The 104,632-nt window shown below is 43.3% G+C and overlaps 1 protein-coding gene and 1 long non-coding RNA gene across 2 annotated transcripts; one reads left to right on the top strand and one right to left on the bottom strand.

Moving 5' to 3' along the window:
- Positions 1-10,427: 10,427 nt before the first annotated feature.
- znf804a (zinc finger protein 804A) lies at positions 10,428-84,973 on the top strand. Its single transcript, XM_037124744.1, has 5 exons — positions 10,428-11,543; positions 62,301-62,405; positions 68,976-69,112; positions 72,448-72,572; positions 75,358-84,973. The coding sequence occupies exons 1-5, from the start codon at positions 11,433-11,435 to the stop codon at positions 79,557-79,559; spliced, it is 4,680 nt and encodes a 1,559-aa protein (XP_036980639.1). The 5' UTR covers positions 10,428-11,432; the 3' UTR covers positions 79,560-84,973.
- A 4,800-nt stretch (positions 84,974-89,773) lies between these two features.
- Positions 89,774-98,907, bottom strand: LOC119034040. The gene is made up of 4 exons (XR_005079460.1): positions 98,314-98,907; positions 96,899-97,050; positions 91,244-91,296; positions 89,774-90,283 (listed from the first exon to the last, which is right to left on the bottom strand). It is a non-coding gene; the product is annotated as an uncharacterized LOC119034040 (long non-coding RNA).
- Positions 98,908-104,632: the final 5,725 nt, after the last annotated feature.

Below are 104,632 nucleotides of genomic sequence, written 5' to 3'. Positions count from 1 at the left end.
ATGAAACTCTTTGATTGTGATTTATTTCGGGAAGAGAGCCGTAACTTCGCTTTGAATAGTCGCCATCGATCAAACAACTGATGTGAGTTTAATGTCCGATCTTTCATCAACCTCCACCTCCTCCTCTTCTTTGTAATCCTTTGCATTAGTGCGATATCTTCTTTCTGTCCCAGAACTGCAGCCACACAATTGACAATTGGCTCTCTTATAACAAAAAGACCAAAAGTGAATAAAGACCAGGCTGACCACAACTTTTTACACATCTGTAATCTCGTTAGATGCTAAACAATGAACACTTGCTGCTACTATTCACATTATTACTCCAGTGTTTTTTGCATTCTTCCTGATGAGAAAGAGACGTTCGAGCTGGATTCTCTCCGTCATCAGAGAGAGCATATTTGAAAGTGTGCGTCTTTGTAGTTTGTGTCAGCTGCCGGCTGCCGTCGGTCGCGGGGGGCGGGTGGAGAGAGGCGGAGGGGATGGAGGTTGGTTCGGTGCCAGAGACTTGGAGGAGGAGGAGGTTAGTTCTGCTGCCAAATTGGTTGCAATTCCTAGCAGGCCTATAAAGGTCATAGATTATTTAACGTGCCTTTAAAGCCACAGCCTGATTGCACAGAGCAGGCCTCTGTCACTGTTAATAACTAGATATTTGTGGCCCACAGCTTCGTTTACCCCCCCGATATGTTTACACTGCTGTCCAATAAATACACAGCTCCACTTGTTATAGTCTTCAGTTGGAAAAAAAAGAGTCAAATAAAATATCGACCCGATGTTTGACTTGTGGCTGCCGTGCCAACATGCAGTCTGTGGCCGCTCTCGACTGTGGGGAAGTTTGGCCTTTTCTTTTTTTGGGGCTGTTCAGTGGTGTATCACTGAAGAGTATCAGCTCTGAAGCCAGCCGGGCTTCCCCTGACATTTTTGTGACATTTTACCGTCTGGATGTGACGGACCACAGTATGGCACAAGCTGTCCCATCTGCAGGGTCTCCTGGGGTCTCGGTCTGTGCAGACCTCAGCGCGAGAATATTAACAGAGAGAGCGAGCGAGATGTAGGTTACGTACAGGATGTTGAATAAATTCACCCTAAAGCGGGACGATGTTATCTGGCCTGTTAGCTTTCATTAGCTGTGATGAGCTGCAGAATCCTGAGAGCCTTTTTTTTCTTCTTTTGTAGAAATAATGAACACAAATAACCTGATTTTTGGCTGAAACATGATTATTGTGGAGAGCAGGATCTTCATCAGAGCATCCAGAACGGAGCTTTTACAATATCTGTGGCATGAACGGCTCATCGCATATCAACAGCGTAAAACTGCCGAAGCTCTTCTTTAAGAATGAAGAAGAATAAAGAATAAATTTTAGGAGATTTAGCAGATGCTTTTGTCCAAAGCGACTTACAGTAATTCATGCATACATACATTCACACACTGATGGTGCCGACCAACACATCAGGAGCAGTTTGGGGTTCAGTATCTTGCCCACATGCAGACCAGGGGAATCAACCCAGCGACCTTCCTCTGCCCCTGAGCCACAGCTGCCCCCTCCTGCTCAGTTTCTTTACATCGTGAGCACATAAAGTTCTGATTATCACATGTAAATCACATGCAAATGTCTGTGCGTTAGATATTACTGAAGAAAAGTACAGTCGGCCGTGTGGCAGCTTCCTGTTAGTGGGAATGATGATCGATCTAGTTGTCTGTATTTTGGGTACGACAGGTGGATTTTGCAGAACTGCCCTGCCTGAACACACTTTCTTTCTCTGTCCTCTGGCTCTTAAACCTCCAGGGGGTGTGTGGGGTCAGAAGAAAACACTCTTTAAAACATCCTTCCACTTCTACACTGAGCTGAACTCTTCCTCTTATTCCTGCACAGCGGCTGATGCTTTTCTTTTAAACCCCTAATGAGTGGATGAGTGTTTCTGAAGTATGTGTGATGCAGATGAAGAAGGGATGAAGTGGAGAAAAGAACCATGACACGCTCATCTTTAGACAACATCTCAAGATCTTTGTGTACAAGGAAGCATCACCCTCGTCCCCAAATGTGAAATACTGTCACTGCAAAACTCAGAAAGAAACCTGTGATGTAACTTTCAGGTTCTGTAGCCGACCACCTACGTTTACCGTCCGCAACACCCAAGAAACTTTCAGACTCATCCCATCTCAAACTGCTCACCCGGAAACTCCGAACCGCAATAAAACATATGTTCTTTTATTCGTTTGTCTCCTTCCAAAATAAATGTGCAGATAGTGAAATGAATTGCCTCACATTACCATTATTTCTGTTATTTCCCCCCCATGGGTGTGTGATATATTATTAAATAATCCAGGCGTTCATTTAACGCACAATATTATTACATATTTTAATGATTTCCTTCTTATCTCCCCAACTTATAATCCAGCGGCGGCTCCCATTATCTCCACGCTGCACTGACAAAACAAAAGAAAAATATATATATATATCTATAATAATAAAACACACACGATGGGATACAAGGGGAAAATACAAATGTACACATTCGTAGAAAATAAAACAAACTGGGACGTATACGCAGCGTAAACCTGACACATGGAGCAAGAGAAGAATTGAACAGGGAGCAAAAAAGTTAGATTTGTATTTGTGTAAAAATTAATCTAGTGGAGCCGATGGGAGAGCTTTAAGCTTATTGCGGTATTGGATCATGGGACCCAAAGTAGGAGGAAATTTATCAGATAAGCCTCTTACTGTGTGCTTTATTTTCTCAACAATATTCGGTCACTAAACCAGAGAGAGAGACAGACTCTGGAGGGTCACGACAATTTCCTGTGGAGGGAAAATCCCTCTGCAAGCCACCGCCGATGCAAATGTAGTAATTCAGAATCACTCAGTGAGAAGCACAAAGAGGAATGGGCTTTGTTTCTTACTGAATGAGAAAACTAATTGGAAACACCAGAAAATAAACTCTCAGCACTCGGCTTCAGTGTGACGTGCAGGAAGATGGTCGACCGGCACTCTGTTAGCGTTGGAAAGGGTCGAAATGATTCATTTACAGTTACCGCTGGGACGCAAAGATAGACCTTAAAGACGACTCTAACATCATCGGCCGGTTCACAAACACAGATGAGCAATAATCTACAGCTCAGCGTCAATTAAAACCCAGGAGCTGCAACACAGTCACCAGAATAAATGTGCATTTCTGCAAAAAAACACAAATATCTTGAAATGTTTAATTCCTTTATGTTCGCGGTGTCACGATTTCTGTCTTTAAATTGGAAATTGATTGAAATGACCCTTCAGTTTTTGTGACGGCAGGATCGATGTGTTCAAGCGCACCTCATAAAAATGTAAATGACGGTTGTCGGGGCGTAAAAAAAGTCGAAGTGTAACAATAGTACAGCCGTCGCTGCTGAAAATGTGTTCTGCATCAAAATTAAAATCGAATGGCGACCTTACAGTCAAAGATCAAACCAAATCGTGGATTTGGAGAATCGTGAGTCTCGCACTATTTTTATGTTGTGACAACACTGTTCTTCTAATCTGATTGGGTTTCGGCACAAAAACCACTTGGTTAGCGTTCCAAAAAGATTAAAATACCTGTTTTTTGTTTTTTTTCAGCGCAAACACAACAGATGATGTTCGTTAAAATCATCCTGCATTGTCGCCACAAATACGGCTGAAGATGTTCGGACATCTCCTGAAAAAAATATCTAAAACAGCTGGAAGTTTCACAGATTTCATGGAATTCGAACATTTGTCATATTCTCTGCAGTTTTCTCAACCAACCTCACCACCACCATCTCCTCGACCTCCAGACATGAAAGTGAGGTCATTAACATTTAACGTAAACATGATGCGAAGCGTTTTGTACAGATGTGTATTTATAATGTATAATATATGCATTAGTTAGAGTGTTCTGGATGCTGGTTAATAACACAACACACTCTGCTGGGGTGAATCCGACAGTAATGGTTGTGCACTTTAACAGAAACTTGCTTATTTATTCGGAGCTTCGGTGGAGTTTGTGCAGTGAAGCGCTGCAGGTTGTCGCTCTTCCAAAAGGTCATTAGGTGCACTTTGACTTAACGAGGTCCGGCTGGGATGTGCAGTCATCAGGAGGGCACATACACAGTACGTGTTTTTGTTGATTTTTGCAGGTCCTGGGTAGAAAAATTTGCATTAAAAGACCCAAAAATACACACACTGCTGTCTTGTTTCAACAGGAACACGGTCGGGTTAAAGCGAGGACACCTCTGCATGCAGCAGGGCCGTTTACAGCACGTCGCACATCATCTGTGAATTAACTAAATGAGGACAAAAGGTTTTAACGTTTAATAACCAGGTGTGAGTGAGACATTTCCAACAGAATATCACACCGACATCCAGTTTAAAGTATCAAACCGGTGCCGTGTTTGGGACAAATTTTAACCTCGGACGTGTCCGTGTTTTGCAGAAACGTAAACTGCTAACATGATATAATAGAGACGCGTCTGAAAGCTGCAGCTGGATCTGTTTCAGTTTGTTAACGATGTTCCAGCTCTCTTCCAAGAGGCTTCTTCAGTTCTAGCTAACTGGAGGGGAGTCGCACGGTATTATCAGGGTATCGTGCATTATGTTTTTCTGAAACATTAACTGCCAACATGAAAGTGAAAGTAGATCTGAGTGTTGTATCGAAGGCAGCTGGACTTCTGGATCGTCCTAATGGGGAGTTGCAGGCTTTTAAAACTCTGTGCAGGAGTGTCCTTACAGAGTCGTTCATGGTTTGGATTCAGATGCCTGTTTTGACCACCAAATCACAGATGAAGATGGTCAGTCATCTGAAATGTCTCCAGATGTTGAAGATATCCAGTGGTGAGACTCGTTCGTCGTGTGGCAGCCAATAACAGCAGCACCATCTCCTCCACCTGCTGATGTGAAAGGTGGGCTGATCAGAATATGATCTGATCGTGAAGCCACATTCGGCACAAATCTCAAACTCGGACGTGTCTTTGGTTTCCAGGAACATTAACTGCCAAACCAAAACCAAAAGAATCAAGTCCTCTGAAATTAAACAGCAACACACGTAGTTTCTGTCGCCTGACTTTCCATTTTGCAAGAAGTCTCCTCAAACAGTCAAATTGCTCTCATGAATCATTCATCCAAGAATTTTTTTTTTATTGTCATTTTTCTCACTAAAAGGTCAAAATTCTTGTCAAACAACACGTTTTTGTATCACCAGTAAGTCTGAATGTTTACTTCTCAATAAAACGGAGTTCTACGTTTTTTTTATTAAAACCAAAAAGGAGCACGAGTTGCTTTAATCAATTCTATACAAGGCACAAATCCATAATTCATCCGTATTGCTTTTCATAAGAAGTTTTTCTCAGTCAGCTCAAACTTTAGTGAGTGAGGAAAAACAATGACGATATATAACACGGCGCCTAACTTTTTTGGGGGTTAGTTAGAAGTTAAATTGAGTGAAGAGGAGGAAAAAAAGTCTCTCCATGCTTGAAAACACAGCATGACGAGAGACCGCGAGGCGTTTTAAATCCCAGACGACCGGGTTGATGGTGATTGTTGTGATTATTATAGATGAGGCTGAAAATCAACACTTCCACGAGAGAAACACTGAGAGCAGATTACATTACAGGAGTGATGTCGACGTGGACGGAGGTGAAAGTGATGCTAACGGAGCGTCTCGCTTTGGATTTATTTACCTGCAAAATGAAAAGGATTAACTGGAGGGCGATGAAATAAAAAACATAACCCAAAAACCCGTCATGGACAGATGGATGGCGCTCCTCTGCGTCAGAGATTAATGCAGATTCTGTAATTTGTTCTGGATTAACAAAGAGATCCATTTTATCTTCTGAGCCGTAAAGCAAACTTGCCTTCGCTCGTTCGGGGATGTAGAGACTGTTTTACATGCCTTTAATTCTCACCGTCTTGATTTTTTTTCCAGTTCTCTGCGTGAGTCGGTTCTGTCCTGCCGACCTGCCCAGTTCATACTGGCACCACGTAGAGACCCAGTATCTCTCCTGCACCGGCCTCCCACTGAGAGCTGATGGTGAGGTTCTGGTTTTTGTTTTTAAAGAGCTACTTGTTGCTTAATTATCTCTGACCTCCTCCGTCCCTGATTCACTTGAAGGCTTCTTCAGCTTTGTTTTCTGCTGCACTGAGCCGCCCTGCGCGACTCCTCTGGACTCACTGATTTTTGTTTTTTTTTCCGTTATCAAAAGTTGTGGACTCTGCCTGGTGCCTGGTGCTAAATCTTTTTGTTATCCGTACTGAAAAGCTCTGATAAATGTAGCTTTGAAATAACCTATGAACTTCTCCATTTGTACCATTATAACACAGAGGCGCCCGCTGCTGCAGCGCTCATCACTGTGGTTGCTGATGAAAGGACGTGAAAAGAGAGAAAAAATATGAAGGTTATCCTCCTAAACTACTTCACAGATTCACCTCCAGGAGCTGTTTTTCGGGTGGAAATGCTGAAGAGTCGGTAGGACAGACAGGATGACGGACGTATACATCTGTAAGATGCCACATTGTCAAGCGGTCGAGTTGACTTTAGGTTTAGGGGGAAAAAACGACATGGTTAGGGTTAGAAAAACATATACGTCATATATAGTCGAGTAGAGAAAACTACTCTTAACCCGTGCTAACAAATAGGACACAAACCCATGGTATCCTGAGAGAAAGTCCCACGAAGGACCCTTCCAACTCTGTGACGACTGCACCGGAGATGCTGAGGGAAAACCTACGGCGTCAAACTTGCAGCGTCGATCGCTGACCGAGCTGCCGTATGTGACGCGTCGGGTGCCAGAGTGGACGTAATGTGATAACGGCGCTATAAAGTCCATTAATGAATGAGACACACAAACACAAACAGACATGTCGTAAACATCAAACCACTCAGAGGGTAAAAAAACAAACATGATTTCAGAAATCGCTCGTCGATCCGCCGGCTCGGAGTGTGCATTAGCTTCTGAGTTACTTCCAGGTTCATCTCTGACGGGCCGTGTTTACTCTGTCACTCACTTCATATCATTCAGCCTGGATGTTCGCGTTACGGTTTGCTTTCTGGGCTTACATGTCCGACCGCTTGTTGTTGCTTTTAGATGTGGAAATTATGAAATCACTCAAAACATGAAAAGATCAGTCGTCACTCAAAAAAAAAAAGAAAAAAGCAACCTTTTTTCTTTCAAAGCCGAGCAATCGCATTTCCTTTCATCATGCCATCAATTTATGATTCTGACTGCGGCTGGGTCAAGCTGCTACGTTCAATTACGTACAAATGTCAACCCAGAGAAGCACATTTTATAAATCTAATAGCTCCATTATATCAAAATCTCTCCTGACCTCCCCTCGGGTCAGAAATACAGGCTTCTAAAAATGAGGCGCAACAGTAAAAAGGTTATAAACTGTCACTTGGTTTTTATTCTCAGTTTGAAACAACTCCAACACATGCAGAAGATGATTGATTTGAACCTAATCTTCTCCTCGACAACACATTTTAATGATCTTTGAAAAAAAAACCCCCAGCTTATTCTATTTGGCACCCCTTGAAGAAGTCAAGAAATAATCCGATAAATACAGTTTATTTCAGGTTGGTGACAAATTAAAGTGCCTTCATATCCTGAAATCTGAATGAAAATGAAAGTCGAAAAGTCGAAGCTGTGTGGGGAGATTCGTGCCGACCAGATGACTCAGACCCTTCTTTACTTTTCTCTCATAATCTAAACTCCGACTAAACCTTGCACCTCATTGTCCTCCGCTCAGCGTTACAGGAGAACATAATTAAAGCGAGTCCTTGTGGACGAGCGCAGGAAAAATTCCGACAGGCTTCAAAGAGAGACGTCAAGAGGTTGTATAAGAGCTGCGCCACACACACAAAAAAGGCTCATTATACGTAAAGGAGCAGCTCTTATTTTGAAAGGAAATAACATCTAATTGACTCATTTTCCTCTTCGTCTCTAATTTCGCATCAACCAAAAATATAAAACTTCAGTCTTCAACCTGTTGATGGTTCAGTTAGAGGTGAAGTCACAGCGATGCGCTTTTGAAAAGAAAACCTCTTGGTTTTTGGGTTCGGCAGGAAAAATACTTGCTTAGGTTTAAAAATAAACATCAAGGTTTGTGTTGCATTCACTACGTTACGTCTAACTTTTGCTGCTACGCTCCAGAAATGTTTTGTTGACTGTGAGTCTTCACCTGACTTCTCCATCAGCATGCCGAGGACAAAAAGGAATGATGTTTTCTTTTTTTTTTTTTAAGAGATTTTGTCCTTGAAGTACAAATCTTGACCTCTACTGGCACGTTTGTGGTTTTATTATCTCTGCAGTTCATCATATCAAATCCAAAACATCCTCTCTCTCAGGTTTCTCCCCCTCCCAAAAAAAATTCAGTACAGCAGGTTCAGGTTTTTATTCATCTCGTGTGCAATAAGTGCTCTTAATCCGGTGACATTATAAACCGTCTCTTTGCTCCCTGCACAGCTGAGCACTTTATTCTTTCTTATCTTTATTCCCCGTGTGGCAGCTTTCATTGTTTTTTTTTTAAATCATAAATGCCTCCAAGTTGTCTCATATTTTTACTGTGTATAGTTTTTTTTTGTGTGTCTTTTTTACGCCGCTTCGCTGCAAAAAAAAAAAAAAAAAAAAAAAGGATTTCCTCTTGTGGGAAACTATTTGCGAGAGTTATCACATCCTGACTTTATGGACTCTCGGTGAGGTTTTTAACGAGGCGGTGATATACAGAAGGTGTTCATCACAGCTCACCTGACAACACTGTTCTCACTCACCTAGCGAAGAGGAGCTCCTCCCCGCTAGAAGCTACTGATGACAGTTTTGATCAAGTGTATGCAACGCGGCGAGGAGATTAATTCGTACACGCACTTGAATACCTCTCACAGTCCTGATGGAGTCAGCTGGAAGATGGCGTGTAGTGATGCTGCTGTGTCTGCAGATCTCAAGGATGAGGTTGGAAATGAAAACAGCAACATAGGCAATAAAAGAAATCCGTTATTTTCAGAGCAGGTCGGAGCCGCTGAGTAATTCTAATTCATTTGAGGTCGAACTTCAGCTACAGGTGTCGGAATTAATGTAGACTACCTTCTTATTTATTTATTTGTTAGATTATTTATTCATGAGTTTATGTTAATGTACACTGTGTCGTGTTTCTTTGGCAAACTCATAATGAGGCAAACAACAATCCTCCTCCCGAATCGCTACGACAGCTTTACATGCTTTTATGTTCTGAAAACACGTCAGTTTTCTCACACTGTCCAATTAAAACGCTCTGTTTTAGTGCCTGTCTCTTTAAGGAGCCACCCCACCCGAATACCCAAGTCTCCCCTGATTGGTCAGGTGACACACGCCTGAGTCAGAACTCCTAACAACAACGGAGCAGCTGCGCTAAATCAATTCTTACATGCCAAACGAGATTTTAGGCTTTTATGGTGTAAATGTGTGACATGGTGATGCAGTGTGATGTCACAAAGTCACAGAATTAAAGGTGAGACTACTGACGAGGCGTTCAGGAGCAGTGTTTTCTGTAGGAGAGAGGAGCTTTTTTAAAATTTCAAGATCTTTTACAAGCAGAAAAAAGCATGATTTCTGCTCTGTTGATGTTCTTCATGAGACTGTCTGTTTTGACAAAAGCAGCTGCTCTTTAAGATGAAGCAAGGAAAACATTTGAGACATCCAAACCTGTGTTTGTGGCGATCGAACCAGGTATTTTAAGCCAAAGCATAATATTTTTCCTAACCCTAACAAAGTCGTCTTTGTGCTGAAAGGATGTCACATCATGAAATAGAAAATTGCAATAAAAAGACACGTTCACTTCTGACTAACCAGAGTGTCAAAACACTGTGACAGGACAAAATTTAAAACTGAACCAGGAGAAATGTAAGAAAATACACATTGCCAACATTTATTCTGGCGATTGGGTCAAAACCGTTCCTCCTTTTTCATGTATTTCTTCTTATTCCTGGCGTAAATGAGCCTCCATATCATTATCTCAGTCGGTATTTATGATTTTAATTATTTTTGTTTTGCAGTTAAAGACCCTGAATCAGAAACGGGGTCTGAAATAACAGATTTGAGCCTCGTAGCTGAAGCACCCTTGAGTAAAACTCTAAACCACCACCAGCTCCTCACTTGTGTTCTCATCTAATCGTGCGTTTGATTTATAAAATATACTTTTTCACAGCCAGCATGGGTGGAATTAAAGCAAACCTCCTGCTGCGTCTCCCTCTTTCCCCCCATCACTGTATGCTCCCTGCCTGCCGGTAGGTGGAGCTTGTCTCCTTTGGCTTCGAGAGGAAAAGAGAGAAGGAGGGAGAGAAGGAGATGATTAAAGCGAGAAGAAAGACAGCGAGAAGAGAGGCTGGGAGAGAGAGAGAGAGATGTAGGGTGGGAGAGGAAGAGGGAGGGAGGGAGATGGAGGGAGGGAGGAGAGAGCAAGCGTCAGCACTCCATGCGTTAAAAGGGCAGATGGTAACCGCGGGTAACTGAGGAGCAAACCACTCTGCTGGCCACAGAGCAAGAGATCAGCAGAGAGAGGGAGGTGGAGGGAGGGAGGAGAGCCAACACATGCAGCGCAGCAGAGGAGAGGAGAGGAGCATCTGAGAGGAGGCTGCACGCCGGCTCTGACACAGAGGGAGGAGAAGACTGAGTACTTCTTCTTCTTCTGCTTCTTCTTCTTCTGCTTCTTCTTCTACAAGGAGAGCACACAAAGAGAGACAAACAAAAGCCAGGAGACAGAGAGGAGAAAGTGTCCCTCCGCTCTCTACTTAGAGAGACACAGAGACAAAAGAGGGAGGCAGGAACAAGAGCGAGGCTGGAGAGATTGTGAAGTGGAGGCAGCGGACGGGAGATAGTTAGAGGAGCTGCGAGGCTGATCAATGAGAGGCTGAGAGATTTTTGGGGAAGGGGGGGAAGAAAATTTCGACTCAGCAAGAAAGCGAATAGAGAGAGGGAGGAGGAGGAGAAGGAGGAGGAGGAGGAGGAGAGGGAGCAAATGACAAGGAAAGATTGATGAATGAAAGATGGGAGCAAAAACATCTGGAGAGGATAAAGACTTAGAAATATTTAAAGAGGGACAGAGGCATCCGGAGGGAGTTTAGGAATATAAAACGGGAGAGAGAGAGAGAGAGAGAAAAGACAAGAGTGGGAGGAGAGGAGGAGCAGAGGGTGAAATATTTAGAAAGAAGAGCGAGAGAGAAGATGAGCAGAGACGAGTCAAAGAGTCACCGGCAGAAACTTAGAGAAGAGAGGGAATAAATCAGAGCTGTGGGGGGAACTGAGCTCCTCCTTTTACTTCCTCATTTTATTCTTCATTTTTTATTTTTATCTTAACTCGACTTTATAAAAAAAAAAAAAAAAAAACAAAACAGAGGAGGAGAGGAAGAGATGAGCAGCTGAAGGAAGGAGCGGTTTCAAGACTTCAAGAACTTGGAAGAAGTACAAGTCGAACCCGATGGCGTGCTACTACATCGTGATCAGTTCCACCCACCTGCGTGACGGACAGCTGAGGAGCATCAAAGGTGTGTTCAGGGGACCAATAGGAGCCAACGGACAAAGAAACGCGGTAAGGCCTAAGCTAAACTGAGGTGCTTTTATTTTGAAAACTTTCTGCAGATTGGGGGGGTGCTCAGGTCTGACAGCTTTCGGTTTTAATTGACGTTAATCCGGTTTAATGCAGAGCGCATGTGTGCCGGGAAAGCGTTTACCTCTAAATCAGCGTTACTGGAACCACTCCCCCTCCCCCGTTTGATTGTCAGGTCCTTAATCATTGTGTTTGTCGAGTTAATTAATTGCCACTTCCATTAGGTTAATTGACTGGGTATTGGAGGCAGGGAGATGCAGATGGTGGTGGTGGGGGAGCTCGCCTGGCTCCTCGTCGGCGTCCTCAACATGTTCGCCTTCTTGTTTTTCTTCCTTTTAAGTGTTCGATGTTTGAGGCCGGTTGGAAGTCAGGAGGGTTTGTTTGTTTCCTCTCTCTTTACATTCACATTTATTCCCAGTTCGACATGCAGATCAACGCTGCTCACACAGTTTCATGCACATTTCTCTGGAGCCAGATCTGAAGCCACAATCTTCTCCTTTGACAGCACATTTTTTTGATGTAACCTTTCTGGAAGCCGAAATATAATCCGGTGAAGTACAGTTGGAGTTTTTTTTTTCTCTCAGGCTGGTGACAAATTAAAGAGCCTATTATCAACAAAAAAAAAACGTGAATGAAAGATGAGTTCAGCGTGCCATGTGTTGTCCTGAAGCTGTGTGGGAAGATTCGTGCCGACCGGATGACTCAGACCCGTCTTTACTTTTCTCTCGGAATCTAAACTCCACCAACTAAAACCTTGCACCTCATTCTCCTTCGCTGAGCGTTACAGGAGAACATAATTAAAGCGAGTCCTTGTGGACGAGCGCCGAAAATTCCTACAGGCTTCAAAGAGAGACGTCAGATGAGATGTCGAGAGGTTGTACGAGGGCAGTAGCTACACGGAGCGCTGCTTCTTTTTTAAATAAATGACAGTACGTATAATCACAGCGCAGTCGGCAGGATATCATGTTGGCTGCGATACGTCTTTCCTGTCACATCGAATCCACGTTACGTGTCTATCACCTGACGTTCATGTCAGGAGGTGGAGGTGAGGAAGCAACCGAGCAAGTGACCACCGCTTGAGTTTGAGATTTCAACATTTGTAAGCGTGACATAACTGCGTGGAGACATCGGGACATCTCCAAATCAAAAACATGATGTTTTCTTAACCCTAACCGAGTGCTTTTTGTGCCTAAACCGAACCAGAGTGTTAGCAAAACGTTGTCACAACATGAAGAAATTTAAAGTTTTAACGTGTCGGTGGTTTGCAGAACGTGTATTCTTGCGAGTGGTTTGCACTGCCATCAAAAAAAGAAGAAAAAAACCCCAACAGAAATAAAAATTGTCACAGGTTTTGTTTTTCTAATTTAGAAATATGTCGGTTTTTATGATACGTGGAAGTCGTGACATCCACAGTTGTGTTTGTGGCAAAAAAACCCCAAATAAACCAAAACAACAAACACGTATTTTAAGCCAAAAGAAGTTGTTTTCCAAAATCCTAATCAAGTGTTGAACCCTAACAGAGCGTAAACACAAAACTGATCCTAAAGAAATGTGAAGTTTAATATATCGGTGGTTTCCAGAAAGAGCATTGCCAACATGTAACCTATATAAATATGATGATATTCATTATTTGGTAGCAGTTCCCCAGGAACATTTTTAAAAAGTCCAAGTCCAAGTTTGACTAACTACTTTATGAGTTTTCCTATTTTTTTTTATATTTCTTCATCTGTTCATGTTTCTTAATGTATAAACTACTCTCTGTAATCCTTGGTCAGTGTTTTTAGATGAAGCGACGTCTCCTGCCGTTTGTTCAAACCCTGACCAAGTTGTTTTTGTGTCTAAACCCAACCAGACCATGAAGACAGAAGAGTCGTCACATGACAAATAAAAACTGCAGAAACATCGCCAACTTTGAATCTGGTGATTGTTTCCTAAAACTTTAACCTCCTTTAAAACACGTTCTCCTCACAGTCTTGTCTAGATCATTAGAAATTAATTAAAACAAGCGATGGGTAAAGCAGCGATCAGTAATTCAGACAGCTTGGTGTCTTTGTTCTGCCTCGTGCGACGCGACTGTCGCACCATATTTCACTTTTACTTATATCAATACTTTCTAATAACCGTCATAAATCACGAGTTATGTGGACACGTCGCGGCGGAGTGATGGGGGGGCTGAACGTCTGTGTGAGGGACCGGCCCACTATAAATCACCCACACATCTGACTTAGCCTGCAATTAAGTGAGAAGCGACCCGATCGAGCCTGCAGTGGCTCTGCAGACGTAGCGTTTGTGTTCGGCTGCACAAAGCTCCACATGTAGACGCTCAACCCTGCTCTGCATCGCGTGAATATGCCTGATAGATTGCTGGTATTTAAGGCTTAAAAAGGAAAAACTAATGAGCTAAATCACAAAGCTAGATTACAGCAGAAGTGCGAGAAAAAAAGGTTAATAAATCTCATCTTGTAATCTTGCAGTGCGGAGCCAGAGGTGCTGACAATGGCAAGATGGAGATGTAGTCAGAAAAATAAAAGAAAAGCAGCCTTTGGCACGCTTGCGTCTGAGTGAAACACGAGGCCCTTATCAGCGTCCATAAAAAGATCCTTGATCATGTTTTTATGGACTGGGTGTGCGGTCACTTCTGCGAGCCGCTGGGAGTCTAATTTGTAGCTTAAATTGGGGAAAAACAAACTCGGAGAGGCAGAAACGGAGAAGCTGCTCTGACACCGCAGCATCATCTGTATTCCTCAAATTAAAAAAAAAAAAAAAAAAAAAAAAGCTTGAATTTGTTTGCAACACTTCTCGTGACCTCAGCGCGTCTCCTCCAAATCCTCTACAAATCACTACTTAGGAGATAAAACTGTTCCCCTGACCCGACACTGCTGTGAGTGAGGTTCGGAGATGCTTAAGCACAAAGAAATACACGACTAAAGTGTGGAAGAGATCCTGGTTTGGGTGAAGAAAGAGGACCTCTGTTGACATGGTTACGATGAAATCCAGTCCGTTAATGTAAGACAGTCGACGGTTTTAAAGGATTGGGGTCATTAAGTGTCGGGCGGTGAAGGAACAGTGATGAGTAGTTTCTGTAATAATAGTTTTTCAGTTTTAAGCGTCTGCTTGCTTACTGGGTCGATACCAGTTTGATCTCTCGCTGTGTGAAACTAAACCTTGATTATATCTAATGGCCAGCAGGGGGCGACCTGGCTGGTTTAAACAAAAAAAAAAAAAAAGTTGCTTTATTACCTGATTGAAAAGAGTTTAAGGTCTCAATCTCAAGTTTCACGTCTTCTTCATCGCAGCATGATGTACATTTAATAAATAATGATCCCATTTAGGGTCAAATAGTCCATAAAAAGCTGTTTTAGCGGCTACCGCGACGTGTTCTTGTGATCCAATCAGGATTTTTTCCCCAGCTCCGCCCTCTTGTTTGACGGTTATGTATGGATCCCCCCCCCAAAAAAACAAGATGGCGGCAACCACAAGGCTTCAAGATGACAGTCAACAAACGTCATGATGGGGACAAACGTGAATCTCTCTGTCTCATTTATGTGTGTTGCTAGTTAGCAGGCTTGTTTACTTTAATCACTTCCTTAATAAAAGGCTCAGCAGTGGCTAACTGATTGATTGATTGATTGATTGATTGATTGATTGATTGATTGACTGAGAGAAGGCAATGAATCCAGCGGACAACATGTCAAAAGTGATAACAGATGTCAGAAATTCTGTCAGGACAGATAATAACATATAACATTCGTAGATTTCTATAAAATAAGTGAGTTAGTTTTGTTGTTTTCTTTCTAAAAGATGCAACTGTGAGATCTGAGTATCAGTTTAAAGGCTTTTGTGACGTAGCTGGACTGTAAATGAGTTTCCTTCTAGCTAACGCTGCGCTAACAAAGCACAGGGTGACAAAAAAAAGAAAGCTTACAGGAAACATTTCGGTGTCCAGAGAATCTGCTCTCACAAATGGGTTCATCTCAGGATCAGCAGACGCAGCTAGAATAAGATTATAGTCCATTTTCTTGGTTATCAGGGTCAAATTTACAATCACTATGATCACTGCTTCCTGGAAAGTTTGGAGATTTTCAACTAGAACATCTAAGAGTGGATGCAGACGCTCCTCATCAGGAAACAACTGAAAATGAAGAAGCTGGCTCCAATATTTGTGACTAATTAAATATTTAAAATAACTGTCCAGGAACAGGACACTTGAAGCAGTAGGATGGATTAAAGTCTTGATGTTTTGTTGACCAATAACGATGCTGACCTCTTCTCGTAAGTCATAATTACCAAAGCTGGAAGACGTCTTTGTCGTGTGAGTGTAAAGAAATGTGGTTGTTTGGAGCCTGACTCCAATAATCTCTCTTCTCTTTGGTAGAGTTAAAAATAGATGCTCACTACCTCTTCAAACATATTAATTATTGTGCTTCACTGAAAGAGATGAGAAGCTAATGAAGCTGTTAGAGCGACTGCGAGCTTCCAGACGTGATAAAATGTCATCAAACTCAGAAAACATAAGGTAAAGTTTTCTCCCGCGAACACAAAACCATAAATAAATGTTCTTTAATTACCACCAGCATTTCAAAGGCACGCGTTCAACTCTGTTCGTCACCTAATCCAGGAATAGAAACGCTATATCAAGAGATTTAATTGGCGGACAACCACACATGACTACCGCCAGTCACCTTGGATCCTCATATTTCCCCGAGTTAATTTTTATCTTCCGAGGTTCTATAGCGCAGGCAGGTTCTGATGAAATTGCATGAAACGATCATGTCTTGAAAAATTCAAATAACATGCTCATTGAACGGAAAATGAAGGGCAATGTGTGTGTGTGTGTGTGTGTGTGTGTGTGTGTGCATGTGTGTGTGTTTTCGCGACGGCACAAAAGGGATTGCATTAGAGAGACACGGGCAGAAATAGGCGGCGGAGTTTGAAGCCAGAAGAGTGTAAAGTGAGCGTGTGGAGATCAGTGGGACGGATGAGTGTCGACAGCTTCCTTTTAACTCTAATGACTCAAAGTTAAGTCCCATGATTACGCCAAGACGTGTTCATTATTTATTAGCAATGACTAAAATAAACCTTTAAGTCTCATCTGCTTATCGACGGGTAATATAAATGTGTCTTTGCTGTTTCAGACGGACATTGTCCTCCATTTTAACCACATTTTCGAGGGTTTTTTTGTGTGTGTGTCTGTAGTTTGAACGCAGATCGATTGGAGGAGCATTACCTCACACTTGTACTGTGGCACTGAACATGCTGTTAAGTTGTGTGTGTGTGTGTGTGTGTGGGAGGGACACGCTTTCAATTTTTAATGACATCCAGCTTGTTTTTTAAACGGAGGTCGAATGAACTTATTTCTTTTAAAGGCGCAGATGCCAAATGAATCATTGACTCTCACAACAATATAAGATTTAGCAGAGGATATTTGTCATTTTTAAGTTTTGGTAATACATCATCAATCATCTCATCACGATGGTTCATGTTCTGCTGGGGAGCCTTTTGGTGCTGGCTTTCATGTGAAACCAAGTGGTCCAAGTACACCCACCTCATCACAGTACCGGACCGAGTGGGACAACGTGCCCTGACTCACCGCAAACACTCAGGAGCAGATCGAGGAGCACAAGAAAGGTGTTGACCGCGCCTCCAAATTCTGATAGAGCATCTGTAAGACTTGCTGGAGCAGGTCTGATCCAACCCCCCAACATGCAGGACCCAGAGGATCCACTCTGAAACGCCCTGGTGCCAGGCACACCACAGGACACCCTCAGAGGTCTTAAAGGCATATTCTGGTATAAGTTTAATCCACGGTCTAACACACCGTGACACTGAGTAAGAAACCCCCCCCCCCCGAGAGATCAAGTTTGCCAGCTTACGTAGTTTTAGCAACCTCAGAAAAGACCGCATGATAACGATACACTGCAGTATACACCTTCAACAAGAAACCGCCTTCAAAAAGCCACAAATAATGCTCAGAACAGCACCAAACCTCAGCAACAGGACAAATAGAGTCCCAGCACACAGTTCAAGACATCAAACATCTGCTAGCTTTGCTGGATTTCTATTGTAAAGTGAACACAGCTCATCACTCTCCTGCAGCAGTGCGCTCGTTGTGGCGAAGCCCTGACGAGTCGATTACCGAGTGCAGTTAGAAATGCTCAAGTCTGTTTTTTTTCCCTGTCCGCTCTGGATAATAACTGTTATAAACTGGTTGGCAAGACACATCTGAACTTTGATTGCATTCTCATGGAGTAATAATCATGAATTTTCATCCTTGAGCTCCGGAACTCTACTGCACTCGGTAATCGACTCGTCAGGGCTTCCCCACAGCGAGCAAGCTGCAGCAGGAGAGTGGTGAGCTGTGTTCAATTTACAATAGAAATCCAGCAAAGTTAGCAGATGTTTAATGCCTCAAACTATGTGCTGGGACTCTGTTTGTTCCTGAAGTTTGGTGCTGTTCTGAGCATCATTTGTGGCTTTTTGATGGCGGTTTCTTGCTGGAGGCGTATCCTGTAGTTTATTGTTATTGCGTGGTCTTTTCTGAGGTTGCTAAAACTACGTAAGCTAGCAGAAGACTTGATCTCTGGAGAGGGGGGGTCTTACTCGGTGTCATGGATTAAACTTATGCCGGAATCTCCCTTTAAGTCCATGTCTTGAGAGGTCAGGGCTGTTCTGGAACCTTCCCAGTATTATGGTCATAATGTTCTGCCTGATCGGTGGAGGGAACACTGTTCACTTTATTTAAACAACACAGTTGCTTTAACTTATCATTCTGTTGCCGACGCTGCGTCTGAACCGCCAGCCGACCTCACGCTCGTCGGAATTATAAACATCAACATGCAGCCGGGAGACAAAGTAGAAAAGGAAAGATGTGAATTAATCAGTGGAGAGAGACGCGGATATACACACACGTGTATTACATCATGATTACATGAAGTTATCAACATCACACCTCTCGTGCTCCGTGACATCGTGTGTGATGACACCCTACAGGCAAGTTTGTTGATGGGAGGGCTGAAAATAACGTTGCAGTGGCTCAACGCCTCGCCGAGATGCCTCGGACGCCAGTTTTTCACCGTCGCCGAGGCTTTAGCTCATGTGCTAAGTGCCGATAATGACCAGTGGAGCCACTCGGTGTGTGTTCTCCCATTTGCGCCGGTCCAAACCACCCAAACAAGCTGCTTTGATCCTGATATGAATATTCTGCTTACTGACCCTGTTATCTGGAGAGAATGGACTCGGACTCCTTACAAGTTATTATAAGACATGAAAAAGAATATAAATGAAGATGTTTCTCCTCCGCCTTGATAGAAGACATGATGATGTTCCTTACACAAGAAAAAGATCCAATTTGTCACACGTGGGTCGAGTCAGAAATGTTACTCAACCCGGCTCTTCTTATTGTGACTTCTTCATGCTTCTGAGTGACTAATTTAGTGTATCATACCGTATGTTTCCATCTGGATCGACGGCTGTGGAGACTAATGTACGTATGGCATAAGGGATGTTATCTTTCTGACATTTAAATGGGATTTATGTAAACACAAATATCTGCTAATGCTACATTTGCACTTTGTCACTGAGCTCTGACAAAATGACTGAATGCATCTTGTTTTGAGTCAGAATATAGAAATATTTACGATAACCACGATACAAACACTTGAAAAATCACGTTAATAATACATATTGATAATAATCCAGTTCAGCCTTGTCCAATCTTTTATTTATGACGTCGTCTAGTGTAATTCTTTTTATTTATACTTTTTTTTTACAGTTATGGTTCCAGGCTCTCTCTGCACTTTTAGTTTCAGGGTAATTTATTTGCCCAAACAAACAGTAAATTAACTTAATGATAGATTTGATTGATAGCATTTCTACAAAAAAAGAATCAGCCCTACTTTGGAATCGAATATTTGACATGAAGCTCCCCGAACTGTTTCATTTTCTCTTCTCAGCTTCATCCTATAATCGTTATAACCGTCATGTTCATCAGAGTAACAGAACTTGTTAGTATGTAATCAATTGTATAAATCATCAAGCTGATTATAGAGAACTGGCTGTTCTGTATGTATATACATATATAATGATAAGAGTTGTTCAAATAAAACAAGAAACGGAGCTTCAGATTCGACTCTTGATCTTGGAAGCAGCAGATGAGAAAATAATCTCACTCTGAGATCGTCGCTGTATCGTATCTGAAGCTTCCAATCACACTTGACCTTCTTCTGAGAGTATTTTGTCCGCTTAAAGGAATATTTCATAATATTATAGTGATATTGTAACTAGTGTCAGATACAGTATGTTTCCTGACGCTTGTGTTTTATTCAGGTGATGGGAGAGAAATGTCCCGTAATTGCTCTTTTAGGCGAGCAGCGCCTGAACGTATCACGTCTTAACTCGACATTATCGTTTCAGTTTCATAACCGCGTTTCACAGTTAATTATCATTCTGTGAGATGTTTGACACGTTGCTGTTTCGACAGGTGAGCGTTTAGCCGCTGCAGAGAGCAAACACGTCTCACGCTGCCTGCTGATGTATCACCCTCCTCTCTCGCCTCTTTAAAGGAACAGAAGTCCTCATAACACCCTGAATCAAACAGTTTTTTCTCTCTCTCTCTCTCTCTGTACCTTAATCGCTCGAACGTGCCAGAGATATTCGGGCACGGTGCCGGTGTCTCTCTGTGTTACTATTCATGCTGTCAGCACAGCTCGTCTCAAACCCACACCGGTTGGTCCGAAGTCTTCGTTTATTGAAACAACCGCTCCTCCTCTTGGATGTGTGTTTTTGTAAATCAGGTAGTTCACAGTGACTCTGCGCGGCGACATTAATTCATGATAGCCCACCAGCTGTCAGGGACCATTTCACACCTTTTCCCAATATCAGTTTTGTTGCTATAGAAACATTGATTCCAGTAAGTTAAATAACGCTGATTTTCTACACCCTGCTTGGCAACACAGATTTGACGTTTGATTTTTCTCTCTGCGGTGATATTTACGACCAGTTTTGCTCCGTTTCCGGTGTCGGATGTGACGGACGTTGCTCTCGAGGAAACGCTCCCGGCTGAACAAACCCCTCTGTTGTGGAAATGATCCGTAATAGAGATGAATTTCAGGAGGTGAGATTTGTCATTTTAAAGAGCTTATTGCAATGTTTAATCATTCGCAAATGGAAACTCCGAGAGTCAAAAGCTGCGGTGACGATCAGCGATCAGTTTCAGACATCACAGAGAATTTTTGTCATCAGCATTGAACATTTTCCCCCCATAAAAAACGTTGTTAAGATCACAGCTGAAAAGACGATTCACGATGAGTATCTCAGCGATTCTGCAGTAATCGATCCACTGCAAGAATCATCTAACAACAGATCACAACTTCTGTCTGAAGTGCAGGAATTATGTTTTGTCTGCATCTCCATGTTCATGTGGGTCATCGCTGCAGTGTAAAACAGAAACATAAACACATCGTAAAAACGTGCGATTTAAGTTTACATCCACGGTGCAGCTCTGCCACCTTTTATTAGCAAGTGAGGAAAGAAAAAAAAAAAAACGTTCACAGCTGCAAAATCTGTGTGAAAATCATGTAATTTTAAGCACTTGAACATCCAGTTATCACTAAAGCATCTGTCATGTGTGAGCTGAACCCTCCTCCTCTTTATAGCTAGCTTGTATTTACTATTAACTGGGACAGATCGGCTAAAAAAGCTAAAAGTCCAGGATGAACGTGTTTAAGAAGAGATCATGTTGAAATACACGTAAAACTCCTGTTTTATTCACTTTAAATATGGCTGGGATTCGTCTCACGGTCTCCTGCAAAACATCCAGTCGTCACATATAAACTCACCGTCCTCTTCACCCCTCCAGTATGAAAGTCTGATCATAAACATGCAGCGTGAGTGTGATCTGACATGTTTCGTAGAAGCGGCGAAGGTGAAGCTGTCAGTGGTTTGCAGAAACATTAACTGCCAACATGTTATTCTGGCGACTGGGCTGGATTTGCGATTCTGGCTTTCAACTGAGAAATTTTTGGATGTGGTTTCTTAGTCAGGCTCCAAAATGATGATAGGGTATAATTTGCACATTGTAGAGGATTTAATACGTCTCTATTACAAATCCTGCTATAGTTTCACATTTTCTTTTCTTTTCTTTCTCCTCTGCTTTTGAGATCATTTCACACCTGTTGGGAACCTGCCGGGGAATGTTTCAGACGAGAGAGCAGAGAAAAAGACATGGTTTCTCACCGTGAACTCAGAGAGAATAAGAATAAGAAAGTGAACATTATCATAAAACAATGAGAGATATAAACTCGCACACATTCGACTCTGGCGGTAGAAGAAGGAGGTGGTTCACGGGAGTCGGATCGATTTTCTTTATCAGACGTTTGTATTAAGCGTCGAGTGTTTTCAATTAAAACCACAGGTGCTGCCGACCGTCTTCTAACAGCTATAATGTCCTTGAGCAATATTCTCTCTCTTGGTGCTATCGGCTATCTGACAAGAGGCCTAACAACACCCATGATAATACAACACTCTAACCTACTGCCTCTCAGCTGTTAGTCTGTGTGTGTGTGTGTGTGTGTGAGCGTGTGTGTGTCGAGGTCTGAGCCAACAACATGGCTCCTCACTCCATAAATTAGCGCTGATGAGGACACTCTGTGCATGCGTGTGCATTTGTGCATGTGTGTGTGTGAATCACTGAGTCACTGTGCATGCACGTGTGCACGCACGCGCGTGTGTGTGTGCAGTGTGTGTTTGTGTGCGTGTGTGTATCGCTGCCTGCGAGTGTGTTTTAGCAGTCGTGAGTGAGGCGGTCGGTCCGTCTGGGTTCGAGTAGTTACGCATGTGTGCGTATGCAGGCATGTGTGTGTTCAGAAGTTTTGGCTTGCATGGCACGAGTGTGTGTGTGTGTGTGTGTATCACAGAGTGTGTGTGTGAGTGAGTGTGTGTGTATTCAGTAGTTGTGAGTACATGGTGTGCTTCATTGATGTGTGAAACATCAGCTATGACTGTGGAGCCATCTGCTCCAAAGGGAGAGTTATACTGAAAGTGTGTGTGTGTGTGTGTGTGTGTGCATGTATCTTCTTCTCCACACATGAGTGTGTTTGCGTGACACAGCAGTGTTTGTGTGAGTGAGTGTGTTTGTGTGTAAGTGTGTGTGAGTTTCCGACACAGTCTGATTACTTGGCCGAAACCAAGAAGTTGTTTTTTTTTGGGGTTTTTTTTTTTTTTGGTGCATGTGGGACATCGTGAAGTTTAAAAAGCTCCAATATCTCGTCAATACTTTCAAACATTTCCTCTCTGTGAAATGTCGAGACTTCAGAGAGATACAGAATATTTCAGCTGGCTACGATCTTATTTTATGATTCCTTCAGATATCAACAGGTTCTGCTCATTAAACAACAACATACACGATCTCTCTAAACCGAAACATGCAGGTCTTTTCTGATCTGACGCTGGAAATCAATTAAACCTCAAACAAACTCCTGCTGCCAGTTTTCTTTCCCCCTTTTTCTTTAACTTGCCTTAAAATAACGTGAGGAAATATCACATTCAGCGGAGGACTTGATCTCGTGAGCGTCTGAAGGAGACTGTAATGTGATCGATACGGTCGTGTGATGCGTGGAAGACGTTTCGCTCGAGTGACCCTCGGTGTGAGCGGTCTGCTGTTAATGGCGCCCTTAATGGTTCGTTAAGTAGGTACTATGCAGTGTGTACTGATTGAGTATGTAGTAGGCGTTGCGTTCGCGCCGCGACTCTCAGTCTTCACCGTGTCGCGGCTGTGAATCAGTTCCTCTGATTTAAAGCCTTCCGGGGGGGGTGGGGCAGCTTAAATGCTAACAAACGGCCTCGTTGGGAAGCTTTTTAAGTGTTGTTATGTGAGGTCAGCTGATCAGGATTCAGCGAGCGACTCGAAGATTAAGGATTCCTCTTGATGCCGTGCTAAAAGGTCTGGTGTATGATAAAGAATAATAATTAGAGAAAGAGTAAAAATAACCAAAAAGGAAAGAGAAATAAAAAGGGCGGAGTGTGTGTTGTCCCGGTGTGTTGCAGTGATGTTTTAGATGTTATCACCTGTGAGATGTGATTGATTGTTGTGTAATCACGTGCAGAAGATCATGTGTCTCTTATCATCTGATTAAATGTAGGAACTGAACCGCTGAAGCAGGTTTAATAGTGACAATTCTTTTCTTTGTAAAAGCCTCAGAGGGGCCGCGACTCTCAGAACAGCTCACCAATCGAACCACTGAGAAGTAAATTGTTTCCTTCCGACTAAAAATAAACCACAAGTCCAGGCTCATAAGAGCTGAGAACAATAACCCGCCAACATACATCTCTTTACACTTTCCTCCTATTTATTCATGAATAACAACACACACATGAATTAAAAATGACTTTTACATGTTTTACGTGCGCTACAGGTCCAGAAACAAGAGACGTTTTAGCTCCTCAGTTGAATCAAACAGACGTTCTGAGCTGATTCATGGCAGAAAAAACATGTTTTCATATCAGACTTCATGAAATCTTCATGCATTTTGTCCTCTGATGCCCGAGACTGTCTGCATACGATGAACTCCCACGACGCTTCGTCAACAAGGCGATGAAGATGTTGTTGTTTCTAAACGCTCGCAGAATGACGACGGCTTCTCTTTGTTTCTATAGACATTTTTTAAATTGTGACTGTCGTCGAGATTAATGCGGAAGACGATGCAGAGGTTCATTTAGTTTATTGTTAAACTTCGAAAAGTCCGTCCACATCTGCAAAAATGAACATCTCACACCTTCCTCTTCCGATGTGGCGGGGAAAGGTCTTGGGCTCTGTGTTACGTTCGTCACAGCACAAGTGTCATGTTGTCATTTTCACATTTTCACCTGTGCGTGTCTGGACGTGTCGGTCTTGAGGTGTGTTCAGGAGCACTGATGGCGGATCGCTATCTTGACGACCACAAAGAGGAGCACCTGGCACTTTGTCGTTCAAGGAGAAGATGATGATCTTTATCATTTCTATATTTACAATATCAGTGATTTAATAAAACAAACTCAACTCATAACCAAGCTGAGGAAAATAGGAACCTGAGAACTCTGAAGCTAGAACGACACTCTGATCGGTTCGATTTATGTTTCACCTCCAACACGCCCGTGTCTACCTCAGACTGCGGCCTGATTATCCGCCATTAACTAGCGAACGCAGCTGGACGCGCCCAAGTACTATAGATGATTTAATCAGAGCCCCTTGACTCACTCTGAGGACACAAAGTTCAAGACAAGCGTGTGACTCATCCAACCTCCCCGACTCTCGCTCGTCTTGCTCTTTACTCCATCGCGTCAGGAAAATACGTTAGAGTCGTAACTGCAGCGACAAACATGATCAGGCCGCTTTATTTGACGCGTTGGGAGGTCGAGGCCGAAGTGTTGCTGTCCGAAAGTATCGACCCCAAAAAACGAGGAACAAAAAGAAGCTAAATTGTTTGTGAAAACGGCTGAAAAGAAAACTTTTATTCCTTAAATGTACCAGTAGTTTAGTCAAAAAGCAGCGTGTAGTGCACAAGATGAATCACGTCCTTAATGAGGTCTGAAACTAGAGACTCCGGAGTGTCGAGCTTCGGTGTGAATTATTCAATCAGGATGAAGAAGAATGTGTGAAAACAGACTTTATCTCCGACTTAATCTCTTTGTTAAGTTCTGTATATTCGAGCTGAGAGGAACCGTTTATGAGTAAAGGCTTTTCAGAGAAAATCAATAAAAACATTTGTATGAGACGCCGGTGGAGCGGATGCAGGCGAGGGAGAGGCGGCGTTGGTCACTCGTCATGTCGGCTACACTGCGTTTTACTACAATCACCTTTGTTATTTGAAACTTTTTCAGTGCTTTCGTACACCAGAAACAATCATGGCAGCTCCCACAAACCCACTCAGGCTGCTCCACAGACAGCTGGATGGAAGAGCGACTCTGTGCCGGAGCGTTTAAACCCAAATAAGCTTTGTTCTCTCTCTCTCTCTCTCTCTCTCTCTCTCACGAGTCAAGAAAGTAGAAAACGTTTTCTTGTTCTCATGAAATATCCCCCTCCGGGATCACATTTACCCTCGTGTCACGCTCGGCGGAGCAGTTCCTCGCTGCTGCACGCCGCCGCCGTCGACCTCGCAGGTTCATGAAACTCAAACGCTCGCAGGAATTAGAGAAACACAAAAGCCCCCTAAGTGTTCCTGCCGTGTGGCCCCTTTAAGAGGAACAACAACCCTGAGAGGTTTAATTTTTCATCCGAAGATGTTCTTAATGAGTTGTGGAGTGCTGAATGTTAAAGTATATATTTATGTAGTGCGGTCGCTACTCGATTACCATGGAAACTGAGGTAGCATGTTGGAGGTGAGTGGGCGTCAACGCGACTTAGATGAACCCTGCGAATGTGGTGGGAGGGACGGCGAGAGAGAGAGAGAGCGAGATAGAGAGTGACAGAGGAAATGGAAGCAGATGGAGAGAAAAGTAAGAAATAAAAGCTTTAACGGAGAAGTTTCTGTCCTCCGCTTTTCTCTTTTCATCTGCTCTCGTCTGAGAGAAGAGAGAACTGCCCTCCTCTTAACATTTTAACAGTTTTCCACTCCGTCTTTGTTGTTGTCGACCGCACTCGACGAGACGCTTCTACTCGACCGGCCCTCCAAAAAGAGAAAATGTCAAAAATAGGTTGTTTTGTCCGCGAAAGCCGGGTGAGCCTCGCATCAAATCTAGAGGAGAACACAAACAGCTGTGAAGTATCGCTGTTAACGTGGCGTTTTCTGAGCAGATGAAACTCAGAGATACAGGCAGGACGTGAGGCGAAGTTCAGGAGAGAAAATGTCAGCAGGTCACGCCGACAGGCGCAAACAACACCAGGCAAAAAAGCGATAAATGGATGAGAATGAAACCAGCAGAGGATATAAGTATGTAGGAGGGGTTTGCTGATTGGAAGAGCCGGAGCAGGTGAGTGATTGGCAGCAGGTGTGGATGATCAAGGTGAGCAGGAACTGAAACGACAGGAGACGTGAGGAAGGTCCTTCTTCTGTCTCTGGTGTGTTCAAAATCGTGGAGGCCAGAACTTTCCCTAAAACCACGACAACATTGACTGAACACTTCACTTTCTGTTGTCGTCCTGACTCGAGGAGGCGTTCACGTGGATTTTTCATGGATGGGAGCTAGTTTTTTTTATTATTCTGACGACGCCTGAACGCACCAGCGACATGCGTCAGAAGGTCGCGTCCCTAAAAAACAGGAAGCGTGATGATGTCGTTTCTTTTTGTCTTTCTAGTCAAAGTCCTGTTGTTTCGGTGTTATCAGCTAAATAAACTCAAAGTATCAGAGTCACATCACATCTTTATCTGATCTCCTCCTCTTATCTGTCGCGGTTTTCATTTTCTCCTCCTCCTGTTGTCTCCTCCTCCCCTCAGTTAGACTTCAGCAGCTCTGCTTTCTCCTCCTCTCCTGTCTTACATTTTCTTCCTTATTTTTTCTCCTTTCCTTTCCTTTCCTTTCCTTTCCTTTCCTTTCCTTTCCTTTCCTTTCCTCTCCTCTCCTTGTATTTCTTGGTTTCACCTGATCTCTTCATCCTCTCTCCTCCCCTCTCTTCATCAGTACTTATCCTCTGCTCCCCTCTCCTCTGATCTCTCGTCTCCTCCCTCCCTTTCAACCAGACATCAGTACCTTTGCTTTCTACTCGTCTTTTCCTCCCGTCCTCCTCCTCCTTCCTCCTCCTCCTCTTCCTTTATCTCCCGTTTCCACCCCTCTTTGTTTCTTTTGACCCCTCTTGTCTCAACAATCCCTCTTTTAAAACCTCGCTTGTCATTTTCTTTTATTTCCTGCCATCCGCGTCCTCGTCTTGTTCTTCTTCTCATCCCATTTTTGTGTTTTTGTCTTTATTCCTCCTCTCTCCCTCCTTCTGTCTCCATTCGTTGCTCCTCCTTTCATCTCCTCTCATCTTTGTGTAACCTCTGTCATCTCTCCTCGTTTTTAAAGAACCACTCCTTCTTTATTTCTCTTTTTTTGTGAGAACATTTTCCCCTTCTTTCCTTCCATTGACAACCTTGCGTTTCCTCTTCTTATCTCCTCCTCCTCCTCCTCCTCCTCCAGTCCTTTATTCATCTTTCTCCTGGTTTCATCGAGAGCTTTTCAACCTTTACTTTTCCATTTGTTTGTACTTCCTTTCCTCCCCTCGCTCCTTTTTTTTCTCTCCTCGTTCGTCGGCGCTCTCATCGTCTCCCCGCCGCTCTTCATTCCAGTTTAGTGAGCAGTAAAAACAACCATAAAATAATAATAAAAACAACAACTGTCCCGTGATTATAAACCCATCTCCATCTGGATCTATCACACCCTCACACACACACAAACGCACACACAAACACACACACACACACTGAGCCGAATAGGAAGTCAAACAGAAGGCCAATAAGACACGCTTGACTGGAGGCGACTCTGCAGTGTGTTTGTGTGTGTGTGTGTGTTTGTGTGTGAACAGGAAGCGTATTCACTCCTTTCATTGTGTGAACCTCGTGTCCTCTCAGCCACGGGAAAATGAGATAAATCCTTAAACATTTTTTTCGTCGATACTCGAGGGAACGATTCAGACTAAAGACACCTGGAGGTCAGGAAGCGACGCCGCCGCCCGCCACAGTCAAATAAAACGAGTAGAAACTGGTTATCAAGCTGGAACGACTGCAGTAATTTCTGATTAGGCCCTAAAATCTGCAACTGAATCCATGAATAAAAAAATAAACTGATAGACTTTTGATTAGCTTGTTGATAATAACACCCTGTTGACAGTCAGAGGATGTCTTCGTCACCTTCGTAAAAAAAAAACAAGAAACATCCTGGGACACTTTTTATAATCGAGGTTTTATTGATCTGGTGGGAAGGACAAATACTCGATTTGTCAGGTGTCTGTATTTCACTTGAGTATTTATCTTTTTGACTGTTCTGTCTTACATTTAAACACGCAACAAGCTCCTAACTTTGGTTTTATTGATTCCCGACATCACAAGGCTGATTTTGAGGCAGATGTAGCGACACGAAACAACATAAAAAAGACGTAAAAAGCTGGAGAAAAGGCGTGTTAGTGTCTCGTATCTGCAGAGAGTTTCTGATTTTCTCTCTTTGTTGCTGCTCGGGACGCTTTACCAACCCAACATGTGTCTATTCGACGTCCTGGGAATGAAACTCAACAATCAACTGTCTTTGTGGTGCGTTCAGGAACAGCTGGGACAAAATCCTACTGATTCTACCTTTAACTTTAATCGTCTTCAGTTAGCTTTGACCACTTTTTACTCTGACACTCTGAGTCCATGTCAGAGCCTGTGTGTGTGTGTGTGTGTGTGTGTGTGTGTGTGTGTGTGTGTGTGTTTGATGAAGTCTAAGAAGCAGCGGTGCGTAAAATGACAGGGAAAAAGGGACACATCTGGTCATGACAGCCCGAGGGAGACACACACACACACACACACACACACACACACACACACACACACACACACACACACATCTGGGAGTCCGACACTGGAATGGTAAACCCAAGTGTTTACGCTCACACCCCCGAGAATTCAAACCAGGATTATGTATCTGCGGATCTCTAGATGTGTATCTGGAAACCTTTTTTACCGTTTCCTCTTGTTATTGTGACTCAGGTACGCAGAGCTGCAGGAAAAACTCCTCCCAGCACTGGTTTGATGGATTTCCAGCCCAACGATCGCCCCAAAATGTTCTCAAGATGATTAGAAAACCACCCACATATTATCTTGAATGCGCTAGAATACACGAGGAGCTCCACGTCAGGCTGCAACTACCAAACTGTTTTTACTGTTTTACTGCCTTGAAAATAAAGACAAATAAACAAACAACATATGTTTTTTTTTTTTTTTAATCTGAATTGGTAAAACTGCAGTGACAGTAGCCTAAAGTCCAAACACACATTAAAGTGCAGAGAATGAGGAAATAAGAGAGCAAGAGGGAAGAAGAAAGAAAGAAAAAGAGGGAGGAGAACGCACACAGTCCCGTTCTACCAAACAAATAATAATGACAACACTGCAGCTCAAGTGTGTTTTTGAGTCTCTAGTTAATGATACAGATGTTAACTCCTCTCAGCAGAGTAAACACAGATGTGTTTGCATCACTAAAACATGTGGATTTACTTTTAAAACCACCTCTCACCCTCGCTTCCGTCATCCAGGTAGATTTTAATGTCATTTCTTTGTTATGTGAAGATTTATCTGCTAAATTAAAGAGATCATTCACACCAAAGTTAAAGATCACGGCACGTTGTAGAGATGATCAGACATGAATCAGTGTCGGTCCGTTCTGTAAATGTGAGGTCCGATTCTGTGGTTCCTCCCCAGATTTCTGTGGAGGTTGTTCACCTGGTGAAATGGTTTTACCTGGTGGTGTTTGCTGTAAGAACAACCCTGAGGCAAAATGTGATTTTTGATGTTAGACTACCTTAAAAAAAAGAAACTCGACTTGACTTCACATTTACGTCAATTCCTGTTCAATGTCTTCCTTTGTTTTTTAATCTGAATTATAGCAAAGTGTGATGAGTAATTAACACGTGGACAACAAGCCTAATCACAGTTATTCTCCCCTCTTATTGTTATTTTATGTAATTTTCCTCAATAACATTTACATAAATCATTAGGAATTCATATTTTTACCCTCATAGCCCATGAAGTATGACCTTTAACATGCAAAGTCATACATTTATTATTTATTTGGGTATTTTTCTTAGCATGTACTGCAAACATATTTTAACATTTGCTTTTTTGTGTAACATCAAGGCAAGTTTATTGTTTTTCGTTCGCTGAATTGAGGGTATAGCATGCAAACATTGAGTTCCAACATTAAAAGGGAGATTTTCTTTACCCAAATCATGGATCTTTTGGCTGAATAGCAGCATAATGACAAGTCAAAGTCAAGACTTCATGTGCAATAATACCAAAGTTACACATTTACAGCTTTAAGTTTGAGGTCGCAGTGACCGTTTAGTAAAGTATTAATAGTTTAGAAAAGTACTTCAGTTACATTTATTACATTTTTGTCGCTCCACGTACAGAGACTAGGATTAGATTCCAGTTTCCAGGTTTTTGCTGCACGTCTTTAACAGCCCCCTAAAGTATTTAATAAAAGAAACCAATCGTCTTTAATCAATACGGAGAGGAGACGTATTGCACCCGATCAGGCTGCTCGTTTATTTTCAGTATTCTGATGCTTTAATCAATAATCATCTCTCTGTTCAAACACAACGCTGCAGCCTGAAGTCTTCCTCAAGCTGTTTACCTCGTGATCCACTACCTGTGTAATCTCTGTTCGGCGGTTGCTAGCTAACGTCCCGTACAAGTGGTAAACACAGATGACATATAGATGCCCTTGCTCCGTGGCACGTCGGCAGTGTCGGGGCGCTGTTGATACCTGAGATCAAACCGGTAATTCCTCCCCGCCGCTCGGTGGCCTCTCTAAGAGGATAGACGAGATAGTCAGATATTTTGGCACTCAGGCTCTGCTCTAATGACACAGCAGACGAGCAGATAGCATTGATCAGAGTGACCCCTCTTTCTAAATCGATAGAAATGATCCCATCTAGATAACGTTACACACAATCAATACTGCCCGGTGTGTGTCTGTCTGCGTGTGTGTGTGTGTCTGCACCAGATCCTCATGACCCGACCTGTGTCGTGATGGGGCTACCTGTGTGTGTGTGTGTGTTTGTCTTGATATGGTTTAGAGAGCACATTTGTGTGTGTGTGTATATGTGCATGTGTAAGTGTGTGTGTGTGTGTGTGTGTGTGTGTGTGTGTGTGTGTCTTTGTGTCGGGGGTGGGGCAGCTTAAGGTCAGCCAAGGTGAGACGTAATGGGACTCTGACCAGATCCAATCTGGGACCACTTGTGGCAAAATGAATTGGCCTCACACATAGGAAGCTGAGTCTATCCTTGAGTGTGTGTGTGTGTGTGTGTGTGTGAGTGTGAGTCTGTGCCCAGCTGTCTGTGTGTGTCTCTGAGTGTGTCTGTGTATGTGTAAAGGCCATGCTTGCTGTGGAAAACTAATCTAATTTTGACAGGTTTCGTACAGACAAAAGGCCACATTTATTAAAAAAAAAAAATAACAAAATCACGAAGCGCCACGTTGGGTTTCGTACTTCCAGGCTCGCCGGCTGAACCGGTCGAGTGTTTCACACACCAGCCGCCACTTTGTGACCGTCTGTGATAAGTGTAAAATGCCACATGATTGGTTGTGTTGCATCATGGAAAAAAAAAAACAACAAAAAACCCATCTCCATTTCCTGCCGTCTGGTCCGTTGCCTTGTGGTCGACTCTGCAGATCAGATGCCGTCTTAAATCCTCGGATTCTTTCCGCGGCCTCTGTTGCTCCTTCACCGCGGTCTGTTGACCGTTTTGTCACTGATATTCCCAGCTTCCCCCGGCCCAATATACATACGTCTAGACATCAAGGTTAGAGCCGAGCTGCATTTTGGTTGAAAGGTGAGAGGAGTTGTGTTTATGTTCCTCCAAGAGACCGCTAACGCCGACTTCAAGGACCCGCGGGTGCTTGAGGATGTTCCAGGGTGTCTCCGGCAAAAAAAAAAAAAAGGGAATAATTTATTTCCCCTTAAATCGTCCTACGAGGAGCACAATGACAGAATGTTTGAGTATTTTGGTCATTGGATTCACGCACTTGCTATAATAAAACGTATAAAAGCAAAACTCTTCACAGATGGAGGATCCAGTGATGAAACCTTTAAAGGAGCAGTGGTTTAAGTTTAGTGTAGTTAGAGAATTAAATGTGCGTTAGATGGTTACTGACACGAAGGACATCGACACGTGAGCGTCGATGGTTATATAGTTTGAGACGGACGTGTACAACGGAGCATAAACCAGGAGCCATGTTTCCACTTCTTTAGGCGATTATAATTTAATTTGCATCGTATTGAAACTGTTTTTATTCTAGTCGAGCCAGTTTGATTTACACAGTGCCCCAAACCTGTTATTTGGATCAGGTCGAGCTTGTTATTTACCCAATGTTTCCTCCTGAACAAGCACTTGGCAACTGGGACGCGACCTGGACTCTCGGTGGGCGACCATCTGCCCCGACCGGATGGTTAAGTAACCTAAGCATATATATATAGAACAATATGTCACCCAGATGTCTCTTGTTTTCTGCTGACCTTCAAACCTCAGCGAGAGCGAGTTTACCTCTCCAATCACCGGCTGCCTCGCTGCGGAGGGGAGTGCAAATAAGCGACTAATAAGAAATGCGAGTATACACACATTTGTATGCGTCGAGGAGTCGGAGGGGTCAGTTTGACTTCTCGGTTCTGTCACAGCGGCAGGAACAAACACATTTCACCGGAACAGTCCGCGGGAGCTGTAACCGCGCTCGGTAAAGGCCGAGACCTTCTTGTTGTGAGGTGACAAAAGAAGGTCACCTCCTTTTCTTCAGAGTATGAAATACGCACCGCGTGTGGGCTCGGAAAAAAAAAAAAAAAAAAAAGTTGCAGCGCGCTTTAGATTCACAGCTGTAGATTCACAGCAGTTCGGCTTCATTGTGTCCGGAGAAAACATCTCAAACTGCTCCATCGACAGAGTCCACTTCTCCACCTCCATCTTTTATCTGTCCAGGATTATTGTATTTCAGGGTGAATCATTGTACACACAGATCCCGACTGCTGCAAACACCCAGAGGTGAGTTTACTATTCTGCGCTGAACGGATGGTAATGCATTCATGGGTTCACCTGGTTGACAGGAATAGCCTCCAACAGCAGGCTGGAATCTATTATTACTTCCTGTAGCACGCGCTGCACATCACAGCGTGTAAGCAGAGGAAATCATTCATAGAAAATCCAGGGTAGGTTTTTCTATAATGCAGCATCGACATACTGTAGTTACAGAAGAATAAATACTCAGGCTGAAGAGTCTGAATTATGACAGATGCAGCTTACAATCAAAAATCAACACGATGAATCTGGATAAATGTTGACAAAGTGTGTTAAAACTTCACATTGCTTTAGGGTTAAGTTGCATTTTTATGTTGTGGCAGTGTTTGTGCTTATGGTTTGATGGTTTAGGCACAAAAAACACCTCAGGGTTAAGGAAGAAAATCATGTTTTGGCTAAAAGTGCTTGGTTTTGTCGCGACATGAGAGGATAAAGGATTTTGCTGGGGGACCATGTGGGAGTTGCTGTGTTTATTCCATTTCCAATTGATCATTAATCTGATAATTTAATCCTCTTGGACGCTTCACGTTGTGTGTTGTCACATCTCGGGTTAGTTAGTTATCGTCCTCCTGGTAAACACTCTCCAGTCAGCATTAAAGGCCGTGTTCACGCCGACAGAGTGGCCGTTCTGTTGTCTGTAATGGATCAGATCAGATTTTTCTTTTTTGTGCCCAGACACCAGCGACTGAATGGGTTGCCGTGGTAACGAGGTAGGCGTCAGTCAGCATGTACGGTGGTGACGGAAGAATTATCAATCATCTGGTAAGTCGAGGAGCTGATGATTTATTCCAGTGACAGAAAAGACGCTTTAAAAGTTTGAGTTGAGCGGCAAAAGCATCCGGACTAGAAAAAAACCTGGATTCGAGTTGCATTTGAAACCAGCTCCTAATGTGGTTCTGATCGCAGTCCAGACTTCCTAAATCTACCTGGAGACGGTTTGGATCTGCCAATAAACAGCCAAAGACTCTTAGTTCAAACGTCTGTGTCTTGTAGCAGCAACAGTTTGAAGAATACTTGATCTACAAATGAACCATGGAGAAGTTGATTATGCTGCATGAGTTGTTCGAGACGTCCCTGTGCATGTTTTGTTGGCTGTTTTTTTTTTTTTTTGACTTCTAGTTTCCTTTACTCATCCATTGTAACAGTTTTAATGAAGCTGAACGCGGCTGCCGTTCTCCATGACGGAGCAAGCTGCAAAACATTTCGGAGACAGATCTCAATCCTACAGAGGAGGGAAAGTGCCGGGTGTTTGACATTCAGACGGTTTACATGCCGGCGTCACTGTGCCGACGTTTACTTTTAAAAACACCTGGCGGTCGAACTCTAGAAGATCGCCCGCTCTCTTGAAAATGTTCCCTCGGCCGTCTTTTTTGTCGCCCTGTCGACGCAGCGTGAGTATCACCTGTCTCAGATTTTCTGTCACCGCTATTTACGGCTTCCCTCGGTTTACCTTATTCCCCACCACACGCCCCAATGCAGGGTGGAATGTAAATAAACCGACTCTGAGATGCTACACACACACACACACACACACACACACACACAGCTACACACACACACACACACACACACACACACACACACAGATTTGTATGCAGAGTTTGACCGTGTTTCTATTTCTGGCCGGGTTCAGCTTCTTTGTAAGTCGACTGTGCCGCCTTTGGAGCCGTTTCTTGGTTGTAAAATAAAGGCTTTGGATGCGTGTACTTCTCCACAAAGATTTGTTAGCTCTCTCTATTACAAGGTGTGCGTCTCAGTGTAAGTGTGTGTATTAGTGTGTGTGTGTGTGTGTGTGTGTGTGTGTGTGGAGAGGGAGACAGAGATAACATTGTTCTCCCAGAAATCTATCAGCGCCAACAGGATTGCTTTTCCCCCCGCCTCGCTTTTTTCCTGTGTTTCATTCCTGTTTCCATCTCCCCCGCCTCGTCTCTCTCTATCCAGTGTTTCTCCCCCCCCGCTTCCTTCCTTCCTTCCTTCCTTCCTTCCTCTCCTCCCTCTTTCCTAACCCCCTGCTACTCCACCTCCTACTCCTCTCTTTCCCCTTCCCATCACTCTCTCTTCTCAAGCTCAGAGCACCAGTTGCACTTTATAACATCTAGTTTAGCAGCTGCCCACCAAGCAACGAAACAATAGATAGCCGGGCTAACTTGTGTGTGTTTTCGAGAGTGTGTGTGTGTGTGTGTGTGTGTGTGTGTGGATCGGCATGTCGGCAAAAAAGCCATCTTCTCTAAATGATACTCTGCCTCTCCTACCCCTGACAGAGAGAGAGAGATAGATATGAAGATGCCAGAGAAATGGGAGTAGAGAGGGAGGTGGAGAGGCGGGAGACGGATGAGACGAAACGGCGAGGGGAAGAGGAAAGAGAGAGGGACGAGAGAGGAGGAGGAGGGGGAGGAAGTGAGACGACGGAGGGGAGACGAAGACGAGTGGAAATGAGTGATGGAGGGCGAGGGAATAAAAAGAGATGTATAGGGATTAAGCGAGGGGGAGAAAAAATTAGTTATGGCTGGTGCAGACGGGAGACAAGAGGGTTCGGGAGGGCGCAGCAAGGTTGTACTCTGCATTTGTCAGTTCAACTGTTACACTGTGTAATGTATTATTTCCTCTGGCTGGGGGCAATTATTATACAGAGTGCAGCATATGAAAAGGAGGGTAAGCAGCGTGGGAGATGTCGATGTATAAGAATAAGCTGATTTTATAAATAAATCAACCCAAACTGATGTGATTCTCTGAATGTCGGATCTAATGAAAAGACAGAAATACAGTCTGATGTTCTGCCCTGTCTGCCGCACTCAACCCGACACAGCCGCCAGAATAAATGTGCGACAAACCACAGATGAGTTCAAACTGAGCATTTACGGTTCTTTAGGTCCAATTTTCTGTGGATCTCTTGTCACAGTGCTGTGGTTATGCTCCGGTTAGGTTTAAGCACAAAAATAGCTGTGGTCAGGTTTAAGAAAGCATCACTATTTGACGTAAAATACGTCTTTTTGTTGCCGACAGACACGACTTCCCGTCAAACATATCCTGGTTCGGTCGCCTCCAACATGCATAGAAAGGTCTCGAGGTTTTGTCTCCATGACATGGCTGGAGATTACCAGACTTCCCGTCAAAATTACCTGGTTTTGGTTGCCACAACACGGATGAAAGTGGTCCAGCCCTCCGTCTAAAAACACCTGATTCTGACGGCATAAACACGGCTGGACGTGAAAAATAACTGGTTTTGGTCGCCAGGTATCATTAAAACTATCCAGTAGTTGAGCTCAAACTGAGCGTTTACGGTTCTTTAGGTCCAATTTTCCTGTGGATCTCTTGTCACAATGCTGTGGTTATGCTCCGGTTAGGTTTAAGCACAAAAATGCTATGGTCAGGTTTATGAATGCATCATCGTAAAATACCTATTTTGGTCGCCAACAAACACGGCTGGAAATGACCCAACCTTCCGTCAAAAAACACCTGATTCTGACGGCATAAACACGGCTGGAGATGGTTGATGGCTTCTAGTGAAAAAGTCCTCCTCCACTCTGAAAATGTGTTTTGCTCATCATAACCTCACTTGAACGTTTGACCTTCACTGTGGAGAGAGATGTGTGTGCAGATATTTACAATAGAAAGCTGAAGGCTCTTCAATCTCAGCTCGAGACGGGCTGCAGTGCACTTGGAAGCCAGTCACGCTTCAATATGCAACCTGAGCTCGAGGCAAACCACACATAAAGATTATTTCCATCAACTTGCACAGATTTTGTTGTCTTTAATAGTCTGGAAGGAGCACAAACTTTACAACTGAGTAAATACACCCGACAACACTGACGAAAAACGCAGACGAAACCACAAATCCTGCAGGAACACCAATTTGTCGTGTGTTTCTGTGCCAAAAGAGACGTTAGGAGGAAGAAAGAAGCGTGCATTGTTTGTGTGAGGTGCATTTTTTAAAGGTTTTTCTAAAAGGTCAAAAAAAGCAGCACAGACCTCTGTTGGATCTCAGATGTGGAGGCAAACAGAACCGGACGCATCAGCATTCGTGTATTCCTTTAAAATCAGGCCGTGAATTCATATCGTTCTTGTCTTTTTTTTTTTTTTTTTTGGCAAATGTTACTGAACCAGAAGGAAACTGTGTGTTTGATGAGGACAAACTTCAGCTGTGGATTAATACACATCTGGTGCTGGAGGCACAGAGGGATCAGCTACATAAGGCTTGTCTGTTTAATGGGATTTGTTGCCAATAAGAAAACTTCAGATCAGCAACTTTATCCTTTAAAACTGCATTAAATACTGCTGAAATGTTTTTTTCCAGGCGTCTCGGTGATATATCACTGTATTTTAATACGTAGCGATGACAGGCGTCACACTGATATATGATGCTGGAAACCACAGTCATGTCGCAGGGACTTTTTCCTTCCGATCACATTAAGTTTAGTCCATCTTTTAAACGAGAGGTCGAAACGTCTTCGGCAGAGTCACTCAAACTGTGATCAGCTGTCTGGCTCTTACATTAGATATCTTGCAGGTCTTAATCATAAAATCGATTTTTGCTGGTACATCGACCGAGCCGTATAAAACGGACTACACGCCGCCGCCGTCACAACACATTCCTTCCAAATGTCACCTCATATGAAAACCAAGGAAAAAAAAGCATTGTTGTTCTCAGATTGAAGGCCACGAATTCTTCATAAAGCCCGAGGGGGATGTTCACCTGCTTTCTATTTCCAAACCCACACAGGAGCAGGAGGTTCAGACTGATCACAGCCAGCTACAAACATGAATCAAATCATGATTTCTCCTTCGTGAAGCGTTGAAAGAAAGCTTTGGTTTTTCACGTAATCTCAAAATTATACCTCCAGCAGAACGTTAGAGTTCATTTTTGTGTCACCGTGTGATTAATGTAAGTCCAAAAACTCAGTGCTCGTCAGCTGTAGTAGCTTCTGGTCTCCTGAGAGAAATATCTGACCCTTCAGCAGCTGGATGCTATGTTACATGTTCACCAGCTCGGTTTATCAGATCACTCGCTCGCTCGTTTAAAAAACAAAAGCCTGTCTTAATTACAGGCCTCACATCCAGGTTGTTAATTGACAGTAAAAGTTTGTTTAAAGCGTCGATGTGACCCGCGAGAGTTAAACAAGGCAGTTACCAAGATATACTATATTATTATTATACTATATTATTATCATTATACTAAATTCTTATTATTGCATGCTAGTATCAGAGAAACATAGCAGCTTTTTTTGCCTGTTTTCGTCGTCCAGTAGCTGTTTGAAAGCAGATTCGAGGTTCATCCTGCCAACGTCTTGATCGGTTAAAGAGGCACTCTGTAGGTTACAATACAAACTTGTACTGTTATTTACAATCTCAGAGGAATAATAAGGTCCACACGACCGGTGGCAGGGTCCGCCACATTCTTCCATGAAACTACATGAAAGTTCATTACGTCACACAAACGAGCCGTCGGCTGACGCTCTCAGATCGCTGCGATGGCTGATTCTGTCTGACTGTGACCAAAACAACAAGCTGAAAGACGCGTTGGTGATGATTTTCTGTCCTCTGATCTGCAGCGTTATCGATAAATATCTCCCTGATTCGAGCAGCAGAACTGTGAGTAACTTGAGCTTCCTCCAGTCGAAAGAAATCCACCGTCCAACTCCTTTATATTGTCTGCATTTCATTCATTATTCACCAATCACATGCTTGAATATGCGCCTTTCATTTTACAGTCCGAGGAAGCTCAGCTGACAGTGATTTAGTGGATTAACGGCATTTATTCTACTCTGAATTTCATTACGTAAATCTGTGCTAAAAGAAAACTAAAAAAAACATCTTGCCATTATGGGTTTAAGCTTTAAGTAATTATGTTGCAGGTGCCTTATGCAAGAAGTTAGTAAACCTTTCTAATTGCAGTATTGGATTGCTCATGCCTTGCTGCAAACCATTAACTAAATGTCTGAGGAGCCAGATATACGCCGTGAGGTAGTTAATTAGAATGGAGCAATGCCAGCGGTTAAGACATCCCATAATATAGCTATAATGCCTGAGAGATCCTCGGCTGAACAACCTCTCCGGCTGGAGGAGAGCGGCTCCGTCCTCCAGCTGCATCTCCTGTCGTCCGTGACGCTGGACGGACGTTAAATCCTCTTCCTCTGGATTCTGTCAAAATAATTTCTGATCTCAGCTGAAACCTCCTCCTCCTCCTCCTCCTCCTCCTCCTCCTCCAGTCTGTTCATTATTTACCCACCTGCCTTTCCTCTCCTTCATCCCCTTGTCTCTTTCCATCCTTCCTCCTATCTCTTTTCCCTCTTTATGCTCCTCCCCGGCCTCTCTCGCCGTCGATTCATCTCGATCTCCTCCTATCTCTTTATTTCTGTCTCTTCCTTCCCATTCCCTCTAGTTGCCTCTTAGAAATTCCTTAACGGCACTTTTCTCTCTTCTTCTTCTTCTTCTTTTTTTTTTTTTGCGGGGAGGAAAGACAGAGATTGATGGAGTGAACAGCAATAAAGAGACAGGAGGAGAGGGGAGTCAGTGAGGGAGAAGGAGAGAGGATAATAGAGGGAACGAGTGAAAGAGCAGCGAGGGAGGGAGGAAAAAAAAAAAAAAAAAGGAGGAGAAGTGAAAAATCTCTGAGCCATAATCTTCACTCAGCCAGGAGAAGCTCTGCCAAGCTGACCACACACACACACACACACACACACGCACGCACACACACACACACACACACACACACACACACACTTTTCTGTGTGGGCTAAGTTTAAGACAGAGTGGAAATCAATGCAACCACTACCACTATGCATGATAATGAGAAACACTGCCGCTGTATATGTGTGTGTTTGTGTGTGTGTGTGTGTGTGTGTGTGTGTGTGTGTGTGTGTATAACCGGCATCTGTTTGTGTGTATGTGTGTGTGTGTGTGTGTGGATGTGAGTGGATATCTGCAGCGTGTGTGTGTATGTGTGTGTGGTCTAATCCTAACTAAGCCTGTGGATGTGTGTCTGACTCTGATACAGAGTCAGAGGCTGATTGGTGTATCTGCCCCAAGAACGTGTGTGTGTGTGTGTGTGTGTGTGTGTGTGTGTGTGTGTGTGTGTGTGTGTGTGTGTGTGTGCACTGTCTGCGTCTCTACGAGTGTGTATCTGTGTTGCGGCCGCGCTGGAGGTAAACGCAGCTCCCTGAATGCAATGAGAGAAAGTTCAGGTTCAATAAAAAGTCACTTTATTAAACGTGCAGGGAAAGGGCAGGGGTAGTAAGTGAAACTAAGCCTCTTCCTGGTCACGCTATCTCCGCTCGGGCGGGTCCCAGCCAGACGTTCGGCTCTGCTCGCCGGCCCGAGAAGAAGGAAAAAAAAACCCCCAGGAGCAGAGGAGGCAGCGGGCGAGGTGGGATGGAGTGTTTCCAGGTTAAAGACGGGGCCGTGTAACTACAAGCGGCGCTAACCTGTCCAGATCCAGCTCGAGAGAGAGAGACAGCGGCCGCGAGCCAAAATCGTTATTCCTGGTCACGCTGCAGGAACCGAGAAATCCATACGACCGAGGCCGGCTCCTGACATGTTGGGCGGCTCATCAGCGGCTCATTCCTCGCATTAGAGCAGCTGAAGAGATAGAGATATAAGATGGAGCGGTGAAGATGTCTGGCAGCCATACGGTGGTAAATGAAGGTGTTTCTGAGTGCGTGTGTGCAGGACTGTCTCACTCTGAACTCTCTCTGCTGCGTCACTGTGGACTCTGATCACTTTTATCTCCTGAAGACCTGGTAAAAATACTAGTTTTGTGCTCCTGATGAGGAAGACAGCTCGTAAACATGGACGTAACCGATCATGAATCAATGAAACTGCCAACATTTTGTCTCGGCGACTTGGCTCGTCGTCTTTACTTTGCTTTTATTGCACCTTGGCCAACGAAAGCAACTATACACCGACTGATTATTGATTTTTGAGGCCGACATCTGGACTTTTCACTTCTACTTTCTTTGGTCTGGCTTTTGCGTTTGAGGTAGAGGAAACTGAACCATGTTGTTCCGACTTTCGTACCAATTACAGGAAGAAATTACCGGGAAAGAAACAATGCAACAGCACGAAACAAGCTAATTTTGCGGAGAGGAAGAAACTAAACTTTTTATTGCCATGTGGTTGGAAGAATCACTTGGAAATAACAGACAATAATAAAAGACAAAAAACAGACAGTGCTGCATTTTGTAGTCAGTCAAAATATGTCAGACATCAGACGATCTACCACCACGGACAGAACTTGTTGTTCTGCAGCAGAACTGTTGTAGTTCTGGCCTGATATTGATTTCCGGACCCGACCTGTGTCGTGAGCCGAACAACCAGACGCTTCCTACCAATAATACATTCCACTTAATCCAAAATCACACAAGAAACATTGAGATCCTGATTATTTCAACTCCCAGTCTTAATCTCCCTCAGCACAGCTCACAACACACACACACACACACACAGTGATTTACTGTACTGAATAGATTTCCAGACTGTGTATAAAAGTATTAAAACAGCCCGCAGCTCCGATTCTGTAGACGAATGTAACGTCAGAAACATTTAGCCCCCGTAAATGTGCTGATTCCGACCCAAACCCAACATTTTCCTTCTGTTGTGCCACATTTTATCTTCAGCCTCGCAAACATTTCCTTGCTTGTTTTGCCTCCTGAGCTCCAGCTGTTCACCAGGAGGTGAGCGTTTATGAGATTTGATCGTCGGCATAATCAAAAGCCCCTGAAATGGCCCCTTTTTTTGAGGTTGTCTGTTCCACTTGTTTCGAGCAGAGAGAAGAAGTCCTGCGGTCGTTAATTAGCAGACGGAAACATAACAAGTGAGCTGAGTCATTAGCTGTTTTAAGGAACCTGAAACAATTAGAAAACACAAATACAGCTGTCAACCACCTGTCGCTAGACGCGAGTCTGGATGCCACGAAAAGCATCTTTCCAAAGCAAAGAGGTCCGTCCCACACAGCAAAACGGGTCTGGCCCAGTGACGGGCCAAACACAGCGTGCATTACAGTCCGCGGGTGGTCCAGAAACTGTCGCCAGAACACGACAGCCCCATGACGTAATGACATCTCAGCCAACTGTGTGACTGTAGCTGGCCTTATTCTGGCCCAGAACCCAGAACTGACTCACTCTCAGAGGCGGTCAGAACACGTTACACTGCTGGTCGCAGCAGTGGAAAGTCTGAATAACCTCAGAATACTAATGTTTTCTTTATATATTTTAGTCTGTGTCATATTAAAGAGTCCAGATTCACTCAGATGAAGATATTTTGATTCATTAAGTCGAGCTCGGACCAGGATGAAGGACCAGAGTCTCTTACCAGAGCTCAACTAATTAGGAGCTGACGCGTTCATTTCCTACAAATTTTTCACAATAAAAGCCCGTCGTCGTTTAGATCTTCAAGCTTCAAGCGTTTTTTTTTTTTTTTTTTTTATATGAAGAAGCAGCAACTTAACACGACTTCTGAAGCAGCTGTAAGGGAAAGTGAACATGATGTAAGATTAAAAATACAGCCGGTATCTGAGAGCACAAACAGGGTCACTGGAGAGAAAAACTGAACTTCAAACCTCAGAGATGCAGTCGGGAGCTACGAGATTACTTTTTAACACTTTAAATAAAAAAAAAAATCCTTTTTCTCAGGTTTTTCTGCACAGACATGAGTTGAGTTATTGTGTTTTTGAAGAGGAACTCCATGGCAACATCCTTTCTATACATCCATGTGTCATAAAAACTAAGAGAGATGTCGATCGATGCGACGTTAGAAAGACTTTCTTGTCCTTCTTTAGCCTAACTAGCTGAGAGTCGAGTTATGGATCAAGACGTGTGTGATCCTGAGGCTTTAAGTCAGACGAGGCAGATGGTCTGGTGAGTTTTGGACTCGGGGAATTTCAGCAAGAGATTAATCAAAGCAAGAGGTAAAATGCAAATTCTCTGAAATCACTTTTACATGACAACTAAGAACGAATCTGCTTGTCCGAGTGTTTCATTAGAAAAAGTGAGGCAACGCCGTTCAGACGGGATCTGGCAGCGTCACACTCTACCACTACTGTTATGCATCCACATATATGCACTCTACTGTAATTGTGTGTGTGTGTGTGTGTAGATGGCTTATGTGTGAGTGTGTGTGTGTGTGTGTTTGCTTTGCATGAGTGTGTGGAGTGTGATTTGTGAGAGTGTCTGTGTGTTAATTGGAGGGCTGTTGTCTTGAAAGATCATCCATTTGTCTCCATCTGGCCCTCTGGCTGCGGATACTTCACACACACACACACACACACACACACACACACACACACACACACACACACACACACACACACACGCACGTTCACTTACATGCGTCCGTGTCGTGCCCAGGTCCTCACCTGCCACACCTGAAACACGTTTTGAAGAGGAGAACACAGGCGACATTTTATCAAAGCCGCCACTCAAACGCATTTTAATCTTCATCTTCAATCACTGTCCTTCTCTGTGATTTCTCGAGGTTCTTTAGTCTGCTGGATAAAAGCCTTTAATATCGACTGTAAAGTGGAGTCGGAGGGCGAGCGGCAGACCCGCCGGCTCATTTTTTGAGAGCAGCCTCAGCCCTCATTTATTCAGAGACGGGGGGGGGAGAAGGAAAAAAAAAAAAGGTGATGCTCAGCCGCTCTCTCTCTCTCTCTCTCCATTAAAAAACAAACACAACTGCCTCCTGCTTTCATCCAGCGCGAGCAATAAAAGTCTCAGTCTAACATGAAATAACTTGTGAGAGCTGAATCCTGCACAGAAAGCCATGGTGTGTGTGTGTGTGTGTGTGTGTGTGTGTGTGTGTGTCTAATTTGAGCAATGTTTATTCATAGGATTAGACTGTTTGGCTAGAATGTGGGTCGTGTTCGCGAAACAACATGGCAAACACTCTTGAAAGTGATGCAATATTAATGTCAATATGCCCGTCTCGTTTTCATCTCATTATCACGGATTTGATGGGACTTCTTAAAGGGCCAGATTCATTAAAAGTTTACCATTCGTTAGAGACGGACTTCATCAAAGTCCTCTGGGAAAAACAACAAAAAGCCATGAAATGCCAGAAACACAACGAGAGGGACACGCGACGAGTTCAAGGATGAGTTCACACAAAAACGAGGATTCAGTCATCATCTACTCCCCGTTTACTCAAGTACTGTTCTAAGACCTGTACTTTACACGAGGATTCACATTTTCTGCTACTCAAACTTCCACTCCACTATGATTTGAATGCAAAAGATTGTACTTTTACACCGCTACATTTATTGGAAAGCCACAATATTGGATATTTGGTCTGAAAGGACGAATGTTGATTTATGTGCTGTGCTACTTTTGGTAGTTTAGTGCACTGAATATTAAATAGTTTAAGATTTTTACTTGAATACTGTTTGTGTGGGTGACTTTCACTTTGGCTTAAAGCGAAACTTTCACCAAAATGGAACCTGGGCTTTTTTTGGGGGGGAATGTATATGAGTCAAACCGTCATGTAAAAGCATAATTATGACAAAAAATTCACTTTTGCTATGGGCACATTTACAATAGCATCAAAATGTTCAAAGTTTCATGTTGTGTCGAGCCTTCTTAGTGTTTTAAAAATAGAGATTTTGATGCTATTGTAAAAGTACCCAATGGACTCCCATTGAAAATGAGTTTGACCCAAAAACAAAAATACTTCTTAAATCTTAAAAGTGCCTCTTTCGTCGTCATTATGCTTTTACATGAATGTTTGACTCGGGTACATTCACAAAAAGACCCTAGGTTGCATTTTGTTGAGAGTTTTGCTTTAAATGGGTCGATGCAGCTAGTTGGGTGTGATTCAAGTCTCCTGAGATCCAAAATTGATTTGAAAAGACAATATTAACACCGTCGTGGTCGAGCTCAAGAGCTACAGTGAAGATTTCACCTCTAAAAGGGACGTGAATAAAGTCGTTCCAATCAGTTTAGGAACTCAGGGCTTCCATGGATGTAAATACCACAGTGTGAGGTTTATGGAGCCAATGTTTTGGAAAAAACAGTCAACATGTGTCAGCCACTCGGTCTTCAGGGCTCCAAAAACAACAATAGGAGGAGATATAAAGACATATGACCCCCTAAAGGCTGGCAGAAGAGGACCTTGTGGTTAAAACATGTTTATAATTCCTTTGAGCTTGTGCACCTCAGACAGGTGCAGGTTAGCACTTTCAGCTCAGCAGCTACAGTGACGACGGGTCTAAATACCATCTTTTCAAATCAATTTGGGATCTCAAGGCTTCTGGAAAATTGGGTTGTGTGGAGAGGCACTTCATGTTTTTATCAGCTTTATATTCAAACATGAACCCATCTACTGAAGTTGTTTAGAAGAATGCTGCATCTCTGTTCGGAGGTTATTAGATAACGACTGGATTTTCATTTTTAAGTGAGCTAATTCTTTAACAAGACAGAGGAAACATAACTCTAAGCTGTTGTGGAATGTTTCAGAGTTTGTTTTTTTTTGGCTGTAGTCTGGGAGAAAAACTGGATGAGCTGCTGTTTATTGTAAATGAGACCTGATGTTGCTGCCCGCTGAGCTCCTGAGATTTAAAAAGAAGAGCGAGTCTTCTTTTTATTCAGATGCCCTTTGATGCAACGTGAACGACAGCCAGGTCAGAGAAGACTCAAATGAAATGCAGACATAATTATGATTGCTACCCTCCAAGGGGGTCAGCTGATGAAGCAAGACATCTAATTATAGTGGAAATAAGACCGGAAAACACAGTTTGCCTCCCTAAATGATGCTTTTGTTTCTCAGTGTTTCTCTCTGAAACTGTTGGTTTACAGTATGTGACAAGGGGACACAAGCTGCCGTTATTTAGCTTTAAGGATATGAAAGAACAACTACATGTAGATTTTTGTTATATTTGTTGTTGACTTGTGTTAAACTTTTAAGCGTTTTGTTTGGTCGACAGTCGCTATAACTTCCATGAGAGAGTCAGAGAGTTAGGAAGGCAAACGAGACTCAACATAACGTGAATAAAACGACAACATTACCTCGTCTGTGAACGTTTGTCACGTCAGACAGATTGTTATCTGCGATGGTTGTTCAGTGTTGGAGTGTGAAACCAGCTGAACCACGTGATCATGTGGGTTTATTCTGTTATTTGTAGGACTATGTATTCAACCCAAACAGACCGACTGCTTTACTAAGGCCATGTCCACACGTACCAAAATGATCTTTCAAGAATATTTGTGTCCAAACGGATCCATTATAAACAACTCAACACGCTGTAGTTCATATTCCAGGCCTATAGGTGGCGCTCACCAAAAACAGAGAAGAAGAGACGGAGCATGTACAAAAAGCTTGTGTACAGTTTACAAACAGACAGTAGAAGGAGAAACCGAACACAAACAATCCTTTTTCGCTCAGCGTAGCGGCAGAGGAGCAGAAAATTTTGCCCTGGTAACCCTGATAGGCTCAATATCTTCTGCGGCACGAACACGAGCATGTAGTCCGCCATTGTTGTTGTTGTTGTTGTTATGAGACGTCGCGGGGATAAGAGGTCGAAGGTTAGAGGTTGAGGGGCGATGGCATCCTCTCTTTAACGTCAAGTACGTGAAGTGAAGTATATTCCCCAACACGACCGTTAACGACCGTCAGCCCCGCAGGTCGCTGCTACAGTCTGGCCGATAAATAGGAGTGAAGATAAATCCAGTGAAAAGAAACTTCTGAGCTCTCCTTCAAGAATCTGACGTGACTCTCGGTTTAAAGAGTCACAAGCCAAACTGATGTGGGAGTAGTCATGTTCAAACATGAAGGAAGCCAGTGAGGGATCGAGTTCATCAAGTCACACAGTGGACAAAAAGGTTCGTAGTGAAGCAAACAGCAAAGCACAAACTGTTCAGAGTCTAAAAACACGAGTGAGTTTGTTTTTCCTCTGTTTTCACTGCGTGTGCTTCATCTGTCCGGACGGATGAATGAGCACGACTTACATGTAATAAGATCTCACACTGAGTACGGAAAATCACCATTAAAAAGTAGTTGGCATTAAACACAAGTCTGCAATCTGGCCGGTATCTGGCCTGTGTGGGAGCCTGCTGAGGCACAACAACAACACGTACACAATGGAGTTAAAGCCCATATGGTGTCAGAAGGCTGATACGCATTTTTCAGGGCCAAAGTCACCAGCAGATACATACATCTTTAACGAGCTGCCGTGATTATTTTCATCGACTGAGAGAGTCTAGAACACCCAAATATTCACTGACCGAACTTAAAAAACAACTAAATCAGAGAATGTCGACTTTAAATGATGATTTTTCTGTTTATCGTCTGAATTTTAACACAATTCACAATTTGCTGGTGTCTTCTTGAAGACATATGAGAGAAAAGAAAACCTCTGAAGCAACATGGCATAGTTTTAAATTTTTAATCTATATGATGTGAAATATGTAATTAATATAAGTAAGCGGGGGGTAAAAGAAAAAGAGCAAATGTAAATGCTTTATTAAAATGAGATCGTGGTTGTTTCTCGGTATTGCAACAGACATGTCGTATTACTAATTTATCCACTTTATTTAAGTTATTTTTTATTGCAAGACTATTTCATTCAAGCAGTCCTCCATCTACATACACTGTCACAAAATATAGAAGAAGAAGAAAGAGAAGTGGGAGGAAAATCCTGTGTAATTAACCCACAAAGTGCACTGTCGACTTCAAAAAACCCTCTTTACTTCTTCCTTTATCTCTCTATTTTCTTCCCTCCTTCCATCCACATCTCCATCTTTCTATCTTCCTTCTCTTGCTGTCTCTCTGAAGTCCGGTTGCCGTATCAGACGGGCTAATTAAAGCAGCACATAATGAGTAGAGCCGAGGAGGAGGAGGAGGAGGAGGAGGAGGAGGAGGAGGAAAGGGGAGGGTCAGAGGGAGAAGAAAGGAGTCAAGATTCAGGGATGTCATATTCTTATCAAAGGAAACTCATTCTTCAGACACGCAACTCGAGTCCTCTTCCAGTGCAAAAAAAAAAAAAAAAAAAACCTTTTTGCCGGGGTCTCTTCTTGTCGTTTGTGTTTAGATATTTGCGGTTAAATTATTCAAACTAACAGAATTATTAAACGCACACATTTGGTCGCTGTTTCAATAAGATATGGAGAAAGCAGCTGAAGCCTGCGGGATGTTAATTACGGAGGCTAGTTTCATATAAGTTAAAGAAAAAAAAAAAAAAAAAAGTAACGTGCGGCCTAAAGACCTCCCCGGAGACGGAAACAGTCGACGTCTCAAATGCCACAAATCCAGTGATTTTAAATTAACTGTGAGGAGAAGGTGCCTCGCGGGGTGACACCTATGTGAGTTTCCTCTTTTTCTTTTTTTTTTGCCGTGGTATATTTGAGGTTCATTATTAGACGGTAGGTTGTGACAGAAATGTGCAGATAATAGCTGGATATGAGCTGCATGTTAATCCGAGGTGTGAAGATGAGCCTGAGAGTCTGAACCAGAGATGTGAACATGTGAACATGTGGACGTCCCGGCGGACTCAGACTGGGCTTCAAACCCTCCTACGTTAGAACTGAGAGCTGGAGGAGACACGAGACGAACTCTGTGCTTGTTTTCAATCTCACCGTGGCACTTTTGTGTTTCTCTGAAGCCGCGTCATGTCTCCTCGTTGTCGTTCAACATCTCTTGTTTTTAACGTATTTTTGCTCCAGTTTTGCGTCTCCTCAGAGTTGTTTTCAGTCTCTTTGTGGTTGTTTAGCATCTCAGATTTAGTTATTTTTGCATTTCAGCAGCTGTTTTGAATCTTCTTGAAGTTGCTTTGCATCTTTTTTGGGGCCATTTTTAGCTATTTGTGTCTGATCTTTGTGTTTCTGTGTTGTCATTTTGCGTCTCTTTGCTTCAGTCTTACGTCTCTTCTTACTCGTCTGCATCTCTGTGTGGTTATTAGGATCTCTGCGCACTCATTTTACATTTCTTCGCAGCTGTTTCACGTTTCTTTGTAATCAATTTGTGTTTCTCTGAACTTGTTTAGCATCTCTTGCTGGTCATTTTTAACTCTTTGGGGCCGTTTGGCATTTCTTTCTCCTCTAAGTGGTTTTGCGTCTCTTTGTGGCGACGAGGATCTCTGAGGTCGTTTTGCATCTCTTGGTATACTTGTGTCATCTCTCTGTGGCCATTTGAAAGTCTTTGCTGTCTTGTAGTTGCCTCGAGTTTCTTTGCTTCCAGTTTTCAATCTGTTCTGATTTGCATCTCTTCGTGGTCGTCGGGCATCTCTGTGTGTTGTTCTGCATCTCTTGTTGTACATGTAGCGTCTGTTTTGAGGCAATTTTGCATTTCTATGCTCCCATTTTTGCATCTACTCTGATTCCTTTTCCATCTCTTTTGATAACTCTGCAGCTGTTGTGTGCCTCTTGTTGTTTTTGTATCTCTTTGCGGTAGTTTAACATCTGGATTGTCTCTCTGCGGCTCTCTCAGTGGCGTTTTGGTCGGCAGGTTCCTCTGATTCATTCGAGGATGTGAACCAGAAAGACTTCCTTTGCGGTCTTCGTTCAAGAGAAATAAAGGAGAAAGAAAAAAAAAATTGTCTCGGAGTGATTCTTGACTTGGCCTTGTCTCTGCTGCGTAGCTGATGATGAAATGACTTGAAAGATGAGCGCTGGACAAAGAAAGACAGAGATATGGAGGAGCGCAGAGGAGAAGACAGAAGGAGAACAAGACAAAGACAGGAGACACAGAGGGAGAAGCAGAGACAATAAGGAGGATGTTATCCCTGCATCATTACTTCAACACCCATTCTCCCTCCACAGTCTCATCGTCTCTTTTTTATTATTCGCGCTCCCTCTCATCTTTTTCTTTCTATTATTCATCCTCTCTCTTTTCGTCTCCGTCATTAGTTTTTATCTCTCTGTCTCTCTTGCTTTCTGTTGTTCAGACACTCAGACAAATGAGCCATGAAATACTCGCCATCAAGACACAGGGAGAGTTTTCTGTGAGTGTGTATATGTGTGTGGGAGGCAGGCTGTGCACATGCATGCGTGTGTGTGTGTGTGTGTGTGCTCGTTTTGACTTTGGCTTTGAAGTCTGTCGGGTCTACTAGCCGCTCTGGAAGGTAGCCCACCTGTGTTTTTTTCGATCCGATTTCTGAGATCCAAAAAAATAATTTGGCAGGCACCAAATCAAATTGGCCGCTAAAGATTGTGAATTCACTGGCTGCTGCACAGCTGACCAGCCAAGGAGAAAGGATGTTTCATGGAGATCGCAGCCAGAAGATTCACGAGAAAACTCGCCAGGAGAAAATGCAGAAAAATGGCTCCTAGTGTTTGTAACAATCTGATGGAAAAGAAGATTAAGATCTGCAGGATTATCGATAACCGTGATCCATAAACTTAGCCAGATATTTTTGTTACAATCTTAATTTGACCCTAAACTCAAAGTCCTCCAACATCTGCAACAAGTATTGATTTATTTTAACCGTTCATGATTTCTTTGAAGTCTCTGAGGATTTCTGAGGATATTTCCTGGAAAGAACGACATCATTTTGAACTTACTGGTGCTTCTTCCTCATCATAAATGTTGAATAGACCAAAGACTCTCTCTCCTCGTACCTAAGCTACTGAATGAGATGATTGCCACTAGCTCCCGAAAACTATTTACTTCTGGTTTCACACAAACAGGCATCCTGAATCAAAGTCCTGTGCTTGTTTTACCTAAACATCCATCCGTCCCTGACCTCCTGCCTGTATACTTTTTCTCCTGACTTCCTCCTTTGCAGCCGTGATAACTACTACAGCCGCTGAGGTCGCCGCCTAACAATAAATATGCGTCGTAAAAAGCTGCTTTCATAGTCGACTTTAAGTTACAGGCTGGTGTGATCATGACCCGACAGAATCAGATGTGGGTTGTTCAGAATTAAAACTGCGTTGGTGCGACAGTCCTGTGTGGTGTTCGATTTTTTTTTTACTCAATTTAATTAAGTCAAGCTTGCAACCTGGACCTGCTCCAACTGAAAAAAAAAAAAGCGTCACCGGATATTTCTGCTCGTGAAATGGGGCTTTATAAATAAAACTAACTGGACAATCCCGCAGCCGAAGCCTGTAATCTCTCACCTAGTTCGATAACGTCTCCGTTTAGTTCAAGAGCCTAATTAGTTAGGACCTTCTCGCCCAAATTTAAGGCCAGTTCTAAAAAGCCGGACACAGTTTGAACTGCAAAATCGCCAAATGAATGGCCACTGGGATATTGCTGCTCATTAATGGAGGCTACAGATTGTGCCACAGACCTGTTAATGTTGCAGCAATTACCTGGTTCCTGACAGAGGTCAGTCAAAGCTCTAAGTGACGTAACGCGCCATCAAGGTAATTAGGTTAGCCTGTTCTAATTAACCAGGCACACGAGGGATGAAGCACCGGACTGGACCAGACGGCAGCAGCGGTCTGATAAACGTCTCAAACATGGAAGGAAAACTGCCCGAGGAGTCTGACTCATTTCTTTGTCAGGCATATTTGTCTCTTCTACTAAATTCTTCTTATTCCTGCAAACTTTTGAAATCCATGCTGCACCTTACGTAAGCTGTGGGTGTTTGTTGTATTGTCAGTAAACAGGAACCATCAGTTTAAATTGCAGCGCAGCTCCGTTCCTCTTTACACAACACAACTATATGCATAAAATTCTGCATTAGGGAATATTGAGCCAGAGGCGCTGCCATACGTTTGATCTCTCACGTCTTAAGGCTCCGGCCCACATTCACTCACACACACACACACACACCTTCCCTTGTGTTTGTGTTTGTGTTGCTGCAGAAGTTGTCGTCCTGTTTAAAACCGGCTGTGAAGTCATTAACCAGCCCTTCTTCCAGAGAAAGACACAGATCTGTTCTTGACCCTTTCATGAGTTATTGTGCTCCATTTTTGCACTTTTGATGTTGGACTGCAGCTCACCGGGGGACAAATGATGCCGGATATAAAAACATCATCTCTCCGTTGCCATGAAATTTGTAAGAATAAGTATCATCTTCAGCTACAAGCTGTGCAAGTTTTGTACAAATGCAAATGTCTTTTCTTTGTTGTCACGTTGTCATGCTAATTACGTGGATTCCATATCTGCTGGTACCAAGTGTTGTAAACCGGATCCGTCCTCGTCAGAGATCCTGGACTCGGTACCGGCTGAATCTTTGCAGCTCGAAATAATCGTTGCCTTTGCAACAAAACACAACAAGCAAATAATGTCTTTTTAATGTGAACAGAAAAGAGCAAAGCAAATCAATTCCTCCACACTTTGTTGTGTTATGTGGTTTTGATTTTAGGCGATGTTAGTCACTTACAGCAGTCAGAACCAGCAGCCAATAATTAGTCATTCAACTCCTGGTTGCGTACAAACACGCCGCGTTCATTAGCGAGCTTTTGCTGACTTGCCAGACAATAACCACTCAGGCGTCTCAGTAGAATATGTTTTATATATAGGATTGTGATTTAAAGGGGACATGATATGATAAAGTTCACTTTTCAGTGGATTTGCACATACATTTGCCCACAAACTGTTTGTTTGTAAGACATCCCAGTCAGTTTTTTATGGGCTACTTAGATCCGACAGCACTGGATTTTCCGAGACATCCAGATATTGACCCCCTCCTTATGTGAGGTTGAGGGTTATTTGTATAATACTGCCCACAGGCGAGCGTCGCTGGCTTGAGAGCTACCTGTAAGACGGACTGCTAGTGTTAGCATAATGTCAGCTGCACAGACCGGCTCTGTTTTAATGAGGGTCAGTGCAAAGCTAAGTGCTAAACACGGGAGCTGCATCTTAATCTAATCCAGTCTGTTTATGTATTTTACTTGTGAACGGCTCAGCTATTTCACAAGATCAAGGATGTGTGTATGTTGCTAATGTCAGTATTAAATGCATTTATATAGACACCAACTTAGAGAAATTTAGAATACTTTCCAAAACCAATCGCAAGACTGAATGTTGGCTATGTACGTTTCTGCAAACCGCAGATAACTTGCAACTTTTCAGTCCTCAGTGTTTGATTTTAGATTTTATCCCATCACAACACTGTGCTTATCTTCTGGTTAGGTTTAGGCACAAAACCCTCTTGGTAACGTTTAGGAAAATATCTTGTTTTGTCTTAAAATACCTGTTTTGGTTGCTGCATCATGACCAGAAATTGTCTCGAGATTCTCCCCCAATGAAGAAATCCAGTGGTTTACACACTTGGCTGCCTTTTCCGTTAATCTCTGGACAAGTAGAAATATTGTGGAACTGTCAGTACATGTCAGTGGATATTGAATGTATGGGAAGCTTTGTCAGCTCACATCCCAGTGGTAGAGCCACTGGGAGCAGGGTTCAGTATTTTGCCCAAGGACACTTCACCAAACACAGACTCTCAATTAGTGGCTGACTGGCTTTAACTCCTGAGCCACAGCTGCCGCCATCGCATCACATATAATCATTTTTCGAGGACCGCATTTTCACATAAAGTCAGAAACTGCGTCACGGTTATTAAATAAATGTACTTTCCATCCAGTTTTGTTGCACCTTGACGTCTACACGTCCTGTAAATCATCCCGTTTGAAGCTCACTGGGGAGCGTCAGCGCACGGAAACATTTCACGAGACAGAAGTCGGTTATCTGATGTTAATTAAAGCTCTGCTGCTTCTTTCTGCGTTGGTTGTTTCTTTCAGTGTGCCTTGGAGGACATCTCCAGCCCCCTGCTGTCACACACACACACACACACACACACACACACACACACTCCTTCAGTGCTGGTGTCAGCAGCAAAATTCAACAACAGAAATAGATCGTCCGGAGAAAACCTCACTGCAGCACGGTGGTTAGCTGGAGCACGGATACATCCAGTCGGCTCCGGGCAGCTCGGCCTTTCATAGTCCCGGCTAGAGCTGCCGCTGCCAGGCCTCTGTTGCAGTCCCTCAGCACACAGCTCTGGCTCTACCAGCGCGCTTTGACTCTGACAACATTTTATGAAATGTGAAGTGATCCAGAGGTCCCCTGCGCGTACAAACCGGAAAGTTGTTTTGGCAAACTGAAATGCAGCAGCTCCAACGGCTGAGCGGGCAGGAGTGCGCTCCCCAGAGGCAGCGACTTGAAAAGCAGCCAAAGTTTCTCCGGTGCTGCTCTTTCACCGCCCGAGTATGTCGCTGGGCAGAAGTAGATGGTGGTGCGATGATAAACAGAACGTTATTAACACGGTAAAAGCTGATGAGTCACATGTCAAATAAACACCGTCCCCTGCCCCCCTGTTGTTTTCCTCGAGTTTCTTTGGCTTGTTGAAACCCTTCTTGGCAACAATAATTCCAAATTTCAACTCCCACAAAAACCTTTTTTGTATTTTCAGCCATTGTTCGTGCATGAATAATGCATATCATAACTCTGATGATTCACATATCGGATGTAATGAGTCTGAAATTCTTTTTATGCCTGTTTGGTCACTGAGGTAGCTGTGGGTGCAAACACTGGACTGGTTACCAGGATGTTGAGATAATATTCAGTGTGAAAGGAGACACTTTGAACGATCCAGTTTTGTTTTTCGAGCGCTCTCTTTGCTCCTCAGAACAGAGACGAGTGGTTACGCAGTGGCTGGAATCCTCCCGCCGTGACATCACAACGTTTCATGGCTCTAATACGCCATCAGATGCTACCAGACATTTCTTCAGTGATTCTGTTTTTATCACAGTCTTTATCTCGGTCATTCCTGGTCACGGTAACTCTGAGTGCGGTATCGTGTTTTTTTAGTTTACTTGAAGACGTTTCACTTCTCATCCAAGAGGCTTCTTCAGTTCTGACTAACTGGAGGGGGAGTCGCAGGCTTTTAAACCCTGTGTGGGAGTGTCCTGACAGAGTCGTTAGGGACAGTTGTGTTTGTCCTCAAATGCATCACCTTTCTCCTTCAGATGTAATGGGACAGCAGAGTCTTGACCCAGGAGTTGGAGGCTTAGCCATCAGGTTAAGGTTAAGGTTAGCCATCAGCATCAGCAGCCTAATAATGATTGATTTATGATGAAACTAAAATATCTCCTGTCTAAACTATCATTCATTGGCTGTTGCAGGTTCTAGGGCGGGCCTACATGCTCACATCGTTAAACGAGCCGTCGATCTCCGGTGTGGAGCGATTATAGCGTCTGTATTTTGATAAATCGTTCACCCAAATGAGTACTTCTTTTCTGCCAGATGGCTGTCAAATTACCAGCAGCACACTTTGGTCTTTTGTAAAAAACTAAAAACTATATTGTGTTTGTATTTAATTTGCGGCTTGTTTCTCTCTTGAAGAGGAGAAACAAAATCTCAAATGTCAAAATCTCTTCCACAAGGCACTTCCTTCCTTTCTCTCGCTCTCTCTTTTGTTAAATTACATTTAATTGCCCAAAGTGACTTTCCGTTCACTCGAACTAGAGAGGAATGAGATCTAGATGCCACGACTAAAAACTGGAAGTGCATCCTCCTCTAAAAACAAACCTTGTTCACTGCTGCGGTACAAATGCTGAGTCTTGTCTGACTGAAACGCTGAACCCTGGGACTTCCTGTCAGCCTGTCTATATAAGATGGATTATGAAGGGGATCTGCTTGCCTTGTTTCTAACAAACACGACATCCCAGAGCTTCCCTGACTGTCCACCTCGGTTTTCCACGTTACTTCCATGTAAATCTGTCCGTTCAGCTGAGCGGTGGAAAGGTCACGATGATCCTGACCTGCAGCCGATCTCCACCGCCCAACTAACAGACCCTGCAAGTACAAATCAGTTTAACCACTGCGCAGAGAAAATTAAAGGAATGAATGTTCAAATGGATGATTTTTCTTTCTTTCTTTCTTTTTTCTTTTTCTTTTCTTTTCTTTTTTTTTTTTTTTTTTACATCTAGTCATGCTGCAGATTTCAGCTTCTAAACTAAATTAGAAGAGAAAAGTTGGTTTTCTCTGATGGCTGGACGGCCGTAATGTGGAAGTCTGGATGTCTTCACAGCGAATTAATACAACTCTAGAAGACCAGAGCAGCCCACTAATATAATATAATATAATATAATATAATATAATATAATATAATATAATATAATATAATATAATATAATAGTTCCTTTTTCATAAGAATCGAGTGGTGGGAAGGTCAACTACTTGTTTTCTTTCCTTTCAATTAGAAGAATGCTCTTAACCTGATTGCATGGTGGCGACACACACACACACGCAGCCACCAAACACACAAAACACACACACAAACACAAGTAATGTACCGTATATATGCATGTGTGCGCGCTTACACACACTCATTTCATTTATACTTCATTTCCTTTTTAATTTAAACTTTCATCGTCCCACAAGGGATTTTTTGCTTGTTTGTTTGCTTCTCGACAGGATTCATGATGAAAAACATACAATAATAATAAAACCAATTAAACACAAGGATGATTATAACAATAGGTATTATATGTACCAAAAATAAAAATCCCAACAGGACTCATTACAGCTCCGTGTGGTCCAATAAAATGTTGATTATCATTTAAAAATATACGCCGATAAAGAAGCCACATAATTTATTCTGCAAATTAAGCAATTACACTGCAGCAGGGATAAAATAATCCCACGTTCGTGCTTGAATTTTTTGGCAGTCTGCGACGCTTCCAGGAGAGCTGGCGGCGTCCTCGGAGGGGCTGACCCGGGCGGTCAGGAGCGGCGGCGTCTTTCCTCGCCCCATATGCTCCCAAAAGGTTGATTCTGTTCCTGCTGCTGCACGCCAGTAACCTTCCTGTCCACTTTTCACCAAGCTCGCTAATCTGTTTTTATTGCTAAAGGCTGCTCAAAAAAAAACAAAAACAAAAACAAAAAAAAGAAATATGTAATAAAAATGGCACTGAGCGAGTTCCTCCACAGCTGCCTCGGTGCCTCTCCACAGAGTGAATATCCTGAATTTGAATGTATTTTATTACAATCAGTGACAGATATTTGCAGTCATCCACTGATTCAAATCTCTCGCCTTTTATCACAGTAGGTTTTCGTAAAATAAAAAAAAAAGAAAGAAAGAAAGAAAAAAAAAAAGCGGTGACCTTGTCTGCAGCTTTTACAGCAACACAGTGATGACTCTGCCTCGTCGCGGGGGCACAAAGTGATCAACACATCAGCCGGGGTTAGTTTTCTCTCTCTTTCTGTCTTTTAAATGATTAAAAATGACCCAACTTGACTCCCAAACTTGATAAGAATGTCTATCTACATACCGGCTGCGGTTAGTCATTAGTGTTAAGAAAGTACAAGCTTGGAGAAAGAACATAACCCTGAGGGAGACCAAGGAAAAGAGATCTGTCAGTAAGGAAAGTCATTTACAGGAGCCGCTCGGCGAGGCTGGAAAAACGCTGCAGAGGAGCTTCACTTCACAAGTCTTCACACTTCAGTCTTATCAAGCCGGTTATAAGACATCGAAAATCAAATTAGCTACAGCCGACAGCTTTGTTTCAGCAGCGGTAATACATTTGGAGATATTGTGCTGAGTGAGACGTCCCAAAATGTAGATTTGATGTTTCTTTTCCCTCCCTTCCTTTTATCACATTTATTCGGTCTTAAGCGAGAATATGAGAAGCGCGGTGTCAAAATGAAACAACCACTTCTGCTAATTGGTTGTTGACACCAAAACTCGGCAGCTCCGGGCTGCATTTTGGCCTCTTTCGGCTCCCGGTCTTGGTTCTCCAGCTGAAACACGGGAGGCAAACAAATCCAGACACGCTCGACAGCGCAGCAACTTCAACAGAGACTCGGAGTAAACAACAAAGACGGTGAAACTGAAGAGACAGATTCTCTCCTCGGGTGTTAACCGAGCTGAAAGGAGAGTGAACGCGTAGATCAAATCAGGTGGGCAGGAACAGAACTTCAGTGGGATTGAATGTCAGTTTTTCTGCCTGTAGAAAGTGTCTGAACATATAGTTTACCATTCATTTTTAGCAGCGCACCATCATTTGGACTGAAGGTAAATTTGTCTGGATGCTTCTAACTACAGACACACGACTCGCTGGACTGTCATTGGTCCTTTTGTTTCACTTTTAACTATCACAAGAAAAAAAAAAAAAAAAGTCAGATTACACGGAAAGTGAGCCAAAACACAACACACACAAGCGAGGGAGGCATCACAAGGCAGAAGACACAAGAAGAGACCAAACAGATATTAAGACTCAGGTGAAACACATCAGGGAGGGGCAGAGGACATGACACAGGTGGACATACCTTCAAAATAAAACAGGAAATAACAAAACCACAAACTCAGAACACAGCAGGTCGTGTTCATGTTCACGCTCGTCTTTAAAGCATCATGACTTTCTTTCGTGGCTGCACAACTTTCCCATGACTGAATGAACATTTCTGAGCAATGCTGGAGTCACTGGTGGTTCTTCGGTGTGGATGGTGGGCGTTCACAGTCACACAGGCGGTTTGGTTCGGGCAACAAAAGCACTTCGGTCAAGAATAGAAAAAAATGTGTTCAGTTCTTGAGAAAGACACGAGATGTCCACAGAAAAGGAATCATTTCAGTGTAATGTTCATGAAAAATCGGTTTGTAAACGTTGTCACTTCTTTAGAAACTGCTGCAATGGGGTTGAAAATTCAAAATCTATATATTCAGATAAAGAAGAAACAGTATTTGTTTAAGGTGGATCTAAAGATTAACCTCTATTTATTTTAAAACTATCTTTTTAAAAGCGCTGCAGTTGTCAAGCATTGTCTGAAAAATATCAGAAAAATACAAGAAATAACTACGATAAGTTTCCACCGTCATCTTCAAACAGCTTGTTTTGCAAAACTCCAATGTGTCGACTTTACAAGATGTAGCAAAAACTCAAACTTTATTTAGTTATTTAACAAAATGACGTTAAATTAACCGTGCACCTTCACAATATATAATAATATAATATTAAAATTACAGATGCAGACACTGGAATCAATAAATGGCAGTTTTGCTTTGATGAATTGGCCAAAAAATAAAATGGATTAACAAAAAACTGTTGTGGATTAATTTCCTCTAAATTGACTAATCTGTTAATCATCTTATTGATTCAGCACTGAACTAAATGTGTCGACGTTTACGTCACAGTTGTTCAGACAGTTTGAGGTTTTCACATTATTTCTTACGTTTATCTGGTCTGGTTCAGATCTCTCAGCAGTTGTTCTCCGGGATAAAATCTTGTGGTGAGAACCGGGCTCACAGCGTGCCGTCTTGCTTTTGGGAGGTTCATTTTTTTTTTATTTATTTTTTTTTTTATATTGCCTGACAACCAGACTTCTGAGAATTCGTCCTGTGGGTTTTGAAAAATTCATCCTCACTGTGGGTCAGCCTATTTCCTAAAAGACTCTCCCACAAAACGCTCCCTCGGCTTCGGTTTATAAAAAGAAAATGGGCATTTTTGCATGGCAACAAAGACAATACATCCTGTTTTTTCTTTCTTTCTTTCTTTTTTTTTGATTGTTGCAGCGCAGTGCAGCAAAAAGCTCCTGAACTGTAATGTGTTTTAATTTGAGTTTACTGAGCAGCGATTTCCAAACCATGTTTAATGGACATCAGGGCCCATCTTCAGCCGGCCTAATGCAACCCAACGACATCTTTAATGACATAATGCAAACCAATGCCGTCTTTGATTAAATAATGCAAATGCAATGTTTCGTCCTGTAATAGAATAATGCAACATAAATTCGTTACTTAATGGGATTATGGTAGCAGCAGTAATCACTTGTCTGATGAGCTGATGTTGACTGAAGGAGGAGATCCCTGCGGTAATGGCCGAGGACGGCGGACGGAGGGATGAAACAAGGTTGTGTGTGTTTCCCTCTGCGCTTCTGTCACCGTCCGTCCGTTTGTCTCCATCTGTCCTCCGTCACGTTTCAGTCTGACTCGCTATCTGTTTGACTTTCTGTCTCTATCGTCCCCCCCTCCTCCTCCCTCCCGCCCCTCGCTCTGCCTCCTAATGGCCGCAGAGTTCAGGAAGCTCGTGCGATTATTAGAGACTAAAAGTTCGGAAAATTTCCAACTTATGCAAACTGTGACGCACGCAGACACACACACACACACAGACACACACACACAAGAGTGCCCAGACCTCCGCTGAAGGTCAGGTCACAGATTGAATGTTCCCTACTTTTAAAGATAAATCAATCTTCCATTAATGGAGATGGTGTGTGTGTGTGTCTGTGTGTGTGTCTGTCTGTGTGTGTCTGTGTGTGTAGGAAGATCCAAAAGTCCAATCCTGCGTTACTACATTTGCGAACGTCTGTGTGGGCTTCAGATAACCTGCTGTATTAAAAGCGATGGATGTATGTGGGCTTCGCAGAAATGTGTGCGATTGTCTGCGTGTGTATCAGTGCTTGTGTGTGTGTGTGTGTGTGTGTGTGTGTGTGCATGTGTGCGTACGTTCACTCAGACACTCAGATTGCTGATCAATAGTTGTGATTGAAGGGCCCATTAGCCATCGGAAGCAATAGAGACAGCATCACTCCATATGACAGACTTGCGCACACACACACACATGCACACACACACACACACACACACACACGCACACACACACACACCATATGACAGGTAACAAATTAAAAGCTTGAGTATGATGAATATACATTCCTTCATAAATACATTTTACGACCCGTACTGTCTACGACTGTAACTCACCACTCCCCGCCACACACACAGATACATACACACAAACACACACAAACACACACACACACACACCCACATGCACACACACTTTGTTTTCATTTTGTTTTATAACCAACTCTCAGCGTCTGACGCGCTGACAAATATAAAGACGGACGACGTGTCTCCACTTACTTCCCCCCGCGTACAAAAATGACGCCAAAATATGTTGCAAACAGGCGTCGGCCATCTTGTGCCGGTCGGAGCCGCTGTGATTGGCCGGTGGAGTCACCACACACCTGTCTGCTCAGCTGTAAAAAGCAATCAAATGATGAACATAATTTAGTGGTAACATCAATGTACAATCGCAGAAAAAATCCCTGTTTGGAAAACTGTGTTTGACGGTTACTCTCACATTGTTTCATTTGGTCCATGTCAACGTTAGCATCACGAGCTAACTAGCTTACTTCCTACACTACAGTGAGGTATGAATGAGGTGAATACACCTGTCTGCTCAGCTGTTGAAGCTACAAATAATCAACATATTTTATATAAAAACAACCTAAAATAAAAATAATTCCAGTCTGCTGACACTGCGGGTTAAGAGGGATTTAAGGGATTAAAGCGTGAGAAAAGAATCGAAGTGTGTCTTCATCTGCTAACGTTAGCATGCCGAGCTAACTAGCTTCCTTCCTACACTACAGCGTGGTGTAAACTGACGAGTGGCTGCTTGTGTGAGCACGTCTGCAGCTGCAGGGAAACGAGACCTTTCAGAATCAAAGTGCAGTATAATTAATAAATATCAGTGTTGGACACGTTGTACTTCAGTGTTCTGGCGTTATTGCTCCTGAAACTCCCAATAAAGCCACTTTGAATTAATTCTAGAGGGATTGCTACGCTACGATCGGAAACAACAAACAGCTTTCATAAATAATCGTGAGCAAACGTAATCACAGTCATAACTAAACTTAATTAATTGTTGGCTTTTTACTGCAGTTGTGTGTGCGGTTTGTACCAGACGTGTTGTTTTTATTGAGTTTAAAACTCACTGGAGACGGACAACTTTATTGGTCAAAGTCAGGAAATCCAGATTAAGCAGCGTGTACCCTTAAATGCTCAGAGCTCAGTGTTTTTTAGTTTGATGGTGCAAAAAAAAAAATGCATAAGAAAATGTGAGAAAACTTGTTTGAGATTCTGCTCAGCTTGTGTTTTCACTTCACTTTCTATTAGCCGAAGACTTTCTGAGTTCTCCTCCTCCTCTTGCAGCAGAAAAACAAAACAAACAAAAAAACTTTTTAGGTGCACGAGGACAGAAGATGTGGGTTAAAACCGATTTGCTTCTTGAAACAAATGTGGGTGAAAACAAAAGAGCCATTAATCTCGTTAATGGTTCAATGATTCTCAAGATCACCACAAAGACGCTCGATACAATAAGAGAGATTTCCTGTTGAGACTAACTTCTTTCCTTTTCTCTGCCTTTGTATCTCTGCAGGAGGACGGAGACTCCAGTTTCTACTGCGAGCTGTGTGATAAGCAGTACGTGAGACACCAGCAGTACGACAACCACATCAACTCCTACGACCACCACCACAAGCAGGTGAGGCTCCTCCACCTTAACGAGGCACCCGGAGGTCTGGTTGATCCGGACACACAACACCTTAAACCTTCCTGACCAAGGTCACGGATTTATTACACTCCAGGGACGCAACGAGCGCCCGGCTCTGGTTTCTGTTACACAAACTGTGGTCGACGCTCATCAACACACAACAACAACAGAAGCTCTGATGAAAACTGATGAAACAAACAAGCAAAGAGGAGAGTTTTAACTGTTTCACCTCAAAGTTGAATTTCACTCCTAAATCGACAGTTTTCTTCAGCTCAACCACACACTCGCTACGACACTCACCTTTAATTTGTGCTGTCTCATCAATGCACTCATCAAAGAGTGGAGCAAGTGACTCGCTATAACTCGACTCATCCATATTTTAGGACGCTACAAATAATAGATAAGTCGTGACACAGAGGTGCAGAGAGTTGTTGCAAGTGAGATGATACACCGTCTCGCCTGGTTGCATTGATTTAATCTGGCGGGTTTTTGGAACGAGCCAGCGCATCGCAAGTTGGTGCTCGAGTTTCAACTCATCTCGTCTTAAATCTTTGGTCTGAACTGCGGATTGACTTGTGTTCGGACGTAAAAAACACAGAACGCCAAAAGAGTTCGGGTTATTAGTCCAAAAAAAATGCCCAGCCCAGAGCCAGGAGCAACTCAGCAATGTCACATCGTGCAGGTACGTTGCAAACTCAAACTGCTAATAGCTAATAATCTATAGCAACATTACACCTCCTGTTTACATCTGTCACAAGTATCAAAAAGTGAGCTTTAATTACAGCTGATTCAATGTCTAAAAGCAAAAAAGTAAACTTCGTATGAATCAGCAACAAAGTAGAAACAAAAATAACACGAAGACAAAAGCAGCAAATGCAGGTAAAACGTGACAGGAAGTCAGAACCAGGAGACGCAGACGAACCCTCAAAGACTGACGGGGAAAACACAGGCAGACATACACAGGAACGATACACTAATACAACACATGTGTGCAGAGACAAAGGGTGGGAAAGCAGACAAAGGCAGGAAGTGAAGAGCAAAACAAGACACGTGAGGATGTAAACTACAAAACAGCATCACATATGATATGATAGACAGTTGTCTCCACATCATCAACCTCCAGATGCACATAAGACAGAAGGGATCCATGTTTTATACACTAAAGAACTCTGATTTTATCTGATTGTTATCAAGTCTTTTCTTCCTGTTTCTCGCTGGCACCTGAAGGCATCGTCTCCAGGACATGCAGATTTTAACTGAATCCTAAAATAAGTCATAATTTCTTCAGAAAATGTTATCACTCTGCTATCAGCACACAAAAAATTAAAAATGTCAGTCAGCGGAGGTTAAAATCAATAGCATAGTCCCAGATTGCATTATAACACACAATCAATATTGCACCCTGCTTATCTAAAAAAACTGGAGGGACCTTGTCCGGTTATTGTAATATTTCCTCCCTTCCTCTCATCTTCCAGTCGGATGTAGGAAAGAGTTTCTTCTTTCTGTTTGCTGGCTGTGGAGGAAGACGTCTCTGAGAACTTGCAGCTGTTTGAGTGTTTACAAAATTATAGGTGCTGCGAGGAATGTATTTGCTGCAATTATCGTTTGTTCGCTGGCGAGCGGCGCGGGAGGCGTAATATTTCTCACAGTTAGCTGCGTGTCAGAGTTATTAGGTTTTACTTGAAGATGCAGAGCATTTAGGGCATATTGTTTGAGACTGCAACACTTGCAGGAAATGGATTTTCTCTCCCAGCCTGAACACACACGGAGCTAAGCTGCCCGTCTTTTGGTTCGCGGTCAGTCACGGTCTCATCTCCCTTCTTCAGAAATGAAGAAGCTTGCAGAGAGGCTACGTCACCGGCGCTTTATGTGCTGCTGTGACGGATCCGACGAGTCAGACTCTGAACAGCCATGCACAGTTTATCCTACATTATGCAGCTTAAGGAGCTGTGTGTTTTTCCTAATGGAATATATAATTTATACAGTGAGATGTGTAAGTAGCAGGAAGGTGTCACATTATTTGTTGTGTTAGCTCCGTCAGGAGAGGGAAAACCGCCGACTGTCAGCTCCTCTCCAAGAGTCTTTACATCCACGTTAGATGAACTAAGAATGAACCGTTGCCTGTTTTTTAATACACACAGTCTTCTCTCATTAGTTTCTTAATCTCAGAGTCTCGATGTTTATTCCAAATTGTGTTTATACTGAAAGGACTTTCCAAGCGTAAACCCACTGTGAACGCTTTAAATTTGTGGTTTCAGCCGTCGCCATCCCATGTTTTTGGAGCCAGTAGTGACAATATTAGGATGAGACAAGTGAAAAGTAGGGTCATTTTTTCATAAGCTTACATACAATCAGTACGTCTACATTCTAGTTTTCATATCCGAAGGCTCCGTCCGTATCAGAAACAGTTTATCGGACTGCCTTTTGTCTTTTTGTTTACACAGAAACATTTACGGTCACTAAATCTTCATATTTATCAGGTTTCAGTGGACTACCGGTTTGTTTACAGTTCTTTGTTAGCACAGTTAGCTTTAATTAGTTTAAAACCAGCGTTGTCAGCTCTTATCAGATGGAAGCAGCTAGCATTAGCTCTAAAAGTAGCACAAAGCCACCAGTTGATGTTAATACACATCATAAAAATATAACTTTGGGAAACAATAGTATGTCATGCTCTGTGTACGAACACAAACACGCTGCTTCCCACACAGAAACTGGTATTTATAGCGGACTGCAGACCAGGAGTGCTTGTGTTTTTATAGAGATTGCAGCAGGTGAAACGATAAAGTGGACATGAAATATAAGGTAAAACAATATAAAGCTCCTCTAGCTTCTTTGCACAAATCCACACACGGTTCTGTAAAATATCCCCACAGGCAACAGCATTTTAATTCATTTTTAAGTCTTTAGTCTGTTATTTACATTTGTGCAACATTTGTGCTCTTGATTATTTTTCTGATCCTAAATGTTAATGATGATTGAGTCGTCACCTCCTGTTGGCACGTGTGATGAATTAATCGTACAGATTCTTTAAATAGCCGCAGCCGTGCGTGATGACAGCTGCTGTTGGAAAAACCTCGCCGATGCCACGCGATCTTTTCATTGACAGGCTGAATGAGCGCTGCATGTTGAACCGACGATTAAAAGTGTTCCTACGTTTATTAACGATGAACTGCGGAGGTGGAAAATGAAGCTCACGCGTGTGCCGGACTTCATAAATGTGACAGAAATAACACGTTTGCATATTTCTGTCTTTGTACTCTTCAGAGTTTTAGTCCTGAGTCCTGCTCCTGGTCGCTCGGTGATAATTTCACTCCATAACAATGTAAACAAAGAGAGATGCACCTGGATGATTAATGAAACAGGTTGACAGAGCGGAGGCCCAGGGGCCAAATATGATGATAATGATCTATAGTGAGTATCCGCAGCTCTTTAGAGGTGCTCCTATATGAATTACTCATTATATATTTGTCTGTTAATTAATTAGCAACACAAACCCTACAGGGAACCACACATAAGAAATGAGGAAAGACATTTAATTTGCAGGATCTTCTGCGGTAAATGTGCTTCCATCCAGGGACTGGTTGTCTCGTCCGTTCTCTCTCCGTCTGTCATCGCACCGGATGATGTTTCACATTTTTAAACGCGCCGCATCTCAACAAACAACATTACGAATCCGAGCTGCTGAAACCGTTCCCAGCTGACGCCGTGTCGCATCTTGTATTCAAAAGAATACATGTGCACTGCATGTGTTGACGTGGATAATATTAGTTATGCTCCTGTCATAAATCAGTCTAGTTTGGGGGAAGACGGCGTTTAAATAGAGACTTTGAGTCACTGCCAGCCCTGTAATAAAATGTTAATCTACCAGCGAGGCTGCTGCCAAATGGCCGACCGCGGTTTGAGTCACATCACTGGATATTTTTAAGGATAGCGGGGATGTTTCAAGCTGTTTTCTTCCTGCCGACCAAAACGGCATTCCTGATCACGGCAACCAAAACAGGTACTTTAAATCCAAACTGTGATGTTTTTAAGCCTAAACCCAAACCATAGCCTCAGCACAGCAACATGAAATAAGGTATAGAAATGAAAAAAAAAAAATCAATGTAAACAAACATAAAGTCACAACGTAAAGAAATGTAAATATCCTGCTTGTCTGTGGTTTTGCAGAAACGTGCTTAACAAACATTTATTCTGGTGTTTGTGTTGTGTGCAGGTCTGTGTGCGCCGCTGACACTCAAATGTAATTTATAGAAAAAGCGATGTCTCGCGCTGAAAAGGTTAAAATATTCCGACTTCTAACAGCTGCTTGAAAAGTTTGACACGCAGTGCGAGAAAGGAAGAGCGAACTGACAGAGAAACTGTAGACTGAAGATCGCTGAAACCATCAGATAACGAAGAATTAATGTGATCGGATCAGAATTGGCTCTGTTGGCAGATCAGTTTCAGAGGGTTTACTCCAAATAAACCACAGGATAACTGAAGCGCAGGATCAGGAGAACAAGACAAAGACTGAAGTGAAGATACAAACTGAGCTAACGAGGTGGAGGAACACAGGTGAGGTCGATGAGGAGAGCAGGGCCGGACTAACGAAGGAGACGCACAGCAGGTGTGGAGGGAAAGACGGCACGAAACACAGAAAACACAACGTATCAATGACCAACATCATCGATTACTGTGTCACACTCATGTGATCAATACATTAATTTCAGAAAAAAAAAACATGTAAAGTGACATTTAAAGACCTTTGAGAAGGTCGAGCTGCTGTGTGACAACATGTGTGATATTTTCATTTATTAAACGCGACTTCAGAGTCGGAGTCAGTCTGAACCAACACTCGACAGTTTCTCTTTTATTTAATTAACTTTTTTCCATTTCATTTGAATGTGATTAAAAAAAAAAGTCATTTGTAATTAACTGATTCGTTCCATTTGTTGGGAGGTCGACAAGGAAATGCATTTCTCTTTTGTTCGGCTGTTCATTAAATCACAATCCAGGACACAAGCTGTCCCTCAGGTTGTCTGCAGAATGTCCTGATTTCTGTTAAACGTCTGATGAATGTGAACCTCAGCGCCTGTTTACCAGTGACTTCATAAACCAAAGCTACTACGGTCGACAATGCAAACAGACTCAGCATTAGACCAATTCTAATATTACACCTCTTGTAGAAAGAACCACTGGCCATTTTCTTGGTGCAAGTTATTCTCCAGCACTTTACTTGAAATCACATTTAATGACAGCAACGTTTCTGTACTTAAAGGTCTCAAAGGTCTAAGTACCGAACCGTTGTCGTCATTAAACTAAAATGTAAGTGAAGTGGACAGTGTGCGGGAGTCTTTGGTCTTTTTTTTAAGGCGTGCAAAAGCTGCAAAAATTACGTTTTTTAAAAAAGTGATGGGGAAAAAATTGGCCATTTTAAAAAAAAAAAAGTGGTGCGCACAAGTTCCCAATGTCCCCGGTGTAAATGACACTTAAACACCGTTTATAGACAAGGACAAGTGTTTCATTTAGCTCAGTTTGTCTTCAGAAGCTTACCAGCAATTCAGGCGGGCGCTTTTGAAGACATACTAATGATGTTTGAGACGTCCACGGAGCAGGATTGTGCTCAAAATTGGTTTGACATTGGATTACGAACACGGAGGAGGGGTCGTTCTTTCACTCTCATCACATTACTGCTCGTCATTGTTGTGTTTGTAGTCTTGTGCAGGCCGGGCACGCTTTACATATTACAATCCACATGGACGTGATGAAGCTATCACATCCATTTTTTATTTTTTGCTTTGTTTGTCGTTGTCGTTTGACGTCGTTGTAACTGTTATTCCGAAGTTTTCGACGTTGTTCTTTGTGTTGTTTTCTGTGCAGTTGTTTGTCAGGCGTCCCTGTCCACCCCTCACACTTATGTGCACACCTTCCAAGAAATGCTGCGGCTACGCTGCAAGCTTTAAAATAACACGCGTCACCTGTCTTCCTACCTGTCTCGTCGTCCCTCTGAGCCTGTCTGTCTGTCTGCGTCTGTGTTTTATCTGTCTGTCTATTTTGGTCTGTTTATCTATTTGTCGGTTTTTCTCTCTGCCCGCCGCGCTGTCTTTCTGTCTTTTGTCATCTGTCTGTCTGCGATACGAGCCCACCGGTATATTATTAATATTGTGACACACACACACACACACACACACACACACACACACACACGTACAGTATCAGTATCTCCGGCTTGCAGACAGCTTGCAGACAGAGCTCAGTAAGTGAATTAAGCTGGTCTGGACTCTACTAAAGCTGACACTGGCTGACTTAGTGAGCACATAAACACACAAAGAACTCACATGAACACACACACACACACAGTTATAGACACACACACAGAGCAGATAAATACTTGTGGAGTGGACAGATAAACACACACACACACACAGAAACTAAATGCAGCGTGATCAACTTCTTTATTAACTCATCATTTTGCCGCTTTACCTCTTTAACCTCTTAATTCGTCCTGTTACATTTTTAATACGTTTTTAATAATCGTAATCTGTGTGTGTGTGTTTTTTTTTTTGTGTGTGTGTCCTCCAGCGTCTGAAGGAGCTGAAACAGAGGGAGTTTTACAGAGCGCTGGCCTGCAGGAGGCAGAGGAGACGCCGGGAGGAGAAGAGGGAGGAGAGAGCGCTGAGGAGGCTCCACCAGCATGAAGAGGGGAGGACGGGAGAGTGGTGAGTGACGTACCAACACCTCCTTTTACTCCACTGCGTTCATCTGACAGCTTTAGTTGCATTTCATATTCAGATCTTTAAATACAAAACACATTAAATATATCATGCATTCTTTGGGGGTCGTAGTAGAAAAAGTTTCCGTCGTTTCATTTTCAAAAATCAGCTGCAGCGTCTCTTTACTGTGTCTTGAACGTTTTGTTTCAGCTACGGAGTGAGACATCTTGTGTCTGTTCACTCTTTGATGAGAGACTTAACAGGCAGGATGTAGCCAATCAGAGGCGAGGTGGGGCGGGTCATGCTGAGCGAGGTAGCGTGATCTAAAATAACGCAGCCCTATACACCCTCACACTGTTGTCACTCTCATCTGAACAGCGTTAAAATGTTATTTTAAGGACAAAGTACATTTTTGTTTTTCTAGAATGACTTTGGTCATTTCAGTACCTTCGTACTTAAAGCTACAATTTGTAAGAAAGATGATTTTTGAGTCTCAGTTCCGTAAATACTGACATTTTGCGATGTTGGCTGACAAAACCTACAATCCTGAAGTGTCAGTATTTGACACCTTTAAAGTTTAAAGCTGCAAAAATCTATATTTTTACACATAATACTAAAGTTAATATCACAGGATTATTGATTTCTAAGGTTTATTGTCACCACTCTTGCAAAGCGTGCTTCCAAAACTAAAAGAAAGCCGACTGCACGCGACCTGCTCGGCACCAGACAGACAACTTACTGATGCATTTATCAATCTTAAGAATTGGAGGAGACCAAAACGGAGATAAAAATGACGCTTAAAGCCAGTGTAGATATGTCTTTAGTTACATTCACAGACGACTACAGATCAGTTTAAAGTACTGAACTTCTCCGTCATTCACTCTGTTCCTGCGCTGCTTTATGAAGCTGCTGCTGCTGATTGTGGCTGGTAGCAAATCTTCTTTTGAAGGTTTTTATTTCAGGGGTAAAAGCAAAAAATGGTAAAATTGTTACAGCCCAAAACAACAACAACTACAAAAAAAAGACATTCTGAGGAGGTCAGTACTCCAGAACAATGTGTTTTGGCTCGTGGCTCTCATTAGTCCCTTCCTCACAATAAGAGCTTTTTCTGTTTTTCACTACAAGTCTTCCTGAAGTTTTGACCTCTTTTTTTCCTTCTCCGTGCACCTCGGCTGTATGTGAAATTGTGCCAGAAATCGCTTTTCCACCGCCGACATTTTGACTCGCAGGAAAGCACAGGTGTGACTAATAAGATTAATGATGTCTCTGTTGTACTCAAGTGTCCCAGTAGCGACGCGATACTGTGAAAATGAGCCAGTGGGAACAATAACTCCTGAAAAATAAAAGCAGCTAAATGGAACACAGCCATGTTAATTTGCCTGTTTACACCTGTGCTTCTCCCACTATGAGACATCAACTCTTCACGTGAAATAAAAGATGTATTGCTTTTATTAAGCTCATTTAGTGTATCCCGGTAGAAATTACAAACGTGCCTCAGATGGGTAATCCATTACAGGAAAACATCCTGCTGTGTAAATGTTTGTGAGAGTCACTGTACAGCTGTGCGTTAATGTTGCTGAAAGAAATCTACATTTCTCTGTGTGTGTTCGTGAGCCGACATCTGGGACTTCAAGTCACGTGATGGTTGTTTGTTGAAAAAATTAAAATAAATAGAAATTAGAAAAAAGAAAAAAAAAGCCTGTAAGACAAATGATAAACAAACACGGAGGTCTGGAAACAGATGATGTGGATTTGGCTGCTCGCTGCAGAAAACATGTTGTGAGGAGAGTTCATCTGGCGGCAAACCAAACTGGAGAATTTTTTTAATTTGTTTTTTTCTTTTTTCTTTTTCCTCTCAAAGTATATATACGATAGCACATGAATGCAAAAACCAAAAAATTTGAACTCGGAGCCGTGAGTCAAAACCTGAAAGTCGCCCACGCAAAAAAAAAAAAAGAAAAAAAAAAGAAAGAAAGAGCGTAAAGCTCCGCCAGAAAAAATAGTCCCTGAAGACACGATTCAAACATCCACCACTTTTTCTTACATCCGTGCATGAAAGTTAAGAGTTTAATATAGATCTCAGCCTACTTATAATTAAAAAACACTCGTTGTGCTCACTGACATGTTTTGTTTTTCCACATGAGTAAAAATAGAAAAAAAAAGAAGCAACATGACACCAGTAACTAGTTCCCTGGTTACCACCAGCGTTGGCACAGCAACCGGTTCAAATGCATCTGGCTGTGCTTAATGGGAATAAATCAGCCGGGATGTAAAGTGTTTCTGACCGACCGGGTCGCGCCGCTGAACCCGCCCCGCTACCCAGAAACTCGTGTATCGGTATCGGCTGTCGCTGCCATTTTCAGATCTGCAACAATGCAGTCTGGCTGCTGGCACAAAGGCCGGGCGAGGGAAAGCGTGGCCAAATTGATTTTCAGCTGGATTTCAGCTCCGCTCTCCCCTCGCCCGCCCTCCTCGACGCTCGTCTCCTCGTTTCCTCTCTCTGTTCCTTTACTTTTAATCCCCTCCTCTTCCCTTCATGCTGTCATCCTTCCTTCCTCCATGATTCCCTTTTCACTTATCCTATTATCCTCTCCTCATCACTTGTTTCCTTGTTTTTCCTCCTCTTCTCATCATACTTTTGGTCCTCCTCGTCCTCCTCTTTCCTCTTTTCCCCTCTCTCCTTTTCGATTTCCTTTCCACTCATCCTTTCCTCCCTCATATTGTCCTCTGATACTCTTCACTACCTTGTTTCCTCTCCTCGTCATCCTTTTCCTCTTCAATTTCTCTTTGTTTCCTGTCATCCATACTCTCCTCTTGTCCTCCTCTCTCCGTCTTATTTCATCTCCTCTCTTTCCCTCTTCTCCTTTATTTCCATTCTGCCTCCCTTTTTCATATTTTCTTGTTCGTCCTCTTCACTTCACCTTGTATCCTTTCCTCCTCACTTTCACGTCTTTCCTTTCCTTCTTCATTTCTTGTATATTTGTTTCCTTTCATCCCCACTTTCTCCTTGTCCTCCTCTCCTCTTTCCTTTCTTTTAAAACGTGCTTCCTTTCATCCCCACTTTCTTCTTTTCCTCCTTCCCTCTTTCCTTGTGTCCTTTCATCCTCTTCTCCACTAGTTCATTCCTCTTCACTCAACCTTGTATCCTTTTCTCCTCACATTCATGTCTTTCCTTTCCTTTCACATTTCCTATGTATGTTTTTTCTTTCATTCCCCTTTTCTTCTCTTCCTCCTCTCCTCTTTCTTTTCTCTCGTTTATTCACTTACTTCCTTCATTCCTTTCCTCCTCTCTTCCCCCTTTCACGTCCTTTTAATTCTCTCCTCTCTTCTCCTCCCCTCAGTGCTCCAGGTTCTGGTCCCATGTTCCGGTCCACCACGGTCGCCGTCGAACCAGCGAACCAGACTCGACCCGACTTGGTGCAGAACTGGGCCGACATCCACACGAGCAGCACAACGCTGGGAACAAGTAAGCGCTCTTATCTCGTTAAAAAAAGCATGTGCTGGGCTGTTAAATAGTTCATGAGCGTGTGTTTGTTTTCGGTGATGGAGATATCAGTCTGGATTTCGAGGGATTAAACGCAGCGTGGTCCGCCGCTGAAACGCTGAAACGTCTTTATTAACAGCAACTTTAAAGAAAAAGAGAAACGAACAGCTCTGAAATCTGTGGAGGAAATGTAAAATATGGTTTGGGGAAAGAAGTGGTACACAACATAACTGGAACTCTGTGATTACGCACTGAATTAAAAAGCTGCTGGAGGGGTTCGGTCACACTCGCACAACTTCAGACTTAAAATCATTTGATTTCAGCGGAATCGCAGCGATAAGGAGATTTGCTGCAGTTAATCAGCACGAAGCTTTTCCCTCGAGTTTAACTCCGGTGAACTTTGTCACACAACTTCCTGTCAGTGACCGACTACAAACCGTCCTGACAGTGCTGACCTTTCCGTGAATATAGAGCCGGGGAATAAAAAAAGAGGAAGCTATTGTATTACCCGGCACCACACCAAGCCAAAATTACAAACCTTCTGCTCTGCTGGAGCGTAAAAAATGCTCCACGAAAGAGATGCAGCACGGTTTGACGGGAGGTGTGGACGGTATAAATATATTCCTTAATGTGCGTTAAGGATTTCGGTGCGAGGGTTAGCGTAGCTGCCGCGGGCTATAAGAAACATTAAGAAAGTTGAAGAAAGGCTCATTTAACTTTCTTTTCCCTTTCAGAGAGAGAGAGAGAGAGAGAGAATAAAGCTTTAATGTCCCTGAGGGGGAATTTCTCTTGCAGACAGCAGTCAATAGTAAATACAACAACTAATAGAGAAAAAAAAGTAATCCACATGATATATATAAACACACCTAAAAGAAATAAGCACAGTGAGAAAAGGTTAACGCCAACGTCACCGCGGTCCAGTCAGCGGAAAAGATACCACGACCCTGCAGAGGAAAGGAAAGGATGGATAAAAAGATAAACGAGAGGCTGGAACAGAAAAGAGGGGACTGTATCACACCCACAAATCTCATTTGTTTAAAAGAAATACAAAAAAAAAAAAAAAAAGTCGATACCTGCAGGAATAAAAGAGGTAAAAGCTTCGCCCCTGATGGAAGCAAATTAAACTCAGGATATAAAAGGAGTCCGATGAGATGACCTGAGCCTTTTTTTTTGTTTTGTGGCTCTAAAGAGCAACTTTACAGAAAAAAAAAAAAAACCTTCACAAGTTTCCCCACAAACAAAACACCCGACCCGCAGAGTTCATGGTGAGCAGGTGGTTAACTTGACCACACCGATTAATGAAAATAACCCCGACGCTATTTAATAATATTATTTTTCGCAGCTAGTTTCTGTCTAACTTCCCCTCAGCAGGCCACCAGATTAGAAGCAAGCTGTTAAAGTTTGATTTCCGACCAGCAGTCTGACGTCCTCCGTATCAATCTGGGGAGAAAAAAGTGTGAATGATCACTATTATAAGTTACCGAGCCTCCAACGCCACCTTATCACAGCGGCGAGCAGGAGATTCTGCTGTGTCACTGTCTGCTCCGACTGCATCAGCAGATTCACATTTATTGCCGCAGAGCTCTAATGCACAAAATGCCACTCCCACCGCTTTGTCTCTATCATTTCTCCTGCTTCTGCTTCACGGTGGTTTATTAGTTTTCAAACTTTTCAAGATATGCAAAAAAAAAAAAGTTAAAACTTGGCTGCTGGTTTGTGCCGCGCCGTTCGACAGCAACACAAAATATAACCTGCAATAAAACTGAGTCAACAGATCGCTAAAACTGTTCCAACAAAGACTTTACCTCGGGATTTATTACAGGGCTGTTTTATTGGGCTGCATTAGTTTTAGTTAGGTAGTCTAATAAACCGGCGAGCTGGAATAAAAAGTGAGTATCGTGTCATCAGAAGGGATATTTTCCAGTTAAATTTGTCATTCAGTCTGAATTTGCTGTGATGCAGGAGGCGATATCGGCTGCCTTCACGTGGATTTAAGGGTGCAAGATGGATTCATATTTAAAAATAAAGAAAGCATAACGTGAACGTTTTGGCAGCATCAGACCTGTGGTTTCAAAGAAACATTCATTTGTCACCCTGTCGTCCTCTGAAAAAAAATGTATCACTCGGTAAACTTTTCTCATTTTGAAAAGTTGAAACCGATGGAAAAGTTCGACAGCCGCATTTAAAGTCGACCCCGTCTGAGTGAATCGCAGGAGTCGTAATTCATTTGTAGGCTTCCCCCCTTCAGAAACTCCAATATTTATCAAAAAGGTTTGTTCGAGGAAGGCACATTATGGATTACTTTAAAAGTTATGAGTCATCTTAAAACCTTCGCTCAAGAAATAATGGTCTGAATCATCTGCCGCTCTGAAGTATAGGCAGATAAATGTCTGCCGGCATGTTGTGCTCAAAAAAATGGATATTACATGTTAGAATAAAACCCTTAATCTACATTTTTTTCTTAGCCAGCCACATATTCATCTCTGTGCTAATGTTTTTTTGTGCTTAAGTCCATCCTACACCCATAAATCACATTCAGATGTTGTTAAACGCAACAAAGGAGGAATGGCGAGGAGCCAGAACACTGAATAAATGCATAAGAAGCCGCACTATACGGGGAATCTTACAGAAATTGATTGCTGTTCTTGTGTCTCTTCCTGCTTCTTCCTTTATTGTCATGTTACCTAGATAATCCTGTTATGTTTTGCATGTGAATGTAACAACTGTCAGCTGCTGTAATCCTTTTTCTGCTCTCCCTCCCGTCTAGAGCCTCAAACCCCGCTGATCCAGCCCTTCCTTCCCCTGGACCCGGCGCTGGAAACCAGACTCCTGAGCGACACGCAGTGGGCATACGGCCAGATGGACCCCGACAAGCCCACGACTGAATCCTGCATCATCAACAAGAACCAAATGGACTACAACGACCTGACAGCCGCCGCCGCCGCCGCCACCTCCTCACCCTGCACCAACAACAACAACAGCATCATCGACAAAACCGATAAGAACTCCTCCACTGAAACCAGCCACTTTAACAAGATCCCATGGGCTCGTCATTATTTAAGCAACCCAGTTACTCCCAATAACATCCCAGCAACTGCCACTAACACCAACACTAATGGCTCCACTTTCACCAGAACCACAGCGGCCAGCGGGAGCAACAAAACCACCTCCGCCACCGCAACTTCCAGTGCCATTTCTAAAACGACCGACATCAGCATCAGCGGTAGCGGAGCAGACGTCCAGTCGGCTCCTGGCAGAGTCCGTCCTGTCTCCTTCTCGCTGCCCAAACGGAGCTGCCTGCTCCTGCACCAATCAGCCGCCGTCTTCATCCAAGCCGGGCGGAGCTCTGGCTTGTCCGGGAAGCAGGACGTTGTGGTGACGGCGCAAGAAAGGGCCAGATATCTGGCGGAGAAAGTCGCAGATCAGCGGCTCAAATCTCCAGTATTTGCAAACGCGGACAGTGCAGGTGTTGATCACTGGGACACTGGAAACCAGTGCAGTGTGGACAGGAAACCTGCAATCCAGCACTCGGAGGCCGGAGCCAGTATCTCTGCTGAGAGGGGAGCTGGAGGCCTCTCTGGGACTGGAGCCCAGGTTGCTTTATGTAATCGCAATGTGATCGGAGTTGAGGATGTCAGTGGGAATGGAGCCCAGCTCTCTTTATGTAATGACAATGGGACTGGAGCCCAAACTGGCTGCGAAAGTGGGACTGGAGCTCATCTTTATTTGAAATGTGGGATTCCAGAGCAGATTTCTGACAACGGGAGCACAGTTGTGACGAAAGCCTCAGTGTGCGAGGCTGAACCCCGTGACGATGTGGACAATCAGCCTCAGAAATCCATTTCTGGCGAGACTTCAATCCGAACACAGCCTAAAGAATCAAACCCGTCTCCATCACGCTGCGCCAAAGAACCGACTTCTTCACTTCCGAGTCGTCCCAAAGAGCCGTTCTGTCGCGTCCTGAGCCGAGATGGTACCCGGGTTCTTCTCTGGCCGTCGGAGATGGTCAGCTACACCAAGACGTCGCCCTCCATCTCCTTCAGCATCAACCCGCTACTGTACGACTTCAGAGCACATAACAGGGCCAGGGAAGGGGGCGAGGAAAAGAAAGGAGGGCTGGAGGAAGCAAGGGAGAGAATAAAGCCGCCTGTGATCAAACAACCCGACTGCCAACAGAGGCAGGAAGTTACGGAGGGAGGAAGGGAAGGGAAGATAGATGAAAGGCGAGAAGACGATGAAGGAGGACAGGCAGGAAATCCTATGGAACTTGTAGGTCAGGGAAGCGACTGCAACGCAGTTCCGGGCGACTGCGGTTGGCGTGATGAAAGTGCTTTAAAATTTGTTCCCGTTTCCACCGAGTGCCACCTTGCGCCGACACAGGGCCTTCAAAAGAAAGTGAGGAGGAGAGGAAAGAGGGGAGGGAGGTGGAGGGGAATGAGGAAGAGGGGGAGGAGGAAAAGAGGAAGAGAGAAAGACTTGGAGAGGGGAAGAAGGATAATGAGTAGTCTTTCTGAGAATCAAGTGTTCGAAGGGAGAGGAGAAGAGAGGTTGAAAAGGGAGGTCACAGAGAAAGAGGAGGAGAGAAAAAAAGGGCTATTAAGTAATCTTGTAGCGCATCGGCTGGTCGGCGACAGAGAAAAGATGAGGATGAGGGCAGAAGAGAGGAGGATAAGAGGAGATCAGACCGAGCGAGAGAGGGCAGGTAGAAATGACAAGAAGAGAGGAGAGCTATTAAGTAATCTTCCCATGAATCGGTGTAATCGGTGTAACCAGCTGTGTCTGCAGGTGAAAAGAGAGGCCAGCCAGCATCAATCCCAGCAATCAGCCTCCGGGTGGGGCCAGGGGCTCAGAAAGCTCCTCTGCAGGGGTGCAGCATGTAACTCAGTGATTAGCCCCGTCCCCGGGTCTGTTATACAGATGCCATGCTGTCCTGCAATTACGCCCGACCCGGCTCAGAATGACAGAGAGACGCCGGAGATCCAGAAAAACACACAAGCAGGGAAGGACGACGGGCGGAGAGACGAGGAGCGAGGCAATCTGAGGAAGACTGAGATAAGAGCTGTTCGGCATGCTAAAGAAAACGTGTGTAACCTAGTGATTAGCCGTGTTGCTTTCCCCTGTCGAGAGACGGCACACGAGCCAGAAATGTGTCTTTTTACTGCACCTCAGAGGGAAACAGCATGTGATCCAGCGATTAGCCTGGTCCCCGCTCCCTTTAGAGAAACAGCGTGTAGTCAAAGACAAACAATACCTGCAGGACACAGCAATCCGGCGATAGGCCCGGCGTCACGCTGCTCCGCACAACAGACGGAAACACAACCGAGAATTAGATCGGCCTGCGCCGACATGACCCTCCCTTGTGATGCGATTTCAAAGGAAGTGATGTCGAAGAGAGCAGCAACAGCTGAGAAGAGGAAGATGGAATCGCAGGGAGCTGACGAAATGCCGAGGAAGAGACGGAGACGGGGAAGGAGACATGCGAGGAGGGCTTTTGCGCAGAGACAGAAATGTGTTGGCCTCGGCGTCGATGAGGCCTCTTGTATGCAGGACTCCAGCAGAGAGACTGGGACACTTTTGGACAACTGCCTGAGTTGCAACACGACTGAGAAAAACAGTGACTGCCACTTCCTCTGCAGGACAAAACACAGCGAGGGAACATTTGGTTGTAGCACGACAGACGGACTGAATAACTACTGTCGCTGTGATGACAGGGAAGGCGTCAACGGCGATGTTGTCGACTGCAGTCAACTTAGCTCTGATCCCTCCGGAGGCGAGGAAAAGACTTGTGACACCGGTGACACACCAAGCGACCACAGCCGGTGTGAGAAAACACATGACGGGGATGAAAATCGTGGCGATTCTGGCATCTGTGGAGCCACGAATGACAATCAGAGCTTTGACAAAGACATGGATCTCTCCCCTGATCCTCCCTGCAACACCGCGGACAAACCTGTGAATGTACAATCGAAAGACTTCTTTACCTGTAGCACCGACGACACACCTGCCGACCACTGTCAATATGAGAACAAGCAAACAGAGAAAGACAAGATGTCCGCTGACTCTGACAACACAACAGGTTTTGGTGGAGACACGGTAGCTCAGAGCTTCGCCTCTAACGCTACACAGAAGTGTAACGACTTCTGCAAGCCCTCTGATTCTGCGATTGATTGCAAAACTTCCAGGGGTATTGATCAAAGCATCGGACTCACCTGTGATGATATTGACGGTGGTCGCGGTGATTATTTAAACGGTAATTGTGCCGCTGATTGTAATCACTGCGCTGATGTCGATAAGAGTCGCGCCACGAGCGCAGCGGAAATTGTTGCACTCGTGGGCACAAAGGGGGAAGAGGAAGGAGACGTTAAGAGGCAGAGGCAGAAGAGGAAGGAGGAGGAGGAGGAGGAGGAGCAGATTGAGAGGAGGAAGGTGAAGGAGAAGCAGGAGGAGTGGGGGAAGGAGTGGCTGAGGAGAAAGGAGAGAGAGAGGGAGGACAGGGAGAGAAGGAAGGAGATCGACTTTGAACATGTCTACCCAGAGAAGAGGCCTTGCTTTCCTCGCGCCCTCCCTCCGCATTGCATCCCCCTCCACGCTCCTCTCCTCCTCCCGCCCTCCCTCTCCACCTCCTCCTCGTCCTCCTCCTTCTCCTTCCACCACACCTTCATCCAGCATCACCTCTCCCTCCTCCCGCCTCCGTCGCACCTCCCCGTCCACCCGTACCCTCATCTTCTCCCCTCGTTCTCCACACATCTCTCGCCTCTCGCTCTCAACCCGCCTCCTGCTCCTCCACCTCCTCCTCCTCCTCCTCCTCCCCCTCTTCCTCCCTCTTTCTACGCCTCGTCCCACATCCCTCTCCTGGATGCCGCCGGTCCGTATCCCTTAGCAGCCGCGTTTCACCCCTTGCAGAGTCACCACCCGCCCCTGTATCCTCCGCACCACCCTGCAGTCGTGCCCTTACAGATGTTGTTCTAGGAGAAGCAGCAGAATCAAACACACGAAGGGAACATTTTTCTATTTTCCGAGGTAAAAAAAAAAAAAAAGGTCAAACGGTGAAAGCAGCTTTTATGTGTCATTACCTGCACAGAGGCGAGGGACGACAATTTCAGGAAGACTCGAGTAGAAAAACCAAAACCTAATCTTATTTAAAGCCAAAACCTGCGGCAGCCCTCATCCCCCCCTTGGTTCGAACACTCAAAGTACTGATTCACACATCTTGAAAAAAAAAAGAAAGAAAGAAAAAAAAAAAAAGATGGCTAATTATCTTCATCAGTCGCAATCCTGCTCAAAATGAGCCTCAGGTGTGCAGCCAGCAGAGTCGTGGTGGGGGATCCACAGCTGGGCTCGTTTTTCCCTTGACAGAAATCAGTCGATGCTCCTGTTTTGCATTTTAAACCAATGATTTGCTTCGTTTTAAAGCATGTTAGAGATTTGAAACTACTTTTTTTTTGGTGACTTCAGAGGACAAATCCATCAGCGTACGTCCGCAGATATTTTCAGTCTCTGTTAATACATTTACATATTTTCACCCTGAGAGCTTCTACTTCAGTCGGTGATTTCCTACTTTTCTCCTGAATGACTTTCAAGACTCTCAGCTCAAGGTCATTAAAGGGGCAGTTCACCCCAAAATCCAGGATACATTGTCCTGTTCTTGCAGAGCTTTTTATCCGTGTAGATCTTCTTTTGTGTTGGTTCTGTTTTCTCTGTAATAACTCTCAAACTCGACAGCAATGTCTCTTTCCAGAAGTAAAGACCCAGTTGCTCACGTCGTTATTTGTTTCAGTTTTTGTTCTGCGTCACCGTCCAGGAGGAAGTTTGCGTCTTCTCGTGGATTAGAGGCGAGCAAACTAAGCTCATTGCGGCGCTGTGACGCGGTTGTCAGGATTTCAGATTTAGACTCACGTGTTTGTGTATTGCCTCAGAAAGTACAGAAATAAAACATATCTATGATGTTTATTTTTGCTGCGGTTTGTCTCGACTAATATATGTTTTCATTTAGATCACGTAGATCTAAATGTAGAATTTAATTATAAAGAAGAAAATACCAGACTGCTTGAATGACTTGCCTGGATTGTTAGTTGTTTAGTTGCGAGGAGAGAGAAAGAGAGCAATTGACTGACTTTATAACAATTCATCAGCTTGTCTCAACAGAAACGGTCTAAAGATGCTTTCAGGGCAATAATGAGACAATTAAGCGGAGCAGGAATCTCAGCTCTGCCTCCTACCTGCTGCTTTGTTTACGTTTTTTTCACGGTTTCTTCTCGTCTCTGTGGAAAATGCATCTGCAGCTTTGACATTAGACGGTGACAACCTCCATTCAGTGACGTACATGTGTGGGCTTCAGGGCTGGAGGTGTATTTAACTGTTGATTATATCAATGGAGAATTAAAAATGAGGAAAAGCACTGGTTCTCCTGGTGAAGCGTGCCTGGTTCCTGCATCAAACTGCTGACAACACATTCTGTGGATTATCTTTATGAGTCATAATCTCTAGAAACAGACGTCGTGTTTGAGTTTGTCTAGTTCAGAGAATACAGACATCTCAACAGCTGACACCTCCAACCACAACAGAACAAGTCAGATTGATAAAAAGAGCTCCAGGTACGATGAAAAACGTGTATTTTTTTGTGGTGAACTGTGCCTTTAGGAGCTGAAGACTTGCACACATTTTTAAAGGTGGCATCTGTTTTACTCTAACCGTCTCAGAGTAAAGCCTGAGTGCTACCCAGTTGAAGCAACAGAAGGTTTTTTCTGTTCTTCCGCCTCCAGCTGACGTGATGTGAATGCAGCGTTGGTATCAGGAGCTGCAGTTAGCTGAATGCTAACGAGGTGATTTTTTTTTCTTCAGGAAGTTTCACCGTGAAGCTTTTTCAAGAGAACGCAGAGAAGAAAATAAAAAAAAAGTCCTCTGCAGCTCACAAAGAAATCTAATGGAGCAGAAATCATAGTTTTTCAGACACATGTTAACTCTTGAGAGGGGGGTTGTGGGTAACTGGCTGAAAACATTCACGTCTGGAAAAATACATTCAGAAACAACAAACTCCTGAGAATTATCAGAAAACACTGTGAGAAAAGTGTGAAATCTCCAGAAAAACATTTTCAGTTTTCTCTTTGTGAGGTTCCGGTGTCGCTGGCATTTTAAAAAGGCAGTATAATTGACTTCTAAAAGCAAAATTTTCTGTTAGAAAAAAAACGTCAGTTTGTTGGATACCGACTGCAAAAAAACTAAACTAAATACGAGCGTTACTGCAGAGCGTACAGGTCTGTCGGCGCTGTCATCAGTGTGTAGATTGAATCTCGGCCTCTTCTGCGGAGCATTTCACCCGCTGACAGCTGAACGTCAGAGCAAAATGTTAAGTTTAGAAATAAGCCTTTGCTCTTTGATTTTGAGGGACTGACTCCAGTGTCTGACCTTTAATCTCGACTGTTGATTTTTCTACCAACTGACTCTATTGCAGCTGCACTAAAAATACCTCCAGCCTGGTGGGAAAAAAAAAAAACTTTAAATTAAGTGACTCATCCAAAGAAACAAAAGGCCAAAAAATGCACAGAGAGCCAGAGAGTGTGATTCAGCCCGACTTTAATAGACCCTTCTCACGGCCGACATTTTGACTGGGCTGCAAAATACAATACAAGTGATGAATGAAAATAAAGGGCAGGTTTATTTGTGTAAAGCACCATCACACATGCACTTTATAGTTTTATGGGTTAGGGTTAACAATGTATAAAACTATTACCACCACAATGTCCTGGTCACTTCTCTTGGCAGCTCAAAGTCTGTGTGGTTCCATATTTAGTACTCGTCATACGAAACATTAAATGTGTTGAACTCACGTCTTTAAGTAGAGGAATCAGTATCGTCTGTCAACAAGGTTGTGACACATTTATGTTGATCTGAATCTAATCCAATCCAATCGCTGTTATCATGTTTGTTTTTCTGCAGGTTTTATTATTAGAAAATAAAACCGGTGTCGATCTTCAACCGAGCAAAACAAACACAACAGTTGCAGAATTTCAAACAATCCAAGAAGTGAATCAGTCAGATTTGACAAATAAAAAACAGTAACAACGTCTCACATCCTTTGAAAATATCACTTCCTTTAGTTTGTTTTGCGTTCGTCCTCACCGGTTGGCTCGCCTCGATTCAAATTTACTGTCTCTCATTTGAAACAATCCCTGGACACAGCGAGGCAGCGTGAGCGTTATGTAACGCCTCTCCTGCTCTGACAAGTGAACATGTCGGCCGTGAAAAGGGTCTATCGGGCCGCGGAGATGCACCGATGAGCCGCGACGGAACGGATGCGAGGGTTTGATTGTCAGGTAATCACAGAACAACCATTTTTTGATTAAAGCTGCCTCCACCTGTTGTCATTCAGCGGCTGCTTGTCGCAGCTGGACGCGCCGCTTCAGACACCAGAAGCATCTCGACACTTAACAGAATCATCCGTTTTATATGCGGGAAGTCTGAAGTGTTCCCTTCCTTGAGCGTCGCTTCAGGGTGGGTTCATCCTGTAAAGCTGAAGGTTATCAGGTGAAGATCTGATACTTCTTTATTGTTTAAACGTTCGGCCTCTGTTCCCGTACCTTCATTAACCGCAGCAGAAAATACCTCACAATTAAGAAAATGACATCTTTTTTTTTCACGTGTCGAGCGCCGCCGCTCCTCCAGAGGTGTGATCTGCAGGAGTAACGATGGCGGGAGCGCTGGTGTAAAACTCCCACACGTTTAGCAACACGTCGTTTCTCTCTCGAACATCTGGCTGCGACGGCCTCGGGGCACGACTGGCGACGCCCATCCGTCTCAGCGACTGCGACTTGTTCTGATGCGGGCGGCGAAGACAAACACAAACACAAAAAATATGCATGAAAAATTGGACCGCACGAAGCAGAAATCTGTGGGCGGATCATCATCGTCCTGATTCTAGTTAAGTTTCATCAGGCTGTAAAAATGTTTATTTCCAGACGCCTGGACACGAAAAACTCTCCGCACCAGTTGATCTCTAGAGTGTTCGGCGTGTCGCCATGGTGACATTATAGATCCCAGAGTGACATCCTTGAAGCTTTTTTTTTTTTATTTTGCTCCTTTAAGTGTTTATGAACAGAGGCAGCGACATGAAACTTCCTCAAACGACTTAGTGCAGGAAAGCGCCGGAATCATATTTAGCCGGTGTGACCGCACATATATTTAACTACACGCCGTCTGTCTCTCTCCCCCTGTAGCTCTGTACGCGAGGGGCTGCAACCATATGTTCTCTGTGAACGCAGGTTTTTATTTATAATTGTTATAAAAACTGTGTAAATTAGAGAAGACGAGAAGCTGTTATTAGATGTATTTTTGTAGAGACACCTCAGTTGAATGAGGCACAGTTTTTTGTATCATGTACTCCGATGCTATTTTAGCTAGTAAACGACCTCCACACATACTGAACTCGTCCTCTCGTTAAACTGTTGTACATATGTTCTCCACAGTCTCTAGGCCATGTTTAAATATCTACGCAAACAGTTTTTGTTTTTTTTTTTCACCCCCAGTTTTGTCACAGAAATGTCTTGAGATCCTGGTAAAAAAAACAAAAAAACAAAAACAACAACTAATATTTGGCCATTTTTTAATTTCTTTTGGTGTAATCTAATTTCAGCAGATACATACCCGCAGATATTATCCCCGCTAATATAATAGATCTAGCAAATCCATGGAGAAAAACAAATTACTCTGCAATGGAAATAAATCAGTAGACCTGATATCAATGTGTGTTGTCGTCATTGTTTCTTTTCTGATACTTTAACTGTTCAGTTTCTGTTCCAGACTGTCAATAAGTGAAGCAGAACAACGTCTCATTTAAGAGAAAGTGACGACGCTGCAGCTTTTAATGTCACAGAAATGTCTTGATGTCCTGATAAAACTAATATTTGGCCTTTTTTGTGTCATGTGATCTAATTTCAGCAGATCTATCTATAAATCCACAGAGAAAAACTAATTTCTCTGAAATTGAAATAAATCTGTGGACCTAAAGTCGCTGTGTCTTGTCGTCATGGACACCAGAAAGTACGGGGTGCTGTACGTCTGTGTCAGATGTTTCTTTTTACAAAAGGAAAGAACTAACTTCATGTATAACATATGCCGAATTTACAAGAAGACCTAAATAAGTAAGAATATGTCATATAAAGTGTTACACAAAGTTTATAAAGTGTCTCCTGAATCAACAACTCGTTAAATTGACAGATTTTCTAAGGGAGTCTGGGGGATTTCTCTCCCTCTTCATCTCCTTGCTGCTGTAGGTTTGTTATTGAACATTTTTCTAAATTACCAATAAATGAAAGTTTCCTGGCCATATTTTTTATCACATAAAACATGAATGTCACCATGACACAACAGTTTATGACATCATCATACAGACCGACCTCTCAGCACCCCAACTTCCAGCGTCCCTGCTCATCGTCTTGTTTTTTCTTTCTTCTACGGAGATAAAGTATCACCTGATAATGACCAATGTTCATAAAAAGTCCATTATCAGCAGACAAATCTGTGAATCGATAGCTTTTACTTTAAATATTCAGTCTCTGCTCCAAACTGTTGATAAGTGCAGCAAAACTACCTCACAATTAAGAAAATGTGACGACGCTGCATCTTTTACTGTCACAGAATTGTCTTGATGTCCTGATAAAACTAATATTTGGCCTTTTTTGTGTCATGTAATCTAATTTCAGCAGATAATATACAGATCTATCTATAAATCCACAGAGAAAAACTAATTTCTCTGAAATTAAAATAAATCTGTGGACCTAAAGTCGCTGTGTCTTGTCGTCATGGACACCAGAAAGTACGGGGTGCTGTACGTCTGTATTTTTTACATAAGGAAAGAAATATCTTCATGTATAACATGTGCCGAATTTACAAGAAGACCTAAATAAGTAAGAATATGTCATAGAAAGTGTTGTACAAAGTTTATGAAGTGTCTCCTGAATCAACAACTCGTTAAATTGACAGATTTTCTAAGGGAGTCTGGGGGATTTCTCTCCCTCTTCATCTCCTGGCTTTCTCCTTGTTTTTTCTCTCTTCTACTAAGAAAAATAATCACCTGATAATGACTAACATTCATAAAAAGTCCATTATCAGCTGACAAATCTGTGAATCGATAGCTTTTACTTTAAATGTTCAGTTTCTGTTCCAAACTGTCGGTAACGGAAGCAGAGCTACCTCACAATTAAGGAAATGTGGCCACGCTGCATCTTTTCTCGTCCCCAGAAGCATCTTGAGATCCTTATAAAACTAATATTTGGCAAATATTATTCTGTTCTAATCTAATTTCAGGCAGATACACAGCCGCAGATATTATCGCTGCTAATATAAAAGATCCAGTAAATCCACAGAGGAAAAAAAACTAAATTACTCTGAAATAGAAAATAAATCAGTCGACCTGTGTCGATCGTGTCGTTTCATTTTAGGGAGAAAAAAAAAAAAGGGGAATCATCTGAAAATGAGTTGCTTTCATAAAAAAAAAAAAGCTCCATTATCAGCAGACAAATCTGTAATCGATACCTTTCATACCGACACATTCCTGTGATTTCCCGAGTGAAATAATCGAGAAACGTTCAGAGAATATTCAACACTTTTCAAACTGAAAACTGTAAACCTGTGAACCCGAACACACTCCCTCAGCTGATCACGTGTGTGTGTGTGTGTGTGCGTGTGTGTGTGTCCAGGAGGCTCTAAGACAGCTGGGATCTTCATGTTCATCGACTAAATTAGCGTCAAAACTCAACATGTTCAACACCTGGGGGCTGAGCGAGCGTGTGTGTCCGACATGTGTACAACACGTCCATCTGTGTGTGTGTGTGTTCCTGTGTCAGTGTGTGTGTGTGTGTTCCTGTGTCAGTGTGTGTCTGTGTGTGTGTGTGTGTGTGTGTGTGTGTGTCAAGTCAACTTTACTTTATTACTGAATCAACCGTAATTTGCTTCGATGACCTTTTTTTAAAAAAAACAACTATAAACCTTGTGGCGTTAAAACTTGACTGTATGTTTCAGAAAGTGTGTGTGTGTGTGTGTGTTCCTGTGTGTGTGTGTGTGTGTGTGTGTGTTCCTGTGTGTGTGTGTGTGTGTGTGATGTTCTCTGAACTCTTCTCTCCGTCATCCTCTTTATTCAGACTTAATACTTCCGCCTCACGGTGAACGAGTTAATACGCTCCGCGGTGCAGCCGGCGGCGGTGCATTATGGTTCGTCTCTTCCTTCCCTTCGACCGCAGGAACTACTCAGAAACATGTTAAGGAGAAACCTCGATGGCGGCGGCGGCGTCGAGGAGATGAAGCCTCTCATAAAACGCGTCCATTAATGAGCCATCGCGGCTGCTGACGCTCTCTCCGAGCTTTAACGAGAAACAAAATACGCTGAAACTTTGACGATTCTCCCGTACGGAAATATCTTTAAAGTGATTTATGGATGAGAGCGGCTCGAAAGGTTGACAGGAGGAGGAATATGAGCGACGCCGCGGGAAGACGGTGACAGGAAAGAGAATCGAAACGTTTCCTCCAGTGAAATTAACATTTTCATGCAAACAAAAGGACTTCACGCTCATTACTCACGCTCCTCTGGTTTTATTCTGTCGTCTGTTTGTGTCACGGCTCACTCAGGTTCTGGTTGACAGCTGAGTTCTGGGTGACAGCTCGGTGTGTAAAACACGGTGTTTAAACCTCAGTGTTCGGCTGTTCGGCTGAAACGCTGCTTCTCTTCTCTTCTGAGTGCTCGAGTCAACAGCAGGCTTTTAGATTTGCTGTGTGTAGTTTGTGTTTTTCTTACTTCAGGCCGCGTTCAAACAGACAAGACACGCGACTGTCACTTGAATGGGACCGCCGCGGAGGCCCGATGGCGTCCCGGCGCGTTTGTAACGGAGCTTCTGCAACTTTAAAGATGTTTTAGGACAAAACTACAGTTAAATTGAAGAACGTTGTGCTCCAAACTTGAGAAACAACGACCTCCTGCAGAGAAAAGTCCAAATGGGACGGTCGACCAAGTTGGAAACTCGAGCAAGATCAACAAAATCCGGCTTCAGTCACACATGACATCACAGCAGTACTGCGCCGCTCGCCGTGAACATTCACAACTTCGCAGACGCCATTTTCATTTCCATCTGTCTTTGCGAGCGCACGACTCTAATTGCGCTAATCTGTTATTTCAGCCGCTCGTCGACACACAAACATCCGGATATCAACTTCCGACTTAGATAAACTGCTTCCAGTGATGTCACTAGGTGGCCACGTTGCATTGTGGGTCATGTAGTTGCCGGGTTTATCACTATTGGACTCAAAATCAATACAGCAGAAGCAGAAATATCGTCTCTGGCTTCAGACTTTACAGTGTCGGTCTGAATATTTACTTTATTTTCTAATTTTGAGGGATTTTCCACCACATTCATCCAAACAGAAACTGATAACTGAACGTCTCTCAGTCTCAGCTCAGTCACAGAGGACGTCTTTAGTAAAAAAAACAAAAAAAAATAAACATTATCAATGAATTCTGAAAAACAGCGTTCCCTTCAGCTGGAATGACTTCAGAGATTATCTGAAGAGTTTTATGGAGCTCTGTCAGCCGGCGGAGGAGCGTGTAATCCGTCTTCTGTCGGGTCTTAAACATTTCTTATCTCCGGCTTTGGAGATTTTCACGCTTCATTATCTCATTTTTCTCCAATTTTGTGGATTTAAAAACTGAGACGTACGCAGATTTTCATAATGAGAACTTTTAATTTGGATCATTCGGCTGCTAATATTTGCACACGCAGGACTTATTCTCTCTTTTTTTTTTTTTAAACTTGTGATGCAGCCTCGCTCCATTGTGGCATCGCTACTGTACATTAACTCGAGGGGGGAGGCGGTGGAGATGTTTTATCCTCGAGGCATTACTTCTCCGCCCGCGTGCGGCGCACCGACACACTCTGGATGGTTGGGTGATGGCTGCTCGGGATGGGCGAACATTTCCTCTCGCAGGAAGTCAAGACTCAGAAAAGCCCAAAACCGCAGGGAAGCAAAGGAAAGGCAATAACATTTGTTCTAAGATTTTTGATCACTTCTGCTGCTGTGCAGAAATGGGTCACGGCTGCCAGAGACTCATCAAACATCTTGCAGTCGTCTGACTCGGTGGAATCTCTGATGGGCCTTTTTTCACCGCGCTGTCAACACCGCTCCCCGATTTCAAAGCTGACAATGTTTAGTGCTGAGGAACTAAAAAGTTTTGTAGCCTCTCCACTTTTCTGCTCGTTTATGATGACTGATTGCGTCTCGCTCCGCGCCTGCAGGGGCCGTTCCTCCATTCGTTATTGCGCCTGTTTAGCTGAAACAAAAGGTTATTTCGGATTGAATACCTCTCCGCCGCACATCCATCGCTCGCTATGTAAAGTGATTCATCATCTGTAATCAGCTCAAACACTGCTGCTGCGTCTGCGAGCTCGAGCGACTTTTTACAGACTCATCCTGGGATCCACAACCGGGTGAGTGAGAATAATGCGACGGAGGAGGAGGAGGAGGAGGAGGAGGAGGAAGAGGAGGAGGAGGGAGCCTTCAGCGGCTCCTCTGCACAATAACCCAGTAATCTTGAGCTTCCCTGACCACCTATTTTCTTCTCCATAAGAAGCCGGAAACTCAATTACACAACGTCTGGCTTCGACTCGAGTTTAGAGTTCTGAGGCTGCAAACTGATTTGACATTGAGCTGCAGTCCAAAACACAGAAACCACCGGCAGGATCTTGATTTGGCCGCGATCGACCAAAACCATTCGACTGAGGAAGAGCCTGAAATGAGCAGAGCAGGTGTCGGCGCGTTCATCATCAGGTTGTTAGGTCTCTTTGAGAGAACGATTTTAGGATTGATTGAAAAAAAAAAAAAAAAGAAGGAATAAAAGTGACAAGACAGAACTTTTGGTAATTTGGTTTTCTCGTGAAACATTTTCACCCAAATGTGAGAGCATTTTTCTTTTGCCAGAAGAACTTTTTGTAAAGTACGTTTCTGAAAACTACAGATACGTTAAAACGTCACGTTTCTTGACGCTGCAACTTAATGTTTGTTTAGGTTCAGGTTCCTGTTTTTCGCTCTCTCTCTCACGAGGGTCAGAACAACATCATGGTTTGGCTTAAAATACCTGTTTTTGGTTGAAAATTCATGTGAAAAATATCCATCATTTGGCTGCAACAAAATGGGAAACTGTCCCGAGTTCCTCCTTAAAAATATCAGGTGGTGTCGTGCTGACAAACGTAGGAAAGCTGTCGGGCCTCGTCAAAAAATATCCTGTAATTTCACACGTAAGGAACTTGGACGTGTCTGAGACACCACCTGCCAACATTATGTCCTGGTGACTTGGACGATTGTCCCTGGAAATCTGATGCAAACATTTGAAAAAGTGTTCTTGTTACACAACATCGGATATTATTTTGGAGCGTTGAATTATACGTTATGTTGCTGCCACGCTAGCAAAGTTTCTCCAAGCCTGTTGAGAAGACATAAAAGTTTAGAGGAAGACAAATTCAACCCGTCAGTAGTTTCAAACAGGCAACACAACAGAGGGAATCAAAGAACCGCATCATGGAAACCATTTATTTACTGATTAACCCCAAGAAACACTCTTTTTTTTTCCACAAGAACAAATATTAGAAAAGAAGAAGTCGTCTCTGAGTCCTCTTCCATCAGTCGTCCGTCCTGATTTGACTTTGAGCTGCAGTCTGAAAATAAACAAATCACTCTCAGGATCTTGATTTGGCCGCGATCGACCCGAAGCATTTGACTGAGGAACCGTCTGCAACAGTGTTTATTTAGTCTCTCTGCTCATAAACGTGTTATAGAAGACTTTCTTTTTTGACGATATGAGACAATGTTTAGAATAAAAGTCTCCTCTTTAGGCCACAGTGCTGTTTGTGTGGAAATAATAAAGATACTGATGTGGTGACCCGTCCCCTTTCCCCACAGACTGGACCATAAAGCCCTGATAACACATGTTTTATATGTTTTATGGACTCTGCACGAGCAAATACTTTTAATTTTGTTTGCTAAAAGAACGATATGCAGTGGTGACCACATTTCTGATATAAAAACAGGGACTTTTCCAACTCGGCTGGTCAATATGTCATTAAAATATACTTTGAAATGAAAGATGGGGACAATTCAGGTTCCACATATTTTATGAAATGTTTACTACTGTAATAAAACTATGGAGCAGGTTTTAATTAAAGTATGAAAACTGCAGATATTTGCAGCTTCTGTCATCATATCTTTACTTTGCTCCTCGATTTCTTCCTGTCCAGTCTTCTTCCTCTCCTTCCTCTTCAGTCTATCTGACTTTAAAAGATGTTTGTGGTGATGTTGTGGATGCGTTTCTTGCTAATTTTCCCATAAAATCTTTTCATAAAATGGTGCAACAAGTGGTCAGAGGAAGAGTGAGTGAGAGTGATAATGACGCTGCTGTTAGCTGTTAGCTGTTAGCCAGAGGCTCTGCAACATCGTCTTTTTTACTGCCACAGGAGTGTTTCACGTCACTGTTTTTTAAGGCAGGACACCAAAAAAGGAGGATGCTAGGTCGGCCTGTGGTAGAAGTAAAACATGCAGACTCCAGCCAGACAAACGATGCATCAAGTAAAAACTGATTAAAAGTGTGGGGGAATGTGGATGAAACACGAGGAACAAACCTGGAGAAGACGGAGAGGAAAACACACGGGAGGCTAATCAGGGACAGGTGAAACTAATCAGGGGGGAAAACAAGACAAGACAGGAAGTTAACGCAACATGACACGTGAGGACGAACCTTACAAAATAAAACAGGAAACAAAACAATTGAATCCCGACATCATGACAGAAAGCCTGTTAGTGTCTAATTGAAGCCTGAAGAGGTAAAAACTGCCTGTCGGACCTCTAACGAACCAGAACGGACTCACGTTTCTGCAGAAGTCCCATCCACAAACATCTGATCATGCAACAAACTTCACGTTCTGAACATCTGTAACAACACCAGGGGATTGTCTAGATGTCGAGGTGAGTTAAGTTAAACCACGATGCTTTCTGGACTCCAACGAGCATCAACACAGCGGGACAGACAGGAAATTCAACCTAAACAAGCATAAAGTTGAAACATAAACAAACGTCCAATTTTAACGATCCTAGCGATCATTTGTTCTGGTGGTTGGGTTGTTTGAAGAGAAGTCGGGACGTCTCTTGTTGTGTTTTTTTTTTTTTGGTATTTTAAGCCAAACCTAGTTTTCAGAAAAGTTCAAACAACAAGTGACGAGGAGGCTCTCTGATATTTTGATCACTGAAGTTCAAAAGAGAGACGAAATCCAAAGCACTTCTTTTGCTCAGCTCACCTTTAACAAACCTTTTTATCTAAATATCGGATTTTTAACCTTTCTGCCAGAACAGAGCCTCGGCAGAAACATTTTGAAAGTGTTTTTTTGTGTCACAACCAGAGAATAAGTTCAGTCTTGTTATGTCATAAAAATACAAAATGAAGATAAAGAAACGTAAAGTTGCAACATATATTTTGCAGAATCGTTCATGACCAGCATTTATTCTGACGACTGGATAAAATGAACAAATCTTATAAAACTGATGTTGGATTTAGAAGAAGCAGTGCATCGTTAAATAAACTGCAGAGTAAATACAAGTTAACTTGCACGAACATCGCTGTGTTTTTCTTTTCCGGGAGCGAAGCATCGCGCTCTGTGACGGACTCGCGATCGTGATTCTGTTCTCGACGACCTTTTGTTTCTTTTATTGTGAAATGAAAAGACAGTTATGCTTCTGTTTACAATAGAATAGAATATCTTTATTGTCATTGCAACAGATTGAACAAAATCAAGTGCAGTCCTTGTTCAGTGCAAAACATCTATTTGAGTTGTTCCAGTTTTCATGGACCTGCATCTGCTGCCTGATGACGGTTAACACACAGATCACATCTCAGATGTTATTGTGACAGTTCAGACTCGACAACCTGGGAAATACGTCAACAGGTGCCACGTTTTTTTTAAATGTGAACCTGAAGCTTTATTGTTTACGCTGTGGCGCCTCGCGGCCGTGAAATGAAGATCCCTCCGATCGTCGTGCCATGAAATAAAGTGGAAAGCTCGTGTTTTTTAATCACGGTCCAGGGATGAAACGCTGATGCGTTTTCCTGGCTGCAGGTTGCTGAGCTGCTGCCAGCGCTGTCAGCACAGGTGGCGATCGCGCCGGCCAGCAAGCAGAGGAGTGATTACGGTTCAGGAGCCGAACCGGCCAGAGAGCCGAGAGCTGCACGTCGGTTCAGTGGAGCCTCAACATCCGTCTGGAGAGATTTCACCTGATGTGACATTTATGTGCTGATTGTCAGTTTTAAGAATCAGAATCGGAGTCTCTCACTCACTGTTTTGGCTGCTGCTGGTTCTCTTGTCTGAATGTTTCTGCAGTTTCAAACTGACTTTTTTTTTTTTTAATCTTAACAGAATCTCTGTTTTTTTCCCTTTTCTTTAACAACCTGGATTTTTGTTTTGGTAGTTCAGAGTTACGATGACATTTTGCTCATCCGTTGTGTTGATGGGATTTGGCGAACGCAGAACAGCTGTTAGTCACAGATTTCCAACAATATGGTGAGAGACATTAAACCTCGTCTGTAAACATACATCATTTAAGTCGTTTCCTCTGTGACGCCCTGGTTTTATTTTTTTAAGGTTTCACAGCAGCGACTCGTTTTTTTTTAGTTACTGATTCAACTGTTGGAGATTTTCCATCAAGTGTTCTTTCTTCCCTTTAGAAAACACTCTGTAATGACACGTATGAGTGCAATAATTCATGAAATTATTAATTCTGATGACTGTATTCAGACGGACATTAGCCCTGCTTGAAAGGCCCCCTCATTCATTTCACAGTGGCGGCTGTCGTGGCACAGTGGGGCCCCGAAGCCGAGGGGGGAAAAATTACAAAGTCGTCCAGAAAAACAAAGTGGAAAGTGGCTTTAGTGTCACTTCGTCTCCAGCTGGAGCTGCTGGACTCTTCTAAGCAGGAGTCACAACGACGCTGAATCTTTGGTGACAGTTTAATTCAAGTCTAGAAGTTTAAGTTTAAGTATTTTTCTGAAGTTTATTGCCTCCAGAAAAATGAAAGAGAGACGTCAGAGAGCAGGTTAACAGCTGATTATAGTCCGTCTTTAAAGTGAGATTCAGTGACGTCACGACTCTTCTTCTTTTTCCGGTTCGTTGGATTCTTCGTCTCGTCAGTAACTGAAGTGACACGGCAGCGAAAATGCAGCGCCGTGCTTAGAAAGCGGTACTTTACTTTAGCATTTCCATTTTCTGCAGTTTTATACGTCTATACTACGACATTTCAGAGGAAAGTGTTGCACTAAAGCGTAGATAACGTCACTGTAGGTGCAGAAAACACTGACAAATCATTTAGAAATTAAAGGCCAGTAATTTATATAGATATTCACTCATACCATCAGGAATATAAGCGCTCAAATCGCTGTTTTCTCCGTCCACACCTGCTCTGCATCGTCTTCGTTCGCCCGGCTCTGTTCCGGGTGTTCTTCCGAGTCAATCAGCTGCTTTTCTTCTTATTCCCCTCACCTGTGTTCCTGCACCTGCACCTCATCCTCTCATTAGTTTGAGTCCAGTCTTCAGTTTCCTCTCAGTCGAATCATCTGTTGAGTTCCTCTGATCCCGCTGTTCAGTTCTTCCCTTCCTGTGGTTTATTTTGATTAAATGCTCTGCAACAGATCTGTCGGCCGGCCGTCTCTTTCATTCGAGTCCGTCCTCCTCCTCGTCTCTCTCTCTCTCTCTGTCTCTCTTGACACTGATTGATTTTGCCACGAGTGAATACTGTTAGTTTGAAGCCCGGCGAGATGGATTTGAGGAATCTCGTGATCACATAATCAGGCAAACTGAGCTGCCTCGCAAGGTAACAAGGTATCGACCAGCTGAAAGACTAATTTGCACTTTTTCACATTTTACTTTTAATATTTCAATAGTTTAAAATGTTCACAGAGGAGGTGACGTTCTACGATCTTATATACGTTACGTTCGCAGACTTCCTTGAATGATGGACGAGTCATTAAATTGCCGAACTGATGAAGAAAAGCCTTTAGAAAAGGAGAGAAGAGCGTCTGTTAACAACTGAGTTCTGTATCGACATGTTGTTCGTCCATCAAAGTTCAGTCTCTTCAGCGATATTCGTTCTTTCTGTCATGATATTCAGCAACGTAATGATCTTTTTTGAGGTTCCTCGACTCTCTCCAGGAAGTTATAGCGACAGACGACCACACGAAATGCATCGCTACCTTGAATAAAGTGACAGATTTCTCTGGGCTGGAACATTTCAATACAGAAAAAAAATATTACAATACATCTTTAAAACGAAGGACTTCTTACGCGGAGACGAGCGTTTCATAGCGCGGCGCTGCCACTTTGTCCGAGCGAGTGGTAGTAGTAAGGAAAGCGTATGAATTCCTCCTGCGCTGTGAATAATTCCAGTCATTAACCGGACGAAATAAAAGACTTCAGCCACGCTCCGAAGTCGGAGAGATTTTCCATCTCGTAAAGAAAATTGTTCACCCTCCTTTTGTGCTGTCTTGAGTTCTCTCCCTGCTTCTCATTTCTCCTCCTTCGCGCCTTCACTCTCCGTCTTTTCCTTTTCTGTCGGTCACATCTGACAGCGAACACGCGACGCGTAATGGGACTTTTCCTCGGCTCTCGACTCGGCCGCCGCTCAGCAGGAGGCCTTCGACGACACGTCAAATGACCCTTTGTGGAATAAAAACGCTCAACCTATTAACCATTTGATATGTTTTAAAAATGTAATTTTAATGATATTTCTTCCATCCTGCAGGTTTAACCACTGAAAAGACTGAAAACCTTCTCTGTATGTATAGAAAATCAAACAGCGCACACACACATTCACACGTTCACACTCACAGAGGCTATTTTGGCAGACAGCTGCACTTAAAGCCGTAATCCATAGTGATTGAACTGTGACATCCGAGCTAAAGCTTTACAGATGACAGTGCTGAGCTCTGGCTCTCATTTAACTGCTGTTCATTTATCAGCTCTCTTCCCTTCAGACGACCGACACAGCAAAACAAAATAGATTGCGAGATGATTTCAGTAAAAAAAAAGACAAAGAAATATAACTCGACAGGCGACGCTCCCCCAGAAAAACTCCAGCGAGCGCGACATCTGTTAACGACGACGAATGAAAGAGGAGATTCCTCGTCGGCGGCGCTGATTGGCTGAGATCAAGCCGTTGTTAAACGCCCAATAAACGCACACCTGTGACCGCTTCAGAGCTAATTTAAATGTTAATGCGCCAAAAGCAGATCACCGCGACGGGAGCGAAGCCGCTTGATGGAAGCTTTCGCTCATTATAAGAAGAGTTTTGAGCATTTTCTGTTACAGCCTGTTTTCATCGAAGGAGTAAAAAAAAAAGCGACGTGGGGTGAAAAGCTTCACATCTCCAGCTCAGCCTCTCGAGCTTTTCATCGCTTCGAGCATCGCTAACGCCGAAAAGAGGGAGCGTGGATGGAGTAACAGCAGTGGTCGGCGGAGAGATGTGTTTTTCACGGCTCCTGTCTTTCGTTGCTTTTTGCTGAAATTAGTGTCATCTGGGTGTCAGGAGCTCAAACAATCATCGCACAAAGAGTCCACGAAGTCGGTCTTCGGCGCCGGCGCTGCAAAGTGTCAGCTGTTGACATCGCTGATTAGAGGTTTCGCTCTCTGGACTCTTGTGCTTGTGGGGGAGAACTGAGCACCACCACCTCCTCCTCCTCCTCCTCCTCCTCCTCGGCTCTCTGTTTTGATGTAATTGAGGAGGAGGAGGAGGAGAGCAGGAGGGAGATGTAGAGGAAAGGAAAAAAAAAAGGGAGCGGGGGAGAGAGGAGAGCGCAGGAGCAGAAAATTAAAGAATAAGCCATGAGAGGCCACAGTGATTTCAGAAGAAAAAGTCTTTGTCTTTTAAAATCCTGTTAGCTGATTTAACATCAGAGTAAAGCAAGCTGTCGAGTGGATTATTGCTTCTTTTACAGCCTCTATAAAACACTCTTAACATCGGGGAGATAAAGTGACTGCAGCGTCGTGAATGATAAAGTGGGAGAACCTGAATTTTTTATATACGTTAAAGCCAGTTTTGCTGCTGTTGACCGAGGTTGAAGACGGTGCGAATGCTGAGCGCATGACAAATGAGAGAAATATGTTCTCTTCCACCTTCCAACATGAAAAAGCCAACATGAAGCAAGCACATACAGTCAGACGCTCTGACGGTGAAATTGCAAAGTGCGCAGTCAGAGCGTGGAAGCTGAGCTCGTTCGGATCAAAGTGTGTATTTACCTTCCAACTCCTGACCCGACTGCAAATCCCGACTCGTGCCGTGAAGGTTTCCACGGTCGAGGAAGTTTTCATTTGAAAAATCAAAGGTTAAATTCTACTCTTCCTCCCCCACCGAAGAGTCAGTCGTCCACCTTCAGCCGCGGACGTCTGACCTGTTCAGAGTTAATAAATATACATCAGTGTGACCGACGCAGACGCTGGAATACGTGCGAGCGAAATACGTATCTGCAAAACCACAGATAAGTTAAAGCCGGATGTTGAGATTAGGTTGAATTGTTTATTCCTCTGCTGACACAACGCTGTGTTTATTCTCTGGTTAGGTTCAGGAAAACATCATCATCAAACAACCAGTTTTGAGACTCGGTCGGCTCGTAATAACTCCTCCATCATTCGCTCGAAAGGTGGCTAATTAGCAAATAATATGGTCGTCTGGTGCAACATTATATCCTGACGACCGGACTGGTTGGAATTGTATCGTGGCAAATAATGAAAATCGTGTGTCTGGTTTCTATGATTGCTTCCTAATCACTTCAGCAATTAGGGAATTTGATTTTCAGAGTTAAAATGATTATTTAATTAACTGATTAGAGTTATTTCTCAAGCAAAACGTCCAAAACATTCACTGATTTCAGCTCCTCCAGCGTGAGGTTTTGCTGTTAAACATCTTTGGATTTGGTCGGTGTGTTGATGCCACCTTTGTGTCATTTTCACTATTTCCTGACACTGAAATAAAAAGTAATATCAATTTGCCTCCCTACGTGATTTATGTCCACACATCGAAGCTGGAGTTCACTTCTTCTTGAAAAAACCTCCAGAAAGTCAGCATGACGCGCGATAACAATCATGGTGGAACGTAGAAAAGAAAGGAAACGAGTGGTCGCTGTAGTCGACAGATTATCCAGAGAAATACAAGCTGTGAAAGAAAATCCACATCCAGAAAAGACAGAAATGTAAAAGTTCGTATGTAAAGACTCCATCTGATCCAAATCCAGAAAACCGACCACACATGCGTGAAGGGAGGAGAGACAGAAAAACACAAAGGACCAACTGGCAGCTCTCCAAAGTTAAAGAAACACATTTGATATTGTTTGTTATTCAGCATATGTTTCTTATATAATGCCAGAAATATGCACCAGCGTGGGAGAAATGAGGATTAATGCGGCTCTGTTGTTTTTCGTCCGTGTGAAGATTATCTCGCTGAAAAACAACGTGGAAGAGTCATAAACTAAATCCAATTCGAAAAATCTTATGTCACTTTCAGGATACAGAAACACGTCACCGCTCTGCAGAGAGTCTCAGGCAGGAACGAGTCAGGAAACGATTCAGGAAGACGGTTTCAGTTTAAATCCTTAAATGAGATTTGAAAACAATACAGAATGAAATCGTTGTTGTCACGCTGGAGCAGGGAAACGCACTGGACGAGGATTAATAGGGAATCTCAGGAACTCCTGGAAACATGCAGACTAGGAGGAACATCTGGAAACAGCACAGAGAAGAAAAGTCTGAACTAACAATGAGATGAGGTGCAGGTGGAGTGAGGCGGAGAAACACAGGTGAGGGAAGTGAACGGGAAAAAAAACAGGACACGGAGAGACGGAGCTGCTCGGGTGGAAAAAAAAAAAAAAGCTGGAAAAACACTGGAAGCAGCGACGAGCTAATGAGGAAGATGCAGCGCAGGTGTGGAGGGAGAGCAGACAGGTAACAGGGCCGGGCTCATTAAACACACAGGTGTGGAGGGAAGCAGATCAATGCTGTAAGTTCAATCAGATCAGACTGATGTTGTTAAGAAGCAGAAGTGAAGTAAAAAAAAAAAAAAAACCCTTTAACTGAGGATTAAAACAGCTTCAGGTCTGGAGGCTGGACGTCTGGGATTATTTCTGGAAACATCCCACCTCGTGGTGAAGTCTGGCTCGAAGAGAGAGAGAGAGAAAAAGATTTATCTGGTAATTTGCAGAAGCTACTAACACGATTGAGCCAATCAGAGCCGAGAGCCTCGACTAACCGTTATATCAGAGAGAGGTAATGACACGCGGAAGATGGAGTCACGCGAGGCATGTCGAGGAGAAGACTTTACATTAGATGTAGGAGGAGGAGGAGGAGGAGAGGAAGGAGGAGGAGGAGAGGAAGGAGAGGAAGGAGCTGAGGGAGGAAGTTAAAAAATAGTGAAGATGGAGGGAGGAAACAGAAAGAGGAGGAGGAGACGGAGCGTGAGATGTTCTGCTGTCTCAACCAGCAGATGCTGAAGGGTCCAACAGCACACACAGCAAAACTCTCCCAGTCCACCGCCAGATAAATAGCTTTACACACACACACACACACACACACACACACACACACACACACACACACACACACTCAAAACTAAATAAATAGCTTTATACTCAGCAACAGCCAAAGTGGGTCAGACATCAAAGTAGCCACTCGAAAAGCTGCTGGAGCTGTCGACACACACAAACACACACACACACACACATGGGGTGCGCACACACACTTGCTTACTCTAAATTGCTACTTGAACTGTCTGCACACTCGCACACACACACACACACACACACACACATTCGGAGAACACACAATTGTGTGCTGGCTGCAAATTGCCACACTCTTCTCCTCTCTCTTTCCTCCTCACTCTTCTTCTTCTTCTTCTTCTTCTTCTTTCTCTTCACACACACACACACACACACACACACACACACACACACACACACAAAACCTCTTGCGTCTTGTAAATTGCAGCGAGCTGGTGCCATGGCTGACCAAATAACAGCAATCAGGAAGTCTGAGTGCTGAGGGACAAAGGCTGCCGGACACTTAGATACACACAGTCACACACTGTCACACACACTCTGTCACACACACACTGTCACACACACACTCTGTCACACACCTTCAGCAACAAGAACGCGGTCCATTTTGTGAGAATGGGACAATAGGAGGTCAGATAATAGAGTCGAGCTCCACTGCTCTTATATATTAAAACATTTTTGCAGCGGCCTTAAAAATGAAATCAGTGTTTAATGTCGAAGGAAGACAGAAGTTGTGAGCATCTGCAAACTTTTCTTTTTTCTTTTTGTTAGCCTCCCCTCAGCTCATTGTTTGCACTTCTACCGTTCGGTTCAGCCTCAGCGCCTCATCAGCCTCGTTCCCAGCAGCAGCAGCAGCAGCAGCAGCAGCAGCAGCAGCAGCAGCAGCCGCTTTCTTCAAACAAGCTCAAATAAACTCGCTGCACACGACCCGGGCCGGGCCGGGCCGGGCCGGCGCCGAGCAGCACACAGAGAGGAGCTGGTGAAGGGAACAGAGCAGAAGTAAGATTCGTGCTCCTCACAAGAGCTGCGACTGTTGATTTACATGTTTATTTTTGTAATTATTGTGAAAAATACTGATCACACGTTGATTTTAACAGACATGATGGCAGCTTATTGGCTTTTTGTTCGTTTACTATTATCCAGGGTTTCATCTCAATTACCTCCTAATTACTGCTCATCAATAGTATCTTTAATGTGAATTATGATCCATATGAGGCGGTCGTATCATTATCTAATTAGCACAACATGCTAGAGAACATCCCAACAGCCACTAATATACTAATATGTATGCTGGAACAGAGTTAATGTTGAATTCTTGCACTTTAATATAAAATGTTACCCACAATTTACAAAAGCAGAAGGTGACGTCCTCCCAAATGCTGGTTTTGTCCAAGTTTGTTCACTTTAACGTCACGCAAGACAAAAAAACAAACACAATTAAGATGCTGGAACGATAGTCGAGGGATTTTTTGGTGTTTTTTTTAATCACAAAAATACTCTAAATAGTAAAATAATTTCCTATCGATCCACTTTGTGACTTACCATTTGAGCTCGACCGTGAAAAAAGCAGTTCTGTTCCACCAACATCCTCATCTTGTTCCTTTTTTTTAATCAATACCTGAGAACAGCTGATTTAATTGAGACGATTCATCCCGCGGCCTTTAATACTTGCTTTATTTTCCACCTTCAAAACATCTCACACTGCCAAAAAACACGCCGAGATCCGGTCGTAGATCGTTGTTCTGGTTTGAGGTCGCTCCTGATTTTTTTCTCTTAACGTCACCGGACGAAATCAATAACGTGCTTATTATCACAGGGCCTCTGGCTGCAAAACTAATGAAATAACTGAGTAATAATATCACTGCTAATGTGTCTAATGGTCATAATTAAGCTACTTATAGGTTTTTCACTGAAGAGTCATGAATATATTAAAGGTTTGGACTCCATTTAACTAATTAAAAGCATTAAAGATAAGAGAGAACTTTAAAATCATCCAGAGGGACACTGTTGTGCAGCGGGTGCAAATATCAAATATCAATAAAGTATTTCTGCTCACTTTTTACTACAATATTACTCCATTAAAGTCGCTGCAGACACAGAGAAAAAGCAAAGAATTAGACTTTTCCAAGTTGGCGTCTGACCATAATTGTCGTGTTCAGTCGACAGCGAGCAGACTTTTAGCTCCGCCATGATTTCAGACTTGCCGCTTGGATTTTTTAAAAAAAAGCTGCGATGGGAAAGAAATTAAAAGCACAATTTATGCGCCCGGTGCACTGCGGAGATTCTTCTGGGGCAATTAAACACATGGCAAACTATTCAGAATTCTTAAGTTGCATCATTTTAATCACGGACGCATAAAATCATAACACCTCTGGTTAACTGTGCAGCTGTAGGCTGACTCACATAAACAACTTATCCTGAAATAACCCTCCGTAGTTGCTCCGCTCTCCTCTTTTTCTCTCTCCCGTTCTTTTGTTCCACGTTTTAAGGAGTCGTGTTTTTTTTTCTGTCTTGCTGAAAGTCAAACTTCTCCTCTTCTTTGTGCGTATCTACTGTACCGGTCTGAATGTGGCTCAGACATCTCCGAAACACACAGAACGGGGGAAGTGATTTATTGCAGCAGACAGCCAGTGTTTTCATTGTCAGGAGGTTGCTAATGGGAGCCAATTGAAGAGAGAAAGAAACACGGTGTTGCCTCGAGTGTAGGTTCTGTAGCGAGGAGCGCTGTGGGAGTGTGCTGTTCTCTTCTGTCATCCTCCTCAAACTGCTTCGGCTCCTCAGCAGGATCTCGACCCGGTCCGACCTTCCGGTACGACTGCAGACAGCTCCACAACCTCACCGTTAACTTTGTGTCTCTGTAATCTTATTTTCACGTCGTGTTGGTCCTCCGCTTAAGGTGGAATTGTAGGTGTGTTAAGCATGAAAATAATACAGCTGAATATGATAAGTGTTATTCAGAAGTGTTTACCTCCAAGATCAGTTTCAAGATTAGTTGGGGGGACGATAAACAAAAACATTTCTCATGATCCAGTTCCTGAAAGAGAGACACCAAATCTGGCGAGCTAATGAATGATGGCTATTTTCTTACTTGGCTCAAATTCAAGCAGCTGTGCACTGGTTAATATAGCAGCTAGCCAGTGAAAGCTAAGTGCTAGCTAGCTGATCAATATATAAACCTAATTCTACACAATCTTTAAAACTAAAACCAACAAAAAACAACTTTTTTCCTTCCTGGCAAATCTTTCTGTTCAGTCTCCACCGGGCACAGTTGAAATGCGTCCTCCGCTGCACAACCAAATGGACGAGGCGTTCCTTCTCCCGTCCGCCATCCCCAGGTAACCGTTTAACAACTGGGATAACTGTGGGAACTCTGAAGAGCCAAAGAAAAAGACACCCACTGACGGAGGAGGCAGAGGAGGTGAAGAGGGAGAGTAATAGAAACCGAGGTAAAACAAGGGTGAACAGATGGAAAGTCACTCGATGGACAGAGCCAGGACTTGAGACCGTGAATCAAACAAGGGAAATGTGGATACGGCGTTAAAGGTGAAATCCTGTTCAAGCTGAAGCCAAAATAAAGTTAAACTCCGGGGTAAAGAATCACCCGGATCTCCTGTTGAGTCCAAGGAACATCTGCACTTCCAGCTTAGCCCCTGGCTAACTGGATAATGGATTAAATAATTGATGAAATAACCAAATGGCTCAATTTCTGATGAATCAACAAATGTGTGTTGTGTCATGTGTTGTTGTAATTACAGGGTTTGGCCTGTATGTAACACTTGCAGATTTATCAATGTAACCAGATGTTTTATTCTGCTTTACCGTGACACAGAGATCAGGGTCTCCAGGATATCTTTGGGTACTTGGGGTTGTTTTTTTTGCCTTGGACAGTAGCCAGGCTGCTAGCGGTAGCCATGTCGCTAATGTTAAAACCACAGGGAAACACATTTTCTTCTTAAAAAAACAGATATTGAGGGGGAAAGTCATGTTTTACACATGTTTTGCCCTGTGTGCCCCGGGCAGGTATTCAGGAGGATGTTTCGTCTGTCCACAGGTAAATCTTCAATCTTCAAATCTTGTACAGATCAGTATTAATTCATTTTTAAAGGACTGGTTTGTGTGATCAGTATTTTTCCTTCTTCTGCTGCCTGTGTGGTCTCAGAATCACACGCTGCTTCGGGCCACAAGCTTGTTTCTTATCAAAAACCTCTTCATTTCCCCCCTCGCCCTGACCGCTTCGCGAAGAATCCCCTCAGCCGTAAACCGAAGCTCCCACAATTCACCTTACGGTGGCCCACAGGGCAGAGGAGTCGCACTCAGGCGTGAACACACTGTATGACAACTCAATGAATAAAATGAATAAAATGGCTGCAGTAATGACTCGAGTGAGGCAGCTGCTCCACTCGACTAGTTGTTGAGTTTCATTACTGCGAGCGGGAGAAGATTTACCAAACAAACCTGGAGTCCAGAAATATTTTTAAAAAGCTGCAACATTTTTTTTTCATTTTTTGCTGGCCGACAGAGTCAACCACTGAAGGTCGGCAAACACATGATTTTCAGCTTGTTTCGATTGTTGTTAAAGGTGCCATGTTGAGCTTTTGACAACTATATCAACCAGTTTGGAGCAACATTTGGATTTTGTTTGAATCTAACGCAAGAACACAAAAAAACATTCCTGCTGAAGGTTAATGACAGCGAGCAAACTGTAAATGGATTATGATAAAAGAAGTCAACAAACATTGAATGTAAAGAACTTTGTGTGTGATACAAAACATTACTTACCAAAGAAATCCATAGTTTACTGTCCTGTTGCTGAAGATAAAACATTAAAGAATTATGCATTAAAATGTCTAAAAACACCTTTACTTGAGGCAAAAGTGCGTTTCATTTAGTCATCGGTTGCTACCTCTGGGGTAAGGAAGTCAGCAAACAAGACTGAAACTTTACCTGATGAGTCACATGAAACACATTTTCATATCCAGTTCTCTCTCTTCACTTTCCCGTAACATTCCAGTCATGAAGTAAACTACATTTCCCCTCCGGTTCTGGTTGAGCAGTCAACATAAAACACCCAACAACGGGATGAACAGCTTGACAGATCGCTGCTGCAGTCAGGTCGATAAACAGGAGTGAAGATAAATCCACTTTTTTAAGAGTTTTCCTGGTCGAATTCGTTGCGACTCTCGGTTGTTTATCACTCCAGAAGTTCTGGCTCCACCCGGCTCTGCCCATAAAACACTCGAACTGCGAATGTCTTTTGTTTTGTTTTCACAGGGAGAAATGACGTATTGTGCATTTAAACAGACGCGTTTGTGTCTATAATCATGTAGAAATAGAAATAACCACTAAAAGCTGAGAGAGTTGTCGAGCGAGGTCGTGAGAAGCACAAACATAAAAGGAGTCTGCTGGTAAAATCTGACCTGTGGCTACG

Source organism: Acanthopagrus latus, chromosome 15, assembly GCF_904848185.1.
Source record: "Acanthopagrus latus isolate v.2019 chromosome 15, fAcaLat1.1, whole genome shotgun sequence".
NCBI classification, from domain to species: Eukaryota; Metazoa; Chordata; class Actinopteri; order Spariformes; family Sparidae; genus Acanthopagrus; species Acanthopagrus latus.
The sequence above is the reverse complement of the archived record's forward strand: the minus strand, read 5'-3'. Positions and strand labels throughout refer to the sequence as shown.

What these genes read in the sequence shown, in the direction of transcription:
- znf804a (XM_037124744.1), top strand. Translation starts at nt 11,433, where the DNA reads ATGGCGTGCTACTACATCGTGATCAGTTCCACCCACCTGCGTGACGGA. An exon ending in CCAACGGACAAAGAAACGCG is followed by an intron (nt 11,544 to 62,300) that starts GTAAGGCCTAAG and finishes GTATCTCTGCAG; the next exon opens with GAGGACGGAGACTCCAGTTT. An exon ending in CAGCACAACGCTGGGAACAA is followed by an intron (nt 72,573 to 75,357) that starts GTAAGCGCTCTT and finishes CCTCCCGTCTAG; the next exon opens with AGCCTCAAACCCCGCTGATC.